This window comes from Eumetopias jubatus, unplaced genomic scaffold, assembly GCF_037043125.1.
Source record: "Eumetopias jubatus isolate StellerSeaLion01/CBP00866 unplaced genomic scaffold, mEumJub1_p1.0 scaffold_4, whole genome shotgun sequence".
NCBI lineage: Eukaryota > Metazoa > Chordata > Mammalia > Carnivora > Otariidae > Eumetopias > Eumetopias jubatus.
In genome coordinates, this window is record NW_028274810.1 from 2,420,877 (window position 1) to 2,529,834 (window position 108,958).

Here is a 108,958-nt window from a genome sequence, read left to right on the forward strand (position 1 = left end):
CTGAGCCGAAGGCAGACGCTTAACGACTGAGCCACCCAGGCGCCCCCCCCCTTTTTTTTTAAGATTTATTTATTTGAAAGAGAGAGAGGGTGGGAGCAGGGTGGGGGAGGGGCCGAGAGAGAGGGAGAGAGTCTTTTTGTTTTTGTTTTTATTTCTTTTTTATTTTACTTTTTAAATTCAATTAAGTAACATACACTGTATTATTGGTTTCAGAGGTAGAGGTCAGTGATTCTTCAGTCTTATATAATACCCAGTGTTCATTATATCACATGCCCTCCTTAATGTCCATCACCCAGTTACCCCATCCCCCCACCTCCCCCCCCTCCAGCGACCCTCAGTTTGTTTCATATGATTAAGCGTCTCTTGTGCTTTGTCTCCCTCTCTGATTTCATCTTGTTTTATTGTAAATGGGATCGACTCCTTAATTCCTTTTCTTCTTTCTTGTTGGTGTATAGAAATGCAACTGATTTCTGTGCATTGATTTTATATCTTGCCACTTTACTCAATTCCTGTATGAGTTCTAACAGTTTTGGGGTGGAGTCTTTTGGGTTTTCCACATAAAGTATGATATCATCTGCAAAGAGTGAGAGTTTGACTTCTTTGCTGATTCAGATGCCTTTTATTTCTTTTTGTTGTCTGATTGCTGAGGCTAGGACTTCTAGTACTATGTAGAACAATAGTGGTGAGAGTGGGCATCCCTATTGTGTTCCTGACCTTAGGGGAAAACTCTGTTTTTCCCCATTGAAAATGATATTGGCTGTGGGTTTTTCATAGATGGCTTTTATGATATTGAGGTCTGTACCCTCTATCCCTATACTCTGAAGAGTTTTGATCAAGAAAGGATGCTGTGCTTTGTCAAATGCTTTTTCTGCATCTATTGAGAGGATCATAGGGTTCTTATTCTTTCTTTTATTAATGTATTGTATCACACTGATTGATTTGCAGATGTTGAACCACCCTTGCAGCCCAGGGACAAATCCCACTTGGTCGTGGTGAATAATCCTTTTAATGTACTGTTGGATCCCATTGGCTAGTATTTTGGTGAGAACTTTTGCATCCATGTTCATCAGGGATATTGGTCTGTGATTCTCCTTTTTGGTGGGTTCTTTGTCTGGTTTTAGGATCAAGGTGATGCTGGCCTCATAGAAGAGTTTGGAAGTTTTCCTCCCATTTCTATTTTTTGAAACAGCTTCAGAAGAATAGGTATTATTTCTTCTTTAAGTGTTTGGTAGAATTCCTCTGGGAAGCCATCTGGCCCTGGACTCTTGTTTGTTGGGAGATTTTTGATGACTGCTTCAATTTCCTTAGCGGTTATGTGTCTGTTCAAGTTTTCTATTTCTTTTCCTTCCTGTTTCAGTTTTGGTAGTTTATACATCTCTAGGAATGCATCCATTTCTTCCAGAGTGCCTAATTTGTTGGCATATAGTTGCTCATAATATGTTCTTATAATTGTTTGTATTTCTTCGGTGTTGGTTGTGATCTCTCCTCTTTCATTCATGATTTTGTTGATTTGGGTCATTTCTCTTTTCTTTTTGATAAGTCTGGCCAGGGGTTTATCAATCTTATTATTTCAAAGAACCAGCGCCTAGTTTTGTTGATCTGTTCTACTGTTCTTTTGGTTTCTATTTCATTGATTTCTGCTCTAATCTTTATTAATTCTCTTCTTCTACTGGGTTTAGGTTTTATTTGCTGTTCTTTCTATACAGTGCCTTTAGGTGTAAGGTTAGGTTGTGTATTTGAGACCTTTCTTGTTTCTTGAGAAAGGCTTTTATTGCTATATACTTCCCTCTTAGGACCACCTTTGCTGCATTCCAAAAGTTTTGAACAGTTGTGTTTTCATTTTTATTTGTTTCCATGAATTGTTTTAATTCTTCTTTAATTTCCTGGTTGACCCATTCATTCTTTAGTAGAATGCTCTTTAGCCTCCATGTATTTGAGTTCTTTCCAACTTTCCTCTTGTGATTGAGTTCCAGTTTCAAAGCATTGTGGCCTAAAAATATGCAGGGAATGATCCCAATCTCTTGGTACCAGTTGAGACCTGATTTGTGACCCAGTGTATGATCTATTCACAGAATGTTCCATGTGCGCTAGAGGAGAATGTGTATTCTGCTGCTTTGGGATGTAATGCTCTGAATATATCTGTGAAGTCCATCTGGTCCAGTGTGTCATTCAAAGCCCTTGTTTCCTTGTTGATTTGTTTAGATGATCTGTCCATTGCAGTGAGTGTGGTGTTAAAGTTCCCTACTATTATTGTATTATTATTATTTTTTAAAGATTTATTTATTTATTTTGAGAGAGTGAGAATGAGAGAGAGAGAGAGAGTACATGAGAGGGGTGAGGGTTAGAGGGAGAAGCAGGCTCCTCGCTGAGCGGGGAGCCCGATGCGGGACTCAATCCCAGGACTCCAGGATCATGACCCGAGCCGAAGGCAGTCGCTTAACCAACTGAGGCACCCAGGCACCCTTATTGTATTATTATTGATGTGTTTCTTTAATTTTGTTATTAATTGGCTTATATAATTAGCTACTCCCATGTTAGGGGCATAAATATTTCCAATTGTTAGAACTTCTTGTTGGATATACCCTTTCATTATGATATACTGTACTTCTTCATCTCTTATTACAGTCTTTGGTTTAAAATCTAATTTGTCTGATATAAGGATTGCCACCCAGCTTGCTTTCGATGTCCATTAGCATGGTAAATCGTTTTCCACCCCCTCGCTTTAAATCTGGAGGTGTCTTTTGGGTCTAAAATGAGTCTTTTGCAGACAACATGTTGATGGGTCTTGCTTTTTTATCCAATCTGATACCCTGGGTCTTTTGTGTTTTTTGTTTTGTTTTGTTTTTTTAAAGATTTCATTTATTTATTTGACAGAGAATACAGCGAGAGAGGGAACACAAGCAGGGGGAGTGGGAGAGGGAGAAGCAGTCTTCCTGAGGAGCAGGGAGCCCGATGCGGGGCTCGATCCCAGGACTCTGGGATCATGACCTGAGCCGAAGGCAGACAATGACTGAGCCACCCAGGCGCCCCTACCCTGTGTCTTTTGATTGGGGCATTAACCCATTTATGTTCAGGGTAACTTTTGAAAGATATGAATTTAGTGCCATTGATTTCATGACCCTGAGATCACAACCTAAGTGGAAACCAAGAATCTGATGCTTAACCAACTGCACCACCCAGGCACCCAAGAGCGTGCGACTCTTGATCTTGAGGTTGTAAACTGGAGTCACACAATGGGTGTAGAGATTACTTAAAAATACAATCTTTTAAGGTGCCTGGGTGGCTTAGTTGGTTAAGCATTTGCCTTCGGCTCAGGTCATTATCCTGGGGTCCTGAGATCTAGTTCCGCATCAGGCTCCCTGCTCAGCGGGGAGTCTGTTTCTCCCTTTCCCTCTGCCCCTCCCCCCTGCTCATGCACACACTCTCTCTTGCTGTCTCTCAAATAAATAAAATCTTTTTAAATTTTTTAAAAAATAATAAAATCTTTTAAAAATAAATAAAATATGGACGCCTGGGTGGCTCAGTTGGTTGGGCGACTGCCTTTGGCTCAGGTCATGATCCTGGAGTGCCAGGATCGAGTCCCGCGTCGGGCTCCCTGCTTGGCGGGGAGCCTGCTTCTCCCTCTGACCCTCCCCCTCTCATGCTCTATCTCATTCTCTCTCTCAAATAAATAAATAAAATCTTTTAAAAAAATAAATAAATAAAATAAAATCTTTAAAACATATTTTTGAGAATGGCACACACTAGTTTTCCAAAATTTCACTTGAGAGCTCAAATTTTCACTGACAACAAAAACTGTTGTTTGTCTTGAAGCAAGTCTCCCTTCCATTCATTCTTTTTTTTTAAGATTTATTTATTTATTTGACAGAGAGAATGAGATAGAGAGAGAGAGAGCATGAGAGGAGGGAGGGTCAGAGGGAGAAGCAGACTCCCTGCCGAGCAGGGAGCTCGACGCAGGACTGGATCTAGGGACTCCAGGATCATGACCTGAGCCGAAGGCAGTCGCCCAACCAACTGAGCCACCCAGGCGCCCCCTTCCATTCATTCTTTTGGGGGGAAAATGTTTGCCAAATACCTAAGTCTAAATAATCATAGCTTGTCTGGCAATTGTTCTCTTCTGTAAAAATGTTCTGTGAAAATAGTGGCTACTTCATCTCACAACTCAAACAGTTGCTCAAGGACTTTTCCTCAAGATAGCCATTGAATTCCAGCCTGTGGCAAAAGTGCTCCGTGTATTTCCCACTTTGCCTCAGAAAATATTAAAGATGTGCACTCAAGGGTTGAGATGAAATAAAACTAATATGTTTTACTGCTTCACCATTAAGTTTTTTGTCTGTGTTTTTAAACCATGAGGCTGTGGGGGTGAAGAATACCATGATCAGCAGTATAATTTGGTGCTAATGACTTGGATTTGTGCTAAGGCACCAGCAGTTTTCCGTCATTGCCTTTGCATCAGTGCAAATCCCAACACAGTGGAAGAGGCAAATGACGTCCTAGTATTATTATGGAAATAGTTGTGACCTCACAACCCCCCCGAAAGTGTCCTGGGGATGCCCAGGGGTTTGCGGATCACACTGTGAGAATCATCATTGTAGAGGAAGTTACCTGGTTTTGCAGGAGTTTCAGTTTCCTTATTTATCAAATAGGATTAATAATGCTACAGCTACCTCAGAGTGATGGGGCAGTAGACCAGGACTGTTGTGAAAACTAAATAATTTAAAACACATAAAACATTTAAAATAGTCTCTGGCACATTATGTTAGATAAGCATTTGCCAATATTATAGTCATATATCCAATGGTCTTCCAAAATGAATTTATTGATAATGCATTAGTCTATAAATATAACATAATTGTTGGATTTTAGGTTGTTTCCAATTCTTGAACACCCTTGTACATAAGTCTTTGGTACTTCTCTGATTATTTAAATTCCTAAAGTGGAACTGCCCAAGGAATCATACCCATTTCTCACATTACTGTTGAAAAGTGTACAGAGAATATCAAAGTAGGAGAGCTGAAAAGATAGGGGTTTATGGACCAAGTGAATATTTGACTTCAGCAGGGAGCATTACTTAAGGAGGACATGATCCAGGGGGTAGCCATAAGTGTGAAAGAATGAACTTCAATGATGATCACAGAATGAATGTGTGTTGATGAATTGGAAGAGGCCATGGTGTTGGCTGAGTCATCCTCATGGAAACTGACATCATCCAGTTGACTTACAGAGGGCCAGAAGACTGACACACAGGTCCTGTCATTACTTGATGGATGGGCTCTGCCAGAACAAGATTTTGTTTGGGGAACCGCACCCAGGCCCAGGAAAGTGACCAATACCTTTATAACCAACACCAGTAAGATTCCCAGGACTTGATGATGGGCCATTTCTTTCAAGTAATATTTGATTAAAAAAATAGTAGTCTCCCCCAAAATTTAGAGACAAGTACCGACAAATTCATTATTCAGAAGTGGAACTTATCCAACATGAAAATAATGTAAGCACAAAGTAGGTTTTCTAGCTTCTTTTTGTTGAATCTTGTTTATATTCAGACTTTAAGGTCTGATTTCAGGATACTAGAGACAAAACTCATGGAATCTTGGCCCAGGCAGAAGTAATAATGCAGGTCACTGGAAAAAGGTGGAATTTTTCAATAAAAAATGCTGTAACAAATGGTTGTCCATACTTGAAACTGGGGGGCACCAGGATGACTCAGTCAGCTAAGCATCTATCCCTTGAACGCAGCTCGGACCTTGATCTCAGGGTCATGAGTTCAAGCCCTATGTTGGGCTCTATGCTAGGCATAGAGCTTACTTAAAAAAAAAAAAGACAAAGATAAATAATAAATAAATAAGTAAATAAAAATTGAAATTGGATCCCTATTTTGGATTCCCATGCATTTGCAATGCATGCAAAAATCAATTCTAGATAGAATACTAAATTTTTTTTTTTTAAGATTTTATTTTTTTGACAGAGAGAGACACAGCGAGAGAGGGAACACAAGCAGGGGGAGTGGGTGAGGGAGAAGCAGGCTTCCCGCCGAGCAGGGAGCCCGATGCGGGGCTCGATCCCAGGACCCTGCTAAGGCAGCCGCTTAACGACTGAGCCACCCAGGTGCCCGGTCAATAGGAATTCTTATACCACAGGAAGAAGTCCAAATCCATACAGCCACTTTGAGCATTATTCTGTAAAGCAGCCCAGAAACTTTCGCACATGTGCATCAGGAGGGATGTCCAAAACACTCCACTGTAGTAACCCTGTTGCTAACAGAAAAATAACGGTGCAATGCAAATGGCCATCAACAGGAAAATAGAAAGATTGTGGTATATTCACAGCATGTAATACAATACAACCAGAAAAAATGAACGAACAGCTACATGCAACAACTTTGAGGAACCCTAGAAATAAAATGTTTGTTTAAAAAGTTCCAGGGTAGGGGCGCCTGGGTGGCTCAGTCGTTGAGTGTCTGCCTTCAGCTCAGGTCATGATCTCGGGGTCCTGGGATCGAGCCCCGCATCGGGCTCCCTGCTCCGCGGGAAGCCTGCTTCTCCCTCTCCCACTCCCCCTGCTTGTGTTCCCTCTCTCGCTGTGTCTCTGTCAAATAAATAAATAAAATCCTAAAAAAAAAAATATATACTAAACAAGAGGATAATGTGATTTTTTTAAGTATAGCTGACAACGTCACATTAGTTTCAGGTGTACAACACGGTGATTCCATAAGGCTTCCTCTGTGCTCACCACTAATGCAGCCTCCCATCTGTCACCATACAACACTATTATTACAATACCAGTGACTATATTCCCTACGCTGTGCCTTTCGTCCTTATAACTTACTCATTCCGTAATGCAAGCCTGTGTCTCCCATTCTCCTTCACTAATTTGCTCACCCCCAACCCCCCTCCCCTCTGGCAACCACCAGTTTGTTCTCTGTATTTATGGGATTATTTCTGCTTTTCTGGTGTTTGTTCCTTTTTTAAGATCCACATATAAGTGAAACCATATTTGTCTTTTTCCATCTTATTTCACTTATACCTTCTAGGTCCATCCATGTTGCTGCAAAGGACATGATCCCATCCTTTTTTTTTTTTTAAAGATTTATTTATTTATTTATTTGAGAGAGAGAATGAGAGATAGAGAGCATGAGAGGGAAGAGGGTCAGAGGGAGAAGCAGACTCCCCGCTGAGCAGGGAGCCCGATGTGGGACTCGATCCCGGGACTCCAGGATCATGACCTGAGCCGAAGGCAGTCGCTTAACCAACTGAGCCACCCAGGCGCCCGATCCCATCCTTTTTTAATGGCTGAGTAATACTCCAGTGTGTTTGTGTGTCGTGCATAGATATCTAAATATACCTATATAGAGAGATACAAATCTCTCTCTATATATAGATGCATCTATTCTGTCCATTCATCTACTGATGGACACGGGTTGCTTCCATTATCTTGGCTATTATAATGTTAGAGTGGTGCATGTATCTTTCTAAGCAAGTACTTTTGTGTTCTTTGGGTAAATACCCAGTAGTGGAATTACTGGATTGTATGGGATTTCTATTTTTTAATTTTTTGAGTAAACTCCAATCTGTTTTCCGCAATGGCACCAACATTCCCACCCACAGTACACGAGGGTTCCCTTTCCTTCACATCCTTGTCAATACTTGTTAATTTTTTTTGGTACTGGCCATTCTGACTGGTGTAGGCAATTTGCACTTTGATTTCCATTTCCCTGATGATTGGTGTTGAGCATCTTTTCATTGTCGGCCGTTTCTGTCTTCTTTGGAAAAATGTCTATCAGGTCCTCTGCCCATTGTTTAGGCGATTATTGTTATTGTTGGGTTGTAGAAGTTTTTTTTTTTTAAACTTTTTATTTATTTATTCATGAGAGACAGAGAGAGAGAGAGAGGCAGAGAGAGAAGCAGGCTCCCAAGGAGCAGGGAGCCCGATGCGGGACTCGATCTCAGGACCCTGGGATCATGACCTGAGCCGAAGGCAGATGCTTAACCATCTGAGCCACCCAGGCGCCCGGGTTGTAGTTCTTTACATATTTTGGATATTAACCCCTCACCGGATATATCATTTGCAAATATCTTCTCCCATTCAGTAAATTGCTGTGGCATTATGTGAATTTTGCATTCTATTCTACACCCTGGAAGAAAACCCTCTTCTAAATGTTGTTTTGCACGTTTGCATTCAGATACACCGTGTTTATCTTATGGCTTCATAGACCCCACCTTGTGAAAGGCCTCAAGGATCCCTGATCTTCACTGTTTTGAATGCTGCCTATTTTCCCATCTCGTGCCACTTGCCCAACCAGTCTCTGAGCTACTCAACCCCCTCCAAAAGTGCCTCTGTGCCATGAGCACATACTTGTTCCTGTTGACTGGAAACACCCGCATCTCTTCCCTGTTGGCTGATCAAAGTTTCACCGTTACAGGACTCAAATGTTACGCCCCAGGAGCCTTCCTCGAGGCTGCAAGGGTTTGGCCCTTTCTCTTGTTTCCACAGGGTCTTGTTCATGCCCCCCTGGGCACTTATCAGACATGTGTAATCACTCATTTCCAGGCCGGCCCTGCCCTGGACTCTGGGGTCCCCAAAGGCCAGTATTGTTCGTATGTATTTACAGTAATCTCTACACTCAACATGGGGCTCAAACTCACGACCCCAAGATCAAGAGTCGTGTGCTCTTCCAACTGAGCCGGCCAGTCGCCTCAAGGCCAGTACTGTTTTCAAGTCACCCCTGTGGCCCCAGAGCCTACCCCAAACTGACTCTCAGCAAAGCTCCTCTTCATGAGACAGGGACACAGCCCCAGGGCAGAAGTGTCAGGAGAGGGGCGCCTGGGTGGCTCAGTCGTTAAGCGTCTGCCTTCAGCTTAGGTCATGATCCCAGGGTCCCAGGGTCGAGCCCCGCATCGGGCTCCCTGCTCGGCAGGGAGCCTGCTTCTCCCTCCCCCGCTCCCCCTGCTTGTGTTCCCTCTCTCGCTGTGGCTCTCTCTGTCGAATAAAATTAAAAAAAAAAAAAGTGTCAGGAGAGACTGCCCTGGGGACGGAAGGAAGGGGAGCAGGTCAGAATTTAGAGGCCAGGTGCTGGAGACACCGAGGACTCAACAGGGAACTCTCTGCTCATGCCAGGCGCTCCTCCCCTCTGTCACACTGAGAGCTACCACTATTGGAAGCAAAAGAAAAACAAACGTTGCCAAGCTTTATTCAGGCTGTCCTGGTTCCAGGTAAGGTGAGCTAGCCCCACACCCCGCCCCCACTCCGCAGCCCCCGAGCAGGCTCAGCCGCCTGCCCCCAGTCTCACTTCTTCTCCTCCTCCTTCTTGTCCTTCTTGCCATCCTTGTTGGCCTGCGAGGCCAGGGACCCCATGGCATTTCGAATAGCTTCATTGTTGGGATCCACGCCTGGAAGGTTCTCCAGGACACTCTGAAGGAACTCAGGGTCCTGCATCACGTCATAGTCATCCTCCTCCTGCAAAAGGGCAGTGTCGGCCCGGGGCGGGGGCGGGGTCGCCTGCGCAGCGCACTGCTGCCTGAGCCCCTCTCTCCACCTGACCGTCTGGGGGCGGGGCTGCCTCTGGCCGAGGGCAGAAATGACAATTCAGGAAAATACCCAGTGCCTACGTATGGTGCAAACTCACACATTCATTAGTGACCCAACAGAGAAACTGGAACCTTGCTTCCTGAGCATAAAGGATAAAAACAGATGCCATCATGTTCAGATTCCTTGCTGTCAGACACCCACTCCCTTTTCTTTGCCTTAGACCCTCTTTCACCCTCCTGGGAAGACAATATCCTATTATACACCAGTCCAGACTGCTCCCACCAAGAAGGAGGGCAAATTACAGAACATCAGGACACTTACCCAACCCGGACTGTGTTCATTCTATTGCCTTAGCAAGGTTTACAAACAAGAAATGTAGATCTAGGTGTTTCTTTCCCTCTGCTCCTCAAAAAGCTCACCTATGAAACCCTGTCGAATGGTTCCAGGCCTAGAGGTCTAAGGACATGAACACCAGGGGACTTGATACGTGACGGGGGTGGGGAGTCAACGCTGGCCCTCACCTTGGCAGGCTCAGATGTGTCCATGGCAGAACTGGCATCGATGTCAGCTGATTCTGCCTGGCCAAACTCTGAGGAAAAGAGGTCAGTCTGTTGAGCTCCATTTCCCTACCCAATCTCTCTGCCTGAGCACTGCTTCCCAGGCCCTGGCTCACCTGCACCCTGCAGGGACATCTGCATGGCATAGGCGATCTGCTCCTCCTCAGTCATACTGCTTAGGTCAGGGAGCCCGGTGCGGCCAAACTCCTGCTGGCTGATGGTCATCTTCAGCAGAGCGTCGTCTGAGTCTAGAAAAAGGAGAGCGGCAGAGCAAAACTGGTGCCATGTTCCACACAGGCCCAGCCCCAAACTGCTCCCCCAGCCCCTATATTCCCGGGCCGCCAGGCCTCCCCACCGCTACTCTGGCGTCTACGCCCCGCTCCACGGGGCAGCCCTGGCCCCATCCCTCACCTTCAGCCCCAGCTGTAGCAATCCCTGCCTCAGCTGCGGAGGCTGCAGCTGCCCGCCGGGCCTCCTCCTCCTGCCGCTGCCGCTGCTCTTCCATAGAGACACGGAGGGCCTGGCAAAGCGCCGGGCAAGGTCAGATGTTCTGCCCTCCCTCCTCACAGGCGCTTGGGGAAGTCAGTTGAGGGGCGGGAAGGGAACATAAAGGGGCAGCACATGGGGAAGAACCTGGGGAGGTAAGAGTTGATATAGGGAAAAAGGAAGGACTTGGGAGAAGCCTGGGGTTTAATCAGGAGAACTGAACAAGGCAGTCTGACACTGGTGCCCCTGGAGATCACACAGAATTAAGGGGAAAAGGGACCAAAGGGAGGCTGGGAAAATGAGCAAGGGTGTTCAGGACGGTTTAGGCCTAGAGACGCGATGTGGTATGGGGGTCCTCAGTGTAAGAGGGCAAAGGAGGCCCCCCGGGGTCGGAGGTCAACGTTTGCTCACCAGGGCCAGCTCAGGATCAGCACTGGGATCCACTCCAAATTCAAAGTCACTGGCACCAAGACCCAGCATGGCACCACCTTCACCAGCCAGAATCGGAGAACTGATGAGGGCGTCGGCCAAGCTGGGCCCAGGGGGCACTGTCACCAGATGAGAACCGGTTCCATCTTTGCCATTCAATGTGTTTACAAAGGCTGTCAGCTTTTCTGTGTTCACCTCCTAGGGGAGGGAAGAACACGGGAGGCTCTCCTGCCCGCCTTGCTCCCTGTCCTCTGCCATTTCAGCTCTTGTCTGTAGCTGCTCTCGCACAGTGCAGGCCCTCCTCTGGGGAAGGACTGCTCGGCTTATAACCGTATCGAGTCCATGCCCCCCAGCCCGTCCTTACTCACCTCTTCCCCAAAATTGATAATGTCAACATTTACTTTCTCCTTCTTGAGACGTTTAGCCAGTTTCACCAGCTAGGAAGAGGGAAGAGCAATGAGGAAATCTGTTCCATACCATGAGGGGAAACGACACACCTCACAAAAGCATACAAAAATCGGTTAACCTCCCCAAGGCCCCCCAGCAGAAACACTGAATTCCGCATATCCACCTTTCCCCAAAACGATGAACCCAATGCCTCTGGCAGGCTCTCCTAAAGCCCAAGAGGCCCCATTACCACATTCCCCGGCTGTCACCTGGACTCACATCCTTCTCGTTGTCCTCCACGGGGCTTCCCACAAAGGCAATGATGCGCATCTTGTGATTCTTGCCCTGTCGGTGCTTCAGAGCCAGCTTGTAAAGGAAGAGGAAGTCCTCACAGTCAGCCAGAGGAATCACTTAGCTCTCCTCTGTCACTGTTTCTTTTCTTATGGTTTCTTATGGCTCAAGTCCACCGTCATGTTCACACAAGGTCTAACCCATCCTCCACCCTTCCCTCCCTGCTTTGCCTCTGTGTAGACAAGGAAGAGGGTCTAAGTCTTAATTCCAAAAGTCTTTTCCTTCACCACCATCATCAGTCCTGGAATTCATCCCACCATATCCTTTCTACTCCTTTCTCTGGGTCACCTCTCTTCCCCTGCTCTGGTTCTAGCTCAACATTCCAGGGAAGAAATGAACAACGTTGAGGGCAGAACCTCAGAGCAAGGGGGAACAATCAAAGGGATCCAGTAGGACTCACATGGGCCACGCGGATGCCAGTGCAGAAGGTGATCTTGCCCTTGGGTTGGACAGTGTGGAGCTTGGAAAGAATGCGGCCGGTGTCGGGGGTGAGTGTGGTCAGCACTTCACAGTCACTGGGATGTAGGGAAAGGGTATGATTTCAGGTCAGGACACAAGTGCCTCTGAACCTGTGTTTGACTCATTTTTTTTAAGATTTTATTTATTTGACAGAAAGAGACACAGCAGGGAACACAAGCAGGGGGAGTGGGAGAGGGAGAAGCAGACTCCCCGCCGAGCAGGGAGCCCGATGCGGGGCTCGATCCTAGGGCCCAGGGATCACGACCTGAGCCGAAGGCAGACGCCTAACGACTGAGCCACCCATGAGCACCCCTACTTTTTTTTTTAAGGAAGCTCTACGCCCAACGTGGGGCTTGAACTCACTACCCCGAGATCAAGAGTCACATGCTCTACCGACTGAGCCAGCCAGGTGTCCCTAACTCATCTTTTCTTTAAAGACCTTGATAATAACTGTAATTTCTACTTTTCTTAATCACACATCCAGTGTTTAGACGGTAGACCTTAAAAGTTCTCATTACAAGGAAAGAAAAATGTGTGATATTGTGAAATATGGGCATTAACTAAACTTGGTGTGGTGATCATTTCACAATATATACAGATATCAAATCGTTACACTGTATACCTTAAACTTATGCCATGTTACATGTCAATTGTATCTCAATAAAACCGGAAAAAGACATCTAGTATTTAGTAGATATGATATGAGCACAGGAAATAAGGGGTTGATTTTGCAAGAAACTTGCCCTCTTCCTCCCAATGTTTCCCTTGAACTCTTCTCGTGTTATCCTGCTCCCAGGGCCCCAAGAATCCTCCACCACAGCTGGATGCTGGTGAGTATGTCTCCTCGCCGCTCCGTTTCCAGACCTACTTGCCACCTAACAACATATATACTGGAATGGGAGGTAACTCATTTGAGGATTACCAGTTCCTAAAACAAATCACTTTTGGAGTAAGAGGATGTGTGATACAGGCCCTGGGGACTCTTATCCAAAATAACTTTTCATTGACTTTAAAATATATTATGAGGGCGCCTGGGTGGCTCAGTCGTTAAGCGTCCGCCTTCGGCTCAGGTCATGGTCCCTGGGTCCTGGGATCGAGCCCTGCATCTGGCTCCCTGCTCATTATTATTAAATAAATAAATATTTATTTATTTAAATAAATAAAATCTAAAATAAAATAAAATAAAAAATAAAATAAAATATATTATGAAATTTCACCCTAGCAGATTTAGTTTCATAACTGAATTATATTCAGACTAACATTAAACTCAAGTTGTGGGGCGCTTGAGTAGCTCAGCTGGTTAAGCGTCTGACTCTTGATTTTGGCTCAGGTCCTGGTTTCCAGATCCTGAGATTCAGCCCCACATTGGGCTGCTCGCTCAGCAGGGAGTCCGCTGGAGCTTCTCTCCCCCTCCCTCTGCCCCTTCCCACCCACCCTGTGCTGTGCTCATGCTCTCTCTGTCTCAAATAAATTAAGTCTTTAAAATAAGTAAATAAATAAACTCAAGTTGCTATTTATATTTTTCTGAACAGTGAAGAATGGAGTCTAGTAAGGTTGATAGGCAAATGCAGCTTATTGGGATCTACAAAAGGATAGCAACCTGGATGCCACAGTGGGTTACCTGTGGGAAAACACCCACTCGCCTACCAAGCCCCTTCCTCCTCTGCCCCATGTACTTGGCCAGTGTGATGAGGCCCACGTTGTTCTCCGGGTTGCTGCGGGTCTTAGAGTGACAGACTATGTTGACAGCGTCTTGTTGAGCCTGCAGCCGGGTGGGTAAGAAGTCCCCATTCCGCATGTACTCACTGTTGTCCACGCTGTCAGATTAAAAGGAAGAGAAAGAGGACATACTGTAAGATCTCTCTGAAACATTCTTTAGTTCCAGGGACCCCTACCCTCCTTCAAAACTTTGACGGACACTGTCATGCACAGTAGTGGCTCTCAGTCTCTAAGAAACACAGAACCACCTACAACTTAAAAAAGAAAAAAAAAATTACATATATATGATACACACACACACACACACACACACACACACACACACACACACTTCCAAGCCTTACACCAGACTTACTGACTCAAAATGATCAAAGGAGGGGCACCTGGGTGGCTCAGTCGGCTGGGCAGCCGATTCTTGGTTTCAGCTCAGGTCATGATCTCAGGGTCATGAGATCAAGCCCCACACTGGGCTCCATGCTCGGTGTGGAGACTACTTAAGATTCTCCTTCTCCCTCCTCCCATCTCCCTTTCTTAAAAAAAAGACCAAAGGAGGAAACACATTTTAAATCTCCATTCCACAGGGCGCCTGGATGGCTCAGTTGGTTAAGTGACTGCCTTCTGCTCAGGTCATGATCCCGGAGTCCCAGGATCAAGTCCCACATCGGGCTCCCTGCTCAGTAGGGAGTCTGCTTCTCCCTCTGACCCTCTCTCCTCTCATGCTCTCTCTCTCTCTCTTTTTTTTTCTAAAGATTTTATTTATTTATTTGACAGAGAGAGACACAGCGAGAGAGGGAACACAAGCAGGGGGAGTGGAAGAGGGAGAAGCAGGCTTCCCGCTGAGCAGGGAGCCCAATGCGGGGCTTGATCCCAGGACGCTGGGATCATGATCTGAGCCGAAGGCAGACGCTGAATGACTGAGCCACCCAGGCGGCCCCTCACTCTCTCTCTCTTAAATAAAAAAAAAATCTTTAAAAAAAAAAATCTCCATTCCACAAATGATTCTGATAAGCACCAAATGTTGCAATCTGTTCAAGTACCACAATCACCTTATAATCTGCAGTTAAATGTTATTAAGCACTGTCATGGATGAATATTCAAAATTTGCCTTCAAAATAGAAGTATTCCTGGGGCACCTGTGTGGCTTAGTCGGTTAAGTGTCTGTCTTCGGCTAGGTCATGATCCCTGGGTTTTGGGATCGAACCCCACATGGGGCTCCTTGCTCAGTGGGGAGCCTGCTTCTCCCTCTGCCTGCCACTCCCCCTGCTTATGCCCTCTCTCTAATAAATAAAAATCTTTTTTTTTTAAGATTTTATTTATTTGAGAGAGAGTGAGACAGAGAGCACATGAGAGGGGGGAAGGTCAGAGGGAGAAGCAGACTCCCTGCTGAGCAGGGAGCCCGATGCGGGACTCGATCCTGGGACTCCAGGATCATGACCTGAGCCGAAGGCAGTCGCTTAACCAACTGAGCCACCCAGGCGCCCATAAATAAAAATCTTTAAGAATCCATTAAAAAAAAAGTATTCCAAAGGTAGAAAATATTTATAAAATAAATATGGGCACTGAGTGCAGAAAAGCACAATGCAATCATCTGGTTAAATGTTTTTTTTGTGTGTTTTTTTTTTAAAGATTTTATTTATTTATTTGACAGAGAGACACAGCGAGAGAGGGAACACAAGCGGGGGGAGTGGGAGAGGGAGAAGCAGACTCCCTGCTCACCAGGGAGCCCGATGTGGGGCTCGATCCCAGGACCCTGGAATCATGACCTGAACTGAAGGCAGACACTTATCGACTGAGCCATCCAGGCGCCCCTGGTTAAATGTTTAACAGCGTTGGCAGCTGGACCAAACTGCAAAAATGAGGTTCCATGGATCTGGGGTCTCACTTCTTTTATCCTTGCAGTTTTTCCCGATCTAAGAAATACAGATAATATGAAATACAAGCTCTGGCTTCCCAGAGACCACAAGAAGGCAAGAAAGTAAGGGGAACCCTCCTACACTTTTGATGGGAATGCAAGCTGGTGCAGCCACTCTGGAAAACAGAATGGAGGTTCCTCAGAGTTGAAAACAGAGCTACCCTATGACCCAGCAATGGCACTCCTGGGTATTTACCCCAAAGATACAAATGTAGTGATCTGAAGGGGCATATGCACCCCAATGTTTGTAGCAGCAATGTCCACAATAGCCAAACTATGGAAAGAGGCTAGATGTCCATCGGCAGATGAATGGATAGAGAAGATGTGGTGTGTGTATATATATATATATATATATATATATATATATACACACACACAATGGAATATTATGCAGCCATCCAAAAAAATGAAATCTTGCCATTTGCCATGATGTAGATGGACCTAGAGGGTATTATGCTAAGCAAAGTAAGTCAATCAGAGAAATACAATTATCATATGATCTCACTGATATGAGGAATTTAAGAAACAAGGCAGAGGATCATAGGGGAAGAGAGGAAAAAATGAAACGGGACAAAACCAGAGAGGGAGACAAACCATAAGAGACTCTTAATCTCAGGAAACACACTGAGGGTTGCTGGAGTGGAGGGGGGTAGGAGGGGGTGGCTGAGTGATGGATATTGGGGAGGCTATGGGTTATGGTGAGCACTATGAATTGTGTAAGACTGATGAATCACCGATCTGTACCCCTGAAACAAATACATTATGTTAATAAAAGGAAAAAAAAAAAGGGGGTAAGAAAGTGAAGCAGTTATACAAGCCCTGAAGAGGACCAATTCCTGATGACTTGAGATCCCTCAGCACTCTAATCGTCAATGATTCCATCTGTGTTGCAGTGTCCTCCCAGATGAGACACTTCATTTCCACTGGCAAACAAAATATGGGCTGGGGGATGCCTGGGTGGCTCAGTCGGTTAAGCGTCTGCCTTCGGCTCAGGTCATGATCCTGGAGCCCCAGAGATGGAGTCCTGAATCCAGGCTCCCTGCTCAGCGGGGAGTCTGCTTCTCCCTCCTCTGCTCCTTCCCCCGCTTATGCTCTATCTCTGACAAATAAATAAATAAAATCTTTGAAAAAAATATGGGCGGGGCAATCTTTTAATATCCTTTGACAATAAATATAAGCCAGAAATGATGAAGAGAGGAATTAAGAAACTACTGAAAGAAATAGAAAAGGGAGTAAAGGGCAGTGTTCAGGTTCAAATCCCCAATCTGTTATTAATTATTGTTATTTTTAATTTTTATTAATTTGATTATTAATACATGTTTTAACACATTGATTATCCTGAGGAAGTTACTGTATTTCTCTAAGGTCTAGTTACTTCAGCTGTAAAGTGGGTTTTACTGTATGCAGGTGAGGGTAGGCTTACAGGACTGCTATAATGATGAAATGCACAGAAAGTACTTAGCACAATGCCTAACAATAAGCATGACACATGGACTAGTTCTCATAGTGTAAACTCCATCTACATAGAGGGGTCAAGGGCTGACTCTACTGACCATGCATTATATTCTTTTTTCCCTGATACACTGTTTCTGATTATTCTCCCGGCAGAAAAGCAACAGCCTCTCTAGCTTCAAATACAGTAGTGACTTCAAATATAAGAAACAATGGAGGCTTTGAGGACTGTCCAGCTGGAACAGCTACTAAGTATAAGGGCTGTGGGCAAGAGCAGCAGATGGATGAGGGTTGGAAGAAAAGCGTCAGAGTGAGCACGGGGACTTGAGAGGGAGGGAGAACAGATAGTGGAGAATGTGGGAGCAGGGCTGACACTTTGTCACGCATTAGAACACTGGGAGGGTGATGGTAGTATGGGGGTATTGAAAACACAGATGCCTTAACACCTAGGTGTGCATCCCTAAAAAACACAGTTTCTCCAGTCTTGAACTTCATATGAATTGAATAATATACCTATTTCTTGACTACTTTTGCTCAATGGTATATAATTCTTCCCAACAAAAATCCATCTCAAAATAAGGGCTTAGGATATTATCCAGCTATTCCATAAAGTCTTCATTTAAAAAAAGAATATAGAGCTCCCGGCCATTTTGGCAGCTGGTTTTAGGTTGGGGCCATCCCGCATCTAAGGCAGGAAGATGGTGGCCACAAAGAAGACGAAAAAGTCGCTGAAATCGATCAACTCCAGGCTCCAACTTGTTATGAGAAGTGGAAAGTACGTGCTGGGGTACAAGCAGAGCACCGTCACAAACATTTTACCTACCTGTGCTATAAGGCAAGTGGAGGTTACGATCATTCCCAGTGAGAGATTTACTACATTCTCAATAACATGCAGCTGGTAAGTAGCAGAAAACACAGGATTTTGGATTCAAATCCTGTCCTTTTTCTACTCTAACATGCTCTGTCCCAGAAGTTGCCACACTTAGCACATAAACATATAGGACTCCCAGTTAAATTGAACTACAGATAATTAACAAATAACTTTTTAGAATAAATACGTCCTCTGCAATATTTGGGACACACTTCTAGCCATTTTTGTATTTAAAAACTACTGTTTATATGAATTCAAATTTAGCTGGGCATCCTATATTTTATCTGGCAATGTTATCCTTTTCCCACCCCGCCAAAAGAAACTCTTAGGTGGCTCTCCCATCCAACTGGTGATTTGTGTGTTTGTGTACTATTCCATATTATATTCTACTCTCATAGTTCGAAGAAACTGTGGAAACCTTGCAAAAGTTTGTGTCCTCTGCTTCTAATCCAACTCATAATAAGATACTGAGCCCAAGTCTGAGACTGAAGAAGAGGGTTAGCTCACCAGACAAGAGCTTTAATGTCAGATAGCCTAAGGTTTAAATCTTGGCTCCCCCACTTAATTAGCCGTGTGACTTTGGGTAAGTCATTTAAAACTGCTGAGACTCGTTATCCTCATCTGTAAAACGGAAGAATATTTATGGAGAAGTGTTGTGAGGTTTAAATGAGAAAACGTAAATTAATGCCTGACACATAGAAAGCAATTTATAAATAGTACCTTTCAAGATGATACAGGGAAAGGTAATGGAGACAGACACGAACGACTGGGGCGGGGAAAGGATTTATAATCTCTCTTGCTAACATCCATTATTTTGAGAAGAGTAGAGGAGGGCAGATGAGTCTGAGAAGCAGGACTCTCGCTACAGACAGCAGACCTGGGGCTAGTCTAGGGGAGACGACGCTAAAATAGAGCAAAGAAGCAGGGATTGGCCAGTCAATGTCCGAAAGCTGAGGGATACTGGGGTACTCCGGCCCCGTTCTCCTCTCCCGGGCCCTGGGATGACTCAGGGAGTCCATGGGGCTCCTTCCTTCTTGTGGCCCAAGGCCGCATCTCACAGATCGTTCCCCCACCCCCCCGCACCCCAGGCCCACCCGGCCTCCGCGCGACACGCGCCCCCCCTCAGTCCCGCCCCCGCCACGGGTCCCGAGGTAGCTCCTCACCAAACCATAGTGCTTTCCAACACCATCTTGCCACCTTCCTCCCTCCCCGACCGGTTCTTCTAGACAGCCTAACAACAACTCCTTCCATTGGCCCAGCGCTCACCACCAATCACAGGCCTCGCTCAGCCAGCCGCTTCCGCTTCCATCCGCGTTGCGCTCTGGGAGTTGTAGGCGCCGCCAAAATAAAAAGAGTGTGTAAGGGACGGACGAAGGACTGAGGTGACACGCAAAAAGAGGACCGACCTCTACCTTCCCTTTTATTCAAGTTCTCTGGTTGAGTTCCCTGCCGGCGGATCTAAAAGAGGCGGTGGAGGAGCCCTTGAAATTGCTGTGGATGTGTTTGCCGGCATCTTCATTTTTAGAAACTGGTGGGATCTCCCATCCAAGCACTAACCAGGCCCGATCCTGCTTAGCTTCCGAGAAACAGGTGGGATGGTAATGACCTTTCACCTCCGTCACTTTCCCATAGAGCTTTATGCACCCAACCACCAGCCCTTATCCTCCAGAACTGAATATGGATCTTTCTCTCCCATTTAATTAAGGGCAGGAAAGTTGTCCTAATCTTTGCCATCCCTGAGCCCAGTACAGAGCCCGACACGTGGTAAGAACCCAGAAAAGGTTTGACGAATCAATCCTTTTATAATTAATCTCCCAAAGAATGGGAGACAAACTGGTAAACCATTTTGGTTTGTTTTAATCAAGAATAACATTCAAGGGGGGCCTGGGTGGCTCAGTCGGTTAAGCGGCTGCCTTCTGCTCAGGTCATGATCCCAGGGTCCTGGGATCGAGCCCCACATTGGGCTCCCTGCTCTGCGGGAAGCCTGCTTCTCCCTCTCCCGCTCCCCCTACTTGTGTTCCCTCTCTCGCTGTCTCTCTTTCTGTCAAATAAATAAAATATTTAAAAAAAAATAACATTTAAAAATGTGTTGGATTGGGCGCCTGGGTGGCTGAGGCGGTTAAGCAGCTGTCTTCAGCTCAGGTCATCATCCAGGGTCCTGGGATCGAGTCCCGCATCGTGCTCCCTGCTAAGCTGGGAGCTGGCTTCTCCCTCTCCCTTTGCCCCTCCCCTCGCTCGTACTCTCTCAAATAAATATATAAAATCTTAAAAAAAAAAAAGCTTTGGATTACCTTCCCATACACACACGAAAATGGGAGTTTCATGACTGAGCCACCCAGGCGCCCCTAGATGTTGGTTTTAATAGATATGTTCAAAAATTACTGGTAACTGTCAGAGCTTGATTAGGAGTAAAATCTCCCTATCATGGCGGGGGGGGGGGCGGGGGGGAAGCTGTCAATATAACCATAGACAGGAAAGGGGAAACAAGAAATCACAGAAAAATAATTAGTGACAAGTTCAAACATAACCAAAATAGTTTGCAAACAAGACAAGAAATACATTTTTTAAAAACAGCTACACAATGTAAATAGAGAAACACCAAACTAAGTGATAAGAAGGTAAAAATATGGGACGCCTGGGTGGCTCCGTCTGTTAGGCATCTGCCTTTGGCTCAGGTCATGATCCTGGGGTCCTGGGAGCAGCCCCAAATTGGGCTACCTGCTCGGCGGGGAACATGTTTCTCCCTCCCTCTGCCCTCTGCCTGCCGCTCCCCCTGCTTGTGCTCTCTCTCTCTCTCTCCCTCTAATGAATAAATAAAGTCTTAAAAAACAAGGTAAAAATAAAGGGAGAGAGTGAAAAAAATATTCCAGGCAGTAGTAATAACCGAAAGCTGTGTAGCTATATTAATATTGTACAAAACAGAAATCAACACAAATAACTGAAATCAGATCAGGAGAGGGGTATTTCATAAAATATAAAATTCAACAACAAAAAATGCTCTGGGTTAATCAGGATAATGCAACTCGAGAGACAAGTTGAACATCAGGGATAACTAAGTTAGTATTCTTCTAAATGTATAAGTAAACGAAGACAAACATTCAACCCAAACAAAGGGACTAGGAAGTGAATGTTCTGGAATGTCATCACTGTTCTGGGAAACCATGATCCATGATACCTGTGCAGGGAAGTGTCACCTTCTCAGCTTTAGTCAGATATTTAATAGGTTGTGACCAGTGTTTAGTTAGTACACTTTTTAAAAAAGATTTTATTTATATTTATTTGAGAGAGTGAGAGAGAGAGCACGAGAGGGTGGTGGGCTGAGGGAGTTGGCTCAGGTTGTGATCCCAGGGTCCAGGGATTGAGCACCTAATGGGGCTCCCTGCTCAGCAGGGAATCTGCTTCTCCCTCTGCCTCTTCTCTTCCCCCCACTCATGCTCTCTCTCAAATAAATAAATAAAATCTTTTTTAAAAAGTCTATGGGGGGGCGCCTGGGTGGTTCAGTCGTTAAGCGTCTGCCTTCAGTTCAGGTCATGATCCCAGTGTCCTGGGATCGAGCCCCTGCATCGGGCTCCCTACTCAGCGGGAAGCCTGCTTCTCCCTCTCCCACTCCCCCTGCTTGTAATCCCTCTCTCGCTGTGTCTCTCTCTGTCAAAAAAATAAATAAAAATCTTTAAAAAATAATAAAAATTTAAAAAGTCTATGGAGGGGCACCTGGGTGGCTCAGTTGATTAAGCGTCTGCTGTCAGCTCAGGTCATGATCCTGGGGTTATGGGATCGAGCCCCGCATAGGGCTCCCTGCTGGGCTGGGAGCCTGTTTCTCCCTCTCCCTCTGCCTGCTGCCCCCCTTGCTGTGTTCTCCCTCTCTCTCTGTCAAATAAATAAAATCTTAAAAAAAAAGTCTATGGAGATATTGTAAAGAATACAAAATATAGTGACCATTAAAAAATGAGAGAGTGAGGGCACCTGGGTGGCTTAGTCAGTTAAGCATCCAACTGTTGGTTTTGGCTCAGGTCATGATCTCATAGGTTGTGGGATTGAGCCCTACAACAGGCTCTGCGCTCAGCGGGGCGTCTGCTTGAAGATTCTCTCCTTCTGCCCCTCCTCCCACACTCTCTCTCTCTCAAATAAATAAATCTTTTAAAAAATGAGACAGTGAAAAATAGATGCTATAGGATCGACTTAACTCAACCTGAGAATGAACTCTCTTTGAACAGAGATGTCCTGTTAGCATTATGTCAGAAGGTGTTCAGTTAAGAGATATGTGAGTTGCAACAATGCACACAAAAAATGAAATCTGATAGGATCACATTTCAGTAAAACAAGAGTTCTATAATGAAAAAAGCAAAAACAAAACTGTTCATTTACCTTTGATTCAGGTACTATTCTTGGCACTTGGAAGGGAACAAAACAAAATCCTGCCCTCACAGAGCTTACGTTCTATGGGAGAAGGCAGACAATAAACCAATAAGGAAATAAGTAGATAAACAAGATATAAATATTATGTATTTATATATTTATACTAATTTATATTAATTTATATTTATATTATTTATATTAACATATTAATATATACTTATATTAATATATCAATATATTAATTTATATTAACATGTTTATACTTATGTTAATATATTTTATGTATGAAATATATTAATTTATATTAATATATCATTTATATTAATATATCTATATTATTAATTTACATATTATTTTATATATTAAATTTATATATAAATATATATTTATATATAAAATATATATTTATATATAAAATATATTGCATCATATTAAAATATATACAATTTTCAGGATGCCTGGGTGACACAGTCGGTTAAGCGTCTGCCTTTGGCTCAGGTCATGACCCCAGGGTCCTGGGATCAAGTCCCACATCGGGCTCTTTGCTCAGTGGGGAGTCTGCTTCTCCCTCTCCCACTCCCCCTGCTTGTGTTCCCTCTCTCTGACAAATAAATAAATATATATATGTAGGGGCGACTGGGTGGCTCAGTCAATAAAGCGTCTGCCTTCAGCTCAGGTCATGGTCCCAGGGTCCTGGGATCAAGCCCTGCATCGGGCTCCCTGCTCCGCGGGAAGCCTGCTTCTCCCTCTCCCACTCCCCCTGCTTGTGTTCCCTCTCTCTCTGTGTCTCTCTCTGTCAAATAAATAAAATATTTAAATATATATATATACAATTTTTTTCAAATAATGGTGATCACTTCAGAGGAAAATAAACCAAGGTGGATGTGGTTTCTATTTTATATAAATAGGATATTAGGGAAGCTTTACATCTGAACAGCGATCTAAAGAATACCTAGGGGAAAGAGCAAGTGGAAATGCCCTGAGACAAGAATGTATTTAAGAACATGGAGTCCAGTAAGGGCAGGGGGAGCAGAGGGAGGGAGGGAGGGAGAGAAGAAATAAGACCAAAGAAGCAAAGGCAGTAAAGAGGTTGGTGTACAGCCTCATAGATCTTTTTAAGGATTCTGAATGAGGGGCGCCTGGGTGGCTCAGTTGGTTAAGCGACTGCCTTCGGCTCAGGTCATGATCCTGGACTCCCAGGATGGAGTCCCGCATCAGACTCCCTGCTCAGCAGGGAGTCTGCTTCTCCCTCTGACCCTCCCCCCTCTCATGTGCTCTCTCTCTCATTCTCTCTCAAATAAATAAATCAAATCTTTAAAAAAAAAAAGGATTCTGAATGAGATAAGAGCTTGTTGGAAAGTTTTCAACAGAGGATAGGCGGGATTTGATGTAGTGTTTTTTTTTACCTCAAATTTTTATTGTTATGTTAATCACCATACATTACATCATTAGTTTTTGATGTAGTGTTCCATGATTCACTGTTTGTGCATAACACCCAGTGCTCCACGCAGAATGTGCCCTCTTTAATACCCATCACCAGGCTAACCCATCCCCCCACCCCCCTGATGCAGTGTTTTAATAGCATCACTTAGTCCGCTGCATTGAGAAGGGACTGTGGGGGAAAAAAGCAGGAGAGAAACCAATTAGGAGACTACTTCAGTGATCAGATAATACGATGGTGGCTTGCTCTAGGTGGTAACAAGAGGTGGAATGGTTACATATAGTTGGATTTTGAGTATTTAATAAGGTACAAAACTGACAGAATTTGCCCATGGATTTGATGGAGGATGTAAGGGAAGGTAATGTTAAGGAAGACACCAGAGTTGGTTTTAGACAACTAGAAAAATGGAATCACTACTTTTTAAATTATTATTATTTTTTAACTAGGCTCCACGCCCAAAGTGGGGCTTGAACTCACGACTCTGGGATCAAGAGTCACCCGCTCTACCAACGGAGCCAGTCAGGCTCCCTGTCACTATTTCTGAAGATGGCCTTAGGAGGGGCGGGACCAAGAAATTCAGCTTTGGTCATGTTAGGTTTAAGATGCCTAGATGGCGATGTCAAGTAAGCGGGTAGATATATGAGTTTGCGGTTCAGAAGGAAGATCTGGGCTGGAGATAGAAATTTGGGAGCTTTTAGCCAATATTGAGATGGTCTTTAGATCATGAGGTGACAGAGGATTTAGGCAAATTATACAGGGTCTTTAGGCTACTGTAAGGACTTATAAACTTACTTAGGGAGTGAATGTAGACTAAAAGAAGGGGTCCTATGATTGAGTCTTGGGGCACTTCAACATTCAGTGGTTAGGGAGAAAAGGAGGAACAAGTAAAGGATGGAGATGGAGCAGTGCAGTACCTTGGTGAGGACAACCAGGTGAAAGTAGCATCCCAGAAGCTAAGTGGAGGGAGTAATAAGCTGTCAGATGCTGCTGACACATCAAGTAAGAGGAGGATTGATATATTTAGGCACATGGTCATCAGTGACCTTAATAAAAGATGTTTTGGTTGGGTGGCGGGGGCAAAAACTTAGAGGAAGTTCAAGAGAGATTAGGGTCAAAAAAACTACTAACAAAAATTCAGGGATGGCTGGGTGGCTCAGTTGATTAAGCGTCTGCCTTCAGCTCAGGTCATGATCCCAGGGTCCTGGGATTGAGTTGCCCTTCGGGCTCCCTGCTCAGCGGAGAGTCTGCTTCTCTCTCTACCCCTCCCCGTTGCTTGTGATCTCTCTCGGACAAATAAAATCTTTTTAAAAAAAATAAAATCTTTAAGAAAAAAAAAGAAAGAGGGGCTCTTGGGTGGCTCAGTCAGTTAAGTGTCTGACTCTTGATACCAGGCCAGGTCTTGATCTCAGGGTCCTGAGTTCAGGCCCCACACTTTGGACTCTGCACTGGGCATGGAGCGAACTTTTTTTTTTTAAGATTTTATTTATTTATTTGACAGAGACATAGCAAGAGAGGGAACACAAGCAGAGGGGAGTGGGAAAGGGAGAAACAGGCTTCCCGCCAATCAGGGAGCCCGATGGGGGCTCGATCCCAGGACCCTGGGATCATGACCTGAGCTGAAGGCAGACGCTTAACGACTGAGCCACCCAGGCGCCCCCATAGAGCCAACTTAAAAGTAAAGAAAGAAAAGAGAAAAAAAGTAAATAATACACAGTTTATTTTTAAAGAGGCTCTTTTTTTTTTTTTAAGATTTATTTGACAGAGAGAGAGAGCACAAGCCGGGGAGTAGCAGGTAGAGGGAGAGGGAGAAGCAGGCTTCCCACTGAGCAAGGAGCCCCGACACAGGGCCCAATCCCTGGACTCCGGGACCATGACCTGAGCCAAAGGCAGATAGTTAACCAACTGAGCCACCCAGGCGCCCCTGGAATATATTTTAAATGGCAAGAAGGGATGAGACTCCAAATCTGTTGAGTCTGAAACTCCAACTTTCAGAATAGTTAAGACTGACATGCTTAAGAGAAAAACATTAAACCAGGATTTCCAGCTTTATTATCCTTGTTTAAAAAAGATATTTATTTAAAATATTATTTAAAAATTTTATTTATCTGACAGAGACAGACACAGCGAGAGGGAACACAAGCAGGGGGAGCAGCAGAGGGAGAAGGAGAAGCAGGCTTTACGCGGAGCAGGGAGCCCGATGCGGGGCTAGATTCCAGGACCCTGGGATCATGACCTGAGTCGAAGGCAGATGTTTAACCACTGAGCCACCCAGGCACCCCAGATTTTTATTTATTTGAGCGAGCGAGAGAGAGAGAGCACGCGTGCCAGCGCAGTAGCAGGGGGAGGTGCAGAGGGAGAGGGAGAAGCAGCCTTTGCGCGGATTGTGGAGTCCCACACGGGGCTCAAACCCAGGATCCCTAGATCATGACTTGAGCTGAAGTCAGATGCCTAGGCGAGCCACCCAGGTGCCCCTCCAGCTTTATTATCCTATGGTCTCACTTGGTTTCCTTAATTTTTAGTTATCACAGTTTTCCCCTTAGCAGGCCCTACGTGCATTTGGATTGCAGGGTCCTGCTATAGAAGTAGTGGTTGCTGCTCACCACTAGAGGGACCCTCTGACTGTAAGAGGGTATCTACTGCACCCACTCAGCAGTTGAATGGATGATTGAAGAGGGACTGACCAGATACGGGTGGCAGAAAGACCACTTATGCCTAAAACATGTTCAGATTCAATTCCTTTTTTTTTTTAAAGATTTTATTTATTTATTTGACACAGAGAGAGACAGTGAGAGAGGGAACACAAGCAGGCGGAGTGGAAGAGGGAGAAGCAGGCTTCCCGCCGAGCAGGGAGCCCGACACGGGGCTCGATCCCAGGAAGCTGGGATCATGACCTGAGCCGAAGGCAGACGCCCAACGACTTGAGCCACCCAGGCGCCCCAGATTCATTTCCTATTAGGGAAAGAGTTTTATCCTTATCCAGTCTAAAGGAGTGACTTAAACTCAAATTCAAAACTTTGACAATCCCCAGTTCCTTCTTCACTCCAATTACTTGTTCTATCATAGTTTTCTTTTTTTTAAGTTTTATTTATTTATTTGACAGAGACACAGCGAGAGAGGGAACACAAGCAGGGGGAGTGGGAGAGAGAGAAGCAGGCTTCCCGCTGAGCAGGGAGCCCAATGCGGGGCTCAATCCCAGGACCCTGGGATCATGACCTGAGCCGAAGGCAGATGCTTAACGACTGAGCCACCCAGGCGCACCTATCATAGTTTTATCATCACCTCTATTCTCCTACACCTATTCACCTACACCACACACCTAAATTATTATGGTCTAATCTGCTTGTTCTATCCACTTTTACAGAACTTTGTCAACAGATTAGTCTGAATTATTTTGATCATGTCCTAGAGGCAAAATGCATTCTACAGTTCCTCACTACCTAGTTTAAAAAAATAAAAAAAATTCCTCAGCTAGGGCCACCTGGGTGGCTCAGTTGGTTAAACGTCTGCCTTTGGCTCAGGTCATGATCGCAGGGTCCTGGAATCGGGCCCCTGCATCGGGCTCCCTGCTCAGCGGGAAGCCTGCTTCTCCCTCTCCCACTCTCCCTGCTTGTGATCCCTCTCTCGCTATGTCTGTCAAAAAAATAAATAAAAATTTTTAAAAAATAATAAAATTTTAAAAAGTCTATGGAGGGGCACCTGGGTGGCTCAGTTGATTAAGCGTCTGCTGTCAGCTCAGGTCATGATCCTGGGGTTATGGGATCGAGCCCCGCATTGGGCTCCCTGCTCAGCCAGGAGTCTGCTTCTCCCTCTCCCTCTGCCCACCCTCACCCTGCTCATGCTATCTCAAATAAAATCCTAAAAAAAAAAATTCCTTGGCTTAGCAATCAGGGTTTCCTGTGTGGTCTCCACCTATACCTACTCCCAAGATTCTCATTCAGATCTCCTCCACCATTGCTTCCACTGTAGGCTCTTCCTTGTTCTCTGAAACAAGGCTCCTTCTCGTACTAGACCCTTGGGTTCATGTGCAACTTTCTCCAACACTTCTAGTCCACAGTAACCTCTAATTTTCTTCCACCTAATATATTCTGTACCATTCTCTCAGAGAACTGGTATCCTTAACTATAATCCATCTAAAATGTTTTGTGTACACACAAGTATGTGTGTGCTCTTCCTGTAAACTCTTGAAGGTCAATTACTTCTTTTGACCTCCAACTACCCAGTGAATTGCTCATTAGTTGCTGCATAAATATTTGTAGAACGATCTTAACAAGATAAGGAATAGTGCTGTGGAAAGAACACTAGTTAACTTGCTTCTCTCCAAACTTCCCTACCTGCATACCTTAGAACAAGCACCCCCTCTTTGGACTAGTTTCCCATCACAGTAAAAAAGCCCTAATTAGTAACTAAGCTCCACCTCACAGAAGAGGAAAACAGAATTGAGGGAAGCAGTCTCTGTGGTCTTTTTTTTTTTTTTTAAAGATCTTATTTATTTGACAGAGAGAGACACAGCGAGAGAGGGAACACAAGCAGGGGCAGAGGCAGAGGGAGAAGCTGGCCTCCTGCCGAGCAGGGAGCCCGATGCGGGGCTCGATCCCAGGACCCTGGGACCATGACCTGAGCCAAAGGCAGACGCCCAACGACTGAGCCACCCAGGCGCCCTCTCTGTGGTCTTCTAAGTGACACCTTAGCACCAGGTCAGGGGAAGGAAAGAGGGAATCCAAAGGCCGAATGATCTCAGGCTTGCTTTGTCCCTCCTCCTCTCCTCCTAAACTTGAGGAAGACTTTGAGCTTTGGATTCCCAGATCGGTCAGTTAAAGTAGGTTGCCACTTAGGCAACAGACCTACAGTAATTGTCTTTATGTTCATTCACGGCTTTTCCTTGTCAAGTTGAAGTTGTTCAAGTGGACAGGTGCCTGGAAGGTAGGGAATGAAGCCAGCACCACCCTGCACCAGACTGAAGGCAGCTGGCGAGGACGCATTTGCTCAGGGCACCGCAAACAACACTGAGCCCGAGCTGAGGCAGGAGGGTGGAGCAGATGGTGTATGAAAAAGAATTAGAAAGAAACAAGAGGTCTAAATAAATGATGAAAGTTTAATACATTAAAACCAGGTATTTATCACTTTTATATTGCATTTGCCATTTCTGAACAATACAAAGTGGAGGCAAATAGTGACACTTCATAAAAATGTTGATTCCCCATTCCCTTCCCTAAGCCCCAGCCTCCCTCAAATATTCCCTCCCACTCCCTACAGAACTCTGTCCTGAATAAAACACTTAAATACATCATAAATAGTAAATTATGAAAAAAAAATAGCAAGAATTGTTTCTTTCCTTCTTGTAAAAAAGAACATGGCAGCAAAGACAGGCAGCCAGAAACTGGCTGGGGGTGTCTAATATAGACAGTTACTTGGGGGATGGGCTAACCTACTATCAAGGTCGGGCAGGATGGAGACAGGACAGTATTCAATAATCTGCCTGAGATGCCTCCTTAGTCCCCAGACAGGAGAAGGAGGATCAGGTGGGGAACCGCAACTCTTGGGAGATGGGGGACAGATGGATTACACAGCTCCCATTTCTGAGTTCTCTGCATGAGAAGGAGCGGGGCATGTGGCACAGCAATGACCTCACCTAGGCAAGAATCTGCTGGCTCCCCGTGAGTCTAAGCGAATATTCTCTAGCCTCATAGATACAGACTGCCTGTTAAACGGACACAGGTGTCCCTTCTGCACCTCAGCTCCTCCTTCCAACGCTGTCGGAAAAGGTGGGAAGAGCAAGGAATAAACCTCCTTTTGAGAAGGATCCAAATTCATTTGATTAAGTCTTCATATTTAGAAAAACAAGCAGAATACATTTCCAATTGCAAAACAGTAATAATTGTGATGGCCTGGCAGTAAGCAGGGTCCTGCCTAGCAAGGGCTCTGATCTTCTGGTCCCATGACTACTCTACTGTTCAACAAAAGGGGTAAAGATTACCCCATGTCCCACTCTCTCCATTCCTTCAGCCTTAAGAAATTCATCAAGAGAGGAGTTGTTAAAGAGGAGCTGCTTCTGGCAAAGCAGTTCCTTAGTTCCATTTCTCAAACACCAGGGGGCTCTTCTGAGGGAACCCCACAAACAGGCATCTCTCCCAACACTGATACAGTTTTGATCTGACACTGTCTGGCTTCAAATTGTGGGCTGTGTGCTAGTTTTTCTTTTCCTTTTTTTAAGGAAAAAAAAGGAAGGTGGGAGTTGGCTTAACACCCTGACTCCCCAAAACCTTTACAAAGATTACAAGGGTCTTCTTCCAGAGAAAGCATGAAGGTGGAGATAATGTGCCAGCCAGTCTGTCCTGAGGAAGTTAAGAGTCCAGCTCCCAGTGAAAGGTAGGTGAAGAGGAAGAAAACCACCAAGTCCAGCAACCCCACTTCCAGCAGGAAGAATGGGGGCTTGAAAACAATTCCATTGTGGAAACCAAGGCTGGCCAGTTGAAAACTCGTGCCCCCTAACTCAGAAGTGGAGAAGATGCTGCTGTCCTCAACTGAGGCACCAATGCCCATTCGTCAGGAAGGGGAAGGAGAAGAGGTTCTTCTTCAGAAAGGAAACCGAGAGCTCCCCTCGCCTCCATTATACTCCTTTTGTGATGACCACGAAGAAGAAAACTCAGCATTGCTGGGGCAAGGGCTGGCTTCTTGGGATCACTAAGCTGGTAGAATCTTGTTCCAAGTCTTCTGAGTTTTTTTGCTCACTGGAAAGGGAAAGAGAAAGAGTGTAAAGTTAAGGATCTGGAGTATGAAATGAGGAGGCAGGAATGGAATTCAAGTTCATTTCAGCCTGACTGGCAGAGTTAAGTTTTCTTCTACTTCATCCTCTGCTTCCAAGTACAAGGTCCCCACAAAATTTAAAAAGGCAAGATTGAAAGGGCACCCAGTTCCTGTAACCTTGCAAATTAACTCCCTGTTCCACTCCATCAGTGATCCTCTTTATACCCTTCAAATAAAGCATTCACCTCCCCCACATCCCAGACACTCACATGGGTGAACTCTGACTCTGCAACTTCAGGCTTTTCCAAGAGGGTTGAACTAACAGGAGAAAAAAAAAATGGAGGCAGAGAGAAGAATTAGAAGATAAGGAAGAGAAAGGACGATCCTCTCACGTCAGATCTCGTACTGCTTCTCCATATTTCACTTCAAGATCAACTTAGGATTCAGAAAGAAGAGGGTGAGGCGCCTGGGTGGCTCAGTCGTTAAGCGTCTGCCTTCAGCTCAGGTCATGATCCCAGGATCCTGGGCCCCGCATTGGGATCCCTGCTCCGCGGGAAGCCTGCTTCTCCCTTTCCCACTCCCCCTGCTTGTGTTCCCTCTCTCGCTGTGTCTGTCAGAAGAGGCTAAGAAACTACCAGACTTAGAAGCATGTTGTTTTAATTAATAGTTAATTTAATTAACTAGCTTCTTGAGTACTACAAAAATATTTCCTAATCCCTCCCCTTCTGTCCTCAATTCCCAGGTGTGGTAGGCACTCAGTGATCACGGCTGCCTGATATTTGCACCACTGTGTAATTCTCTCCTCTTGAATGAGGTCTGGATTTAGTGACTCTCTTCCAGAGGACAGAATGTAGGCGAGGTGATGGAACATCAATTCTGAGATTAGGTTACAAAAAGACCCTACCTAGGGGCGCCTGGGTGGCTCAGACGGTTAAGCCTCTCTGCCTTCAGCTCAGGTCCCAGGGTCCTGGGATCAAGCCCCACATCGGGCACCCTGCTCAGCAGGAAGCCTGCTTCTCCCTCTCCTACTCCCCCTGCTTGTTTTCCCTCTCTCTGTCTCTATGTCAAATAAAATTAAAAAAAAAAAAAAAAAAAAAAAAGACCCTACCTAGCTTCTTCTTGGGCTCGAGCTCTCTCACTAACTGTTTGCTCTGAGGGAAGCTAGCTGCCACATGGGGAAAGCATGTGACAAGGAACTGAGGCAGGACCACTGGCCAACGGCCTGCAAGGAACCGAATCTTGCCAACAACCACATAAGTGAGCTTAGAAGTTGATCCTCCCTCGGGGCGAGCCTCCAGATGAGACTACTTCCCTAACAGCTTCACTGTAACCTCCTGAGAGACCCTGAGCCAGTGGCACCCAGCTAAGTCACTCCTAGATATTTAAGCTGCATAAAATCTGAGATAATAAATGTTTATAGTTTTTAGCTGCCACGCTGGGGGTAATTTGTTATACAATAATATAAATTTTTGTACCTGGAAGTGAAGTGCTACTGAAATTTTTAAAAAACTAAAAAGTGGAAGTGGCTTTGGAAGAGGGAAGTGGGCTTTAAGCAGCATTTTAGTGAAAGTTTAAAAGTGCCATGAATATACTGTAGAATTTAGACTTGAATGAGGGAGTTGCCAGTGTGGGCTCAAAGGCAAGTGAGAAAAATCTTATGGGAAACTGAAGGAAAGGGATCCCTGTAATGCACTGGAACAAAGTTTTGCAACAATGTCATATGCAGTTACGTGAAAAGCAGAATATGTGTCTAATGAATTGGGTGATCTACCTAAGGAGAATTCTAAACAAAGTGCTAAAGGTGCCACCTGGTTCCTTCTTAATGCTTATAGTAAAATGAGAAGAAAAAAATTAAGGGAAGGACTATTAAATAAAAGGACGACTTGCCAGGATTGATGGTTTTGAAAATTCTGAGCCCCTCCAGCAGATAGCAAACAATGCTATAAAATTAAGAAACAGTTTGTGAGCAAGCATAAAACCTGGGCACTGCCAGGAAAATGTGGTCTAGAGACAAAGCCAAGTTATGACTGTAAAATATTTAAGACTTCAGAAAAATCAAAGTTGGTTCCTTAGAGTACTGTTCAATCGTACAAAAGACCATTCAAAAACATCACCCAGATCCTCTCAACTTAACATCTCTAAGAAGCACAGGGCTTAGGAAGAAGGTATCTGTGGTGTGGCTTTTGTTGAGGGGACTGAATTCCAGTGAGACTCACGGGAGGCCCACAAAATCTTTGAGGGCATTATAACAGCATAAACATTCACAGCTTGGACTGACTGAAAGGGACAGACACAGTGCAAAATGAAGAAACCGCTGGACCCCAAAATTGTACTGGCAGGAAGCAGGCTGAGTAAATTACTCAGCTGCAAACACATGCTAGCTTTCATGAAAAAGGAAGACTCAGAAAGCAAAACCACGAGTTCAAAGGGTGGAGTCGAGAGTCACGGAGAATTACCCCCAACTTATCCTCTGATCAAAGCAACTCCAACAGTTGCTGGATTTTGGACTAGCTCTGTGCCTCCCTCACTCTTTCTGCACAGGAGTGTTCAGTGGTTAGCTACTTACTGCCTCACCATTGTCTGCTGGGTGTGCAGCGAGAAAACAGCTATCTCTTTAGTTTCACAAGTCCAAAGACTGAGAGCAACCGTACTCATGGAACAATACCTGGGGAGCTCCTCCAAACCAAGACCTACTTGAGATGACAAAATTCTGGAATTTAAGCTGCTGCTCTAACGGGATGAGACTTTTGAAGACCGTGGGCGCAAATGAATGCATTTCGCACAGGGAGGGATAGGAATCACTGGGAGCCAGAAGATGGACTGTGATAGGTCACTTTTGAGGTGGCTCCCAGTGAGTTCTGCATCCTGGTATTCACACCTTTGTGGAATCCCTTCTTTGTGAGTGTGGGCTAGATTCAGTGACTAGAATGCAGTACTGGTGATAGTATGTCAATTCTGAGATTAGGTCCCAAAAAGATTATGAATTCTGCATAGGTGCGTGCACTCTCAATTGCTCACTCTGAGGGAAGCCAGTTGCGATGTTTTGAATTGTCCTAAGGAGAGGCTCATGTGGCAAAGAACCAAGGGAGGCCCCCAGCCAACTGCCAGCAAGGAACTAAGGCCCTCTGTCCAGCAACCCACAAGGAACTGAATCCTGCCAATAAGCATATACATGAGCTTAGAAGTGGAGCCTCTCAGCTGAATCTTCAGAAGAGATGGGAGGCCCGGGCCAACACCTCATGAAAGACCTTGAGCCAGAGGACCCAGCTAAGCTGTACGCACATTCCTGACCCACAGAAACTATGATATGTGTTTGTTATTTTAATCCACTAAGTTTTGGGTTAATTTATTATGATGGAATAGATAATCAACACACCATGTAACAAAATTAAATCACAATCTTTAGAATGGGTCCTTTTACAAGATTGTTCATTTTCTTCACTGCCCAGCAATCTTTCCAGGCTTACAAAGTAAGCTGAGAATTCTCACCTAACTCACCAAGAGATAAAGGGTTAGTTGGGGCGTATTTTGACTATCAAAATAGTCTGCACACCCCCTAAAGATGCAGAGATATTGACACACTTCTCCAAATCACTAAAGATGAGCTAAGGGAAAGTAAACCTGGAAAAATCTAGTGAAGAGCAAAAGACAAACAATGATCTCTTGAAAAAAAAAATTATGGAGGTTCCCAAGGACCTGAAGAGAGAGAGATGAAAAGATTTTATGAAGAAAGGGGCCAAGGAACCAACCTTGTAGTTTGCATTTGCAAAGTCTCTCCAACTACAGGTGAGAAATAGGGGTCAGGAATAGTCGAGACCTCACTGACTTTCTCCAAAGGTGGAGTCTGAGGTAAAACATCAGGACGACCGAAGTGGACGCCTGGAAAAAAGAAAAGGGAAAAAAATCAATAAATAAAAAAGAAGACAAAATGGGGTGGGGGAAATACAGGAGGGAAAAAATGTAGCAACTTGGCTTTTCCTGAATAGGAACAGGGAGTAGAGATCCTAGGCAGATAAGACAGGGCTCAGAAGGAAGGGAGGGAGTGCCCAATCACATGGGAACCCCAGCCCTGGCGCTGACCTGGCTCCACTTCCGCCTTGGTTGTCACTTGTGCCTTGTGCTCCCCAGAGACCGATGTCTGGTAAGTAATGCAGGAGTTGCCGCTGGGGCCTGCTCGCCGAGAGAAAGATGAGCCAGACCGAAACTTTTTGGAAGGAGAGGGCTTCACTTCAAAAGGGAAAGAGAAAGCCTACTTAGCACCCACCTGAGAAACCATCACCAAGACATAGATACAAATTGCTAGCATCCCCAACACAAACCCAAAGGTGCTCTGCAAAGCGGGAAGAAGGACTAATGTCAACAAAGACAGGCTCTACGAACTACTCTTTCAGAGGAGAGGGTGTGCATCTCGGTTCACCTCACTTTGGAAAGCAGAGAACCAAGAGGAAAGCAGACACATACATATCTTGCCCCCGCTACACACAACCTCCATGGCTTTGCTTCCACCGGATGAGATGTCCTCCATTCCGTCACTCCCTTGTTCTTTAATAGCATCCTCCAGTTCAAGCAGACGAAGAGGACCCTTTCATTCTGCATCCTTGTAGCACTTATGCACACAGCACCGTGATACTTTACACTTGCTTATATGTCACGCTGAAAAGACTTTGAGGGGATTTCCTCACGTTTCTTAAGACTGTCTGGCATGCCTAAGTCCCCTCTGCCGCACCGATGGGGTGACGGAGGCCTATGATGAGGCGGCGGGAAGGAGGAGCTGGAAATTTGCCAATGGCAGCACCACTGAAAGGCTGGGAAAGAAGAATACTGGCACCTTCCAGCCAAGAAAGTTGAGGGAAGAGAGTAAGAACGACTGCTAAGCAGAAATCAGTATATGCTTCTCCAACCCTTTGATCCTAGTCTGAGAGTCCTTGGCACTGGGGATATGAAGAAAAAACAAAACACTGGTAACATCGTCACCTATCTCTGTCTGTAGGTCTGCCTCTATCTCAGCCTATGCCATAGGATCCTACTCCCACAATGACACTTTCCTCCCCCCTCCCCCAATCCCACCAATTTCCCAGAAATGCCCCTCACCTCAATGACACACGAAGGGAGAGCCAGGGGAAAAGCAGCAACTCGGAAACCACTGGGACAGACAGAGTGACTGACATAAAGACGGGCAGCAGCTCTCACGGGATGTGGGTAGAGCAGAAGAGGCTTTGGCAGTTCCCTGACAGAGGTGTCTTGCCCACCCATCTCCTGGAGTAAGGGAGTCATTGGGGGGTCATCTGGTAGAAGCCACTTACGGGGTATCTTCTTGAACACCGTGCTGCACATGAAGCGCTGGAACCGTTCAGCATAGAAGCCTGGGCGATGCACCGATACGGTGTCCTGCAGAGCAGAAGACATGGCTGCAGAGTTAAAGAGGGGGAGGCCCAGCAAGAGGATCGCTATTTAGTCCAAGGGCCATTTTCCTCTAGGCTGAGACCCTAGCAGAAGGGTAGAACCCACAAATGAAATAAGAAAGAAAGAAGAAACTGAGGGGGCAAATCAGAACTGAAGGAGGCGGGAGGAGAGCCTCTAGCAAACTGCTACTCACCCCATCGTGTACCAGGGCTTTCCAAGAGTGCTCCAACTTCTTAACAAACCTGCCAAGAAAAATGTGTGTCACATAGTCACAGAATTTTTAAATGAATGACAGTTTTCTCTTTTATGAAGTTAAAGAAGCTGGGAAAGCACTCCCTCTATTACACTGGCTTTCCAAAGAACAGACACAGTAGTGCTCGTTCAGGACGGAGATCAAAGCTGTTTCTAGGGAAGTTAATTACCTCCCCCATGGAAAAAGGGAACTTAGTATGTCCCTGGCAAGTCAGGGACAAGAACATTTATTGCAAAAGGAGAAATGAAGGGATATATGCACATGCCTGAAGAGGGGAGTTAAAACTGGATGATAATACTCTGAAACAGTCAACCAAGGATTGTCCAGTCATTAGTAGCTGAAACCTGTTTTTAGGGGTAAAACTGGGATGTAGCATTTCCAGATCCTCCCTATCACTTCACTGCCTCAGTTCCATAGGTTAATAGCATAGGACACAGTGATCCTCTTGTTTTTCCTCCAAGGAAAAGAGGAACATGTTTCCAGCTGTATCCCAATGTGGAGTATGACTCATCTCCCAGGTTTTTCACAAAGAGCCAGACAGATGGTGTATTCTACCCTGGTGCTTCTGAGGACTGACTCAGCTCTCCACAGAGGTATACGTTATGGTTGGGAAGGTGGCAGGGTAATGAAGTCAAGGAGACAGGCAAAATCAAGGAAATAAACCACCATCTGAAACCTGATGAGGTAAGCAGCTAGAATGCAACTCTGTTCCTGTTTCAGGAAGAGTGACAAACCCATCTAAAGGAGAAATGTGAATGGTTATCCGCAACCACTCTGCCCCCTCTTTTGGGATCCATATGCTCCTCACCTGTAAGACTGGAGAATGTCAATGATCCCAATATAAAGCAGCAGCCTTTCCCCTTTACTATTGCGGGCAGGGATGCCACCCATACTGTTCCGGAAGACAAGAAGAAAACAGTAAGAAAATCTCTGGCCTAGCACAAGGGTTTCTCCTAACCTCGAGCCAGATCAGGACAGGGAACTGAGACCTAACCATAACTGTCCCATCTTCCATAAACTGGGGAAGAGTGAAAACCTTCCTCCAACTCCAAGAGCCGCTCTGGAGTATGTATTATAACCTCTTTCTCTCCAAGTCTCACTCGCCTGCCTCTCCGACCCCAATTCCACCAAAGAATCTAAAGTCACCCCTACTCAGCTACACTGGAAACGCTCAGATAACTCTGAACTTGCTCAGTGCTTTCATATTCTAATTCACACCCACTAGGACACTCTTCTTGAGAATCACAGTAAAGGCTACCTTAAAAATGAAACCACTTACAAGACATTTATGATGCTTCAGTAAATACACTTCCTTGATAGATCCGTGATGGTAAGAAAGACTCCTTCCATAAAGCTGCCTATAGTAAATTACTTTTGGTGAAGTTCTAATAGAATATGCAGACATGTGTCTCGGACTCTGAGTATATTCTTTTTGAAAGGTGTTTTAATTTTAAATAGTTCTCCTTCCCAGATGTACTAGAGATCCCCAATTTAAGCCCTCTTCCTTTCCTTTTACATTCTTAAGCAGGCTTGTTCTATAGTTTCATAAGTGTTAATACTGTCAACTTAACTGCTGAATTGGGGCTACTCTGATGCCAGGAGCTGCATCCTTTCCTCAAGAAAAAAAAAAAATGCCGTGTCTACGCTCTCCTTCCTGGTGCCCCTGAGCCCACTCACTGGTCATCAGTCTCCATGGTGCCACCTCGCCGAGCCTCGCCCTGGATAGATTCCATAGCCGTGGAATAAAGAGCCTTTTGGGGGGCTGGTCTGCGAGTGTCAGCTGAGGATTGTGCTTCACTGCCTAAGGGCTCTCTTTGAGCATGATCTATGTTATGGATCGACATCAAGAGGCTATAGTCCATTATCTTGAAGCTCTGCAGCACCTAATGAAAGGAAAAAAACAAACCATGTTCTGAGCCTTGGGAGGTATGAGGATTTTTTTCAGGATCTCACAGCTTTCCTAATTATTCTTTCTTTCTTTAAGATTTTATTTATTTATTTGACAGAGAGAGACACAGTGAGGGAGCACAAGCAGGGGGAGTGGGAGAGGGAGAAGCAGGCTTCCCGCTGAGCAGGGAGCCCGATGCGGGGCTCAATCCCAGGACCCTGGGATCATGACCTGAGCCAAAGGCGGAAGCCTAATGACTGAGCCACCCAGGTGCCCCCTATTTTTATTTTTAATTTTTTTTAAAGATTTTATTTATTTGAGAGAGAGAGCATGGGAGGGGGGAGGATCAGAGGGAGAAGGAGAATCCCCGCTGAGCACGGAGCCTAATGCAGGGCTCAATCCTGGGACTCTGGGATCATGGCCTGAACTGAAGGCAGACGCTTAACCGACTGAGCCACCCAGGCGCCCTCATTTTTTTTATGACTTTATTTTTTTAAAGATTTGAGAGGGAGACAGAGAGAGGGGGGCACATAGGGAGGGGGAAGCGCAGAGGGAGAGAAAAACTTCAGCAGACTCCACGCTCAAGGTGGAGCTGATGCAGGGCTCATTCTCACGACCTTGAGATCACAACCTGAGAAAACCGAGAGTCGGATGCTCAACTGACTGCACCACCCAGGGGCCCCTAAAGGTTTTATTTTCAAGTAATCTCTAGGGGCGCCTGGGTGGCTCAGTCACTTAAACGTCTGCCTTTGGCTCAGGTCATGATCCCAGGGTCCTGGGATCGAGCCCCACGTCCAGCTCCTTGCTCAACAGGGAGCCTGCTTCTCCCTCTCCTTCCTACTTGAGCTCTCTCACTATCTCTGTATCTCTCTTAAAATAAATACATAAAATCTTTTTTTTTAAAGATTTTATTTATTCATGAGAGAGAGAGAGAGAGAGAGAGAAGCAGAGGGAGAAGCAGGCTCCCAAGGAGCAGGGAGCCCGATGCGGGACTCGATCCCAGGACCCCGGGATCATGACCTGAGCCGAAGGCAGACACTGAACCATCTGAGCCACCCAGGCACCCCAATACATAAAATCTTAAAAAAAAAATTTTTTTTTTAAATTTCAAATAATCTGTATATCCAACGTGGGGCTTGAACTCACAACCACAAGATCAAGAGTTGCACATTCCCCCAACTGAACTACCCAGGTGCCCCAAGATTCAATTATTCTTGACCTCCAGGGTTAACTATAGGCTTATCCTTTGCTCCTCCTACTCCCTGGAGAAAAATGTATTAATCTCCTCCAGTCACTCATTATTTCTATCCACTCAGCTTTCTTCTATTTGAGTAAATATATATTAGGCCACTGACTAGCCCACAACACCCTCTGTTTGTTCTTTCCTTCTATTTGTGAAAAGAGCATTACGTTCTCAATGAACGTGGAATACGTATTTGTGCTGTAAAGAATCCACAAGGAAGGTGTGGTAAAAGTACATTTCATGATGGAGTGTATCTGTTGCAGGACTTTATATAACCAGCTTTGATTCGGTTCAGTATTTACTGAAGCCCTACCACCTGTAGGCGTTGTGCCTGTTTATGGGGATACAAAGATACTCCAGAGTTTCTGTTCTCAACAATATTATCATTTAGGAAAGAAAATAAATGTAAAAATAAATCCAATACAGCCTAATACATGCAACAACAGAAGTGCTTACATGATTGATAGTACGGAGGAGGTCAGGAAGTGATACGTAAATAAGTTTATGAAGAATAAATTAGAAAGTAAGTCCAAACAAATAAAGGAAGGAATACTCCAACGCCTGGAAGCATGAAACAAACAGCACATTATGTGCAGGGAGGTATAATTTCATACTGCTAAAACAGAAAATGCAAAGGACAGGTGTGGCAGATTACAGAAGCTGATAGAAGCAAAAATAATGACAGGCCTGATATATCATATTAAGGACCCTGGATTCTTTTTTTTTTTTTGAAGATTTTATTTGACACAGAGAGACAGAGAGAGTGCGCGCACGCACATGCATGCATTCCCCACTGAGCAGAGAGCTCATTGTGGGGCTTGATCCCAGGACTCTGGGATCATGGCCTAAGCCAAAGGCAGATGCTTAACCAACTGAACCACCCAGGCGCACCAAGAAGCCTGGATTATATCCTATAGTTCTCAACCCTCTTTCCATCCCAGAACAGAGTGCAAAAGGGTATACTCTCACCAGTTCCAGTAGCCCACTTTGGTGATGCAGCTCAACCAAAGGTGTTTTGCTAGGTTGGTGGAGAAAGGGATGAAGAAAGCACAGGAGTGATTCTTATGTATACTTTCTTTCTTTCTTTTTTTTTTTTTTTAAAGATTTTATTTATTTGACAGAGAGAGACAAAGCAAGAGAGGGAACACAAGCAGGGGGAGTGGGAGAGGGAGAAGCAGGCTTCCCGCTGAGCAGGGAGTCCAATGAGGGGCTTGATCCCAGGACTCTGGGATCATGACCTGAGCCGAAGGCAGACGCTTAACAACTGAGCCACCCAGGCGCCCCTTATGTATAGTTTCTTAAAACAACTCTTTATTCTACTGTGTCCAGTCCTTTCAACCAAAGGAGCCAAACTAAAATAAGCATTACCCTACAAGTAGATGCAGAGTAAGCAAAGGACAAGGATGGACAACGTTATGGAGTAGAGGAAGATGATCCTACAATAGCAGTTGAGAAAAAAACAATCAGAGATGCAAAAAAATCAGTAGGAAAAGGTGTCACAAAATCCAAAAGAAGGTACGTTAAGAAAATGGAAATAAACTTTCAAGCAGCAGAAAATGCAAGTAAGGACTGAGAAATATTCTCTACTTGGCATCCCAGGTGGGCACTAGGGAGGGTAGTTCAACTGAAGGGGTGAGAGCAAAAGCCATGACAGTGAGTTGAGGCAGGAATAGAACATAAATGAAAAGGAAAAATGGAAGCATTATTACATGGAGACAATGGAAGTAAAAAACAAACAAACAAACAAAAAAAAACTCCAGGGGCACCATGGTGGCTCAGTTGGTTAAGTGTTCGCCTTTGGCTCAGGTCATGATCCCAGGGTCCTGGGATCGAGGCCCGCACTGGGCTCCTTGCTCCGCGGGGAGCCTGCCTCTCCCTCTCCCTCTGCCTGCCGCTCCCCCTGCTGGTGCTCTGTCAAATAAATAAAATCTTAAAAAAAAAATAAAATAAAAAATCCTCCTAACCTTAAGATGGAAGAGATAAAAGTTGGCTTGCATGCAGAAAGAAAACAGTTGTTAGAGGCTGAAGCCAGGGGAGGGAAAGGAAGCAAGATGTGAAACAGAACCCTAAAGAAACAGTCCTGAGAAGTGACTGACCTGGAATAAGCCACCAAATTGGGCAGAAAGAAGATTAAAGATGGGTAAGTATAGACATGTTTATAAACTGGGGCTGGGAGCAGGACAAGGGGGTGGTATGGAATAGAAGAGTGAGGTAATCTGTTGAGAAACAAGGCTGGGGTATTAAGAGTTAGAAAATGGTTTGGAGAGAGTGACAATCGTGTGACACCTGTGCTGAGAGGAACAGGAAGTGGAATGGTGAACAATACTGAGGCTGGATAGTGTCAACATGTAGAGATGTTGGTAGAATAGACATAGGTGTGTGATTTCCTTCAGCAGCACTCAGCTTCCAAGATATAAATTTGAATCTGGCAGGCAGGACCAAGATCTGAGGAATGATGGTGCTGGTACGAAAATAAGGAAACTGTAGGATTATGAGGCCTAGGAGAGGTAAAGAAAATGAAGCCAGGTGGGGGAGGATAAACAGAATGTAAAAATATAAAGACTCAGCAATAACCTAATGTAAAAGTTATTTTAAATAAAGTCTGGGACATACGGAGCTAAGGAACTGAGTCCCATCCCATACAGATTTGAACCCTAAGAACAAAAAGCTATTTTAGTGGCTGAGATTTTTGGTATCTGAGAGGGAAGGAAATATGATAAACTCACCAAACAGTCACGCTGTAGGGTCTTACATAGAGCATTGTACATGTCAGCATCCAAAAAAAGACCATCTGGAATGTCTTGTAAGAAGTCCAGGTCTTTAAAGGTGGGGAGAGGCTTCTCTCGCTCTTTTTGGGAAGCCCGCCGTTTGTAGGTAGAACCCTTGAGGTCATATTTGATGTGCATCTTGACCGACCGTGGTAAGAGATTGTTCATCACCACAATTCGAATGTTCTTGCCACCTGCCTGCACACAGTACAGCCCATAGAATTTAGGCAGCAAAGTTCGAGGATTCTGGTTGAGGTTCTGAGGGGACAAAAGTAAAAAGAAGCAGGAGAGCAAGTCAGCTGATTTTCAGTGAAACTCAAGGGTAAAAGTTGCCACCCACCTTCTTTGTCTGCTATATGGGATTCAGGTACAATCTATCTGCCCATAAGCCCACATCATATTTGTTTACAATTGCCCAATACATCTATCTTCAGGAATCGGATCACACCAAGCTGAGCCACAGACCCTCCAATACAGTAATCAGTCAGGATACTCAATATATGATGGGTATATTCTTTTAGAGAGATTTAAGAAAAGATCGTGTTGAAAAAGTCTTAACTCTAAGCCCTTAGTACAGTATATTCTTGTGGGTGTGATGCAAAGCAAAACTAACTTCTCCAGAAGCTCCAAGAGCTGTCAGTCAGAGTAAGATGGAGTACAGTACTATCAAGAGAAGTAACCAACCTCATTTCCTAGTATAGGATGACTAAGAACAGAAAACAAAATTATCACTAAATTTCAACTTTGGGTAGGATAGTCTAAGTCAAATAACACTTAAAATAGGACAGATAGGGGGGTGCCTGGGTGGCTCAGTTGTTAAGTGTCTGCCTTCAGCTCAGGTCATGACCCAGGGTCCTGGGATCGAGCCCCACATCGGGCTCCCTGCTCAGCGGGAAGCCTGCTTCTCCTTCTCCCACTCCCCCTGCTTATGTTCCCTCTCTCGCTATGTCTCTGTCAAATAAATAAATAAAATCTTAAAAAAAAAAAAAAAGGACAGATGCGGCGCCTGAGTGGCTCAGTCAGCTAAGCGTCTGTCTTCAGCTCAGGTTATGATCCCAGGGTCCTGGGATCAAGTCCCGCGTGGGGTTCCCTGCTCAGCAGGGAGTGCGCTTCTCCCTCTCCCTCTGCCCCTACTCCCCCCACCCCGCTTATGCTCGCTCTCGCTCTCTTAAATAAATAAAATCTTAAAAAAAAAGGATAACCAAAACCCCTTTTAGCCCCAGAGAGGCAAGAGAGATGGGGCAAAAAGCCCCAAAATGAACTACATCTTTAAGACCTAAGTGCTGACACTGTGTTGCCCTGCAGAAGAGAGCCCTCCAGCCTCTTTTTTCTTTTTTAAAGATTTTATTCATTTGAGATGGATAGCGAGAGAGAGTACAAGCTGGGGACGGGGAGAGGGAGAAGCAGGCTCCGCGCTGAGCAGGGAGCCTGACGCAGGACTCGATCCCAGGACCTCCGAGACCATGATCTGAGCCGAAGGCAGACGCTTAACTGACTGAGCCACCCAGGCGCCCCATGAGAGCCCCCCAGCCTTGTCCAGGAGTGGGAGTGGGCAGCAGAGGTGACCAGTGCTCCTCTTCCCTCACCATGTAGTATCCTGGAAGCAGCTTCTGCAGAAACTCTGCCTCTTTGTGCTGGACCGTTTTAATGATGAATTCATCGTCGCTGGACACGTAGAAGAGGGAACCGCTAGCCCCAGAGTTGCAGAGTTCAATCAGTGGCTCACTGCAGAGGGAATACTGGGGCCCAGAAAGAAGAGAACAAGAAGTTTCAGAAATACCAGGGCCTGTCCAACCAGAAATTAAGTACAGATGCAATTCTGTTCTAAAGGAAAACTAGAGCAAGACTGTGGAGAGAGTCTTCTTTTGGGAGGATCCCTCTGATACTGGGGGAACCAGAAGCTTACCAAGTAATCATCAGGCCGGATACCAAATAACTCCCGAAAGTAACGGAAGGCAACAGGTGCATAGGTCTTGAATCGAAAGTCATTGTAGTGATGAGCAGGGGTCAAGTTGCTCCCTTCACTGTGGGGTTAAAATAGAAAAAGCTGTAATTTATCAGTACCTGTCACCGAGGGAGTCCACGCTGGGCAGACACTCAGAGTAACCCAAAGGCAGGTCAGTACATCCCTTCTGAGAGAACCAGAGGGATTAGATGAGTCAGTTACTTCGTGGGACAAAGCCACTACATGGGGATTAAAAAAATGGCTACCCAGTGCACTGAATTGCTTTTTAGGGCTCACTCCACAGGCCAGAGGCTCGTGGAAGCATTCAAAGGACAGCATCTGCTCTCCGAATTCTCTATTCCCACATCACCCCAAGATCAAGTTAAGGATTGGACATTGGGCACATGCCTAAATTAGACCTGAACCCCTAAAACTGGCCTGAGGTTGATATGAAAAAGCCACACTTCCCAGGACATTCCCCTGAACATTAACCTCTGTACCTGGGGAAGAAGATACTTTCCACCACATAGAAGTCTTGCATGAGGACATCACGCTCTGGTTTGGTACTCAGGCTTCCCACAGTGTGAGTAATTCCTAACTGGATGGCACCTTTCAAGGCAGATGAGGTTGTCTGAGAAATAGAAGAGAAACGAGAGGAAAGTTTCTAGTATTAAATCTGATCAGAACAATAAAAACTCAGGAGGGAAAAGCCAGAAGCAGCACTCAAAAGCAAACGCCCTTCTAGTACTTCAGACCAAGCCAGGGCGATCCAACTCCTCCATCCTCTTGCCTTACATGGCAGTCAAGCCTGGTGAAGGCTGGAAGGGGATGAAGATACACAGTAGCAAAGGCAGGACTGTCTGAGTCAGCCTCAGCTAGGCAAGGTGTTCCTGCCTCTCCATATCTACAGTTGGAAGCCACTCTCCATATCAACATTTACAAGATATGTTGTACTGAGAGAACAATCTTAAGTCTCATTCCAAAGATTCCTGCGTGCAGAGTATCTGGGTCTCTCCAAATATTTTATTCAAGAAATAGAGAATGTAACTAAAATTTACTGATATTCTGATGGACTACCTGGCTACAGAAGCTTCAGTCCTTTAAGGGAAAGCCTGATCCTCCCAAGGACGACAGGGTGGCAAAAAAAGTTCCTAATTGAAGAAGAAAGCCTGAAAGACTCAAATTATTTCTGAGAGAAGTGTTTAGATTTAAAATTATTACACTATGGTTAAAACACATATTCAAAAGCCTCACTCTTACAATCATATGGGAAAATAGCCTTTCATCTAGATCTGTGCTGTGCAATACACTAACCACTGGCCACAGATGGCTATTTAAGTTCATTAAAATAAAAATTGAAAATCTTCCTTTTCAGTCTTACCAGCCACATTCAAGTATGACTAGTAGCTACTACTGGAGAACACAGATTATAGCACATCTCAATCACTGTAGAAAGTTCTACTGGTCAGTTCTGTTCTAATGATTTCCCTCATCCCCAACTCTCACCAAGTATTAAATTACTTATATTTCTACTCAGTCCTCATTAGGCACTAAAATGATAACTAGAGGGGTGCCTGGCTGGCTCAGTCAGTAAAGCATGTGACTCTTGATCTCAGGGTCATGAGTGTGAGCCCCGTATTAGGGGCAGAAATTATTTTATTTATTTTAAGTAGGCTCCATGCCCAATGTGGGGCTCAAACTCACCACCTCGAGATCAAGAGTCACATGCTCTCCTGACTGAGCCAGCCAGGTGCCCTGCTAGAGATTACCCCCCTAATTATATATATATAAAACTAGATTTTGAAGTGTATGCCTCTCCAATTAGCTTAGAAACTCATCTTTTTGTCTCAATGTTCAGTACATAAATAGGGCTCAATAAATATCTATTGAATTGACAAGAGCCTCGAGCCCATTCCCAGAGAGGGTCAGGTCCCCGACAGCGCAAAAAAGGCAAAGAACACACATAAGAAGAATTTATGTGGGCCAGAAACAGGAATCCAAGAAATCTTCACACCCTGTATCAAACAAGGTATAGACGCTCAATGGAAAGGTTGAACACTGCCCCTTGGGAAGCCTGAGCACCTCCCAAAGTGGTCCAGAACTGAAAGTAAACTCTAAAGTTCAAGTTTTATGATAGTTTTTGTGCAAAGGCTTAGGATATCAAGAAATGAGACACAATGTGGAGAATAATACCAACCAAGGGGACAGAACTATCCCCTCCCGGAGTAAAATGAAAGGGTTCCACCCAGACACACCTTTTTATACGTCGTCTCTCCTGAGGAATCAACACCTCGGTGGCCTATTTTCTTGATGGGCATGCCAGAGGCATAAGGCACCTGGAAAAAGAAGAGTCAAAATTAGCACATGATCCCCATGTAAAACACCATACAGCTACCGTGATGGTACCTTAAAACAAACTGAACACTCAACCCACCCGTTCTAGGTTAAGAACATTTTATAAAATCTTCACAACACCCACACAGCTTTAGTGTTGTTTCCCAATGAATTAATTGGCTAAAAGAACACAGAAAATTCCAAGGGACACATATTTCACTTTTGATCCTAAAAAAAAAAAGGACATAAAAAAATGAGTTACATTAAGGAAAAGTAGAAACAAGAGAACTATGAAACAGCCTACTTTTTTCACCAGCTTTCTTCAGAAACTTCTACCCCTCTAACCTTCAACCTGACATGAACACTACCTGCTCCAAGTGCATTCACCAGTAAAAATGATCTAGCCGCTCACAAATACAAGTACTGCAAGCCTGGGAATTAAAAAGCTGAGGCAATAAGATGACTCCTCTGAGATAGAAGCCCTCGGGTGTCTTGAAGAGATTCCTGGGAACATGATATGGCTTTGTTTTCCACCCACAGGATTGCCCCTGAAATAAGGAAGGAGTAATACCGGTAGAGTGGAGCTTAGAAGGCTATTCCCCACATCAAGACGAAGCACAAAAGACGCAAAGGTATTCTTCATGATGTCAGTACTCATTAAGTTAATAAGCCAGAGGCAAAAAGGCCAGTGTAAATAGAGTGCATGATCCTAGGGCCTGATATTCAAGTTCTACTCTTCTTGCTAAGGCCCTTAATGTCAGAAAACCCTCAATATATCATCTCAAAGATCTTGGAAGAGGTTCTAAGAGAAAAACCTAAAATCCCAGGCCGAAGAGGGCCTGCATTCTGAAATTCTGTCACAAAACCCAGGAGAGAGGCAAGAAATAAGAAGAAGTTTGGGAAATACTGAATAAGAATAAAGGTAAGCAAATGGAAGATATTCTGCACAGAAAAGAAAAACTTAGGAAACTAACATCTGTTTGGTTAAAAGAAGTTCTTCAAATTCACCGAAGCTATGCAACCAGGAGGCAGTAACAGCAAAACCAAAGAAGGGGCTTTAGTGCCAGATTGTGTGGGTTTTAATCCCAGCCTTATTAATTGTGTGACCTTGGGCAAGTTACAGAGCCTCTAATCCTCACTCTACTTATCTGTAAAACATGGATAGCAATGGTACTTAGCTCACAGGAGTGTTTACGAGATTAAATAAGAATAAAGGATACTTAAATTATTACTCTTTGGTACACTACATTTGATACATTAAAAAAATGTTCAATCAATTACTATTGACTTATTATAATAATCAAAGCTATTAATTAATATCTATAATAAACTATAACAAAAGTAGTTGTATAGGGACACCTGGGTGGCTCAGTCGGTTAAGCGTCTGCCTTTGGCTCAGGTCATGATCCCAGGGTCCTGGGATCCAAATCCTGCATTGGGCTCCTTGCTCAGCAGGGAGCCTGCTTCTCCCTCTGCCTGCCGCTCCCCCTGCTTGTGCTCTCTCTCTCTCTGACAAATAAATATTAAAAACAAAAAAAAAGCAGATGTATAATCTCTAGCTTACCAAAGAGATATAAGAATCCCGCCTAGCTTCCAAGATCCAAGTGGGGGGAAAATAAAGATGTCATAAACAGGTATCCTTCTATCCCAGAATTAAAGTTTCAGAAATATGGTATCAGTATCAAACTCACCTCAGACGCCATGGATCTCTTGATTCCTGATGCTGTTAAAAGAATAAACAAAATACAATCAGAAGTGTACACACACACACACTAGTGCCCACAATTTCTATCAAGCACACTGAAACAACTGGGGTTTGAGTCCAACTAAACCTGACAATGAGCTCCTGCCTCTTGCTCTGTGATACTAAATCCTTTTGGATAGGGATTTTAAATATCCCTTCCTCTTCTCTCTCCATATTCACAGAACCCTTATGCATATTCCATTCCTGTTCTAGTCCCTTTTCTTACTCCATTCTTCATATTTTTTTCCAGGAAATATATCTGTTCTTGATACATTTAACCATCAGAGTCAAGAGGGTCTCATTTGATACCATGGCTGAAAGAGAAAGGGCATAAGAAATACCCAGGACTCATTGGAGAGTCTAGGACTTAATAATTTTTCCTGTACAGCTAAAAAGGTAAGAACTTTCAGAGCTTTTCTATGGTGCTTTACTCCTCTATGAATTATTTCAGAAAAAAGGTAAAGAGTTGATCTATGGAGATAAAGCACCTAAGGATGAGAAAATACAATGTCAAAATAATGAAGATTCTGCATCCCTACCTCCTCATCTTGATTTCTGCTGTAAACTCAACAGGAATTTGTTGGCATTTACTTACTTACTAAAGTGAGTTTTACTTACCAAATATTCAATCAGTGCAGATGTGTAAGATAAGTGTGTGATTCAATCTCGTAAGTATTATGGCTTTTATCCATTTAAATTTAGGAAAGATAAATATGTTTATAAAGTGACTAAAGGAATATATCTGTAGAAAATCTACTCTGAAAGGTTAAATCAATTCTCAAGGGTTTGCCATCCCCATAACCTTCATCAATGATCACATTGGAGACACATGACCACTCAGGAAGACAGACTGTCCCTGTCCCCCCACCCTTCATATTGGAAAATGTTGACTTTTATCTTCAAAGACTATGATACATACCTTCAATCTAATTCTAACGAATTCAAAGAGAATAAAGATTAGCCATATTAAAGAAAATTAAAAAGAGGAGCCTAATGGGATGGATCTCCAATAATACCCTAGCAGGAAGATCCCAGTTTCAGTGTATGTATACGCTGGATTAATGATGAGGCAGCAACAGCAACACATGGGATTAAGGGCAATAAGGTGAAGCTCTAATTATGATTGTTTAAGACAAATAATCAAGGGCCCTGAGAATTTCAGAATATAGCTGGGCTCAGAGGAAAGGTTGTGATAATAGCCCTTAGTCGTTGAGAGGCCACAGACCAAATATTTCTGTTACCAGTAAGCAGAGCAGCAAAATTTCCTTCCCTACAGTGAGTCAGGGTAGCAAAAAATGGGGAACAGATGGTTTTCATTCCTCTTCCCAAAATAGGAGGCAATGGAAATGTCATCTAGCTGTTAGGAAGATCTGCTGCATAAAATGACCCAGAAAATTGGAAAACCAGAAAAGCCCAATAATCTACACCCTTTATAGATGCTTCATCTTCAATTAGATCAACTTCAGCTGGGTAAAAAACGAGGTAAATTAGTACTGGAATCCCAAGCTAAAGATTCCAAGGAACAATAGCCAGGATAACCCAGATTTATGACTAAAATGGCTACTGACTTACTATAAAATTTAAGGTGTCCATCAACAAAGGAAAAAAGGTCTCAGCTTTTATTTTTTTTTAAGATTTATTTATTTATTTGATAGAGCGAGCAAGCACAACTAGGCAGAGCAGCAGGCAGAGGAAAAGCAGGCTCCCCAATGAGCGGAGAGCCCAATATGAGGCTTTATCCCAGGACCCTGGAATGATGACTTGAGCTGAAGGCAGACGCTTAACCGACTGAGCCACCCAGGCGCCCCAAGGTCTAACCTTTTATGTCTTAACAACCTTTTAGCCAGGAGTCAACATGCTGAGCTATTTAAAAAATCAGAAGACCTGGGTTCAAATCTGTTAGATCAGGCAAATTGTTCTCTATGCTTAACTAAAAAATGAACCTATATTAGAAGCCTTACAGGGGCACCTGAGTGGCTCAGTTGTTAAGTGCCTACCTTTGGCTCAGGTCATGATCCCAGGGTCCTGGAATGGAGTTCGGCATCAGGCTCCCTGCTCATCAGGAAGTGTGCTTCTCCTTCTCCCCCCACCCATCCCCCCATGCTGGTGCTCTCTCTCTCTCAAATAAGTAAAATCTTAAAAAAAAAAAAAAAAAGGCTTATGTAGGGGCCCCTGGGTGGCTGGGTCAGTTAAGCATCTGATTCTTGATCTCAGCTCAAGTCTTGATCTTAGGATTGTCGGTTCAAGCTCCACATTGTGGAGAGCCTACATCATTAAAAAAGTTTTGCGGGTGCCTGGGTAGCTCAGTCTGTTAAGCGTCTGCCTTATGGCTCTGGTCGTGATCCCAGCATCCTGGGATTGAGCCCTCATCAAGCTCCCTGCTCAGCAGGGAGTCTGCTTCTCCCTCTTCCTCTGCTCCTCCCCTACACTTGTGCTCTCTCTCACTCTTTCTCAAATAAACAAAATCTTTAAAAAAAAAGTCTTATGTAAAGATTAGATGTGATAAGCTAAATCAAATGGACCATAACGTGCTATACAAATATATTCTTTCTATGTGATTTCTAAAGCAAGAGTAAAGTTGGGCTCACAGCAAGGCTTAATGTTCAATTACCTAGACCCTCAAGGAATTTTAATTAGCATCTCAAATTACTTGGCTCCTCCCAAACCCCTGAGCGGCCCCACCAATACCACACCCTCCTGCAAGTGCACACATGCAACTACAGAATCACTGATTCTCACTGAGAAAATCAGTATGCTTTCAGTTGAGAAGACAAACACTGATTCTGGACTCCTTGGTCAGTGTTTGGCCTATCCCTTCCTTTTTTACCACAGAGGAAAAGGTTTGGAAGGGATCTGGCAGAACCAAGAAGGGCCAACATCCAGTCCTAGTCTGACAGTCCTACCTAGAAAATAACCTCCTCTATACATAAGCAGTCACTAGACAAAGTTAAACAATGGAGAAAAAAGAGGCAGGTAAGTGATTTCAAGGCACAGATACCTCCCTGAAAAGCTCTATTTTGCTACCTTTCCTAGTTTTATCCCACAAACATGTAGCTCTAGGGCTGCTACACTCTTGCAAAGTACCCAGAACCAGGGTGAGAGGACTTCACTCAGTGGAATTTTGGTGCCAATTGCTTAGCTATCAGCAACTGCAAAACTGGGATTAATCCCAAGGACACTTATAGCTGAAGCAGTTAGAATGATAATGGGATCTAAATAATGATGATGATGAAGAAGGGCACCTGGGTGGTTCAGTGGATTAAGCCTCAACTCTTTTTTTTTTTTTTAAGATTTTATTTATTTGTCAGAGCACGCACAAGCAGGGGAGCAGCAGGCAGAACAGGCAGAGGGAGAAGCAAGCTCCCCGCTAAGCAGGGAGCCCGATGTGGGGCTCGATCCCAGGACCCTGGGTCATGACCTGAGCCAAAGGCAGACGCTTAACCGACTGAGCCACCCTGGTGTCCCATATACCTCCAACTCTTGATGTCAGCCATGATCTCAGGGTTGTGAGACAGAGCCCTGCATGGGGCTCCCCGCTCAGCACAGAGTCTGCTTGGGATTCTCTCTCCCTATGACCCTCCCCCTGCTTACGTGCACACATGCACATGCTCTCTCTCTAAATAAAATCTTTAAAAAAATATAATGATAATTAGACCAAGTAACACAGGAGGAGGAGAAGAACAAAGACCTAAGACTTATTACTCTCTTCCTTGCCTGAAGTTTTGCTCCTGGGGCACAAATCAGAGCTCCAACCTACCACAGAAGAATGGAAGGGAAGAGAAAAATACCTAGAGTTTTACCAATGTTGCTGTTAAAACCCAGGTGGTCCAGAAATCCAATGAAGAACAGAGTGACATGATCTGCTAAGGCTGGACCACTTGGTTCAAGTCTCTGCCAATGAGAAACTTTTTTTTTTGAAAGATTTTATTGATTTATTTGACAGAGAGAGACAAGACAGCGAAAGCAGGAACACAAGCAGGAGAAGTGGGAGAGGGAGAAGCAGGCTTTCCCACTAAGCAGGGAGCTCGATTCGGGGCTTGATCCCAGGACTCTGGGATCACGACCCGAGCCGAAGGCAGACGCTTAACGACTGAGTCACCCAGGTGCCCAATGAGAAACTCTCTACTGGAGAAGTCCATGAGACTGAAGAGTCAACAGCATTGTACCTGTTCACCTCATAATCAAGCTTTCTCTCCTATTAGTACAGAAGGAGGAGGAAGAGGAGCAGAGGGCAGGGGAAGGAGAAGGGAGTGCGGGAGAGAGAGAGACAAGACAAGAAGGCCAACTCAGCATGGCCACAATGGGCTTGGTAATGTCAGCCAGTCAATATTCAAGAAATGGGATTCATCCCTATGAATAAGACCAGAATATTGTTGGGACTGCCTGGGTGGCTCAGCTGGTTAAGTGTCTGCCTTTGGCTGCCTTCGGCTGCCTTCGGCTCAGGTCATGACCCCAGGATCCTGGGATGGAGCCCGGGTGGCTTGGGCTCTCTGCTCAGCGGGGAGTCGGCTTCTCCCTTTCTGCCTGCCCCTCCCTCCCTCGCTCCTTCCCTCCTGCCTCAAATAAATAAATAATCTTAAAAAAAAAAAAAAGACCAGAATATTGTTCAGCAGAAAGTTGGCTTTCTAGCATTTCTGCGAAAAGTATTCTCTGATAAGCATATATTATTATCTTATAATCCAAATCCACGATCCATATATATATATCATTCTCTTTTTGGATGGGGAAACAGAGTATAGGGCAGAATTGTAATGTTAAAATTTACTTTACTTAGCGAAAAACCTTTCTCCTGAGAAATCAGGGACCTGCCTCTCCCACCTAAGCCAAAACTCTGAAGGATTATTAAAATTCCTACATGATCAGTCCACACCATATAGCATGTGCTATAAAAGAGGAGAGAGCACACTACCCAAGGTGGGGCTGGGTGGGTATGGAGGCTGACAGCTTGGCTTCTCCTCATTGGCTCAATTTTAACACCTCTCAATACCAGTTCAATGCTGAATTATTTCTGCTCCCCCTCCTCATTCAATTATTCAAAAACTACTGATAATCTGTTACATGTCAGGAACATTACATAAGCACTATGGACAGACAGTTTTATGTTCCTGACCTGGAGGAGCTCACAATTTTTTTCTGCATTTTTTGCCATCACTTGGGCATCTCCACATTCTCCCAGTTCTCCTTAATACTGGCTGCAAGACTAAATTGAACGGATACCTTTGTAGAAAGGGTATTTCTCTCCACTGACAAAATTTTTATTTGTATAGCACTTTAAAAGCTTACAAATGTAGCTAATTTGATCCTTAAAACAATACTACAGGGTATGGGAACCAATTAAATGAAGTACTTAAGAGATATATCCACCAAATATAATGTATGAAACTCGTTTGGATGCTGATTAGAAAAATAGTAAAGTAATGTTCGCTTTGGCAGCACATATACTGATACTGGAACTATACAGAGAAGATTAGCATGGCCACTGCGCAAGGATGACACGCAAATTCATGAAGAGTTCCATATTTTAAAAAAAAGAAATTAAAAAAAAAGTAGTTTAAAAGTTTCTGAGACAAGAGCCTCAAGAGGAGAAATTAAATAACCACTATTCCGTAGATGTGATGATGCTACTGCGGTTATGTCACAAGTCCCTACCTCCCTTTGCCCCAAAATACAGTCCTTATTTGTAGAAATAACATTCTGAAGCATTTATGCTGAAATCAGATGAAGACTGGGTTTGCTTTAAAACATTCCAGGGAGTGGAAGTGGGGAAATGAAGATGAATAGATGCAACAAGCTTTGTAAAATATTGCTGCTGAGTCTAGACGATGGGCACACGGAGGTTCTTTATACGGAAAAGAAAACAAGTCTGGATAATCAAGCTTCTTCATCTGAGTTGGCTTCTTTCTGAGAGGTTTTCTCTGGTAAAAGGAAGCATCAAGATGAAGCTCTAACAGTGACATTGTTTTTATATTGCACTAAGTTGGGACTCTTGCTCATTAACAGGTCCTGGACCAAGAAACATTCTAAACAACTAGCTAATACTGCAGTACTAAAAGCAAGATATGAAGCCATCACAGTCTGCATCAGAAAAAAATAATGGTTCAAATAACTTATTTTTGAGTGGGTCAAGAGATGATATAGAGCCAACCATGGCAACTCTGAACCCCAGTTCCTCTGCAGAAAGAAAATGTAAAAGCCCTAGAGAAGCAAAAACAACAACAAACCAAATCCTAGAGAAGCAAGGGTGTACTCACTTTGGTAATTTTGCTTCTAAAGATTTTATTTAATTTGAGAGAGAGAGAGAAACAAAGAGCATGAGCAGGGGAACCGGCAGAGGGACAAGTAGACTCCTTGCTGAGTGGGAAGCCCGGGGCGGGCCTGGATCCCAGTACCCTGAGATCATGACCTGAGCTGAAGTCAGATGCTTAACTGGCTGAGCCACCCAGGCACCCATGTCACTTTGGGAATTTTTAAAAACTCTGGCCAGGCAAGCTCAGTCTGGCTGAAATCTATAGCTGCTGATGAAAGCTGATTTTTTTTTAAAAGATCTTATTTATTAATTTAAGAGAGAGAGACAGAATGGGAGGGGGAGGAGCAGAGGGAGAGGGACAAGCAGACTCTGTGCTGAGCACGGGGCTTGATTCCAGGACCCTGAGATCATGACCTGAGCTGAAATCAAGAGTCCGATGCTTAGCCGACTGAGCCACCCCAGGTGCCCCATGAAAGTTGGTTTTTAAACAAAGCAAGTTGAAAACTCAGCTCCTTCAGTCACAAATTAAGCTACTTGCCCATTGTCAAGCTAACAAATCAATAACCATTTATATTATGAAAAAAATCATTGGAAAGGGCCTTGAGATTTTTCGTCTAATCCTCTTTTTTATAAATAAACGCACAAGCATAAGCGATGTGCAAAAAAACCACAGAGCAAAGATGATGACAGAGCCAGAATGGGAATTCACATTCCTAATCCCTAATTCAACTCTTTCTTCTAAACAATCTTGTTTTCAATTTCCTGGCCACCTAAAGTCTAGGTGGGCCAAGAAAGCACCAGGGGAGCTAGAATGCTCTAAAAACTAAATAAATCTCAGAATTGCTAATAGACAGTGTGAACACATATTTTCTTTCCCTGAGGTACCCCCTTCCCTTGGGACAAGGAAATCTATTTTTCATTTTCACTGAAAGAGGATTAAGAGCAGAGTCCCTCCTTCAATTCCTCTCAATTTTTTTTTTAAGATTTATTTATTCAAGAGAGAAAGAGAGAGCATGCAAGCGAGCATGGGGGGGGGAGGGACAGAGGGAGAAGGAGAGAAAATCCACGCAGACTTGGCACTGAGCGTGGAGCCTGACGCAAGGCTCGACCTCACGACCTGAGCCGAATACTTAACCAACTGCACCAGCCAGATACCGCCCCCCCCCCACCCCCCGGCATCAGTCTTAAGTTAACAATAATGACAACTCTGTTCCTCTGGCAATAGTCATCAATGTTACTGGCAAAAATAGTAGGAAAATACCTTTCACTTCTTTTAGTGAGTTTATCCTTGTTCTGAACCAAATAATGCCTGTATTCTAGAGCAGCAGAAATTTCTTTCAAGTCTGATTCTTGAAAAAGCAGTTTCACAGTTTTATAGATGTTAAGGTCCTCACTAGTAGAAAGTACCTTTTTGTCTTTGTAATAAAATATCAACAACTTTAACAGAGAAAGTTTGACAGAGGAAAAAAAGAGCTCCATTCATCTCAGGTTAAAGTTTTCTTTTCGGTGTATGTGGGACCATGACTTGCTCTGATTAAAAGCACAAAGCTCTTATGATTACTGAATTTGCAGTGGACAAAAAGAGGGCATCTGACACACAAACTCTTTTTCGTTTTAGGGATCTTAGAATTGACTGCAGAATCTGTTACCAATCCTTGGCAATTAACCTTTTTTTTTTTTCTGGCACATTAACTTCTAAAATATTTGCTAAAAGACTGAAAGAATCAGTAACTCCACATATTATGCACAGAAGAGCTCAGAATTCTGTTGTCTTTCTAGGAGAGCCAAGGTCAGAAGGGGAAATTGTCTTCTGTACTATTCTCTCCTTCACCAAGGAGTCCTGGTTCAGTCAGTACCCATTCAATAACAAACAGTTAATCTGGTTTAAAATCAAGTTAGTTCACACACAGTCTACCAGATTAGTCAGGGGAGCAATAACAGCATAGTGGGCAGAAATGTGGGCTCTGAAATCAGAACACCTACATTTGAATACTAAATCACCACTTACTAACTAGGCAACCTTGGACAAGTTAGTTGAAACTCTCTAGGCCTTGGTTACCTCATCTATATAATGGAGAAATAACATGTTCCTCATAGGGTTGTTAAGAGAATTAAGTAAGTCATGTACAGCACTTAACATATAATAAATGCTTACAAATACTATCACTTATTATTATCATTATGAATTATGAAACCTATCTATAGGATGGGAAGGGTCAGGGGAAATGAGAGATGCAGCAGAAAGGGAAAAGAAGAGTTGAGACTCATTTACTGAAACAAAAGGAAATGAAGTTATAGGAAGACTTTGAGAGAGACAAAAGGTAGTCAATTGATTCATATTATACTGTGGAACTGTGAGAAAAGAAACTTCTGTGTTACAATAGCATCTTTCTTGGGGAGGGCAGAGAGAAATGGGAGCTAATGTCAAATAATGCTTGCAAGACATCCACAGCCTTCTCAGAAGAAGGCCATGTACTACCACTACAAAAAGTCTGCAATTGTTATGGGGAAGAGCAGTTGGCTTCTAGTTACTGCAAGGAGCTCATGCTTCTTCAGCACAGATACACATCAGATCTACCTCTCTTACGGTTGACCCCACAGCACAGAAAGTTGAAACCTAAATGAGGAAAAACAGAAAGTTATCACTTACTTTTGGGGTTCTACTTGCTTACAGAATAAGCATATTAAAAAAAAAAACTCTGAAATTTAAAATTACGAACAGGACCTAACCTGATCCCCAGCACCATACTGTGAAATGTAAAATGATTTTTTTGTAGTTCTAGGTAAACGTCCAAAAAACAAGAGGAAAAGTTCTGGCAGAAAAATTCCAAGACTGGTCACAAAATTTGTAAGCCAAATCATTTCACCCTGGAGCGATTTCATATTGGCAAAAAATTTTCAGGTACAAAATTCCTTTGCATACAGGCATCTACCCTTTCAAAAAATAATGCGTGTACATCTTATTTGAGGGTCTTCCATTCTTGAGGGTAATTTGGCAATATCTAGCAAGAAGTCTTAAAAACATACATGTACAATTTGACCCAGAAGTGGGAATTTATTCTAAAGAAATAATCAAGTGGGCAAAAATGTATATACAAAGATATTTACTGCAGCATTATATAAAAAACTATTATTGGATAGATACTGTAACTGGAAAGAATCTAAATGAACAAAAAGAGATTGGTGACATAAATCTAGCCATAAAATAGAACACATAAACCATTATTTTTATGTATATTTAATGGATAGGATGCGGAAAAGGGTAAAAAAATTATAGTACCATATTTTGTAAAACACTTACCTATAAGTTCACTCATATTATTTATACACATTGAAAAGGTCCAAAAGATTATATGTCAAAATGTTTAAGTATAACTATCTTGAATAGTGGAATTAGGTTGATTTTCTAACTTTACAGATATCTATTTTTCCCTATCTATGTAAATTTTATATAAAAAAATTACATCAATAATTTAGCAATTAAGGAAAAGAGATACACAGGGATGACTTTATTGTTGTGCTCTTTGCTATATACTCCATTTTTCGCAGTAAACCACTACTCGACAGTCCTACATATACAGACCAACATCACTCCCACCCATTAACTCAAGCTCATTACAATCATATTATGCTGCTGCAGAGAGATACTAGAAGAAAAAAATGTAAAAAGAAAATGTCCAGAATACTGCTGACAATCCCAAGCTACAAATACGCATGACTCCTCTACACTCACTCTTTCTCTACCACATATTACTTTGAGATGCTTGTACAACCTGAAACAAACTTTCATCAGCACATATAAGAGATTCTCTCTGAAGAGGTTTACCTTTCATGTCCTCCAGAACATCAATATTCTCCTATAAAACAGGGATACCTAATTTCAGCGTATCTCCTGGATACCAAAGCCCTGAAAGATATAAAAGATCTATCTGCTAAATTATGAAAATAAGCTGGGAAACCTTTAATGTTACTAAAATAATTTCAAAGCAGCTGAACCAGTCAAGTGCCAAAATGGAAACAACCCAATTGATTCTTGCTAAAATACAACAATGAATCATCACACCACGTCACAGAATATTTTTCTGAGTAACTCCATCCTAGTCTTAAGGAAGGACTCCATTTTGGTCCTTGGCCCCACCCTAAATTGTGTTTCTAATGAAAAAGGTACTGGAGGGGCTGGTTTCTTGGCAAAACACCACTGTGACTCTCCATACATTTGCTTGCTACTATTGAACGACAGGAGATTAAGATTCACCATTGAGGGGAGGGAGGAAATGAAGAGGAAGGGAAAAATCATCAATGTAATTCCGAGAAGTGTAAAAAAGGCAAACTTCAGAGGGAAATGAGTTGGCTTTAAAAGAGGAGAAAATTGAAATAAAGATATTTCCAAACTGTAAAAACCTCCGAAATAAGAGTTGTTTTTCCCCCCAGTATGTGGAACAAAACAGAATTGGCCTTAGTACCAGAGCCTCTCCCTGCACTTTCAGAGCAGAAGCATTTCCGTCGGAGATGAAATGACATCATCCACCAGATGAGAAACTAACAGGCAGTGTGTGACTGACTTCAATGTTTGAAGTACACATATAATTTGGGGATGCTAGAGGCTGGCCGGATGTGCATTCCTCAGACAACTGGAGTTTTGCCTGGGCAGGTCGGAGAGAAGCAATCCCAGAGACCCAGCTCAATACTACCGCATAAATGTGTCAATAATACCTACACAGAGCACAAAGCGATATAAGCAGACTTTTGGGAAACAAAATGCTAACTCTTAGGGGTTCTCTTGGTTGATCACACTGACAGCCAGAGGTTTTAAAAGGAAAAAAAAAAAAAGCAAAAGCAAAAACCCACACAAAACAAAACACAAACACAGTCAGCCCAGTTATCTGCGGCACTATCTGAAGCAATCTCTTTTGTCTTTGTTACCTTGAAATACTGAAAGCCATTTTAACCATACCCCTGCAGGTAGGAGGCACAATATGTTCTTCAAATGAAAATACTCAGAAATGTCTGAAATATCAGCCTACCTCCTGAGAAGTAGTGCTGAGTACTCAAAAACTTAGTGTTTAGAAACAAACAAATAAGTACCATCATTACATCCTCCATAAGGACTAAACCAAGCCAATTAAGAGAACCAAGCCACATCCCAGAGAAAAACTAAATTTTGTTTCCTAGCAATTGTCAAGTTTTCCTAAGGATCTTCTAGGAAAAAGTCAGGACAAAGATGCTTCTAGAAACAAAAGCTCCAAAGCAATCTGATCTACCAGTCCTGGGGTCACCTCAGATAACAGCCAACTAAGCAGCAAGGAATGAGCCACAAGTTTATTAAGACTCATCCTTTTCTTTTTTTTAAACTAAGACTCATCTTGATAATATACGACCTCAATGTAACACCTCTGCCACTAGTAATAAGCTCCCGAGGTTAATTAAAATATCTCTACATTTACCTTTTGTGATAAACTTTTGCTTCTACAAGGCATATTTCATGGTTCTCAGGTCTCAAATATGTATCTCTTGGCACTAAAACTTTGATCGAAAATATGGGAGGAAAAAAAAAAAAGTCTTCTTTAAAAGACCTGAGTCTCAGGGCACCTGAGTGGCTCAGTCCGTTAAGCCTCTGCCTTCGGCTCAGGTCATGATCCCAGGGGCCTGGGATCGAGCCCCTCATTGGGCTTCCTGCTCAGTGGGGAGCCTGCTTCTCCCTCTCTCTCTGCTGCTCCCCCTGCTTGTGCTCTCTCTCACTCTGACAATAAATAAAATCTTAAAAAATAATAATAAATAAAAGACCTGAGTCTCCTGGATAAGCCACCCATGGCCAAGAAATATTTGAGATTTCTTGGCAAACTGCCACCTCTTATTTCCAAACCTGGCTCTATCTATCCTGAAAAAGCAATGACTCTTGCTGGATTGGAATGAACATGTTTCAGCAGAGAAAGTCTAATTTTAATTACATCATAATGAACATTAACTGCCCCAACAATGCACTTCAAGGCAATTACAAGGAACATCAGAGATATGTTACTTTTCCGTCATCCCTTTTATACAGGTTCTTGTCAATGAAAATTTAAAGTTTACCGGGCTTGTTTACCTCTACTGTGCACAGGAAAGCTACTCTGCTCTAGCTAATTATGTTTCCTAAAAAACCCCCTTCCCATCCTCTCCGTACAACTTCCTTTGCTTACCTTCCTTTGCCCACTTCCCGTTAACATCACTGATCCTTTGGTATAGTGCTTATTCTGGGTTACTTCCATATTACTCAGTTAAGTATATAAGGCAAATAATAAGATATATTGAACTCCCTGCAAGGAACCTGCCTTACTTACTTTTTGCCAAAGTCTTCCTCAGACTCAACAGAAAAGAGCCTTTTCTCGAATCAGACGTTTGACAACTGATACATATTGTCTACAGGGGCGCCTGGCCTGGTTGGCTGTCAGTACAGCATGTGACTCTTGATCTTGTAAGTTCACGACCCATGTTGGGTATACAGATTACTTAAAAATAAAAGCTTAAAAAATATATATATTGTCTACAACCATTACAAACAGACTGGAATTTCACAGGAGGATAAACAAAAATGACTGGGAGACACAGTTTAAAAAAATGGAGAAGTTGAGGGAAAAAAGTTCACTTCAAATAGTAAACAGTAAAAAGAACGATGGAAGCTCATAGGAGATATGAACAAAACCAATCAACACATACTTAGAAACTAAACAATGCTCTTTTGATAGGAAAGGGTGGAGAAGTGAAGTGCAGTAGGGGAAATGGGCTAGGAAGGGGTTTCCTCTAGGAAATACCATCAGCCCAAACACTCTCTCTTTGAGACTGAATGGTGGGCTGGGGTTTGGAACACTGAGAAATAGAGATTCCCTCTACCAGGCTATCAGAAAATAGCATACTTCCTGAAATATACATTTATTTGTGATCAAGAAATACACCCAGGAAAAAGAAGAAACTAACAACTTTGCTCTTGCTTTATGTCAAGTCAGAACATCCAAAAATTCTAGGAAAGAAAATATCCGGCTTAAAGGATAAAATAAACACCTTCCTTCTTTATCCCCAGTTCTGTCTTTGGCCTGGTGATCTCTGTTGATCACTTCACAGGCTATAGTTTCCATTATATTATTGGAGAAAAACAGGCTAATAAAATATGTAATAACTAGTAGCTGGCACCTGTTTGAGCAAAGTTATGAAAACTTTTATATCAACCCAGAACAGCATACAGAAACTAACAAGCAAAACATATTATTTTGATATCCAAAGCTAACTTATCAGTCCATCATTACCAATTACTATCAGATACTGGATACCTAATAAATCTATATAATCATACTTGACCAGGCTTGGGCAGCCATGGCAGAAATAAATGGTTAATCAGGGGTGCCTGGGTGGCTCAGTCAGTCGAGCATCCGGCTCTTGGTTTTGCCTAAGGTCATGATCTTGGGGTCCTGGAATCCAGCCTGGCCTCGGGCTCTGTTTTCAGCGCGTTCAGCGCAGAATCTGCTTGAGAGTCTCTCTTCCCTCTACACCCCCACCCCTGCTTGTGTACACACCGCACTCTCTCACTCTCTCTCAAATAAATAAAATCTTTTTCAAAAATTTAAAAAAAGGTTAATCAAAAACAATGACATTCTGATGTCAGTTTTCTGGCAAAATCTACCAAGGGAACAAAAGAAAAAAAGAAATGTCAAAATCTCATGTAAAAAGCAAACAGAAACATTTCTACCTACTTATAAAATGTCAACCAAAATGGTACCTGGTGATATTCTGACTACATGATATTTTGTTCTATCTTTACATTTCCAAATTTCAGTTTATCACTCTAGTAAAGTGACTTAAGTTGTATTACTTCTCACTAATATGGAAGAATTGAAGGGAGATCAGCCTACAAATGTTTTACACTGGATGCAAAGAACACAGACCAAAAAAACTACAAAATCCCTACCATTTGGTGTTACCAGATTAGAGCATGATTTACTGGTGAAGCTCTTCTAGAAAGAACAAAACCACCAGAATCAGGGACTGATGAGGCTGGCCCTTTGATAAAGGCCCCAAGCAAAAATGCTCAGTCCTGTGTCCTCTGCGGTTTCCCTCAGTAGTTAAGTAAAATACAGTCGGAAAGGAGCTGTAAAGTTACTTCCAAATCATTTGTGCTTATGATAAAATCATATAGGTGAAGGGTGACAATTTCAGAAATGTTCTGGTCTGAAGCAAAAAGGAACTACAGTTTCATGATCTTCTAATGTTTCAAGTGCTTTTTCCTTGGGGGAGTCACATGTTGATTTTATCAAACAGCTCTTATTTCAGAGGAGCAGTATACACTTTAGCATTCTAACTTTATTTTCTAACTCCTTCAAACTTCAAATCAAGTCTCCAAAACAGAAACTCTTTACCCTCTTCCTGGTAGTAAAAAAAAGGGACTTAGTACCTGATTTTAAGCTTTTCTTTTTTTTTTTTTAAGATTTTATTTTTAAGTAATCTCTACACAGCAATGTGGGACTTGAACTTACAACCCTAAGATTGAGTCACATGCTCTACCAACTGAGCCAGCCAGGCGGCCCTGAATTTCAAGCTCCTGATAAACTAGTCAAATTACAGATAGGGAAACAGACTCTGCACAATGGTGTGACAGATGGTCATACTGTCAACAGCACCTCTTCAGGGCTAATTTTATTTTTAAGTGGTGCCACTGTCCAAAAAATAAGGATGGGGGAGAAAGCAAAAGAAGGAATAAATTTCCTTTACACACCAAACAGCTGAGACTAGATGGCAAACTGCATCAATTTTTATTAACAAAGTATAAGAACAAACACATGATGATGACTTCTCTAAGCTGATACTCATTTATAACTGCCTCCCTCAAATCCAAACATGGTAATTACTCCAATGGGAAAAGATGTCAAACATCTCTTAGAATGTATGGTTTGATCTACCACCTGTATTTCACTTATCAGCAGTATAAAAGACCAGCTCTGCCTTGATGGTAAAATAATCCAGACAGGAACAACTGTTCTAAATAATCTGTCCTTCCTAACTTGAATGCCAAAAGATTCTGAGCCTCCGAAGGTTATGAGTGGCTTATCTGAAACATTAGTATATTTGTCCCTGAATCCTAACATTCTTATCTTGAATCTATTTTCAACATTGCCAAAGAATCTTGCCTTTAGGATTTCAGAGTTTCACCAAAATTTGAGTTCAGCTAACCATATAAGAACAATAGCTGGTTTTAGGATGGTTACACACACACACACACACACACACACACACACACACACACCCTACCTTGAATTTCTACAAGGCCAGCACACGCACGCGCACGCACACACACACACACACCCTACCTTGAATTTCTACAAGGCCAGCACACACACACACACGCGTGCGCGCGCGCACACACACACACACACACACACACACACACACACCCTACCTTGAATTTCTACAAGGCCAGCCTTGTTGCCTTTAACAATTTAGGAAATCATAAACCATCACTCATTCCTGTCAATGTCCTAATCCCCCTGGTACTATCACCCAGATACAGCAACACTCACCTTCAATCACAAATAAAACCCATTTTTAAAAAATTAAAATAAAAATAAACCCCATTTTTAATAGTTTTTTGGCATCAGAATCAAATATTCTATCCTCTTCAATCATATCCTTAAAATGAAATATTTTACTAAATTAAATTTACTAAGCCCAAACCTAAGTGAAAGTGCAGATACACAAATAAAGTCAACACTGTGTATCTAGACACAAAAATCCCATCAGGTTTTCAGGAATATTTACAAACAGAATTTTTCTTAATTTCTTTATCCAATTGCTTCAATATCTGTCAAAGAAGCAAAGAGGGAAGGTGTAAGAAACAAAAGTAAAAATAGGAATCTAAAACTATTTTTAAACATTTTTATACCTTGACTTCTCATATGAACACAGTAGAGTCAAGGAGCTGTAAGGTCCACTGAAACCTAATATTTTATTTTCTGGTGAAAACACAATAGGACAAAAACATTTATGCAATCTGAATTACTAATTGCCAGCCCTAGGCTGGCAGAAAACATAAAAACATAAAAATATCATACAGTGACATCTGCAAAAGATAGGAGGACTATCTGAAGCAGGAGCAGAGATGGAAGAGGAGAAAGATGTATCAATAAGTGACAAAGATGGGGTGCCTGGGTGGCTCAGTCGTGAAGCGGCTGCCTTCAGCTCAGGTCATGATCTCAGGGTCCTGGGATCGAGCCCTGCATCGGGCTCCCTGCTTCTCCCTCTCCCACTTCCCATTTGTGTTCCCTCTCTCGCTATCAAATAAATAAATAAAATCTTTAAAAAAAAAGTGACAAAGAAATATTTCCTTTACTCCTAAATCTGTCCACATGGCCAGTACTTCCATGAGATAGAGGCTGAATCAAATTTTAGGATATAAACTCATCGTTTTTAAGGTTAACGTGGTTTCTAATAAAATACCTAACTTGACAGTTAAGTTTAAGGACTACACACAACCATTGTTCTTTCTGCATTGGGGAAGGAAAGAAAAGTTTTTAAATTAAGGAACTACTCTATAAAAAAAACCTGTCATTTTACTTCATCCTTCACACTTAAAATGCAACATGAGTTGCTCTGGTCCTCTAATGCTTTACAGGAAAGGCAAAAATCACCTCTCAAGAAACTAAAAATAGATGCACATAAATAAAACTGCAGCTTATGAAGAAAGTATCTGTGACCATGTAGCCGTACTCATCCCAGCTGGAATATGAAAGGTGGAACCTTCTATTTAGCCAATTCAAAAGGCAAGGATGAAATCCCAGGCATAAGGAAACGTCAACATCTCGAGTACTGCATCCAACATCTGGCAGCCTCTCCTGTTCACAATTTAGAGGTAATAGTCGCTGTGGAAGACCAGACATTTCTGATGGAAGCTCTAGAACAGTTTCTGACTCAATCTCCACCCCTCTCCCCACGCTTATACACATTTGCCGTCCTACACACAATCTGTTGCTTTTCTGGTGGTCTCCTGGCCCTCCCTCAATCTCCAATAGTTTCTAACTACTTTGAGCTATGTTCCCTGGCTCCATTCTCCAAGTGCCAATTTCCTGATACAGCCTAAGCATTCTTCCAGTCCATTTCCTATTATGCAATATTGCCCCACAGCACGCAGAACCACCTCCCCCAACTACACCATCCTTCCCAGGCCTAATTCCCAACATAATCTCTCTCAGCCTGTTTTTAGGGTCTTTTTTTCCACCTTCCTTCAAAACGTTCCATTCCTTCTCAAAATTGGGCAGTCTAGAAATGAGAATCATCGAAGTAGGGTGTTTGATAGAACATATATGTGTGTACGAGTGCGTGCGCGTGGCGGGGGGGGGGCACTAAGTGAGAAGGAATGACGCATGAACGGGAGTCTCTAAGGAAAAAGATGTCTCAACTCCCACCCCCAACAAAATCCACAGTTCCCTAACTCCGCAGCAATCGAAAGAAAGCGTCACATAACTCTTAAACATGTTTCAACTCCATGGCTTCTCTTCCACATTTTTATCCAATTAACCCCATAACTTGGATTCCACCTGCCTCTCACACTAATTCCTCTCTCTACTTATGAAGCCTCCATTTATTTTGGTTTTCTCCGCTCCTTTCGGTTTCCCTTGTTTCCCTCTTACCCCCACCTTCAATCTCCATCCCTTCCTAACCCCACTACTTCAAGTCCCCAATTAGGTCTCCTCGAAGACAGCTAGTGTTTCTGACAGCCTCCCTTTCCTCAACCAAATCCAACCTTTCCTCAGACTCCTCCTGTCCGCCCAGAAAGCCCTATTTGAAAGCCCGGCCTCTGTCCTCCTTACCGGCAACTCCTCGGACATCCCCAGTTACAGGTGCCCTCCCAGGTCTCGCTCCCGTTCCCATCGCACAACAGTCATCAGACCCCTGTCCACGCCCCGCCCTGATTACCTGAGGACGAGGCGCCGAAAGGGATCGCGGGATCCAAGGATGAAACCCCGGCCGCCGACGGCCCAGAGGAGGCCGACGCCATCTTGGCAGCCCCCTCCCCCTCAGCGGCCTCGCTCTCTTTCAATCGAGCTCTTCCTCTTCTCCGAATCGAATTTTCTCCACGTCTCTTCCCAGAACCCGCGTTCTGCGGGCCGCCTCCCTGCCCCCTCCGGGGCCTCTCTCAGACACGTCGGGCCGGGTAGTGAAACAGCTCAGGGCCGCACCATTTGGCTGGCATAGGGGAGAACTCCCGTCTCGCACCCTCTCCGCAACTTCGACCGCTCTCCTCGGGGGCTTCTTTCCCCTTTCACAAGACAGTAGGCTCAAGCCTCTGCCAGGACCCCGCGTATGAACCTAACCACACCTAAAGAAATAAGGGGGCGTGAAAAGTCCCAACGGAACGAATGCCCCCACCCCTCCTCCCTAGCCACTGCCTGTTTATTGCCCAGCCCCACCGCTCCACTCCGGGTGGCTAGGGAAATCCGGGAACTGCGCATGCGTTGAACCTTTCCAACGTTTCAGCCCCCTCGATCGGGAAGAGAGGGAGTCCTTGAGAGCCAATCGGGGGGGCTGCTATTGGTCATATGATGCGGGCTCCCCACGCCCTAACGAATCCACCGGTGGAAGACAAGCCCTCTCCGACTGTAGACCGTCCCTACGGTGGCTCGGTGGGTCAATTTATATTCGGCTCTGCGAAAGGACCGCGTTGAGTTGCCGGAGCTCGAGGGAAGTGAAGAGTCCGCTCCGCCGCCCCGCCGCCCCTCAATTTTAGAGCCCAGGGAAGAACTCCCGACAAAAGCGCTGTTGTCACGTCAGAGATATTAAGCACTCGAATATCACAAAACATCACATGCGACTAAGTATTCTTCCGGCTTTACTGCTTTGTTTACTGTAACGTGCGCGGCCGTCTTGCCTTCCTCTGAATGACGTTAAAAACAGATCTACACTTTGCTTCAAACGCAATGCTCGCCACCATTATGGAATGCTGTAAATATCTGATAAATGAATGAATGAAGACCTGTCAGAAAGGGCCACGGAAAGTAATCAGACCTTCTTACAGTCTTCCCGCGATCCAAGCAAGCCCTTAACTACTCAACTCTGTTAATGTGTGCACCAAAGGGCATGGGGACACGATTCTAGTCTAGTGTGCGGACTAACGCTGCTCAGTTTTAACAAAGTACCCTGGAGATTGTGAACCCAGGTGGGGATCTTAAGACCTGTCTCTCCCTGATCGGACTGTAAGCAAAGACTGTTTCACTCTTGTATTTCCAGCTTCTCCTATCTGTGACTCTGCACATGGTAGAGACTCGATTATTTGTGGAATTAATAAATGAAGAGAAATGGAGGGGGGCATCTTGCTTTTGTAGCCCCCAACATGCCCTGGTTATCCTCTATCCGGGTGTCTTCCAGGTTCTAGAAAGGGAACCTAGGACCCGAAAGCCCAAACTCCCCCTGCCTATTTACCTCTGCCTTCTATGCCAATCTCATCAAGATTAAAATAATTGTTTCCCTGCTGCCACCTGCTGGATTAGTCATACTCCTTTGGGTGCTGAAGGTAGACAAACTTCACATGATTGGGTTGCCATTTCATTCCATAGCAATGGAATTGTGTGACGCTAAAGTATTTTACAATTGCCTATACCGCTCCACCCAACTAAACAGTACAGGAACTAGACTAGTGGGAGCACACTGTCTAGCACAGGATTTCGCTCATAGGTCTTCAATAAATAAATATTTGTTGAATAAATTATCCTTGTTTTCATAAAAAGCATGGAGCTGCTACCATTTCCTGAGTTATTTTAGAAATCAGCTGGTGTAGATATAAAGCTGTTTCCGATTTTAAGTTGGAAAGAGACCAATAAAGCCCTGACTCACCAAGGCAGTAGGTCAGACAGGGATCTTCTCCCTGGGATTTGATCAGTGTATTTGATTTCAGCCCTCCTGAAAAGAAATCCCTATTTTGTAGCTTCTTAGGGATCTTTGCTTCTCTTTATGTACCAGAAAATGGCTACTATTACTCCGACTACCTTGGATTGTCAGTCTGTTTACTAGTTTGTCTCCCTCCTAAGACTGAACATTTCAGGGCAAAGATTACATCTTATCCATTTTTAGATCTCAAGCATCTAGAATCGTGCCTGGCACAAAGTAGGTGCATAATACATGTCTCCTGAATATATGAATGGATGAAGGCAAAGTTCAAAAAGTGGGGCTAGGGGCGTTTCCCATCTTTTCTCCCATACCTTGTCTCTGCCTCCACTCCCACTCAATCCCTGGGGTGTCCTCTGAGTCATAGAACCACTCTTCCCCAGTAACATTCCTGGCATAGCAGAACTGGGGTGACGTGGCAGGGTGTGGAAGCAGAGGCAAAGCAGGACATGCTGGCTTGGTGCCCCCAAGGAAATTGAAAAGAGAGTTCAACATATACTTTGGAAAATCTGGCGATCTCAAAATAGGGCCCATATACAAACTTAGCAGAAATAATGTGTGTGTGCGCGTGCGCGCACACACACACACACACACACACACACACACACACGCACACACAGCTTTATTAAAGTGACCTTCATGTCTTAGAACAGTTCCTAAAGTCGGAATGGAGGGGCTAGGGGCAGGCAAGATCAACCTAGATGCAAAATAAGAGGATGAGTGTCTTATTCATTCAATTAGTCATTCATTGAATTGACATTATTTAGCTCCCACTATGCCCTAGGCACTGTGAGAATTCCTGGTATACACAGATGAAGATAAAGTCCCTGCGCTCAAAAAGGTACCAGGCTAATGTGGTAGACATATAAATCATTAGAATAAAATGTAATAGCTGCCATCATAGAGCACATACAGGTACTATGGTTTGACAACCATATTTTCAGAATAAAAGATGGGAGGAGAAGTTGACACAGGGTCTTGACAATACCAGACTGTTTGATATTGGAACTACTCTGGAGAATTGAGGAGGCATGACCTCCATGGTTATGGAAACTGTGCCAGGAAGCGAGGTGGGTGAGTGAGAAGACTTCACCATCCCATAGAACCAGAATTTTGCCAGGTATACAAGATAGGGAAATAATCTTAAGGAGAAGGAAAAGCATGCAGGCACGACAGAGAATTGGGAGGTGATGCTAGGACAGGATGAGGCAGGAGGTGAGGCTAGAAAGGCAGGGAGAGGTCAAATTATTAAGGATCTTGAATGCCGTGTTAATAGTAGTTATCACCTACTAAACCATCTATGTGCTTACTAAATCCTGTGTGAAGCAACTTACAAGGAATATATCTCTTAACCTTTTCAACCACTTTATTCTTTTTATTATTGACATATAATGTATCATTTGTTTCAGAGGTAAGGTCTGTGATTCATCAGTCTTACACAATACACAGCGCTCACCACAACACATACCCACCCCAATGTCCATCACCCAGCCACCCCATCCCCCCACCCCTTTTTCAACAACTTTAAAAGGCAGATATTATTAGTTCCATCTTATTATTTTTCTTAAGTAAGCTCCTTGCCCAAGTGGGGCTTGAACTCACAACCCTGATATCAAGAGTCGCACGCTCTACCCACTGAACGAGCCCGGCGCCCCCAGTCGCACTTTTACAGATGAGAAAACCGAGATTCCGCCACTTGTCCAAAATCACACAGCTAGAAGACCTTAAACTCAAACTCAAGTCTGGTTGGCTCTAAAGCTATGCTCTTAACCACACTACCATTCTGGCTCAAGGATTTTGGACTTGAACCTGTAGATGCTAGGGAGCCATTAAAGATCTTTGAGCAGAAGAGTGACAAAGTCTGCGTTTTTAGAAAGGTTCACTACTAGAAGCAGACTGGAAAACGGATTGGAGCGGGGGGGAGGGGTCTGACCTCTAACAAGTGAAAATTTGTTGATTCCCAAATTCTGGACTTAGGATAGTGAGGCTCCAGGTGACACCAAGTCGAATCATTCCACAGCCCAGGTCCGCGCGAGCTAGGGCGGGGAGCTTGGGGGTGGTCTCCGCGTCCCCAGTGGGCGGGGCTGCAGAGTGAAGAAGGCTTGGCAGACGCGACTGGAAGCCTCTCGACGCTCTGCTACTTCTGCCTGTGGAGGACGGGCTTCCGCCGCCGCCTGCCACCCGCAGGTAGTGGTGTCGAGCGCCGAGCTCCGATAGCCGCACTGGGTGAGGGGTCGCTGGTAGCGGCGCAGTCTCGGTAGGCGGTATGAGTTTGGCTGGGGGCCGGGCCCCCCGGAAGACCGCGGGGAACCGGCTTTCTGGGCTTCTGGAGGCAGAGGAGGAAGATGAGTTCTACCAGACGACTTATGGGGGTTTCACAGAGGCAAGAGCCGGGCCCAGGAAGAGGGAGGGGAGGAAGCTAAAAGTCCTGAACGGAGAAACCTCGGACAAAGACGGGGGCGGGGAATGGAGAGGAGCCCTGGGAGCTGATACTAGAGACCGGGTGCGAGAGTCGACGGGGCATAAATTGGAGCCCTAGAGAGGAGAGTCCTGGATGGGGTTGGAGGGGTCAGGGATGGGGGGGGCTCTCCGGAGGCATCCCAGAATATGGAAGAAACCGACTGTGTACTTTTCTAGTTGCATGTTTCACCGCACTTCTGACGTCTAACAACGTACGCGAGCTCGTCGTAGTCACTCGTTGGCCCACTGCCTGGTTATCCACCTGAAGTACAGAAAGGAATCTTAAAAAAAATAGAGGGGTTTAGCCTACTCTTTTTTCAGCTTTCAAATCTTAATGTAAATGTCTCCTTAGTTAACCCTTCCTTAACTGCTCTAAAAAGTGGCCCATTTATTTCCTTCATAGAATATATTTCAAATTGTAATTAGATTTGGTTTGCCTACCTGTTTCCTATTAGGTTGTAAGCTCTGTAAGGTTAGAAATGGCTTGTCTTCTTCAACGGTATACGTCCATTCTCTGGATTGGATTGGCACTGGTACTGATTGAATCTGTCCATTTTTAAAATATCCGTTGAGAAGCTAGGGCAAACCAACCACTGTTTTAAGTTCTAGGGAAGCAGAGAGTATTAAAAACACCACTTTGTTCTTCGTATTCCAGACCCCAGTGGGGGAACCAGCTGGATTAATAGTTGAAATATTGTGTGATAAGGAGTAAAATAACCGGTAAGCATAGGGTGCTTTGGTAACATGTGGGAGCCAGAGTCATTGGTCAGGATTGACATCCCTGGGGGACATGATGTTTAAACTTACTACAGTATGAAAAGTAGGCCTTGGCTGGATGAATAGTAGTAGGGCTGGGAGCAGGGTGAGGAGAAAGGTTAACCCACTGAGAGGCTGGGGCAGAATGTGTAAAGGTACTGAGTCTTGGTCTGGTACATGCATGCTTACTCTCATTCTCCAAACCTTGTAGGAGAATAAAGGTTGGTAAGGCTGGAGGGAGTAGGCATAGGCCAGATCATGTTGGGCCTTGTGAACCATGTTAAAGAGTTTTGCTCTTCATCCAGAGGACTGAGAAGATTCATCAAAGTACCATGATCAAATTTGTACTTTAGAAAGCTCACTCTGTCATGAGGAGAATGGTTTGAAGGAGGTAGTGGGAGTAGAGAAACATGGGCAATAGGTTTCAAGACAAATTAAGGAAATTGAATCCACAGGACTTGATGACTGGGAGTCATTACTTACACAGCCCTGACCAACTATAGTTTAAAATAGAATGTTCTCATCCCTCCCCCAAAGGCCATTTTCCTATTCCTGTCATTTTACGAGTCGTTATTTAATATGTACCCTTCATGTTTCCAAAAAGGATTAAAGGAGGCTTACCATACAAACAAAAAGTAGGAACAGTAAAAATAGAGACAGATCAGAAGTAATTGTACCAGGAGCCTCTGCTAAGTTGGTAATAGCAATTGATATTAAATTTAGCTGTGGACTTCCTGGCAGCAGAACCCTGAATTTCTTTTTTTTTTTTTTAAGATTTTATTTATTTATTTGACAGAACGAGAGAGCACAAGCAGGGGGAGCAGCAGAGGGAGAGGGAGAAGCAGGTTCCCTGCTGAGCAGGAAGCCCGATGTGGGGCTCGATCCCAGGACCTTGGGATCATGATCTGAGCCGAAGGGAGATGCTTAACCGATTGAGCCACCCAGGCGCCACCCCCCCCCCCCCGAGTTTCTTTCTTCAGTAAGAGGCATATACATTCTCTAAGAGAAAAATTCATTCGGCATTAAATCCCAGGAAGAATTGCATCCTTACATAAGATACATAAAGTAACGGGGGTTCAGTAGATGATGTAGAAACATTCTCTTACCTAGTCATGCCTATTATTGACTCCTGATAAAAGCCAAAGGAATGGTAGTAAATCCCTAACTTAGTGAAAGCATTTTGACTGGACACTAAGCTAATGTGTAGTTGAACTGCTCATCTCTGGTGAGATTACTTAATACCAGGTTAGAGCTAGGGGATTAATGTGTTCCCAGGCTGTCTTTTACAAACATCAGTTGGGAGGAAATGATGGTCATCAGTGCAAGATTGAACTCTGGCTAGCTTGGAGTGTCAACTGTCTGTGCTATTTGCTTGCTTTGACAGCATGAGTACCAAGATTAGCCTGTTGGTCTACATCACTGATTGAAGAGAGCCACATGTTTGAGGTGCCACCCTGCCCAGTTGACTCCCCTGCCCCCAACTGTGTTTTTCCCTTTATTTTTCGTGTGGCTCCATTCTAGCCCTAACCTGTAGCCCCTCAATTCTAGGCTGTACTCCATGTTCTCTACTCCACTCAGCTAACCACCTCCAGAGCTTTCTGAAACACTGCTTGTATACAGTTTTTCTGTCTCCCCAAATCTTTATTGGCTCTCCATCATACAGAGTACTAGTACCCAATTATTTTTCTGTTCCAACACACCTGAGGAATGAGACCTATTTCTCAGTATGTTTACCTCAACAATGATTATCAATAGTGGGACAAGGAGAGGGAGAGAATTGAGAATCACTGGCCTATAAATTAAAGTCATCAGTTTATTAACCTGATATGTAAGTCTCTCTGTTGACTGAATGTAATCTTTTCATGTCTTCTAGCCTTATAGGGCAGTTAGTTAGTGTTGGAAGAAGGCTGTGCCAGAGTCAAAGGCAGTCAGCTAGGAAGATTTCTTTTTTTTTTTTAATTTTATTTATTTGACTGAGAGACAGCGAGAGAGAGAACACAAGCAGGGGGAGTGGGAGAGGGAGAAGCAGGCTTCCCGCTAAGCAGGGACCCTGAGGTGGGGCTTGATCCCAGGACCCTGGGATCATGACCTGAGCCGAAGGCAGATGCTTAACGACTGAGCCACCCAGGCGCCCCAGCTAGGAAGATTTCTTACCTAAGACAAACCTCCTGCTTTACTTAGGTCTAAATCTACATAAACAAGGTATACACATTCCTGCTTCTGTACCTTCGTTCTTGCAATTCCATCTACCCATGATACCTCTGCCCTCTTGGCTGTCTAAACACTACCAGTATTTTAAACCATGACTCAAGTCCTCTTTGGTCTTTAGAGTGTAAAGCAGGGCTCAGCAAACCCTGACCTGCTGGCCAAATCTGGCCTACTACCTGTTCTGTTCTGGCCCTTCACAGTAAAAGTTTGACAACTCCTGCTCTAAAGGAATAAAGCCTAAAGTTTAGACCTTCCCAGACCACCAGTCTATGGGAAGTGTGCCTTCCTCTGAGCTCCTGTAACATTTTTTTTAAAGATTTATATATTTATTTACTTGAGAGAGAGAGAGAGCAGGGGAGGGGCAGAGGGAGAGGGAGAGAATCCTCAAACAGACTCCCTGCTGAGCGTGGAGCCTGACACATGGCTCAGTCTCACAACCCTGAGATCATGACCCTAGCTGAAATCAAGAGTTGACCACTTAACAGCCTGAGCCATCCAGGGGCCACTCCTGTAACATTTTAGTACCATTTGATACTTTATAGTTGCCTTGTATTCAAAGTTCCTCTTACAGTTATGTCCTGTCCTCTGCCAGACTGTGAGACCCTTGAAGGTAGAGATCAAACCATATCCTTTTGTACCCCAGCATTTAACACAATGTACTACAGGTAAAGGGCAGTTGATTAATGCTTGGAAGGGGTGGTGCTGGTGCCAAAGGCCATTAGCTTGGAAGGTTTCTTGCCTGAAGAAATTGAAGGGCTGGGTTGGGAAGGAGAGTGGAGCAACTCTTACGTCAAGAAAGCAAAAGGATTCTGTTCCTGGAGGGGCACTGATGACTCCCGTGACAGAACCTCATCTCCCTATGTCCTCAGGAATCAGGAGATGATGAGTATCAAGGGGACCAGTCAGACACAGAGGACGAAGTGGACTCTGACTTTGACATTGATGAAGGGGATGAACCATCCAGTGATGGAGAAGCAGAAGAGCCAAGAAGGAAGCGCCGAGTAGTCACCAAAGCATATAAGGTGCTGGGGGTATCCTGGTTTTCTTGGACTTCCATAATTTCCTGTAATTTCTGTTGTGCCCTTCATGAGGTCCCAGGACTCTATGCCCCCAACCAGTCCAATTTCCTACAGTGCTAGTTTTCTTAAGATCCTCATCTTTCTCCTTATCACTTTTGTTCCCCCCGGTATCTGATTCCAATCTGTCCCCAGGAGCCTCTCAAGAGCTTGAGGCCTCGAAAGGTCAGCACTCCAGCTGGTAGCTCTCAGAAGGCCCGAGAAGAGAAGGCACTGCTGCCGCTAGAACTACAGGATGATGGCTCAGACAGTGAGTGGAGATGTTTGGGTCAATTAACAAAATTAGAACATAATGATAAAGCATTGTATCAGTGTTAAGTTTACTAAAGTTGATAACTGTACTATGGTTATATAAGGAAAACCCTTAGATATTTTTTTTAAAGATCTTATTTATTAGCGCATGCATGAGCGGGGGTGGAGGGGCAGAGGCAGAGGGAGAAGCAGGCTCCCCAATCCCAGGACCCTGGGATCATGACCTGAGCCAAAGGCAGACGCTTAATGGACCGAGCCACCCAGGCGCCCGGGAAACCCTTATTCTTAGGCAATATACACTGAAGTATTTAGGGTCAAAAGCTAGGATGTGCGCAACTTAACCCTTAGATCATTTGGGAAAACACATGCAATGCAAATGGGGCAAAAGGTTAATAGGTGATCTGGGTAAAGGATACATAGGTATTCTGTGGACTCTTCTTGCAACTTTTTTGTAAGTTTGAAATGATTTCCAAATAAGTTTTAAAATTAAAAAAATAAATAAAGGAGGTGGACATGAATTCAAAGATTTCTTCCTCTCTGACTTCTTTCCCAGGTCGGAAGTCCATGCGTCAGTCTACAGCTGAGCATACACGACAGACATTCCTTCGGGTACAAGAGAGGCAAGGCCAGTCACGGCGGCGAAAGGGGCCCCACTGTGAGCGGCCACTGACCCAGGAAGAGCTGCTCAGAGAGGCCAAGATCACAGAGGAGCTCAACTTACGTTCACTGGGTCAGTCTGTGGTTTTGAGAACAGAGGGCAGAGGGCTGAGGAACACGAGAAAAGTGGAGACTGGAGAACCTGAGCAGCTGGGGAGACGGAGATTCAAAACAAAACAAGGGAATCAAAGGAAGGAAATGCAGAGAGTGAGGGATGAGGAGCAAGGAACAAGGCAGTTAGGAGGGCTCTGAAGTACAAGTTATATTGAAGAGAAAGTGTATTGGTGTAAAATAAGAATTGCAGAGAATTGAATTCAAATTCTAGTTCTGCTATTTGCTTTCTATAAGACTGCCAGCAAACTACTTAACCTACTTGTATTTTGCTGTTCTGGTTTACATAGTGGGGTGATAATGCCTACTTTAATGATAATCATGAAAATTAGAAATTCACCAGAATTAGTTCATGAGATGAACTATTTTAAAGTCAAGATTCTTTAAAATCTCTTCAGTTTATATGCTGAGTACACAATTGTGTACAATAATAGATTGTACAAAACATCTTTTTTTTTTTTTTTTTTTTGAGAGAGAGAGAATGCCAGGGGGTCAGGGTGGGTGGCAAAGGAAAAGGGAGAGAGAGAATCTCACAACCCTGAGATCAAGACCTGAGCCGAAATCAGGGGGTTGGACGCTTAACTGACTGAGCCACCCAGGCACCCCAGAACACACATTTTTTTTAAAGATTATTTATTTATTTATTTGAGAGAGAGAAAGAGAGAGAGAGTACATGGGAGGGGGGAAGGTCAGAGGGAGAAGCAGACTCCCCGCTGAGCAGGGAGTCTGATGCGGGACTCGATCCTGGGAGTCCAGGATCATGACCTGAGCCAAGGCAGTCGCTTAACCAACTGAGCCACCCAGGCGCCCAGAACACACATTTCTTTATAGGGTGTTAAGAGTCTTAAATCATGAGAGGTACATGAGGGAACAGCAGATTATACACATCCCATCAAATGCTCAATGTGGGGCATACTTTCACTGAGTGAAATAACACAGAATCAACTATAGTATTTAATTTGTTTTCTTTCTCTGTACCCCCCACAGTCTTTCTTTCTCTGAATCTTTCTCTTACATGAGCAAGAATGTATAGTTGAATGTTTACAGCCCAAATGTGGGGTGGAAGATTGTTTATGCCGATATCTGGAACCCAACCCATTCCACTTTTATGTTTCTCAAATTTAGATAACTCCAAAAGAACACAATGATTGAGAAAAGATTTACTTCAGTTCCAACATCTTTAGGATGTATTTTCGTGATTGTTTCATTATATTGACTTTAAAATCAGATATTTAATCTTTATCTGTATGATGGTAATTCAGTACTTTCAAACAGTAGCTGTCCCTCAAAACAGAAATGACTGAGAACCATCACAAACAGTGAGGTGACCTTGATGTCACTGTAATTATAGTCCACATCCTTTGGCCACATTGGTTGGTTTGGGCCACTGTAAGAAGGTAACTCCCAGGCTTCTTACATCAGTAAGTGAGATAGAAGACCCTGCAGAAGCAGGCTCAGCATGGGGAAAAATAAGTTCATTTTTGAACACGCTGAATTTTAGGAGTCTGGGAACAGTCCATGCGGTGCTGAGAGTTCAGTTCGGTATACACATCCAGGCGCAGACGAAAGCTCTGGGCTGGAAACAGAAATCTGAACGTCTGTAGAGTAGAGATGCATTGAGGACGTTGGCGCGGTCAGATGAGCCAGGGAGAACGCGTGGGGAAGGGAAGACAGAGGCCGGAGAGAATCCTGCAGGCGCTGGAATGTGATGGGCTCATGTAAGGGGAGCTTAGCAGCGGCCAGAGACTTGGAGAACTCCAAGGAGAATTGCCTTAAGAATGCCACGCAAAGAGAATGTTTGAGAGAGAGTCTCTTCTGAATGCTGCAGAGATGCCACTCAGGAGCAGAACTGAGGAGTGTCCATTTGTTTTGGTGACAAAGAGGTCGGAGATGACCTTAAGGAGCACTTTTTGGGGCCATGCCATTTTGAAGCAGGCTTAAAAAATGTGGCTGTGAGGGGTGGAAGAAGGAATAAAAGCTATAGGGTCTGGGGTCAATGTAGAGTTTTCCTTGTTTGTTTTATTCAAAGATTGGAGGAACTCTGTCTTTGGTGAGTGAGAAGCACCCTGAGTTTAATGATAGAGAAGAAAGGATAGTTAATAGTGTGGGTTTTTGTAGAAGTGGGAGGCGGAGGGAAGGGGTAGCTAGAGCACAAATGGAGGAATTGGCTTAAGTTAAGGAGGGAGGGTTGGAGGATGACTTAGAGTTGAAGGTTAGTAAACTCACAGCAGGACGTTGGAGTGGTTCTCATCTGATGTCTTTTAGGCACTATCACCTGTCAGATGTTGGGCATAGGCTTGAAAGCTTGAGGAGAGTGAAGAGTGTTTGAAATAGTTGAGATGGAATATTCTGCTGATTTGGGGGGGAGGGTCTGTTGAATTTTGGGAACATGTGTTCATGGTAGTTCCAGTCTACCCCGTTGCATAATATTTCTCCAGGAGCACTCAGCAATCCAGGTCTGGGCCAGGGAGTCGATGAGAGTGACTGAAATAACCTTGATTTACAAAGGAAAATGAAGACTGGAAGGGGCTGCTAGGGAGAGAGAATGTGGAGAGGTCCATGTACAGGAGGTCTCAAGGAAGAACAGAGGCATCTAGAGTAGGGAGCAAACAGACCCAAAGGTTAGAATGTTGTGGCCAGAGCCTGGGATGTGTGACTGTAGTATTTCAGAGCTGGGGCAGTTCCAGGCAATAACAAAGTATAGGCTGTAGCTGTAGCGGAATGGGATAGCTCAAGTGTCACGGACAGGAAAATTGTTAAGAGATGAGATTGGTAAAGAAACTGTGGGGATGGGATGTTGAAGGGGTTACCCGTGTACATGTTGAGGTCACCAGGGTGATGTAGGATGATAGGAGAGGTGGAGAGGAGGTGGAGAGGAAGAGCAGAAATTCAGTGAGTGACGGAGTGAGCATGCCAGGAAGGAGAAGTGGTCTAGCCTGGTGGCATACGTCTCAAAAGGGAAATGCAGATGGGTAGAGGAGCCGTGATCTAAAGCTGCAGTGTGGGCTCAGCAGGACACAGGTGCACCCTGCTTGGGATGTGGCGGGGTAAGCAGCCTCCACCAGAGGGCTACCAGGAGAGTGGTGGCCTGACGGGATCCCAGGCTCCCAGGAAGACAAGTTGTGGAAGGCCTGCTGAGTGGGGAACTTGGGGACATAGATGAGATGGCTGATTATGGAGCAGGATTTCCAGAAGGTACAGGGAAGTGTTTGAAAGGAGAAGTGTTGGAAGCTTGGCTGAAGGGAAAGGAAGTAATATTACCAACCAGAATTCCAAGTACAAAAGAGGCTAAATCATTGGTGGGGTTGCCAGAGCACACTTTTCTGGTCTGACTTTATCTAGAGGATTGTACCACATTTAAGAAACAAATTTGGAGTTCATTCACAGGAAAGGGACAGGAATATTTTGACCTATTGAGCATTAACAGATACTTGTGGAGTGCCTGTAATGTGTGGAACACTGCCTGGCCCTGATAATATATAGGTAATGTGAGTCACAGTCATTGTCCTTGAGGAGGAGACATGTGTACCAACCATGAACTGCCTGCCATAGCACAGTGTCACAGGTCCAGCCAGGGGACTGTGGTGAATTAGCGGAGCGCTCAGAAGGAGAAGCAGTTATTCTGCTCAGGTCATTGTTGCCACATGACAGTGCAGATGCAGGGTTGCCAGATTTTCTTGTCATTTTAAGAGGAACCAGAAATCTCTATTTAAATGTAATTTCCTTGGGGCACCCAGGTGGCTCAGTCAGTTAAGCATCCAGCTCTTGATTTCAGCTCAGGTCATGACAGAGCTCCACATCAGGATCTGAGCTCAGCAGGTAGTCTGCTTGAGGATTCTCTCCCTCTCCCCATCCCCCCACGCGCTCTCGCGCTCTCTCCGCTCCCTCAAATAAATACATCTTAAAAAAAAACTTAAAAATACGGTACAAAACAGATCACACAAAACACTTAAGTAGGCTGCCCAGCTAGCACCCTCTGAGTGTGTCTCAAAACCATGTTGTACGAGGAATGGCTCGATGAAGTGGGCATTGTGATCAGCCTGGGGAGACACGGACGCTAATTTCAACTGTGTAAAGGACTGTCATGTGGAAGACAGATTAGAACTGCATCCTTTATAGCCCAAAAAGGTAAAACAGTGTCATCAGTCGTCGTATTTCAGCTTAAAATAGGAAGGAACTCTGTAGTGACTAAAGATGCCTGAAGACGCAGCATGCTGCTCTTGCTGGGATCAAGTAGACAGGGCGGCTGTAGAGGAATACGGAGGGAAACAGGCTCCTTATCGCAGGGTCCCTTCTAGCCCTGAAGTCCCACTGTTCTGAGTGCATGAGGAACCAAGTGGTCAGGAGAGATGGGCAGAGAGGATGTTGGCGGCAAACAGAAAACGTCAGAAGTAGAGGTGCTAGGGGGCCTCAGAGGATTTGCATGAATGGCTTAGGCAGGGACTAGACAGCCAGGAAGGTCCTCGAAAGACTGTGGGACAGTGGTGGGTGTGGGCACAGGGGGAACTCACCATCCTCTCGTTCCTTCCTTTGACCCTGAAGAGACATATGAGAGGCTCGAGGCTGACAAAAAGAAGCAGGTGCACAAGAAGCGGAAGTGCCCCGGGCCCATAATCACCTATCATTCGGTGACAGTGCCACTTGTTGGGGAGCCAGGCCCAAAAGAGGAGAATGTGGATGTGGAAGGGTGAGTATGTCCTAGGGAAGAAGGGGAGGGAGCCTTCTCCCTGCCCTCCTCAGCTGTCCTCACACATCTCTCTCTTAACACGCAGATGTCCTTCAGAGTCCTCTTCCCTCAGCTTTTCTTTGAGCCTCTCCCCTCTCTTGTTTTTCCATCCAGTCCAGCTTGCTTTTCACCATCAGTCACTTAGATTCTCTCAGAAAGTTCCCATCGCTCTGTCTCCTTCCTCTCTTTCCTTGCCTGTCTGATCTCATTCTTTATCGGTTGTTTTCCCTCTTCAGAGGTTTTTGTGTTTCTCTCTCTCTCCCCCCTTAGACTGGATCCTACTCCCACAGCTTCTGCACTGACTCCCCGTGCCGGCACTGGACCCGTCGTCCCTCCAGCTCGCTGCTCCCGTACCTTCATCACTTTTAGCGATGATGCGACATTTGAGGAATGGTTTCCCCAAGGGCGGCCCCCAAAGGTCCCCGTTCGGGAGGTCTGCCCCGTGACCCATCGGCCAGCCCTGTACCGGGACCCTGTCACAGACATCCCCTATGCCACTGCTCGAGCCTTCAAGATCATCCGTGAAGCCTACAAGAAGTACATCACTGCCCATGGACTGCCGCCCACTGCCTCGGCGCTGGGCCCTGGCCCACCACCTCCTGAGCCCCTCCCTGGTTCTGGGCCCCGAGCCTTGCGCCAGAAAATTGTCATCAAATAAGGAGATGTTTAGTCCTTGGAAACCTCTTTCCTGCCCTGACTTGGGGCTCTTCATCATGTTTCCCCTTCTCTCCCTGCTTCACCCCTTTGTCAGCTCTGAGCTTTGCCCAGCCCTTTTATGTATTTCTTCCCCCTGCCCCACAGTGCCTACTGGTTTTGTGTTTTTTAATCTAATAAAAGAGAAAGATCCCCTTTGTCTGGTGTCTGATCTAGAGTTGGGAGCAAGAAGTGTGTGAATGTCTGAGTATATATGGGTCTTTATTTTGTTTAATAGCGTTTATTGTGAACTTCCCTTTTTAGATTCTAAGTATTCATTCCTCCAGCTGGATTATAAACACCTTTAAATTAGACATCCAAACAAAATTTTTATACTTACCTTTATATCACCTTATATTCACTGCAAGGCACCAAGTAAGTAGGAATTAGGTGATTGTCCTAGAACGGTTTCTAGGACTCAGATTTCTCTATGCAGGAAGGAAAGGAAGTGTCATGGCTGTTCGTGGCCACTAGAGGCTCTCAGGGCTGGGCAGGGTATGGGGGCTGTGTATATGTGATCTCCCACTACCCCCCACCTGGCCAGAGCTAAAATAATAAAATGCTGAGCTCACTGTTCCCCCACCCTCTTCCCCGGCACTGGGCTCCTCCTGCTGCTGGGACAGTGCTCCAGTAGCACTGACAGACCAACCGACAGAAGGGGTGGTGAGAAGGGTGGTGGCCACCAGGACTGGTAGGTGGGGAAGGCAGGGGGCTTATGGGTCAGAGCCTGGTGGGAGATGGGAGGAGAGGGGTGACTCCTATTGGGAATGATACGGAGTGTGTCTCTGTCCCTTGGCGTATGTTTCTGCCACCGTCCGTCCTATCACTTAACCGTAGTTTACATTGTCAATGCAAGTATCTCACACACTTTCTGGATCTTTCATATTTGGCATGGTGTGTATGTGTAGCTTGTGTGTATTTTCCATAATGTAAAAGACTGTGCAAGTTTAATCTTCCTACTGTTTTTAGAGAAACTTTATCGCATTTAGAAGGCATTTCCCACCCATTGGTCCGGTGTCACCTTCCCATCCAAAGCCAGGGACAAATTGTGGGGACTCAGTCCCTTCTGAGACCGTCCCACCCTTCCCCCAACCTGGAAGTCCCCCAGCTCTTCTGAGCCCTTGCTTTCCCTTGGGATTTAGAGTTTTAGCAAACATAAAAAGTGAAATCTTGATTCCCCCACAATAAAAGAAGAAACGAGGGTAGGGTAAGAGAACTCTTTTCCCCCAACCCCCTTGCTTTCTTAAACCAGTTTAGGAAAAAGGCTGAATGATGGGGAAAAGAGGAGGAATTTCCCTGAAGTTCTCTGCCCCCCCCTTCCTTTCAATAGGAACCGGGCATGGGGCCAGCTGTGTTGGCAGGGGCCCTGGCAGCTGTGCTTGGGCAAGAGGCACCAACGGGCAAGGTTGTAGGGGAGGGTGCTGCCAGGATTTCTCTTGTCATACAATGGGCAGACAAATCCAGCTTGGATGCCTGGGATCCCCATCCAGAGTGGTTGGTTGAAGCTGGGGAAGCAGGAAGAAGGAAGCTCTGGTTCTAACTAAACAACCTAACCTCCTCCCATCTTCCCATGCCCAACTAGATTTCTAACCTCCAAGGCATCTAGTTCATTGTTCTACCTCCTGGCTGGTCTATGTCTTGCTGCATCTGTGGACATCTTTCCATTATCCAATCACTTTCCCCATGTCCCCCAGGCTCCGTGAGTGCCACACAGTGGGGAGGGGGTGGGGGCCATCATGTCATCGTATCAGAAGGAACTGGAGAAATACAGAGACATAGATGAAGATGAGATCCTAAGGACCCTGAGCCCCGAGGAGCTAGAGCAGCTGGACTGCGAGCTACAGGAGATGGACCCTGAGGTAGGGGCCCCAGCACAGGGAACCAGGGGCAGTCTCCAGGCATTTGGGAAGGGTGAGGGGCCCTGGGTGGCTAAGATCGGGGCTGCCCACAGGGCTTGGAGTCGCCAGGGGGCCAGGGAAAGGGTGTCTGTAGATGTCTTAGGGAGCCCTGGGGGTGCCCCAGATCAGAGAAGAGGTCCGACTTGCTCCCCAAAACTCATCCCTCAGAACATGCTCCTGCCAGCTGGACTAAGACAACGTGACCAGACGAAGAAGAGTCCAACGGGGCCGCTGGACCGGGATGCCCTTTTGCAGTACCTAGAGCAGCAGGCACTAGAGGTCAAAGAGCGTGATGACCTGGTGCCCTTCACAGGCGAGAAGAAAGGTACGGAGACCCTAACAACCATGCCTACCAAAACCCAAATGGTTGTCTCTCAAGTGTACCCCCTCCAGCTTCCCTCTCCCCTTCCAGCTCCTAGCTGCCCAGGGACTCGGCCACCCTGAAACCTACATGCCATCTTTCACTCTTCAACTTTTAGAAGAGATCAGGGGACCCAGGAATCCTGAGCTGGTAGAGGACTCAGGCTTTACAGTGGCCCCTAATGACCCAGACCTCCACCTCCTGGAGAAAGGAAGGAAGCTGGAGACCAGGATCTTAGGAGGAAAGACCTCTACCTCAACCATCCTTCATCTCCCCATCAGGGAAACCCTATATTCAGCCCAAGAGAGAAATTCCTGTACAGGAGCAGATCACTCTGGAGCCTGAACTGGAAGAGGCACTGGCCAATGCCACAGATGCTGAAATGTGTGACATTGCAGGTGGGCAGCTGTGGGACACTGAGGAGGGTGGGGACACCAGGGCCAGGGGTTCCTACCCAGGGCCTGGGACTAGTGAGGAAGGCCCTGAACAGGACATGGATGTTAGAGAAAGCCTCAGGCCATAGTTTTTATTTTTTGCTTGTTTGTTTATATATTCACTCATTCATTTTTTAATTTAGTAAGTTCACATCTCAAAGGCAATTTTATAGGAATTTTAAAGCAGATAAAAGTGGAACTATCCTGGCTGAAAACAGGAGGAAGTCTGACAGACTCCCTCACGCTTTTTTTTCCCTGAATGTGGGACACTGTTGTTGTTTTTCCCTCCCTCACCCTCTGGGGGTTCCTTAGGGACCTTCCCTTAGTCCTGCCTCAAAGTTTTAAAAGCCACCACCTTAAGCCGTTCAGTTAAGGGCACTCTGGGACCTAGGGAGAGTGGGAACCTCACTGGAAGAGTGGAGAAGGTCAGGCTTTAAAACTACAACCGATTCAGAATATGAGGAGGGAGGAGGACTGGGAAGAAACCTGTCCCCCCTCTACTTGCTCTCTCCAGCAATCCTGGGCATGTACACGCTGATGAGCAACAAGCAATACTATGACGCCATCTGCAGTGGAGAGATCTGCAACACGGAAGGCATTAGCAGTGAGTGTGTCTGGGGGCATGATGCCCAGGGCTTTGGCAGGTGGTACCAAGGTCTGAGGAAAGGTAGCAAAGGGCGAAACAAGGGGATCATGGAGAGAATGTGGTACATGAATAATAAGAGAACCAATGGGGAGGAGATCGTGGAGGACATGTTGGGGTTTCTTTCTGGCCCTCACCCACCAGGTGTGGTGCAACCGGACAAGTATAAGCCAGTGCCAGATGAGCCCCCAAATCCCACAAACATTGAGGAGATCCTAAAGAGTGTTCGAAACAATGATAAGGAGCTGGAGGAGGTGAACCTCAATAACATACAGGTATCTGACCTCCCCATTCTTCGAATAATAAATTCCCATTTAACTATGTGAGTCCCAGATAATGTGAGTCCCTTAGCCCGCCATCTCTTCCCCTCTGACAGGACATCCCAATACCCAAGCTAACGGAGTTATGTGAGGCAATGAAGACAAATACCTATGTCCGGAGCTTCAGTCTGGTGGCCACAAGGAGTGGTGACCCCATTGCCAATGTAAGGCAACTTGAAATCTCTAGCCCTCTCCCCATACCTTGACACGCACCCCTGCCAGGGCTGTCATAAGGGGCTGTGCTGGGGGTGCTATTCCCATTGTGTTCTCTTAGCATAGCCTGAGGGGAGACTCTACCCTCACTCCTATGGCTCAACACTCGGAGGTCCTCAGATCATCTTCTCAGAGAGCCACAGCCCTCTCTTCCGCCCACCAACTCCGCTGCACACTCACCCTCTGTGCTTCCCCTACTACCTGCGCTTCCGTCTCCCTCTAGCCCCACCGACAGCTCCTCAAGGACTCTTCTCAAAGAGCTGTGTTCCCTCTTGCTCCTGTTCTCTCTCTCCTCAGTCATTTGTGAAACTATCCCCTAATCCTAACCCAAGTCCCTACTACCCAGGCGGTGGCAGACATGTTGCGTGAGAATCGTAGCCTCCAGAGCCTGAACATTGAATCCAACTTCATCAGCAGCACAGGGCTCATGGCTGTGCTGAAGGCAGTTCGGGAAAATGCCACACTCACTGAGCTCCGTGTAGACAACCAGGTCAGCATTTCCTTCCCCTGGTCTTTGCATTCAGCTAATATTCACTGAGTCTCTTCCCTCGGGCAGCCACTGGGTCAGGATCTCATCTGATCTTATCTGAATTCTCTTCATTGTCTTTATGAAGGGAGCCAAGTCAGCATCTCTCCTCACCCACTGTCACGAAACAAGCTTCTTTGACCCCCCAAAGGGTTGGTGGTGTGGGTGGTGTGGGACCATGAACAACGCAGAGAGGGTAGCTGACAGGTCTCATCTCTCCCTCCCCCAGCGCCAGTGGCCTGGCGACGCAGTGGAGATGGAGATGGCCACCGTGCTCGAACAGTGTCCCTCCATTGTCCGCTTTGGCTACCACTTTACGCAGCAGGGGCCACGAGCTCGGGCCGCCCAGGCCATGACCCGGAACAATGAACTACGTGAGTAAATGCAGACATGTTGTGTGGGGGAAAGGGCAAGGAGGGAGTGGATCCTCCTGAAAGCTGACTTAGTGACTAAGAGTCTGGGGTGCTGCCAAAACAAGAGTCACATGAGAAGGACGTAAGTGACCAGAAAGTAGATAGAAAAGTCCCCTGCCCCAAATTTATACCTGTAGGAAGGTGGAAAAGAATCTAGACAGACCTGTTTGTGGGCATGGTATTTTTACTTGCCATGCCATTTCTTATTTTGCTTTGTTAATGGGGGGTGGGCATGCTTGCTGGCCTAAGACATTAGCTCTTTATGAGTCTGGCCAAGGAACTGGAAAGGGGAAGAGGGGCACCTTTGCAGGAAATAGGAGATACAACAAAGATTTGTGTTTACTCTTTCCTGTTACAGGTCGCCAGCAAAAAAAGAGATAACACTACCTTTTCCCTTTACCAACTAGAGCTGGGAGCCCTGAATACCTAAATCCTCATCTCTCACCCTTCCTGTAAATAAAGGCCCTTCTGTCCACCCTGCCTGCCTCCTTCCTTGGGCTTTGGGGTGGGAATCTTGGCGCTAACCCCCAAGGGTTACTGCCAATTCATCAGGGGATTATTTATACTCTGGGGATCAGCAGGCAGGGAGGCTCAAGTTACTAGGCGGAGGTGGGGGAGCTCCCTCCCTTGGTGTTCCCCATGGCCCTGCCAATGCTGTTAGTCCCTTCTGCTCTCATAGGGACCTACCCCAGCCCTCTTTCCAGAAGTGGCCAGGCCCCCTGGTGCCTACCCACAACCCTCATGTGATCTGAAAGAGGAAAGGACTTTGAGTGGAGGTGGGGAAGAAGGCAGACAACATGAAGGACAAAGACCTCCTTCTGACAGACTTATTAATAGGGCATTGGGCTGCGTGCAGCTGACGCTTGGCATGACTTTGGTAGAAGGTGGGGGAAGGGTTAGAAGTATGGGGAGCCGTGTACATTGTAGGGAAGAGTTAGCCAGGCTAAGAATGCAGATGTGAAATCCTGAAATGGGGGGTGCCTGGGTGGCTCAGTCAGTTAAGCATCTGACTCAATCTCAGCTCAAGTCTTTGTCTCAGGGTCGTGAGTTCAAGCCCCACCTCAGTCTCCACTTCGGGTGTTCAGCCTCCTTAAAAAAAAATCCACCAATGAGATCCTGAAATGGGACATGGAAGCCAACTCAAGGAAAGTTAGGCTCCCAGAGCCCGCTGAAATTTATTTGTGAACTGAGTGCGGAAAGAGGGTGTCAGTCTAAGGGGAGATCAGGGGGTTCTTCTTCATCAGAGTCAAACTCAACATTCTCATCTTTTACCCAGCGACCTTGTCCATCTGGGATCCAGCCAGAGCTAGAAATATCAGAGAAAATAGAATAGGTCAGGAAAAGAGGTTTAAGAAGTTAGTGGGGATAAGAAAAAAACAATTGAGGGGGTGCCTGGGTGGCTCAGTTGGTTAAGCGACTGCCTTCGGCTCAGGTCATCATCCCGGGGGTCCTGGGATTGAGCCCCACATCGGGCTCCCGGCTAAGCAGGGAGCCTGCTTCTCCCTCTGACCCTCTCCCCTCTCATGCTGTTTCTCTCTCGCTCGCTAATAAATAAATAAAATCTTAAAAAAAAAAAAAACAATTGAGAAGGATTGAAATAAGGAGAGTCAGAGAGAAAAGAGAAAACTTGAGGAAAGTGATTCTGCACACTCACCTTCGAAGGGTAAGGTAATGATCCAGGGCTCGTCTTCTTGTGGGGCTCATGGGTGCAGGGGATGAGACAGTTGCTGGCTCTTTGGCCTGTGGGCCAACCCCAGGCATGGGTTCCCTAGTGATCTTCCCATTCTCGGGCTCAACCTCTGGGGGTGGCAAAGGGGAATGGGAGACAGAGGGACGAGGGGTTTCTGGTCTGGGTAGAGAAGAATCATTGTCTATAAAAGTGATAAAGGAAAAGGGCCACTTCTACTATGACTCCCAGCCCCTTACAGCAGTGCTTCCTAAATAAACTGTGTTCCTCGAGATACCAATAAATGCCCTGCATAAAAAAGAATTTTGGAATCAAATGAGTTTTTAAAAGTCTAGATTAAAAATTTTTAGGTTTTTTTAGTCTTAAAACTTTGTTGAGGCCTTCAAATATACTAATATTACTAGTCTTCAAGGATTACAAAGTGCAATTTCTGAAACTAAAAAAAAAAAAGGCAAAATCCTCTTTTTTCTGAAATAGCAGTTAACATCTCTGGAATACTCGTATTCCTGAGAATACAATTTGGAATACCATCATTTTAGAGCCATTTATCTCCCCTGTCCCTCCCTACCTCTGGCTTTCCAACCCCACAGACCTGTACTTCCGGCGGCAGCAACTGTTATAGTAAGGAGCTCTGTGCAGAGCACTTTGGGTGGTAAGTCGAGTCTGGGTTAACAGAGGAGCCTGGTATGGAGATGGGAAACAGAGTCAGAGTCTTCAGAGCTAGAAAGAAGTCAAAGCCCTTCAAGCCTACCATGCGCAGCAGGCCCACCTGAAACACAACCCACCCCACCACTACCTCAGCCTTGGTCTCTGACGGCCTCAATTCATTCTGCTGTCTTGGACTCTGGTCCATTCCCTTTCCTGGCTGCTTCTTGCCATAGAAAAGCTGCAGGCCTGAGGATTGAGGGAAAGAGAATTAAAAACAGAACAGCAAGAGTATCTGCAGACATTTGGAGAGTTTATTCTCTAACCCCCCATCTTCCCTCAAACTTACTGGACAGATGTTTCTTGCCTGCACGGTGGGCAGTCAGCATGGCCAGCGTATCCAGTACAGGTCGGTGGGGACAGATGGCACAAGCAAAGCTGGAGATGAGGAGAGAAGATATTTGGTTCCGGGTGAGTGGGGTCTAGGCTGTTGGTCCCACCTTGACCTAGCAATCCTTTCCAAAGCCAAACTCTGAGGTCTCCCAATCTCCACCACCCACATCTCTGTCCCTCACTCCCCACCAAAGAATCCTAGATACTTCCGCTCTCCCCCCTTGATAACAAAATTTTATTAAGCTTCTAACCGCAGAACCCTCAGGCTTGATCACCCCCCGCCCTCACCGTCCATCCCGTAGCATCAGCGCCTCATCCTCTGGGATGTAACTGGACAGCAGGTCCCCGACTCTTCGTTTCTACAGGGGGTAACGGGACGGGATCGGCCGGATAGGCGGGAGGGACGGAAGGGAAACGACAGGGACGAGGATTGAAAGGGAATAAAGACCATGAGAACAGAAATCACAGAGCGAAAAAGGGGTCACTACCCAGCTCTAGCCGTTCCCTCCCGCGTCCCCCTCGCCAACCGCAGCTGTTGCCAGAGCAACAAAACAGTTCCTTCACAGGGCAGTGAAACTGCTCCCAACGCTCTCCTCTCGCGCTTACTTTAAGCACGTTTAGTTGACTCCAATCATCCCCTTCCCTCTTGAAAGACATTACGACTGAGTCCCAGAAGCGAGCAATTCTCCAGAGCTGCCTCCGCCACTCCTTCCAGGCCACCGTAGCAAGAATGGGTCGTCTCCTAGTTCCTTCGGGTTTCCTTCCGGTTGGCCTCATTATTTCCCCGGAAGCGCTTCCCTGTATGCACAGCGCTATCGGAAAGCCCGCCCACAGCCTGCCGAGGGGACCGCCCTTCCGGTGCGACCCGGCGACCCCGCACGCGCGGGGCCTTTGGGAAATGAAGTCTTTTTTTCAAAGAGCTTGCCTCCCAGCTGGCTCCCGGCCCTTGCATCTTGGCTGATTCGAGGCGTATGGGGAGACAAGAACCTAAAGGTGGAGACCGATTTTGATGCTGTGACAGATTTGATGCGGAGCGGGCCTTGGAGGATCTCTGAGTGGAAAGTGGACTACAAACTCTCGCGCTCATCACGCGTCTCCTCTGCCGCCGACAGCCCACCAGGGGTGGGCCGGATTTATTCCTGACACTAGCGGACCAACCCCGGGACCGGGCGGAGCCAGGGAGTTGGGGGAACCCAGGAGGCGGGGGCTGCCCGACCTGGGCGGGGGGTGGCAAACTGAGCGGAGTGTGGAGGAGGGTAGCTACAGTTCAAAGGTCAGAGGTCAACGTAGCGACTTGTGAGAGGGTCGAAAGTCAGCAGGGTGCTAAGGATAGACTCAGGTAGGGACTGAATACTCGGCACAGATTTGTGGGAAGGGGGCTTGGAAGGAGGACAAACGAGAGCGGAGGGGGCGCGAAGTGCCGGGGGAGGCGGAGAGTTAGGAGGGGAGACAGAAGGGGAAAGGAATCCCCTGGATATCCGTTCCTAGACCCCAGTCCCATCACTGTCGGGCACTTAGCCAGGTCTCCCTTAGCTGCAACCCCGGCTGTCGACAGGGTGAGGAGATGGCTTCTCCCTCTAGACAGGCCCCCCTCGGGGGGTCAGGACTGCTTCAAGGGAGCCGGGCTCGTTCTTACGGAAGCCTGGTGCAGTCCGCCTGCTCCCCGGTGAGGGAAAGACGCCTGGAGCATCAGTTGGCCCCCGGAGACACCCTGGCTGGACTAGCACTCAAATACGGGGTGACGGTGAGTCTTCCACGATCGGGATGCAGACAACCATTTAGAAATTTATTCCTCGTTAGAATGTAATGACTCTTCTAGGCAACTTACCCTGAAATTTTCCTAACTGTGGTCTGATCCACCTTTATCTTTTTGTTTTCCCATCTCAGTGTTGCCCTGTCTGTTTAGGACAAATCCTGTGCCACTATCCCAGTGGAGAGGAGCTGCTTCTATTTATTATGTCAGTCTCTATCCTAGAGGCTTTACATACATTGGCCCATTTGGTTCTCACATCCCTTTCAAACATACAATTATTGTCCCCTGTTTACAGAAGAAGAAACTGAGACTTAGATTGGCTAACCAATTTGACCAAGGTCAACTAACTAATGAGTGTTAGAGTGGGAATTCAAACAGGTCTGACTCCAAAGCTCGTACTATTAACCACATAGAAACTTTTTAATTGCAAGTGATTAAGCATTTACAGCAAACAATGGAGAGCTGGTTTCTAATTCTAAGTTTTTATGAGACCAGTACTCTAACCACTCTAGTTCTAAGTTGTTTTTTTTTTTAAGATATATGTATTTATTTGTGGAGGGTGGGGGTCTGAGGGTCAGAGGGAGAGGGAGAAAGAATCCCAAGCAGACTCACAGGCAGGCATGGAGCCCCTCTCATGGCTCCACGCCAGGACCCTGAGACCAGGACCTGAGCAGAAATCAAGAGTCCATTGCTTAACTGACTGAGCCACCCAGGCACCCCTGGTTCTAAGTTTTTAAACTCTATCTCTTCTGGTTCTTTTTTTACTCCTCAGCGCTGTGCATTCTTTCCAGTAGGGTGGCCTCCTTGGTGCAAAACAGGTACTCTCTACACCAGGCATTTCAGGCTATGGGTGTGGTATATTTAATAGGTGTAAAAACACATTGCATTGAACCTGATGAGTTTTTTTCCATATCCTGTCAAATTTAGCCAACATTTCTTTTTATTTATTTATTTTTTTAAAGATTTTATTTATTTGACAGAGAGACAGCGAGAGAGGGAACACAAGCAGGGGGGAGTGGGAGAGGGAGAAGCAGGCTTCCCACTGAGCAGGGAGCCCAATGCGGGGCTTGATCCCAGGACCCTGGAATCATAACCTGAGCTGAAGGCAGTCACTTAACCAACTGAGCCACCCAGGCGCCCCTCTTTTTATTTTTTTATTAACATTCTTTAGCCAATATTTTTTAAAGATGTATTTATTTATTATTTTAGAGAGAGAAAGCATGGGGTGGGGAGGGGCAGAGGGAGGGGGAAAGAATGTCAAGCAGACTCCCTGCTAAGCATGGAGCCAGATGCCAGGCTCGATCTCACGACCCTGAGATCATGACCTGAGCAGAGATCAAGAGTGAGACACTCAACCGCAGCTGAGCCACCCAGGCACCCCTAGCCAACATTTCTATGCTTGGTATGTTTAAGCACTGTTCTAACCATCCCGAGAGATAGGAACATAAATAAAATGTGTAGATATTGCCCTCATGTAATTTGCAGTCTAGTGAGAAATGAATGGGGACACAGATAATGATTGCAGGTGACTGAATGTGGTGAGTTTGTAGAGGTATTAACAGAGGGTTGGAGGGGCGCCTGGGTGGCTCATTCAGTTAAGTGTCTGCCTTCAGCTCGGGTCATGATCCCAGGGTCCTGGGATGGAGCCCCGCATTGGGCTCCCTGCTCAGCGGGGAGCCTGCTTCTCCCTCTCCCTCTGCCTGCTGCTTCCCCTGCTTGTGCTCTCTCTCTCAAATAAATAAATAGAATCTTAAAAACAAACAAACAAAAAAGGGTTGGAGATCAGAAAAATATTAATTTTTAGCTGGAAAGGGACAAGGAAGGACACAAGTGTAGATTTTAAGGGAATTTTAAGGGGCCTTGAAAGATTTAGAAGTTCCTTCCCGTAGCTCCTCTACAAACCTGTAATCCTTTATGCCTTTTTTTTTTTTTATTTTAAGATTTTATTTAGGGGCACCTGGGTGGCTCAGTCGTTAAGCATCTGTCTTCAGCTCAGGTCATGGTCCCGGGGTCCTGGGATCAAACCCCACATCGGGCTCCCTGCTCCGCTGGAGGCCTGCTTTTCCCTCTCCGACTCCCCCTGCTTGTGTTCCCTCTCTCACTGTTGTCTCTCTCTGTCAAATAAATAAAAAATCTTAAAAAAAAATATTTTATTTATTTTTTTGACAGAGAGAGACAGAGTGAGAGAGGGAACACAAACAGGGGGAGTGGGAGAGGGAGAACAGGCTTCCCGCCAAGCAGGGAGCCCGATGCGGGGCTCGATCCCAGGACCCCGGGATCATGACCTGAGCCGAAGGCAGATGCTTAACAACTGAGCCACCCAGGCGCCCCCAGTTGTTTGTATCTTTTAAATGTTTGTCTTTCCAATAACCTGTACTTTCCTTAAGGGACAGAACTATCTTCTTTCAATTTTATATCTCTGGAGTCTGGCATAGTCCCCAGCACATAGAAGCTAATAGATGTTTTTTGGGGCACCTGGGTGGCTCAGTTGGTTAAGTGACTGCCTTCAGCTCAGGTCATGATCCTGGAGTCCCTGGATCGAATCCCGCATCGGGCTCCCTGCTCGGCTAGGAGTCTGCTCTCCTTCTGACCCTCCCCCCTCTCACGTGCTCTCTCTCTCTCATTCTCTCTCTCTCAAATAAATAAATAAAATCTTTAAAAAAGAAGCTAATAGATGTTTTTTTGAACGAATGAAAACATGGCTAAGATTTCCACAGGTGGAGACTGGGAGGATAAGAAAGTGAACATTTCAAGTAGAGGCCATGGCCTAAACAAAGGAAGTGGATATGAAAGTACTGAGTGGCCCCTCCATCCCAGCAGAGGCTCAGAAGCTCTGCAAAGAAGGGAACCGTGCCACTGGTAAATCAGCTATTATTTATGGAGATTTTCTTACAGCCCTGTACCCTTCTGAGTACAAAAAAGCTCTGTAGTCTAGTGAAGGGTTCCAGGTTCTGGCCTCATTCTGCTGCTTACCAGCTAAGCGGCTGCATAAGTCACTTCATCTGTCTGGGACCTGTTTCCTTACCATTTGTAAAATGAGGAAGAGGTATTAAATAATGATAATTACCTGAGTTGTCATCTACCTGTCATTAAAGAACACTTAGTATATGCCAAGTTCTATATATTATCTCATATTATCTCCATAAGATTTTATGAAGTGGTTGTAACTAGTCCCCAGATATTTAAAGATAAGGAAAGCGAGGCTTAGGGTCATAGCTTGCTACAGACTACAAGTCTGCTTAGTAGAGCTAGGATTCAGACCAGGTTGTCTCATTCTAAAATCCTCACTTTGAACTGCTCTGTTAAACTAACTAGATTCTAATGGCCTTTCTAGCTCAGCAGACTGGCTCAGCAGCCTAGGACTCCTCTGGGGTTTGGCTTTGGTTGCATCCTTTTTAAAGGGGGAATGATGTTGCCTTATATGGTACTTCTAGGAAATAATAAAAGCACCAGAAAATTCACAGAATTCATAACATCTTGGAGCTTGGGACTTAAGATATTACCTAGGCAAAATAAAATTTATAGCATCAAAGCGCTTTGCAAAATAAGGGTACAAAACTGCAAGCCAATTTTAACTTTTTTTATTGTTCAAATTAATCCAGTTTTATTTTAAACATTATAGCAAAGATTTTTACTAACATACTACATTTGCGGTTTTTATATTTTGTTATCTAGTTTATTTACTCATAAAGCATTAATGAACTTCTGCTGTGTGCCAGGTTTGTGTGATGCTGAGGCATGCCTTAGGATACAGAAACAGCATCCCTGCCCTCAAAGGACTCACAGAGTTTGGGCAAGACAAATATGCAAAGAGGTGAATAACAATATGATAGGGTAGGTATTATGTGGCAATATTTACAGCATACCTTGGGAGCCCTGGAGAAGGTAACACGAAGGGAGTGATAGTTGATAAGAAGTTTTCCCATCAGAGAAGGGGACGGTGGAGAAGTAATTTAGGTAGATAAATACACAAAGGTGTGAAAGATCATAAAATGTTCAGAAAAAAATGAAAAGTTCAGGATGGCAAAATGTATAGGTGGCAGAAGAAGAGAGATGAGGCTAGACATCTTACGGGGGTAGATTGAGAACCCTTGAATGCTAATTTGAATTTTATCTCTGAGCCAATGGGGAGCCATAGGAGGTTGATAAAGCAGGGTAGTAGGTTGGTCAGATTAATTTTTTTTTTTTTAGAAAGATAGATGTTAGGGTGGAGATACATAGAAGTGGAGAGAGGAAGACCAGTTAAAAAAACGGTTGTAATGCCCGGATGAGAAATACTAAGAATCTGTTCTAAGGTAATGGTCATCAACATAAAGGTCAGACTAGACAGGAGAGAGATTTTCGCAGCACTTTTGTTGACCGGTTTGGTATGGGTGGTGAAAGAAAAGAGTGATTATGGATGGCATTGATATTTCTACCTTGGGTGGCAAGTGGAAGGTAATGCCAATCACTATGTCCGGTGATGAATAAATAGGTACTAAATAAATATTTGGTCAGTGAAATTATTAATATTAGGTGAAGAATATCTGCAGAAGGAGTAAAAAGGCCCAGAATTCCAGTTCTAGCTTTGTCATTAACTTACTGGATAGTATTAGGCAAGTAACTTAACCTCTCTGAGCCTCCGTTCCTTCATCTTTAACAGAAGTTCTTAAAGTGAGGTCTAGGGATCCCTTGGAGTCCCTGAGACTCTTCAGGGATCACAAGGTCAAAACTATTTTCATAGTAATGATAATAAGGCTCTGTCTTTTTCATTCTCATTCTCATGAGTGTACTCTATTTTCCAGAAGCTATAAGATATTTAATATACAGCCCATTGAATGTAGAGGCAGATAGGAGAATCTTCTGTGGTCTTTTGTTAAGTCAGACATTAAAGTGACTTGCAAAAATGTAAAACAGTGCCTCTCTTTTTGCTCCATTTGTTGTTGTTTTGGAAAATAGTTATTTTCCATTAAAATATTTATGTTAACATGTAATGGTTATTTTTTTAAAAGATTTATTTATTTTAGAGAGAGCAAGAGTGAGTATGGGGGGCCAAGGGAGAGGGAGAGAGAGAGTCTCCAGCAGACCCCCTGCTGAGCCAGGACCTGACCCGGGGCTCAATCCCACAACCCTGAGATCATGACCTGAGCCAAAATCAAGAGTCAGATGCTTAAGCGACTGAGCCACCCAGGTGCCCCTATAATGGGTTATTTTAAAAGAAATACACGTTTTTCAGTTTGTTCAGTTTTAGTTTATAATACCTTAAATGTTGATAGCTATAATCTCCATAAATGAAAGCTTTTTTTCCTCAATAGTTTTTAATAATGTCAAGGGACCCTAACACCAAAAAGTATGGAAACCGCTGATCAATAAAATAGGAATGATATTAATATCAGCCCTTTGTATTTTAGCTTGGTTGTTACAGGGTCAGATGAGAATCTGTACGATCACTTTAAAAGGCATGAGATGGTGAACAGATAGAAGATTGATATTATTACTGTCATTAATTGCGGTGACTTTTTTTTAAAGATGGAACAGATTAAGCGTGCAAACCGCCTTTATACTAATGACTCCATCTTCCTGAAGAAAACCCTCTACATCCCCATCCTGACAGAGCCCCGAGAGCTGTTCAATGGTTTGGATTCTGAGGAAGAGAAGGATGGAGAGGAAGAGGCACAGTCAAGTAAGGATGAAGCTCGGCCACCCTCAGCTGGCGGGAAGAAACAAGAGACAGGTTCAGGCCGTGCTAACGGGGAAGTCCTTCCCACACCTGGCCGGGAACCCCCAACTCCCATCCATGACCTCTCTGCCTCTGATTTCCTGAAGAAGCTTGATTCACAGATCAGCCTGTCAAAGAAGGCTGCCGCCCAGAAGCTGAAAAAGGGGGAAAGTGGGTGAGTCTTGAACGGTTCCTTTTCAGCCCCTCCATAGACTTCTGCCTCCTTGCAGCCTTACCTGACCGGACACACAAGTAGTCAGCCGAAGCAGGGGAAAGCCTTTCGCCCAGGTGGCCCTGAAACAACAGAGCCAGTGGCTGCTGGGATGGGTAGAGCAGCAGGAAATGGTTCTTTGTTCTCACTGGGGTAAAGTAGGTGAGTGGTGGTGTAGCTCTGATGATCCATGAAGGAGCATTAGGGTTAGAGTTTATCCAGAGGGTAATGAGACTCCATCTCAGAGCAAGCAGCTCATGTATATTAGGAGGGGAGGACAGCTTCCCATGTACCTCTTCACTGGGCCCTTTCTCAGGTTCTTCCCCTGACCTGTCACTTTGCCCCCTTTCCTCAGCCGCAGTGTACCTGGGGAGGGTTCAGGCCTTCACCTGAGCCCCCCACGGATGCAGCAGCGAGCAGTCCTAGGTCCAGTGCCGCTGACCCAGACCGCTCGGACCCGGACGCTTCGGGACCAGGAGGATGAAATCTTCAAACTCTGATGTCCCCAGAACTGATTGAGAGAAGATGTTGAAGGAGCAACTTGAGGGGGAGAGGAGCCCGAGGTGAGGCTCAAGAACATGGCTTCCCAGCCCACCTCCCTCCCTCCTGCCATCTTCCCAGCCTCCTGTCGATCTAGAGTTCCTTGGCCTGGGAAAGCTTTACTGGGGATGGGGAATAGAATCCTCCTCAGTTCTTGGGCTGAATCTAGAGCTGTCTTTTAGATTCAAAAGGCTCTTTTTACATCCCGGCTGCCTTTCCCATCCCTTTTACCATTCCTTGGCCTTAGAGCAGGGAGATAAGGACTCCCCCAGCCCCCAGCCTCCTCCCCATTTCCGACTATAATACCTAATTTATTTGGTGCTATATTGAAGTAGTATTTGTTTGCTGTATCTTATTGTTTCCCTCTTGTAACTGAAAAATGGGATTTCTATAGTTCTGGGGCGAGGGGAGTCCAGGACCAGAGAGCCAGTGACTGCCGGTACCCCACCTTCGCCACCTTCTTAGGCAAGCATGTTACTGAGGAGGGGGCAATCCGTGACCTAGCCCTTCTGCAGAGAATGGCAGACGGTGCTGGGCCTTTCCCCCAATCTCAAAGTAAAGTGTTTGGGCTCAGTTCTGACTAACCAGTTCATAACTTTTTCATAACTCTTGTTCTGACAAAAAACAGCAAAGTAGGGACCGGAACTCTCCATGCCACCAGTTCACCCATCTAACCTGCTCCTCTGTTCAGCCTGTGTGAGGCAAGGGATGAAAGAAGAATTACCTTGGAGTTTGAAGAAGAGGACAGTTGGGGGAGACTTTTTGTTGTGGGAGTTTCTTTGTTACACTCCCTCCCCACCAGAGCCTGTTGATCTAGGCCTTGCTCCTCACTGCATATTTATTTGCAATTTGTAGCACTGATCTGCGGTACAGTTGGTTTTTGTTTTGTTTTGTTCTGTTTAGTTTCTTAAGCAGAAGTAGGCAAGGGAACCCCAGTGATACTTGGAACTATGCCTCAGTCTCCCGTATGGAAATGGTGAGAGGTGAGATAAGTGGTGTTTCTGTATCTCTTGCCTCTGTGATGGTCGTAAGGTATAAGAAGCTGGAGAGATTAAACATTGAGCCCTGTGCATGTTAAGTAGTTTTATTTCCCCTGTGAGAATTTCCCCTGCCCTAGCCCCTTCTTCCTGCGCTCTGGAACAGAGCCTCTGGTATCTGTCCACGCTCTGCCTGGAGCTGGAGGTCTAGGAGGGCCCTTCTGTCTTTAGTGTCCCCTGAAGGGTTAGTTGGGCTATGCCTCTTCCCCTGGTTCACAATGGAGGGGGCTTCCCTGTTTCAAATGTCCCTTATGGGGGAAATAGAGATCCAAGTTTCACTTCGTCTTTTTCAGGCAGCTTTGTTTCCTGTCCTGGGGCTGGAGTGGGAGAGAGGCCTCAACCCTCAGCTTTGCTTCTTCTCCACCAGCAGTTGGGGGGTTGGGGTGGTCTCAGAGGCAAAAGCACTCTGGGGAAAGACTGAAGCCTGAGGACTGGAGAGCATTAGTGCAGATGAGCAGGGTTAGAGAGCCCATTCGGTGTGGTTTTCTCAGTCCGCCTTGCGGCTAAGGTAGGACGTGCTGGGTCCCGGGCCGTCAGAGCTTGCCCTCGTCCAGCAGCTTCCGGAGCCCATCACAGATCTTGCCCCGGTGCTGAGTGAAGTCGGGTCCGTAGAGGGCCGTGAGCAGGCCGGCGTCGGAGAAGTGATCGAACACGTGGCGGATGCGGCCATGTGACTTGGGCGTGAGGTGGCGCGCCACCAGCTCCAGCAGCGTGTCCCGGCACTCGGTCAGCAGGCCGGCCAGCACGGCCGCCTCGAAGGTGAAGTCCACCTCGCCGAAGCTGAGCGCGGTCATGGCGCCCTGCCGCAGCTTTTGGCGGAAGCGGGCAGCCAGGGCCAGCTCGCCGGGGCCGAAGCAGCCGCTGCGGTGCAGCACGGCCACCTTGACGGCCACCTTGATGAGGTCCTTGAGAACGCGCTGCGCCTGGGGCCGGCTGTGCGTGTACTCTTTGGAAAAGCGGTAGAGCTCGTCCAGCACCTCACTGCTCGTCTCGTCCATGAACAGATGCGCCACTGAGCGACCTGCCATCTTACTCAGTAGCTTCTTCTCCGCCTGCAGTGCCAGACTCTTTGAGCTGAAGGACTCCATAGTTCCTGGGGAAGGGGGAGGGGGCGGGTCTGCGGTCAGATACTAGAAGAAACGCCACAGGCTTCCTTAGAAAGAGAGAAATGGCTTTTCCCCCTTTCTCTGGTTTCTATCTCATTGTCATCTTTCTTTGTCATCTTTGCCTCCTGGGTCCCCTCAGTCTTCTCTGCCTTGTTCCCATTTCTTTTCCTGTGGAACTGTAGGAAATCTCCATCTCTACACTTCCCAGAGGGGCATGCTAGCTTTGGTGGGGGCGTGAGGGCACACAGTCTGCTAGCCCCCACAAGTGAAGCCTTAAGGGGAAGTCGGCTGTTGCTGGGCTACAGGGGAAAAGATAAGCCTCACCTGGCGGCTCGTTGTCACAGCGACCACTGGGGACACTGACTGGGTACCGTACATCTATGAGGTATGGCTGTTACTCGCCTTGCTTTACAGCCGAGCAAACTGAGGCTTGCTTTAAATTTACCCGAGGTCAAACGCAACCATCTTCCTGACTCCCAAAAGTCCGTGGCAGCTCATGTGCCATACCGCCTTTAAGGAAGTGGGTGAGGTAGGGGTCCCAGGAGTCCTGATAATAATAACTCACGTTTATTGAGAACATATGTGCCAAGTGCTTTATGGGAATTGTCCCAGTCTTCCCAACCCTTTGTAAGGTAGGCGTCCCCATCTTGCCATGAGAACACTGAAGCTAAGAGAAATCAAGCAACTTGGCCAAAGTCACTAGCAAATGATTAAAATGGGCTTCGAACTACAGAACCCAAAGAAACCTTCCCTGGAACGCTTTCAATGAGGTTGATACAGACTAAGGAAGCATGAGAAAAAAACACCTCCGGGGGGCCGGGTAGTACTAGAGGCCCACGGTCTTCGGCTGGGACTGAACCGAGGACCCTCCTGGTGGCACGTCAGCGCCGCATATCCAGGGTTCTCTCCCCATGGTCCTTGCCCGTGGCTCTGGTTGTTTTGCTTCTTACTTCCCCCTCCCCTGCTCTGCAGGATGTGGCTGTTACCGCAGTGAGGAGCAGCCTCGCCCTCTCCCCCAAACCAAAATGGGAGTCTGAAGGCACAGGGGAGATGGGTACTGTTGAGGGGAGGGTCCTGCCCCGCTGCATCAGTCCAGTGGGAAGCTGAAACCTCACTTTTTGCTCCTGGCCTTGCCTGGGGTTTTCTGGACCGGGCTCCACAGCCGGAAGAGGAGATTGCTCCATGCGAGCCTTCCTTCCTCCTTGGCCTTCCTGTTACCCAGCTCTTCGTTGCACCCGTGGTTATCTCACATCTCTCTGGTCCACTGTCCTCTCCCTCCTGTTTCAGCCTCCCTTTTTCTCTTGTCTGGGTCCTGCCCTGCGATCCTCTGGCCAAGCTCTCCCTCTGGCCATTGTGTCTACCTCCATGTCTCCTATGATGTCCTCACATCTCTCAGTACTCTGTCACACACCCGTATCACCCCCATGCCTCTGCCCTGCCTCTGTACCGTCCCAAACCATGTCTTTCTGAGGCTGCCTTGCCCCAGGGAAGACTGAGCTAGGCCTCTGCTGGGGACCCAAGAATTCTGTCAAGTGAGAGTCTCACAACATGGAAGGCTCAGGCTGACAGAGCCGGGACTCTTCTGCCACCATCACCCCTAAAGCCTCTACCCTTCTGTCATTGACGGCCCCTCACCTGCTGCGTGCGCTGGGTGCCAGTCTTGCCTTGGACGTTCTGGGAGAGCTGACAGAATGGAGAAGCTCCTAAGTGAGAGGCCCTTTGGCTTGGCCCCACCCCTCAAGCCCCGCCTACCTACTCTGTGCTCAACCTCCGGTTCATCACACTGTCCTCGAGACAAGTCTGTGGCCCGAGAGCCTCCTAGAAATGCAACAAAGGTTAAAAGGAATAGCACTCTGTAGGAAATAGCCTTGGTTTTGCGAGGTTAGGAGGAAGGATTGCACATCCTCTGTTCTCAAATTGTGTGCCTCTTTAATTTCCTTGATGCCCAGTTCCTGAGATCTTCTTCTTATATTTCTGTGGTACTGGGAAGGATGTAAAGTACAAATTGCTAGGGTGGGGGTCAGTGGGGGAAGTTCTGAAGATTAGGCTGGACGTGGCCGAGTTGGGCCAGAGACCAGCAGATGTGAGTGTGTTCCTGGAGTCTCCAGGGAAGGGTGGTGCTCAGGGCAGCGGTACCACGAACATAGGCTTCCGGTACTTGGCTGGGTAAGGGGTGGCATGGACTGTCCCCACCCTTAATCCTAGAGAGGAAGGTGCTGGGGACAGGGCGGCCAAACCAGATGTGACCAGCAGGTGTCAGCACAGCATTGAACCACTGGCGGAAGCCCGCCTGCTTGCTGTGCTTTGTCGTCGCTACAGGGATGCAGAAATGAAGAGAAGGCACAGCTTCTGAAGGAGGCCCAAGTATTTAGGATTCCATCAGGAATGCTCCTTGGGGCGCCTGGGGGGCTCAGTCGGTTAAGAGTCTGCCTTCTGCTCAGGTCATGATCCCAGGGTCCTGGGGTGGGCTCCTGCTCAGCAGGGAGTCTGCTTCTCCGGCTCCCTCTGCCCCTCCCCCGCTTGTGCTCGATTTCTCTCTCTCTCAGATAAATAGATAAAATCTTAAAAAAAAAAAAAAGAATCAGACAGCCTTGTCAGGGAGATAAACTTAAGCATATGTAACTACAATGCAAGTCAAATGACGTCATTAACTTAATAGAAATTGGAAGAATAATGAGAGTAAAAAGAAGTTTAGATTATTTCTGATAGGAAGGCCGAAGAGGCAGAATGAGAAGGATGGATTCAACTATTTACTAAGCAGAAATGGGGGAGAAGTGCTTCCCAGACGATGGGAATTAGCATAAGCCATACAACAAATAAGGGTAATATGGGGCATACTTCGAAAGTGCTGATTTATTCTGTATGTCTGCAGCCCAGGTGGTTTGAGAAAGAAGTGAAGAAGGAAAAAGCAGATCACGGTAGGCTTTAACAGACTTGCTCAAGTGTTCACACTTCTCCTGTGGGCAGTAGGGAGACATTTGGCATTTTGGATCAGGGGAGAGACATCAGTAGCTCAGTGGGAATGGGTTAGAGGCTTCATTAGGTTTTTAGCTGTGGGAGGGCCTGCTGGATCAGGGTTTAGCTTGCTTAAGCACAGGATGAGGCCTGATGAGAGACCTCAGGCTTTGGTGGTTTTATAAGAAGCTCCAGCAGAAGGGGAAGGATTGGAACATTGGCTAGGTGGCAAAAGCTGAAGAGTAAAGTGAGTTTCGGAGGTAGGAGCCATCCTCATTGTGCTGATGCCGCAACAACTGTGGATCCTGCCTCTTGGGAGACAGTGGTTGAGTCTTGGCCCCTTCCTTACTCCCATCTCTCACCGCAGAGTCTAGAGCTGAGGGCCCCTGATACAGCCTAGACTGGGAGATGCTGACGCCTCCTTTGAGGAGTATGATGGTAAGGGGATGAAGAGCAAAGCTACTTTCCAGGTAGCTTAAGGGGGTGGGGAGCTGGACTGAGAGAGGAACTATTTTTAGCTTGGGGTTTGAGGACATTTGTAGGCTGAGCTGAAGGAGCAGGTGGAGAGGAATGCTTCCAAAGCGCCAAGGAGAGGGAATGGCTAAGAAGCAAGGTGGGGGGCAGATGGCAAAGAGCAGACTGGAGTTCCGGAGAGAGAAGTGAGGAGAGATCAGAGGTCATATTTGTTGAGTGCACTCTGCCCCATGTTATGTAAATACCTCATTTAACTCTCAGGTACCCTTATGAATTAAATGTCGCCATATCCTGTTTGCTGATTGGAAGAGGCTGAGGCTTTGAGAGATTAAATAACATGTCCACAAATTCAAGAGCTAGTTAAATGGCCAACAGAGGGCCTTGCATGATTCCCAAGTCTGTGCCTTTCCTGCTAATTACCTCACAAGATTGTGAGGCAGTGAGTTCGACCTCATTACGAATGTGGCCGCATTCTACTCCTATATCCTCTGATCAATTCACTGATCCTACATTCTGGGGACAGTCATAGGTGGCACTACCAAAACAGTAGGGACAGGAGAGTCCTTTTTTTTTTTTTTGGTTTTATTTATTTATTTGTCAGAGAGAGAGAGAAAGAGCACAAGCAGGAGGAGTGGCAGGCAGAAGGAGAAGCAGGCTCCCCGCCGAGCAGGGAGCCCGACGCGGGACTCGATCCCAGGACCCTGGGATCATGACCTGAGCCGAAGGCAGCCGTTTAACCAACTGAGCCACCCAGGCGTCCCAGAAGAGTCCTTTTTAAAAGAAATGCGCAATCTAATTGAAAAATAAGGGAAGTGTGAATACAGGGAGATGCAAATACAGTGATACTTGCTGAATTCTACTACCAATTCCTTATGCATTGACCTCTCTGGCTTCTCCTCGGGTCTGTTCCTTGTCCTCAGCTCTCTCTGCCCCTTGTATCACAGCTGTGTTGCAATTCTCTCAGTTCCTCCAGTACTCACCCTGTGTGGTTGCTGTCCCTCTCCTTCCACCTTGTCCTGTGTTCTAGACTTTCCCACTTCTTGTTTCTCTGCCTGGAACTCTTCCCATACACACACCTCTTCTCTTCCTACCCAGCCTTCAGGCTCAGCTGGATAGTCAAATCTGTGGAGCCATCATGAGTCCCTAAACCACATTAGACCCCTCTGAGATATAGTCCTTTAGAACTGTATACCTCCCTCTTAGAATGGCCCCCTTCACTGTAATTTGTGCTTTTATCAACTGCATCCCCACTAGCCTGTAAACTCCATGAGGGCGGGGATGATGCCTTAGAGCCCGCAGCATGCCTGGCACACATTGTGCTAAATCAATATTGGCTGAAAGAATAAATTCAAAACCCACCCAAGAACTAGGAGATAAGGGGGAAATAGTAGCAACATAACAGTCACATGTAATATTGTGCATTTAATTCACTCACGGGCAAGTGTTTCTTTTATTTTCTCCTAATATATACCCATTTTTTTTTAAGATTTTATTTATTTATTTATTTAACAGAGAGAGACAGCGTGAGAGAGGGAACACAAGCAGGGGGAGTGGGAGAGGGAGAAGCAGGCTTCCCTGCAGAGCAAGGAGCCCGATGCGGGGCTCGATCCCAGGACCCTGGGATCATGACCTGAGCCGAAGGCAGACGCCTAACGACTGAGCCACCCAGGCGCCCCAATATATACCCATTTTGAATAACCTCCGAACCCACAGCATATAATCAGCAGCAAATTAAAAGAGGAAAGAGGAGCTTTTAGAAGCAAGAGCACTGATAACAATGAAAATTCACATAGATTGGGGCGCCTGGGTGGCTCAGTTGGTTAAGCGTCTGCCTTTGGCACAGGTCATGATCCCAGGGCCCTAGGACCGAAGCCCCATGTCTGGCTCCCTGCTTGGGGAGTCTGCTTCTCTCTCTGCCCCTCCCCCTCCTCATTCTCTCTCTCTCTCTCTCTCTCTCAAATAAATAAATCTTAAAAAAAAAAAGAAAATTCACACAGATCAAAAGAGGGGACTAGGAAAACAAAAAAGGAGACAAATGAAAACTAGCATTTGTGGCCATATATAGAAGAGGAGTGCACAGTATTAAGCATGTATATTCTAGACTTTGCTGTCCTCACTGTTTTCCTGTACAATTAAGTTTGCAGCCCTTCCTCTGAGTAAGGAAACAACTGGTTAAGTGATGGCATCTTAAATGTGTGAAACATTTTTGGATTTACCAAACATTTCTCCTGCATTACTTTACTTGATCGTGTGAGGTAGGCAAGCAGGGAAAGTGACCACTCACAGATGGCAGACTCAGCTTGGAGAGAAGTGATTTATCCAAAGTCATGCTCCCCAGCTCAGTCTAGGTCTTAGTGACCCAGTCACGCTCTTCCCACTATATAATCCACAGGAAGTTAACAATACTTTTTGGAATAATCCCTATTTGAAACAGTTAAAATGAAAATGTTTTGCACTCAATTGGGTAAACTTCAGTTATCTGGGACAAAATGCCGAAGGGAACATTCCTATGCTTCTGTTTAGCTGAGTTTGCACCATGGTTAAGATCAGTACTCTTGAATCATTTTAGGAAGAGAGAGTTCAGTGTCATTTGAAGCAGTCAAGCAAGACTTTAACCTGACATAGCTGGAAGTAGTTCACATCTTTGATGCATTTTTTTCTTCCTCCACTCACCAAATGCCAGGCATTATGTCTAAGTGCTGGAAATACAAAGATAAAAGACAAGCTTCCTGTCTTTACACTGAATGGTAAAAACCTATGGAAAATCCAAATGGAAATATCCAATAAGCAGTTGTAAAAGTGAGTTTAGAGCTTAGGAGAAAGACCCAGGTTGAATAGCTAGATTTTATAAGGAACAGCACATAAGTCATTATTTTTTAAAGATTTTATTTATTTTAGAGAAAGAGTGTGAGCAGGGCGAAGGGCAAAGGGAGAGGGAGGGAGAGAATCTTCAGCAGACTCCATGCTGAGTGCAGAGCCCATCGTGTGGTTCGATCTCACGACCCTGACATCATGACCTGAGCTGAAACCAAGAGTCTGACACTTAACTGACTGAGCCACCCAGGTGCCCCACATAAGTCATTATTGTAACGTTTGGTGTGGATTATCTTGACCAATGAGAATGTGTAGAGCAAGAAGAGGTGGCTAAGGACACGACCCTAGGGAACAGCAACATTTAAGGAGAGGTCAGAGAAGGCTGAGAAAGAGAGGTCATAGTAATAGAAGTGAAGTCATTCATTCATTTAAATAATATATGTTGGGGCACCTGGGTGGTGCAGTTGGTTAAGCGTCTGACTCTTGGTTTCCACTTAGGTCATGATCCCAGGGTCATGAGATTGAGCCCCACCTCGGCCTCTGCTCAGCGCGGTCTGCTTGAGATTCTCTGTCCCCCCAACCCCTCCCGCTTGTGCTCTCACTCTCTAAAGTGAGTACATAAATCTTTAAAAAATTTTTTTTAATTAAATATATATATTTATTAAGCCCCTAGTTTCTGGCAAGAGAAAGTACCCAGGAGCCAAAAGAGGAGAGCATTTCAAGGAAGGAGGGGTTAAAAGGGCCAAACGCCATAAAGAGGGCAAAAGGATAAAGACTGAAGAGCTGTCCACTGAATGTGACACGGAGGTCCTTAAGGGCTTTGATGGGAACAATCTCAGTGGATTAATGGGGGTAAAAAATAAGATGACTGAGAAGTGAATGAGAATACGGAAATGGATACAGTGAGTATAGGTGGCTCTACAGTTCAGCTGTGAAGGGAAGAAACTGAGTGATAGCTAAATACAGACAAGGATCAAGGGAAAGTTGAGAATTTTTTTTAAAAGATTTTATTTATTTATTTGAGAGAGAGAGAATGAGAGATAGAGAGCACGAGAGGGAAGAGGGCCAGAGGGAGAAGCAGACTCCCTGCCAAGCAGGGAGCCCGATGCGGGACTCGATCCCAGGACTCCAGGATCATGACCTGAGCCGAAGGCAGTCGCTCAACCAACTGAGGCACCCAGGCGCCCGAGAATTATTTATTTATTTATTAAAGATTTTATTTATTTATTTGACAGAGAGAGACACAGCGAGAGAGGGAACACAAGCAGGGGGAGTGGGAGAGGGAGAAGCAGGCTCTCCACCGAGCAGGGAGCCCGATGGGGGCTCCATCCCAGGACCCTGGGATCATGACCTGAGCCAAAGGCAGACGCTTAATGACTGAGCCACCCAGGCGCCCCGAGAATTTTTTTTTTAATCACATGAAATCCTTGAGCATGTGTAGATACTGAGGGGAAAATGTCAGTAGAAAAAGGAAAGGTTAGGGGCGCCTGGGTGGCTCAGTTGGTTAAGCGACTGCCTTCGGCTCAGGTCATGATCCTGGAGTCCCGGGATCGAGTCCCGCATCCGGCTCCCTGCTCAGCAGGGAGTCTGCTTCTCCCTCTGACCCTCCCCCCTCTCATGTGCTCTCTCTCTCATTCTCACTCTCTCAAATAAATAAATAAATCTTTAAAAAAAAAGAAAAAGAAAAAGGAAAGGTTAAAAATGAAGGAGAAAGGGGTGCCTGGGTGGCTCAGTCAGTTAAGCATCTGACTTTTGTTTCAGCTCAGGTCATGATCTCAGGGTCCTGAGACTGAGCCCTGAGTTGGGCTCAGGATGGGGGCTGCTTGTCCCTCTCCCTCTGCTCCTACCCCTGCGCACAATCTCTCTCTCTCAAATAAACAAATAAAAAATCTTTTTTTAAAAATGAAGGAGAAAGGATTTGAAGACATGTGGAATAAGACCCCTAAGTAAGAGATGGGACAGATTTAGGCAACCAGTGTGTTAACTGTTAACTCCTGCTATGTGCCAGGCACTGTGCTAAGTGCAAAGTATACAGAGACAAGCAAGACAGCCTAGCTAGGCCCTGTGTGCATGGAGCTTACGGTAAGGTGGGAAGGTGAACCTTGGACGGGCAATATGGGTGCCTCATCCACTGGGATGACAGAGATGTGAGGATGCAGCGAAGTGCATCCGGAGAGGGCCCAAGAAGTTGGTGGAATTCTCACATTACTACTGTTTTCTCTGAAGATGCATGTGGGTTCTGCTGAGATACGCGAGGAAGTAGTGAGGAGAGAAACTTGAGGAATGAGGTGGAAGTCTGAAATAGCTACTTTTAAGGATTGGGAGAGGGTGATTTTCCATGCTTGGAGATCCTGAATTTATTAAAGTCTCCAATCTGTGGGATTGTGGGATTTTCTCCACAAGACGCTGAGGATTTGTCCTGAGGATTTGTCCTTTGGAGGAGTTCATCCATTTCTTTCCATACCCAGTGCCACCATCCTTACCTGACTGCCTCGGTCCCCTCATCTTTGAACCCCTTATTTTCTTGCTAGTAGGTTTCCTTGTCTTCTTGCTAAAATAAAGCATTTTGACAAATAACAACATTATTTGATAACTTAAAATAACATCCTATTCCTGTCAGATTATTTTAACCTACTCACTTTAGCATTCCAGGCCTTCCATAATTTGTCTCCCTTTTCCCTTTCCTCTGCTTGTAACTAGTGTCTTTCTTATGTTAGTCATACCCAGCCTTTTGCTATCCATGCTTCAGGCTCAATGCTTACCAAGTACAAACTTTTGTTTAAGCTATGTTACTCTTTGGAACATTTTCTCCTTTCTCTAACACCAAGCCAGCTCCCACCAAAATTCTCCCATTCGCCATGATAAAATGTATCCAACATCTTTCCCTACAATCATCATGAAAAACATTGTCTTTTCTTTCATTTAGGAATTATACTCAATGTAGCTTGCTTGCTTTCGTTCTTTCTTTTCTTTCTTTCTTTCTTTCAAGACTTGGTATTGCATTTTATTTATTTTATTATTTTTTTAAGATTTTATTTATTCGACAGAGAGAGACACAGCGAGAGAGGGAACACAAGCAGGGGGAGTGGGAGAGGGAGAAGCAGGCTACCCACGGAGCAGGGAGCCCGATGCGGGGCTCGATCCCAGGACCCTGGGATCACGACCTGAGCCGAAGGCAGACACTTAACCGACCGAGCCACCCAGGCGCCCTAAAAGATTTTACTTTTAAGTAATCTCTAAACCCAACATGGGCCTCGAACCCACAACTGCAAGATCAAGAGTCACGTGTTCTACCTAGTGAGCCAGCCAAGCACCCCAATGGCCATTTTATTTTTTCTTTCCCTTTTTTCTTTCTTTCAAGATTTCGTTTATTTTTACAGATTTTATTTATTTGAGAGAGAGAGTAAGGACAAGCAGGGGGAGGGGGAGAGGGAGAAGCAGGCACCCCACTGAGCAGGGAGCCCGATGATGTGGGCTCC

The 108,958-nt window shown here is 45.3% G+C and overlaps 7 protein-coding genes and 1 non-coding gene across 14 annotated transcripts; 4 read left to right on the plus strand and 4 right to left on the minus strand.

Moving 5' to 3' along the window:
* Positions 1-9,154: 9,154 nt before the first annotated feature.
* On the minus strand, positions 9,155-19,402 carry PSMD4 (proteasome 26S subunit ubiquitin receptor, non-ATPase 4). 2 transcript variants are annotated; one of them, XM_088022267.1, is made up of 10 exons: positions 19,320-19,402; positions 13,874-14,014; positions 12,139-12,253; positions 11,667-11,753; positions 11,369-11,437; positions 10,983-11,198; positions 10,497-10,605; positions 10,202-10,333; positions 10,050-10,117; positions 9,155-9,456 (listed from the first exon to the last, which is right to left on the minus strand). In XM_088022267.1, the coding sequence occupies exons 1-10, from the start codon at positions 19,400-19,402 to the stop codon at positions 9,286-9,288; spliced, it is 1,191 nt and encodes a 396-aa protein (XP_087878393.1). In that variant the 3' UTR covers positions 9,155-9,285. The 2 variants fall into 2 exon arrangements, with proteins under 2 accessions (XP_087878393.1, XP_027944030.1); XM_028088229.2 differs by having other exon boundaries at positions 19,315-19,400.
* Positions 19,403-30,586: 11,184 nt separating this feature from the next.
* Positions 30,587-66,980, minus strand: PIP5K1A (phosphatidylinositol-4-phosphate 5-kinase type 1 alpha). 2 transcript variants are annotated; one of them, XM_028088226.2, is made up of 15 exons: positions 66,455-66,980; positions 48,218-48,249; positions 46,448-46,528; positions 44,693-44,823; positions 44,154-44,271; positions 43,834-43,986; positions 42,206-42,505; positions 38,026-38,231; positions 37,157-37,240; positions 36,289-36,337; positions 35,996-36,080; positions 34,773-34,919; positions 34,442-34,571; positions 30,962-31,010; positions 30,587-30,676 (listed from the first exon to the last, which is right to left on the minus strand). In XM_028088226.2, exons 1-15 carry the CDS (start codon positions 66,534-66,536, stop codon positions 30,674-30,676), a joined length of 1,650 nt encoding a protein of 549 aa, XP_027944027.1. In that variant the 5' UTR covers positions 66,537-66,980; the 3' UTR covers positions 30,587-30,673. The 2 variants fall into 2 exon arrangements, with proteins under 2 accessions (XP_027944027.1, XP_027944028.1); XM_028088227.2 differs by lacking the exons at positions 48,218-48,249; positions 66,455-66,980 and adding an exon at positions 46,627-46,715.
* Positions 53,688-53,794, plus strand: LOC114197379 (U6 spliceosomal RNA). Its single transcript, XR_003606891.2, has one exon. It is a non-coding gene; the product is annotated as a U6 spliceosomal RNA (small nuclear RNA).
* A 3,608-nt stretch (positions 66,981-70,588) lies between the features above and the next one.
* On the plus strand, positions 70,589-81,518 carry VPS72 (vacuolar protein sorting 72 homolog). The gene is made up of 6 exons (XM_028088209.2): positions 70,589-70,802; positions 74,713-74,865; positions 75,055-75,169; positions 75,725-75,901; positions 80,482-80,626; positions 80,936-81,518. The coding sequence occupies exons 1-6, from the start codon at positions 70,686-70,688 to the stop codon at positions 81,321-81,323; spliced, it is 1,095 nt and encodes a 364-aa protein (XP_027944010.1). The 5' UTR covers positions 70,589-70,685; the 3' UTR covers positions 81,324-81,518.
* Positions 81,519-83,094: 1,576 nt separating this feature from the next.
* TMOD4 (tropomodulin 4) lies at positions 83,095-87,838 on the plus strand. 2 transcript variants are annotated; one of them, XM_088022268.1, is made up of 10 exons: positions 83,095-83,217; positions 83,425-83,581; positions 83,899-84,015; positions 84,566-84,655; positions 84,839-84,969; positions 85,071-85,178; positions 85,574-85,717; positions 85,983-86,131; positions 87,477-87,554; positions 87,757-87,838. In XM_088022268.1, the coding sequence occupies exons 1-10, from the start codon at positions 83,095-83,097 to the stop codon at positions 87,836-87,838; spliced, it is 1,179 nt and encodes a 392-aa protein (XP_087878394.1). The 2 variants fall into 2 exon arrangements, with proteins under 2 accessions (XP_087878394.1, XP_087878395.1); XM_088022269.1 differs by lacking the exons at positions 87,477-87,554; positions 87,757-87,838 and adding an exon at positions 86,525-86,547 and having other exon boundaries at positions 85,983-86,127.
* On the minus strand, positions 87,281-89,662 carry SCNM1 (sodium channel modifier 1). Of its 2 annotated transcripts, none has more exons than XM_028088203.2 (7): positions 89,498-89,662; positions 89,180-89,250; positions 88,848-88,936; positions 88,650-88,747; positions 88,446-88,534; positions 87,821-88,015; positions 87,281-87,472 (listed from the first exon to the last, which is right to left on the minus strand). In XM_028088203.2, exons 1-7 carry the CDS (start codon positions 89,546-89,548, stop codon positions 87,373-87,375), a joined length of 693 nt encoding a protein of 230 aa, XP_027944004.1. In that variant the 5' UTR covers positions 89,549-89,662; the 3' UTR covers positions 87,281-87,372. The 2 variants fall into 2 exon arrangements, with proteins under 2 accessions (XP_027944004.1, XP_027944003.1); XM_028088202.2 differs by having other exon boundaries at positions 88,647-88,747.
* A 61-nt stretch (positions 89,663-89,723) lies between these two features.
* Positions 89,724-98,165, plus strand: LYSMD1 (LysM domain containing 1). Of its 2 annotated transcripts, XR_003606872.2 has the most exons (4): positions 89,724-90,635; positions 96,153-96,517; positions 96,909-97,116; positions 97,722-98,165. XR_003606872.2 is itself a non-coding variant. In XM_028088204.2 (3 exons), the coding sequence occupies exons 1-3, from the start codon at positions 90,456-90,458 to the stop codon at positions 97,051-97,053; spliced, it is 690 nt and encodes a 229-aa protein (XP_027944005.1). In that variant the 5' UTR covers positions 89,724-90,455; the 3' UTR covers positions 97,054-98,165. The 2 variants fall into 2 exon arrangements, 1 of the variants encoding a protein (XP_027944005.1); XM_028088204.2 differs by having other exon boundaries at positions 96,909-98,165.
* Positions 98,162-100,960, minus strand: TIPE2 (TNF alpha induced protein 8 like 2). 2 transcript variants are annotated; one of them, XM_028088205.1, is made up of 2 exons: positions 100,872-100,960; positions 98,162-99,223 (listed from the first exon to the last, which is right to left on the minus strand). In XM_028088205.1, the coding sequence occupies exon 2, from the start codon at positions 99,216-99,218 to the stop codon at positions 98,664-98,666; it is 555 nt and encodes a 184-aa protein (XP_027944006.1). In that variant the 5' UTR covers positions 99,219-99,223; positions 100,872-100,960; the 3' UTR covers positions 98,162-98,663. The 2 variants fall into 2 exon arrangements, with proteins under 2 accessions (XP_027944006.1, XP_027944007.1); XM_028088206.2 differs by having other exon boundaries at positions 98,162-99,260; positions 100,872-100,955.
* Positions 100,961-108,958: the final 7,998 nt, after the last annotated feature.

What these genes read in the sequence shown, in the direction of transcription:
- PIP5K1A (XM_028088226.2), bottom strand. Translation starts at nt 66,536, where the DNA reads ATGGCGTCGGCCTCCTCTGGGCCGTCGGCGGCCGGGGTTTCATCCTTG. An exon ending in CCCTACAGCGTGACTGTTTG is followed by an intron (nt 38,232 to 42,205) that starts GTGAGTTTATCA and finishes TCCTTTCATTAG; the next exon opens with GTGCTGCAGAGCTTCAAGAT. An exon ending in AAGCCCTGGTACACGATGGG is followed by an intron (nt 36,081 to 36,288) that starts GTGAGTAGCAGT and finishes TCTGCTCTGCAG; the next exon opens with GACACCGTATCGGTGCATCG.
- VPS72 (XM_028088209.2), top strand. Translation starts at nt 70,686, where the DNA reads ATGAGTTTGGCTGGGGGCCGGGCCCCCCGGAAGACCGCGGGGAACCGG. An exon ending in CTTATGGGGGTTTCACAGAG is followed by an intron (nt 70,803 to 74,712) that starts GCAAGAGCCGGG and finishes CTATGTCCTCAG; the next exon opens with GAATCAGGAGATGATGAGTA. An exon ending in ACAGGATGATGGCTCAGACA is followed by an intron (nt 75,170 to 75,724) that starts GTGAGTGGAGAT and finishes CTTCTTTCCCAG; the next exon opens with GTCGGAAGTCCATGCGTCAG.
- LYSMD1 (XM_028088204.2), top strand. Translation starts at nt 90,456, where the DNA reads ATGGCTTCTCCCTCTAGACAGGCCCCCCTCGGGGGGTCAGGACTGCTT. An exon ending in CACTCAAATACGGGGTGACG is followed by an intron (nt 90,636 to 96,152) that starts GTGAGTCTTCCA and finishes TTTTTTTTAAAG; the next exon opens with ATGGAACAGATTAAGCGTGC. An exon ending in CTGAAAAAGGGGGAAAGTGG is followed by an intron (nt 96,518 to 96,908) that starts GTGAGTCTTGAA and finishes CCCTTTCCTCAG; the next exon opens with CCGCAGTGTACCTGGGGAGG.
- TMOD4 (XM_088022268.1), top strand. Translation starts at nt 83,095, where the DNA reads ATGTCATCGTATCAGAAGGAACTGGAGAAATACAGAGACATAGATGAA. An exon ending in TACAGGAGATGGACCCTGAG is followed by an intron (nt 83,218 to 83,424) that starts GTAGGGGCCCCA and finishes CTCATCCCTCAG; the next exon opens with AACATGCTCCTGCCAGCTGG. An exon ending in TGAACCTCAATAACATACAG is followed by an intron (nt 84,970 to 85,070) that starts GTATCTGACCTC and finishes CCCCTCTGACAG; the next exon opens with GACATCCCAATACCCAAGCT.
- SCNM1 (XM_028088202.2), bottom strand. Translation starts at nt 89,548, where the DNA reads ATGTCTTTCAAGAGGGAAGGGGATGATTGGAGTCAACTAAACGTGCTT. An exon ending in AGGCAAGAAACATCTGTCCA is followed by an intron (nt 88,748 to 88,847) that starts GTAAGTTTGAGG and finishes CTCAATCCTCAG; the next exon opens with GCCTGCAGCTTTTCTATGGC. An exon ending in CAGAGACCAAGGCTGAGGTA is followed by an intron (nt 88,535 to 88,646) that starts GTGGTGGGGTGG and finishes TCTCCATACCAG; the next exon opens with GCTCCTCTGTTAACCCAGAC.
- PSMD4 (XM_088022267.1), bottom strand. Translation starts at nt 19,402, where the DNA reads ATGGAAGGAGTTGTTGTTAGGCTGTCTAGAAGAACCGGTCGGGGAGGG. An exon ending in CTGATCCTGAGCTGGCCCTG is followed by an intron (nt 10,606 to 10,982) that starts GTGAGCAAACGT and finishes GCGCTTTGCCAG; the next exon opens with GCCCTCCGTGTCTCTATGGA. An exon ending in ACACATCTGAGCCTGCCAAG is followed by an intron (nt 9,457 to 10,049) that starts GTGAGGGCCAGC and finishes GCCCTTTTGCAG; the next exon opens with GAGGAGGATGACTATGACGT.
- TIPE2 (XM_028088205.1), bottom strand. Translation starts at nt 99,218, where the DNA reads ATGGAGTCCTTCAGCTCAAAGAGTCTGGCACTGCAGGCGGAGAAGAAG.